Source organism: Lepidochelys olivacea, assembly GCF_965140295.1.
Source record: "Lepidochelys olivacea isolate rLepOli2 genome assembly, chromosome: 19".
NCBI lineage: Eukaryota > Metazoa > Chordata > Testudines > Cheloniidae > Lepidochelys > Lepidochelys olivacea.
The window spans coordinates 2,602,703-2,724,598 of record NC_140429.1 but is presented as its reverse complement, the minus strand read 5'-3'; the positions used below and the strand labels follow the sequence as shown (position 1 = coordinate 2,724,598).

At 48.8% G+C, this 121,896-nt stretch overlaps 6 protein-coding genes across 10 annotated transcripts; all 6 read right to left on the bottom strand.

Moving 5' to 3' along the window:
• Positions 1-958: 958 nt before the first annotated feature.
• On the bottom strand, positions 959-44,376 carry STK40 (serine/threonine kinase 40). Of its 4 annotated transcripts, none has more exons than XM_084609695.1 (12): positions 44,244-44,376; positions 27,813-27,925; positions 25,365-25,484; positions 24,234-24,319; positions 23,552-23,695; positions 21,256-21,483; positions 19,987-20,039; positions 10,735-10,850; positions 6,718-6,862; positions 6,171-6,290; positions 5,337-5,421; positions 959-3,951 (listed from the first exon to the last, which is right to left on the bottom strand). In XM_084609695.1, exons 2-12 carry the CDS (start codon positions 27,829-27,831, stop codon positions 3,733-3,735), a joined length of 1,335 nt encoding a protein of 444 aa, XP_084465821.1. In that variant the 5' UTR covers positions 27,832-27,925; positions 44,244-44,376; the 3' UTR covers positions 959-3,732. The 4 variants fall into 4 exon arrangements, with proteins under 4 accessions (XP_084465821.1, XP_084465820.1, XP_084465823.1 ...); XM_084609694.1 differs by having other exon boundaries at positions 44,274-44,376; XM_084609697.1 differs by lacking the exon at positions 23,552-23,695 and having other exon boundaries at positions 44,274-44,376.
• A 7,254-nt stretch (positions 44,377-51,630) lies between these two features.
• On the bottom strand, positions 51,631-53,508 carry LSM10 (LSM10, U7 small nuclear RNA associated). Of its 2 annotated transcripts, none has more exons than XM_084652566.1 (2): positions 53,373-53,508; positions 51,631-52,457 (listed from the first exon to the last, which is right to left on the bottom strand). In XM_084652566.1, exon 2 carries the CDS (start codon positions 52,438-52,440, stop codon positions 52,069-52,071), a length of 372 nt encoding a protein of 123 aa, XP_084508692.1. In that variant the 5' UTR covers positions 52,441-52,457; positions 53,373-53,508; the 3' UTR covers positions 51,631-52,068. The 2 variants fall into 2 exon arrangements, with proteins under 2 accessions (XP_084508692.1, XP_084508693.1); XM_084652567.1 differs by having other exon boundaries at positions 51,631-52,596; positions 53,373-53,505.
• Positions 53,509-55,988: 2,480 nt separating this feature from the next.
• On the bottom strand, positions 55,989-75,021 carry OSCP1 (organic solute carrier partner 1). The gene is made up of 10 exons (XM_084652521.1): positions 74,825-75,021; positions 63,182-63,336; positions 62,306-62,473; positions 61,768-61,848; positions 60,994-61,097; positions 60,412-60,540; positions 59,659-59,728; positions 58,727-58,866; positions 57,876-57,939; positions 55,989-57,133 (listed from the first exon to the last, which is right to left on the bottom strand). Exons 1-10 carry the CDS (start codon positions 74,934-74,936, stop codon positions 57,017-57,019), a joined length of 1,140 nt encoding a protein of 379 aa, XP_084508647.1. The 5' UTR covers positions 74,937-75,021; the 3' UTR covers positions 55,989-57,016.
• Positions 75,022-75,136: 115 nt separating this feature from the next.
• LOC311533255 (cornifelin homolog B-like) lies at positions 75,137-82,685 on the bottom strand. Its single transcript, XM_084652522.1, has 5 exons — positions 82,581-82,685; positions 80,957-81,090; positions 80,486-80,622; positions 76,789-76,886; positions 75,137-75,208 (listed from the first exon to the last, which is right to left on the bottom strand). Exons 2-4 carry the CDS (start codon positions 81,066-81,068, stop codon positions 76,791-76,793), a joined length of 345 nt encoding a protein of 114 aa, XP_084508648.1. The 5' UTR covers positions 81,069-81,090; positions 82,581-82,685; the 3' UTR covers positions 75,137-75,208; positions 76,789-76,790.
• A 1,106-nt stretch (positions 82,686-83,791) lies between these two features.
• On the bottom strand, positions 83,792-95,774 carry MRPS15 (mitochondrial ribosomal protein S15). Its single transcript, XM_084609693.1, has 8 exons — positions 95,587-95,774; positions 93,773-93,835; positions 93,190-93,265; positions 89,875-89,923; positions 88,264-88,348; positions 86,770-86,828; positions 84,860-85,051; positions 83,792-83,997 (listed from the first exon to the last, which is right to left on the bottom strand). Exons 1-8 carry the CDS (start codon positions 95,708-95,710, stop codon positions 83,878-83,880), a joined length of 768 nt encoding a protein of 255 aa, XP_084465819.1. The 5' UTR covers positions 95,711-95,774; the 3' UTR covers positions 83,792-83,877.
• Positions 95,775-98,763: 2,989 nt separating this feature from the next.
• On the bottom strand, positions 98,764-120,430 carry CSF3R (colony stimulating factor 3 receptor). Its single transcript, XM_084652459.1, has 16 exons — positions 120,303-120,430; positions 118,283-118,420; positions 116,805-117,104; positions 116,074-116,197; positions 115,598-115,785; positions 114,020-114,174; positions 112,127-112,280; positions 111,021-111,103; positions 110,461-110,674; positions 109,383-109,574; positions 108,260-108,361; positions 107,549-107,695; positions 104,480-104,620; positions 103,363-103,453; positions 102,640-102,721; positions 98,764-101,958 (listed from the first exon to the last, which is right to left on the bottom strand). The coding sequence occupies exons 2-16, from the start codon at positions 118,347-118,349 to the stop codon at positions 101,425-101,427; spliced, it is 2,574 nt and encodes an 857-aa protein (XP_084508585.1). The 5' UTR covers positions 118,350-118,420; positions 120,303-120,430; the 3' UTR covers positions 98,764-101,424.
• Positions 120,431-121,896: the final 1,466 nt, after the last annotated feature.

Below are 121,896 nucleotides of genomic sequence, written 5' to 3'. Positions count from 1 at the left end.
GGTCACGCTCAGATGGCGCTTGCCAGCTGGCGCCATGGGCTCCTCACACAGCAGCCACACCGGGCTGAATCGTCCCCTTGGGAGTGGGGCCTCGGACAGAAGCGTCACCTGTCCCAGAGATCTCCCCAGCATCGGGGTGTTAGCAGGCCCCACGTGCTGCTGCCTTGGAGGGCTGGCAGATCCCTCCTGCTGAACCTCCAGGCAGTGAAGGGGAGTGACGGGGAATGGAAAGCATCCGCCCCCAACTCCCCTGCATTAGGCCTGCAGTGCTTCCCCCCTCCTCTCCATCCCCACACGTCCCTCCACCCTATCTCCTCTGTCCGCTTTGGGGGTTAACTCTGCTCTTGCGGCTCCCTCCGCTCACTGGGGGCTAGGCCAGGCCAACCAAGGGCGTGGGCTCCCCAGCAGCGCGGCAGGAGCAAGACTTCAGACACGACGGCTGAATGGCCGGTGTTAGCAGGCAGCTGCGTCTACCCAAGGACGCTCCAGGCCCGGCTGCCCTGCCCCTGGCCCAGCTGCCCTGCCCCTGGCCCAGGCTCACCCCCCAGGGGGTTTCCCTCCCCCCAGCCAGGGACGTCTGTCAGAGTAAGACCAGGGCACCTCCTGAGGACACTTCTTACAGGGCCAGGCTCTGGCTTTGAGTGCCCCCTAGTGCATCACCCCACAAACTGCAGCCAGGAGCCCAGCCGGCAAGCCCTACATTGGGGGCTGCCCCTCGGGCAGAAGCCCAAAGCAGGAACAAGACACCCCACTAGTCCCAGCAGGAAGATGTGGGAGGGGTTACGGATTCTCAGATGGGCTAGTCCAGCTCACCCCCTGCTCCTTGGGAGGCTAAGCAGAGTCGCTATTCTTCCCCACTCAGGCTACTCGGCCTAGGGCCAAGCTGTCACCCCCCCACATACACACACACAGCCCCGACCCCCACACACACAAACGCACGACGCTGGGCCACATGACGCCAGTTCTACATTATGAAATTTTATTGCTGACATGCAGGAAGAGTTTTGATGTAGTACAAAAATATGTCTTTATACAAATTTTCTTCTTCATTTTTTACAATAGGATCCTTGTCTACAGCATGTCATATGTCTAATCTACTGAAACCAAACCCAGCAGCTCTCAAACCCTCCCCATGCACTGCCATCTTTTTCCAGTTTCTTTAATTTAAACATGTGATCATTCACTGGTGATTAGCCATTTGCAGGAATACTCAGTATTATACAACTTTGCAGAGTCCCCAGAATATTGCTTTAACTTTGGGAAAAAATGTAACATGAACAAGTTGCGAGCTAGACCGGGAGGACGGATGGGGGGGGGACGGAGGTGTGACAATCCACACAGCGCTCCTGGGCTCCAGCCTGCTGTGAGAACTGTGGAGGGGAAGAGGAACTGGCAAGAATGGGCCGTCAGGCTATCGCCCCATGAGGCGGTGTGCAGTGTCCAGGTCTCGGAAAGTCCTTCCTGCACGGTGCAGGGCAAGCCCACAGGGAAGCCTGCCCGGCAGAGCTGTTATGTGGTGGTTGGCTGATATTTTTGAACAGCCGATGGCAGGGGGCGCCACATGCCAGCTCTCTTGCTGATGGCACTGAGGGGTAGTGGTACCACCCCATCTGTAGCATCTTTGAACAAAATAAATAAGAGACTAAGACGACTTCAAGCTACTGGCTCATCCTGGCGAGCTCGGCGAGGCTGTTCTAGTCCCTGTTAGTGTTCATAAGTCTAACTTCCTGCACACTGTGAATCTGCTTCAGGGAGTTCGGAGGCAGAACATAATGCCCAAAGCTTACAATTAACCTTCCTGCCAAGGAATCTCAGTTCAGCCCCCGAGTGCATTAACAGGCAGAATCCACTGACAGAGGGCTGCAGATTTAAATACAACTGGGAACATTATCTAATGACATCTCCAGCCTTTAGGCAAGAGACGGCAACAAGCTACAAATAAATCCCACGACTCACTCCACGCTTGCGCTCACGGACGTAACGGGGGCGCGGAACAACTGGTGCTGGCGACGGGCCCTCAGCTGCTCTACTGGATATCCAGTGGCGGGGGGCTCGGCCAGCGAGCACCTGTTCCAGGTACTTGGCAGATGTTGCTACTTCTCAGCACAAACTCCTGTATCTAGTGAGAAGTATTTCTGATTCGGCAACCCTGAGCCCAACCTGCGGCCCGCACAACTCCCACCTCCATGCCAGGGTCCAGGGATTGCCTGCTTCTCACATCTATTATTCCAGCATTTCCTTGCACCTGCCCAGCCAGCTCCCAGCTATCCACACCACTGCTTCACTATGTAGCTCCACTGAAATCAGATGGTTTCTTTGGTTACCACAACTAGGAAAGAGACCATTACATCACAGCTTATTCCTGTGAGTGCTGCGGGGCTCCAAGCTACAACTGGGAACAGTGTGTGGTCAGGTCTAGGGGAAAGACCGCATTTGAAAAGCAAAACTGGCTTCTGGGTTAATCAGAAGCCTGGATCGGGCAGCGTAGGCCACGGGATCTCTGGTGAGAACAGTTCTCTGGCAAGACAGGCATCCAGTTCACAAAATGAGGCTCAAATGATCTACCCTGTTCTCAACACAGCCCAATGCTTATTTAATGGCATTTGGTGGTGGAAGCTGGGATGTCCCTGTCCACGCTGACTCCCAATGGCTAGACCAGAGGAACAGCACCAGATTCGCATGTCAGGACCGGGATGGCAAGATAAACTAGAGAGCACATATAGCAGAGGCTTTAGCCAACTCTCCCTCTAATTCTACACAGATTATGCTGGGGAACTTTTTCACATTATAACTCATATATTATATCTGTACCACAATGAACGGTGAAAATGCTAACAGATTTAATGCAAATTTACTGCACCTTAGATAAGCTACTGAAAAACAGATTAAATCATATATTCTCAAGAAGCTAAAAGAATCCGTGAAAGGTGAGAGGGGAGTCAGGGCTAAGATGGGCTAAATAGGGTTCTGCAAAACCTCTGAATAAGCCTGGAAAGACTTTATAGACATTTGTAACGCTGGCCTGAAATGGTCATTGGCATCTCACCCTGGTTCTACTGCTCAGGAAGCAGGCTTCATTTCTTAGCTGTCTAAGGTAACCAGGATGTTAATATTCATATGAAGCTTATTAAAGGCCCAAAGTGCTGTTACTGAGACGCCAGACACCAGCCAGGATTAGACAAAATATATCCAACCTAGGTGTTGTGTTAAAAATAGAACGAAGGTTTCATGCAGATAAGGGGTGGGAGGTTTCAAGAAATTGTTACTTTCATGAAACTCAGATAAAATTAAGCTTATTCAAACCATATGGAGCAAATGCTACCAGCCAACTCTCCATACTGCACACTCAGCCATGGCACTTGCGCCAGCAAACCGATTTCACCCTTAGTAATCTTCTCTCTTCCCAGAGGCTTTGCTCGATCCAGAGAACAGCACAGTTAAAAAGACAGAGGTAGATTAAAAAGTCATGATTAAAAGCAGATTAGTCATCCAGGCTTGGATTTAAAAATGGGAGATTCCAGAAGATGCCAAGAGTTTGCTGCTTCCAAAACTAGCTTTTGAAAAAGTCTTCTCCCTCCAACAGAGCGAGCATGAGTGTGTCCCCCTCAACAGAGCTTGAAGGAGTTGCTACATTATTCTCTATCACAGGGCACTGGTATTGCTGTCGAGCTGTAGTCGCGACGTGAAAGGCAGACTGCAGGATGGTGCTTGTGCTGTTGGATGCGTGGGAAGCTATTTCCGAAGGTATCGCTGGGCCAGGATGGCAGCATCCAAAGGGTTCATGGGCTGGGCATCATGCCCCAGGCGCCTCACGGGTGGGATGTTCCCAAACTGCCGCTTCTGCAGGAAGCTCTTCGCCTCGTGCAGCGTGTTCTTCTCCTCAGCCAGGAGCAGCTGTTGCCTCATGTAATTCTCAAACTCGTACTGTGAGCATTCTTCGGTCACCTTCGCCTGCAGACAACACAGAGTGAGTCAGAGCTGTGGGACTGCCAGTCCCGTGGCAAAGCACGCTTGTGTGCAGCCAGCCGGTGTGAGCCCCTGAGGCCTAGCAGACAAGCACTCTCTAGCCCTGGCACTCACAGTGCATCTATTCGCCTTCACCAATACCCATCTTAGATAGTCCTGAGCTACCAACAAAGCAGCAAAAGAGTTCATCTAACTAAAGCATGCTGGCCTCTGGGCATCCTGTCTACTAACACGGACACGTGCAGGGTTCCCATGCAGTCACCACCAGGGAAAGGTAGGAATGGGGCACTCATGAGCTGTCCTGCCCACTCAGAGCGGGCATCTCATCCCAGAGCTGCCAGCTACACTTGATCTGGGACTTTGCCAGGGAGTAGTTTGACCACGACTCTGCCACTCTTACGGTGAGCCCAGCGAGGTGAGTGGGCCAAGTGGCAGCCAGTTTCCCCAACTGGAAAACCCGGAGCGCAGCCCGGGCTGGTTAGCGTGGAGCGGCACGAAGGCTCTAAGGGGCATGCCGGTGCAGCGAGGTCACCAGCCATCGCTTCCCACACAAATGCACTGGCGAAGAGAACAGGATGTTTATTTGCTCTGCAGAATGCACAGAGGTAGTGCGGCTGCCACTTCCTGGTTCTCCCCGCATAGAAGCGGCAACTCTGGGGAGTTCGTTGACACGTGGAAAGTTCAAGCCCAATTGTTAAACAGAAAAGCTAAGAGACCAGCAGAGTATGTGCTAGCTGGTACTGCCGGCTGCTTCCTCTGCATAGCCCTGCTGTCATTACCCTGTTGGAAGGCATCAAACAGGGCAAGTACATCTAGGGTAACTGACCACCCCTACAGCAGGGGTAGTCAATTATTTGTTGCCAGGGTCCAAATTTCTTGGTATACTCCAGGTCCAGATCCCAGAGAAAATAATAATAATGATGATGATGATAATAATAATAAGTAAATAAAAAATGTCAGGGTCCGTTCAAAAGTATCTGGCGGCCTGGATTTGGCCCAGTCCACCTACTGACTACCCCGACCAGTGCCACTGTTACAGACGGAGATTGGAGAGCTAACGCAACCTTCTGCATTGTGATTCCAGCAATGCTCCCCTCCCTGTTTAGGGGGCGTGCGGTGGAGGGCAAGGGTCCTCCTGACAAGAAGACACAAGGAAAGTGAAGGGACAAGAGAAAGTGGGAGTTGAGGAGAAAGGCAACTGAAGGGGAAGTGTGCTGAGGCCTGGGGGAAAGGAGCTGGCTGTCAGAGCAGGAACAAATTCTCCTATGTGCCCACTCGGCAGGACAGCTGGTTCTCTGCCCACCACAATCAAATCCTCCCTATATCTCAACACCGTGTGAAATAAGCTCACCACCACGCTACATTCTTACCTCTTGTGGGGTTTCTGGGTTAGTCACCTGGTCATCAATATCAGGTACCACTTGCAAAGGGCCACTTAGTGAGGACATGGACTGCCTGGGGCGTGGAGAACACAGTGTATTAGCAATTTATGGCACAGACACACCAGAGTCATGAAACACACAGACACGGTACATCCCACCTGCCATGGAGCGCCTCAGTGCGGTCACTGCAGCTCCAGCCAACCAGGCATCTCTAGTGCCTCGCAGACCACAGCCAAGGAAGACGCTACTTCACACTCTTGGTTTTTGCCAGTGCTCTAAGCAGGATGGGGCACTCTTACCACCTTGTTTAGGCAGAAATGAAAATAGCCCGTGCTCCAAAACCTGCTGCGCCTGACTGCTGACCCACCGGGTGTCCACTCCAGCTCCAGGGTTAGGGGCACTTCGCAGCAGAGACTCTGCATTGTGCAGCTGGGGAGTCACATGGGGGTAATTCGAATGAATTGCTGGGGGAGGGGGGGGGAGAGAAGAGGCAGGGACTGTTGCTGGAATGGGCCCTTGGCTAGGGGCTGAGACAGAGGAGCTTCCTCCTGCTCAGTACGTGCATAGTTCTAGAGTCAGATTTATCCTTAAATGGCATCCCTGTCCCCCCCATGATTACATACTCTAGTTTAGAACAAACATCTAACCCGTACCCTTTTCCAGGGCTCATGCCTGGTTTTACTTAGTTGGACTTCAGATTGCTGGTTACAATCTGTGGGCCGCCAAAGTCTCAATGGCAACATATTCCTGTTGCACAAGCGAGGTACACCTGACCCCCAGGAAGCACAAACTCCCCATTCTTCTGAAGCTTGGAGCACTCACCACGATGCTATGATGGAGCAGAGGGATTCCAGTACTTCGGAGGCTGTGAGACGCTGCTGCGGATCCAACACCAGCAGTTTTCGGATCAAGCACACAGTGTTTTCAGAAACCCGCCCATCTCTGCCAGAGAAACATGCCGTCAGAGCAAGACAAAGGCCATGATGGTTACACAGCCCAGAGATTGCTGAATGTGGGAGGAATAGCTGGGGGCTGGTGTGGGGCAGTGGATGGGAGAGCAGGGCAGTGGACAGGAGAGCAGGGGCTGTGCTCTGATTCACCAGAGCTCAAAATTAACTACTGGGTTTGATTTCCTTCCGTTTTATTTCTATGTGTTTCCTTGTTCAAGCTGGGGACAGCAGTGCTAGGGCCTTGCTCACATTTCGAACAAGGTGTCAGAGTACAGTTCCTGCATCCTTGTAGGCCACTATATGCTGGGACACTTGCACCCAGCACCACTGACCCCCAGCGCCTTTCGCTAGCTGAAGCTCCCACAGCCACTGTTACACGTGCACTAAGGGCTGGGAGCACCAGGGGCTGGGTCACTCACTCAGGGATGGTGTACTCGGCAGCCTTGATTTTGCGGAAGAGCTCTTGAGGTATGCTGTCATAGAAGGGAAACTGGCCGTACAGCATGGTGAAGAGCACCACGCCCAGTGCCCACATATCGCTAGGTTTCCCACGATATGGCCGACCTGGAGAGAGGAAGGGACAAAAGCAGGTCACGCGATGCTGCGACCTCGGTGTCTCATTCAGTGTGGCACAGCACAGGAACTGTCTCCCAAGCAAGTTCTTCTTTCAGAATTAGATCAGCATGGGGAGAACCCTTTGGATCCTGAGCTAGCCAGCCACCTTTCAAAGGAGTGTCCATTAAGACAATGCATGCAGTGTGCATGTGAACTCCTCTCTGCAGGACACACACTGATGGGTAAGAAGTCAAGCTGTTCTCTAGCTGAAGCCTTCTCCCATCTGTGGGGAAAAGTTATTTACCACAGGATCTTGAGATTACATTACATTTTCAAGTTCTCATGGCCTGACACCGTGCAGCACTTCACAGGAGCTTGGGATGTGGCCTATCCTGTTCTCTAAAGCTGCAGGTTCATATTCTGGTACTGCTCATGCAGCCCTTCCTTTGCCCGGAAGCAGACAGAATGAGTATCTTGAACCCATCTGGGGTTCCTCTAAAGTCCTGTCTCCTCTACATCCACACCAGGGATGGCCTTTGGGGGCATTTCTTTTGTTCCCCACTCCACTGCCATGCACTGATGATCAGTGTCCACCACACCAGGTGCTGCAAGTGTTGGGCAAAGTACTCTTGGGTGTGTTTTGCTCCAACTCGGGTTCATAAGGTTCAGAGGAATTTGATTGTTGGCAATAGTGAAACGACAGAAGACTAAAGATCCCTGCAATGAGAAGCGGGGGTGGGGGGCTGGGAAAAGAGTCTGGAAAAACATCCACATCAGGTCAGCACCAATCTGAAAGCTACAGGCCCTATCGCCTGGCTGTATAGGACACATCACCATTCATGTGGAGGTGCAGACTCCCAAGCTTGTCACATATGGCTCTGATGCACCCAACTGAGCTGACATGCCTCAGCCCTTAGGTGAGATCTGAAATAGTTGGTTGCTGAAGTCTGACATTACGAGGCACAGCTCATAGAACCTCTCCCCCATGCCTCAGCATCCTGGGAACCCTCCACTGCAGCCCCCATGGCTCTCTGGAATCCGCTAGAGGGAACTGCTGCTTTAGAATCCCTGCAATCACCTCATCAATCAAGCACGTAAGAGCTTGCAGGAGGTTGAACATTAAGCTCCTGTTGCTGTACCACAGCACAGGATTAAGGGAACGACTTCCGCTGAGTCACCAGTGAGTCACCGCTGCAGCATTCCCTATCGGTACTAATTATTCTTTGCTTTGTGCAGCTCAAGAGGCACCTCACCCCCCTCCTTGCTTGCCGACTTCTCCTGCAGTGACATTTTGTCAGCCATGAAATTCAGCCCATCTCTTAGCAGGAGACAGCTCCTTTGAGAGCCCTAAAACAAGGAGTAATCATCCCTGTGTCTTTAGCTCCCCCTCACCCAGGAATATTAGACATGCAGACAGAGGGAGGCTCCACCACACCAAGAACAGTCTCTTAGAAACTAAATGAACATCTAGTTTGGAAGGAAAATCTGATGGCCTTGGGTCTTGTCTGCTGCCAGGCTCAGAGGATACTGTGGCTAAGGACTGAGTGGTTCCCGAGCTGCATTCTTACTGCAGGCTCCAGCCTGAGTCTCCTGGGTGTGTAGAGCCCAGGCGTGGAAGGGTTACACACACCCTTCCCTTTCACAGGACGGGCTCGGAAGGTGCTCATGCCAGAGGGATGCATCCCAGAACCACAGAGCGCTTTTGCCTGGGTAGGTCTGCCATCGGTGCCTCAGCTATGGGCTGTCCCAATATACAAGGCTTTATCCTGCAAGGCCCTTAGCATCCTCTATTCCAGGGAAGTCAGTGTGACTGGAGGGTGCCCAGAACCTTGCAGGGCTGGACCTACAGATGTGTCATCCTCAAATTTGGCAACAAGGGAGATTTTAGAAAAGCAAAGAAATGCTCCCAATAGCACTATGCAGCCACGAGTGGCAAGGTCAGGCATGGCCTGGGCCCAGACCGGATTACTGCAGAACCCCACTGATGAGTGAGGAGAAGCCCCAGCTTGGTAAAGCAGGAGGGCTGGAGACAGCAGCAGGGAGTTCCAAGCAGCCTCCATCACAAAGAGCAGCCAGTTTTGCTCAGACTGCCCCAGTGCCCTGAAATGTACTTAACTCACCCCACCCACTTGGGCACAGGAGCTCACAATACCTCGAGAAGCAGGAGAGACCTTACAGGCCTGCACAGCTCTCAGCAGGTTCCTGCCTGCGATTCTCTCTGCACAGAGGCCCTGGGCATTTGCTGGCTTAGGACAGATACTGTGTAACATGGAGCCATGGGGCTTTGCCTTCCGGAGGCTCACTGGGCTCCTCTGTACCAGGCATTGAGGGGAGAGGATAAGATGAACAAAATTAAAAATTTGCCCACCTTTCCCCTGTCCCCCCATCGATCTCTGTACTCGCCCGCAATTGAGTCAAGCAGCAGCCAGGCATGTAGCTAGTCACTACACTCTAGTGCTAAGCTCCACGGCAAATGATGCCCCTGGATTACAGCTGACCAAACAACGCAGGGCTCACTTCTCACATGCTGGCCTGCTACAATGCTAGAGATCTCAGATGTCGCATAAGATAATGACAGGGCCTTAAAACAGACCCTGGAAGGAAGCAGATCAAATGGCCCAGGGATTTCCAGAAGCTGGCTGTATCTCAGGATCAGGGCCTGGACACAGGCAGTGAGGCACCCATGGGAAGCAGACACTCCAGAGAGCTCTCCAATTTCCACCTCACGGCTGTGTGGATTTGTCTCTTCCCCCACCCATGCAGGATGAAGCCAGGGAGAAGAGACTTAAGCCTTGCAGGCAGGACTAAGAGGTGCCTGCCAACAGGAAGAACAAAGACCATGGGGAGAGACAGAGAGGGGAGCCTGTGTCTGCAGGTTTTGCTGCCTCCTGGAACATAAAAAGCCATTTGTATTGATACTTTAAGAGGGGTCCACCAGAGTCCGCAGACCAAGGGAGGTCTCCTAGCAGAAACAGGCAGGTGCCAAAACACACAGAAGTCAAGCTCTCTCAGGGTAGTTGGCAAACACCAGCTTGAGCCAGGCCTTGAACGAGCCAGGGCTGACTCCTAAGCCTTTCAGAAGCAACACTGAACGTCCCGGCTCACTAAGCCCCGTTCTCTCTAAGCACAAACAGCTCAGCTGTAGCGGCACAGACTTGGGATTCCAGCTGGACACGCTGCGATGCACCAGGTACCCTAAACGCTCTAAAGTCGCAGATCGCTAGGTACTGGCAGTGCAGTCACTGCCTAGTCAAGCACAACCACCACCTCCTAAGCTGCTGCCGGTTCAGAGGCCGGGACGTTGTCAGAGTCCCTTACCCAGCACAAAGTGCCCACGGGATCTTTAGTTTCCACCAGGGCAGCCCCTGGAGACTAAGCAAAAGGGAGCTGTGTAACATCAAACAGCACAGCCTGGGGCGAGTGCTACTCCTACGGTGTCAGAACTGACTTAGCCCTGGTTCTTGTGTGGGGTGTGCACCCATCACCCAGCTAAGCTGCACAGATCCCTCGTGGGACAGAATTAAGACTGAGAGCACAAGAGCTTGTCTATACATGGAATTCATAGATTCATAGATTCATAGATATTTAGGTCAGGGTTCCTGACCAACTCCATGTGTGGACATGCTGATTTCAGAGTCAGAGAGCATTGTTCCAGTGTAGCTTAACCCAAGAATTACAAACACTCTTCCCTTCCCCTCCCAGTGGAAAACAGACTAGCTCTCATATTAGTGGGTAAGAGGATCTTAGAGGTATGTTACATCTGGGAACAAGGACTAGGCAGAGTTCTCTTCCAGGAACAAGAGCAGCATACAGATAAAACAAAGCTGACTACACAGGCAGGGGCTGTGAACTCCCACTGAGGAAGGAAAGGGATTGCCTACCACTGAGAACGTCTGGGCTGATGTAGGCGGGGCTCCCTCGCTGATCCTTCAGCAGGTCGTCTTCGCTCACTAGGTGCTTTCCAAGACAGAAGTTTGTTATGGTTATTCGGTGAGTCCTGGGGAGGATTACAAGGCATTGGAGAGCCAGGTCAGGAGCCAGACAGCGTTGATTCCCTTGGTTTACACTAAGGCAGAAACAACTATACTTCTTTGCAGGAAGTCAGTAAAACGCCAAGCAAAGGCTAGCTTTACACTGGCAGCCGTGGTTATAAACCCAGCCCATTCTGAAGGAGAGCCGTTCTAAATATGCCAAAACAGGACTTGGCAACATATTTGCAAGAGGCAAAGTGCCCAGCTGGACCTCTGTGTTGGGCTTTAAAATCTCTGGTTTCAGAGTAGCAGCCGTGTTAGTCTGTATTCGCAAAAAGAAAAGGAGAACTTGTGGCACCTTAGAGACTAACCAATTTATTTGAGCATAAGCTTTCGTGAGCTACAGCTCACTTCATTGGATGCTCACGAAAGCTTATGCTCAAATAAATTGGTTAGTCTCTAAGGTGCCACAAGTCCTCCTTTTCTTCTTTTTAAAATCTCTGCCACCTCTTGTGAGCAGTAAGAAATGGCAGCTCTCTCATTTGAGAAGCTGACCCTCTTTCCCCCCACCTCCCCATCATTCCACAGACCCATCTCCAAACAAGCTCTACACTGCACCAGGGTTTCACAGCACACAACCAGGCATTCATGGATACTCTTTCCATGAAAGTACCCAGTGTACAGGCAATGGTTAATCAATAACTAGGGGTTTCTTTAGGGATAACTGTTTCTAGGTAAAGAGGATAAGAACTTTAGATATACACATTTTTCACACTAAAATACCCTTGTTTCTACAGGATTTCCTGATCTGATTTAAGAAATTCTTTCAGAGTTAAGCTCATTATGAAATTAATTACCTCCATGTTACTTTCAACAGTCACTTGATCTAAGAATCTTAACATAAAACTCAAAGGATAGAGGCCAAAGCCACTGTCTGGAAATGACACTATTATACCCTGGGAAAAAGAAAAGGAGTGCTCGTGGCACCTTAGAGTCTAAACACCGAGCCTTTTACAGCGCTAGCAAAGCTTGGATCTGCCATCTTTCCACAGCGTGTCTCTTGATATTCCACTTTCAGTCTCTCTTGACAATAGTCTAATGGGAGTCTCTTGAACATCAGTCTTGTTTCTTAAATAAAAGTAATGAGGAAACTCCCCATTGCCAGCCCACACTTGATTTTGTTTGATTCTTCTAATATTTCATGGATAATGTCAAAATTATCCATGAAATATTAGAAGAATCAAACAAAATCAAGTGTGGGCTGGCAATGGGGAGTTTCCTCATTACTTTTATTTAAGAAACAAGACTGATGTTCAAGAGACTCCCATTAGACTATTGTCAAGAGAGACTGAAAGTGGAATATCAAGAGACACGCTGTGGAAAGATGGCAGATCCAAGCTTTGCTAGTGCTGTAAAAGGCTCGGTGTTTAGACTGACACAAAGATGTTCAGGGTTGCTTGGCTTTCTTTAGGCACTGAAATCTGATCTGATTTGCAAATGTAGAATCAAGCTGCTGCACTGGCTACTTTGGGGGTGGCTTGAGCTAGCCAGAGGTTTTCATGCAGGGATCTGTTTCCCAGGTGACAACGGCTGCAGTATTTTCATTAACCTAGGAACGTGATGCCTGTGGTCTGGATTTTATCAAGCAATAGTCAGCCAACTCCACTGCTGCAGCCAACAGAGAAAACATGGGTTTCTACAACAGGCATCTTTCGGTGCCAGAGAACATTTCTGATCAGCCCAAATCACTGGCCCTCTCCACAGCAAGCTACTCAAAAGCTTACCTTCCTGCCCAGTTTCAACGGCTCATTGCTGTAGAAGATTCAGTGAGTTTCTCTCTCTTCAGTTAATGGCATTCTTGCCATAAAACTCATTGTTTTTGACAAGAGTAAACCTAGCATATATTTGCTAAAACAGTTCTTTATAGCCAAGCATCTTGGTGTCACTTCAAATGTCTTTCCCTTCTTGCTAGTAAGGGATGCATGTGCGCAAACCTGACTATGGTTTGGTGCCGCTCGCGCCCCCCCGCGGCAGCAGCATGTGACATTTGGAGCAAGGAGCGAGTTCTGCAAGGACCCCTACAGAAGTCTCATTTTGCCTCTTTCCAGCAACCAAATGAGTTAAACAGAAAGCTTATCCTGCAGCTGTGATCATTAAACACACTACAGGGAATGCAGCTCCTTGCACTGAAAGCCACCAACCGTTGCAGGGGAACAACTGAATTCAGTCAGGGAAGGTAAAGACTTTTCTGTTTGTGTTCAAATAGGAATTGGGGGCTGAGTAGGCTCGTACACGCAGCCAGCATGTGTCTAGAGATTCTGCATGGGAGCAGAAGGCTGGTATTGGGAGAGCTGAGCATAAGACTTTAGATTCCCACAGCTTCTCTCTGATCACACCACCCAACAAGAAAACCAGACAGCACCAAATCACCGTCCAGTGCATCAGACCAGCTGCAGGGAAAGATGGATAAGAAATGTGCCCTCTTGGCCTCTAGCTCAGGGTACAACAGTAGAAGAAATGTGCAAGTGCAGTACGTGTCATTCCTGAAACTGCTTGATATAGAACTTCCATCTAACAATCAGCGGTTCAGTAACACACTGACTGCCCAGGCCCCCATAGCCCCAACATGAACTACTGAGACTATGACCACTATTTGCACCCCAAATCAAAGCTCTAGAAATCTGAAACTGGATAAAAGACATTAATTCTGTGCACTTCTGGAAAGTACCTCCAAGGCACGATGCAGGAGACATGGATGGCCAAAGACACATGAAGCTCTAAGAAGAAAATTCTACATGTGGACATTGGAAGCAAGATAGGGACAACACAGTAGCAAGGCAACATAAGATTAGTCTACCAAAATACTTTTAAACAGCCTTCACAAAGCTAATGGAAGCACATGCAGAAGTGATGCTCAATGAGTGCCCATTTCCCTGACAAAGTTTGGATATAAGTGAGCGTCTGAAATGCTCCACAGCTTGTACGCTGACCACAATATAGACTATGCAGATGAACTATTGTACGAAGGTGCTGCCATGGGGTAATGAGAAGAGAAGTGGAATAGAAAAGCAGTGTAATCTGAATCAAGTGGAAACACATTCCCCTGGCATCTTGCCAATTCTGGTGAAAGTTGTGACTGATTAAGCTATTTTAAAACATTGTCACTAAAATTTTGAACTCTAAAAGTTACTGTGAAAATCACGTCAGCTTAGTAAAGTGGTAACTCAACAACTTAGATGGCCATTTTACTTTAAACATGTGCATTTTAAACACTGAATGTTGAACTAATAAGTTCAATGAGGTATTTTAAGTAATGGAGCTCATGTTCTGGGAGGACATGTGTGGCTAAAAACGATGAGAGACTAAGAGCAGAAAGAACATGAATGTTTCTTCAAGTCAATTTATGTTTTGATAGGAATACCCTAACACTGATGCACAAAGGGAAATTCTTAAAAGGCTTGAGAAGTCACCAGCTAAGTTTGTCTTGTTAAGACAAGACTAGATTTTTGGGACAACTAAAGAAAGACCAACAAGGCTGACTGTACGTCGGGATAAAGCAGCATGCTGTGTTAGATACTACTATAGGATTGCAGCATTCAGAACTGAGCCACTGGTTGCTCAATTAAAGTCCAGTTTTGAATGAGTGTCAGAAAACAAGATTAACTCAAAAGATCCTCCACGTTCTTTTGGCAGACTTTAAGCTTTACTTGGTTACTGAGTCACTGGTGACCAGCTCTTACAGTTTAACTGCAGAGAAATGATGGCTTTATTCCCTCAAGGCAGTCAATCCCATTCCAACAGGACTGGGAGAGAGAAATAAACGAAGATTTGCATCAGCGCCATTTGGTTTGAATGAGTCACGCTTCAGTTATGAGCATTTTGGCTGATGCTCTGTTTTCTTCTTTTCTAGGAACTTGGGTTGCACCTCCCACCCATAAAAATGAAGGGAAGCTGTGCCAACCTCCCTGGAACAGGAGAGTTCACTTTCTCCAGAGAAGGGGAACATACCTCGGTACTCAGATATTTCAGGCTGGGCAGCCCGTTTTTATTTTCCAAATATAACTTAAGGACCAGATCCTGCCCTCTGAGGTATGCACACTTAGCGCACAATGGCTCCAAGACAGAAAATTTTGCTGTTTGGCCAGTGGAAGAGAAATTGAAAGCCTAACTGAAATAAGTTATCAGAAGTAATTAACTCCTGGCTGATTTCCACAAAAACAAGGGCCCCATTCTGCCTTCTTTACACCCATCCAATCCCACTGTCTTCAATGGAGTAACTCAGGTGCAAATGAGGGCAGAATCAGGTCCCAGAGTTTAAGCAACTTCAAACCAGTTGTGAAAGAAGCAGCAGCAAAATGCAACTGAAGCTGAAAAGGGAGTCAGCACGACAACAGAATGAAGGCAGGTCCTGTCACAAGGCAACAGGCTAGGAGCACCCATCCTGCAAGGAAAAATGAGGAAGAGCAAACAGGTGCCTGATGTCAAATACAACTTGGGGGAGAGACAGAAGAGTCATCTTAGCCAGTGTAGAACTGGCTGAACACAGATTTTTAAAAGGACCACTCAGAAGGCTCCTAGGCTGAATATAGAGTGTGGTGCTAGTGAGAAATGTGACCATGTAAATATGGAACCAATTTCTAGCTCCCTACACATCTTGGGATCTGACTGCACTTTACTGACTACGCTTTTACTCCCATTAGCCCTGCAGAACCAACAGGATTCTATTCTGCCTTGTGCAACCCAACTACAGAATCTTTGTTACTAGTGATGAGGTAAGAGGCATTAAAGTTGCATTTTCAGACTGAGGCAAAATTTGGTGTCAGTTACCAAAAAATCATCTGATTTGTAAACCGAGCAAGTTTTTGCCCTGTAAATCAAACAATGAAAACCTCCAAAGTAAATGTAAAATTGACTGCAGATTATAACTGCTCTTTAAGGGGGAATCTTGCATTAATGCAATGCTTTTTATATCCTGCTGTAGCCTAGGCCTGCACTAATCTATAATGAGGAGTGGATCTTATAAAGCTAGTTTGATCTGAGCTATATCTAACATGAATAATCCCAGGAGAGTTACAGTTTAGTATCCCATACATCCCAACCCCCACAAAAACCCAGGCACTTTAGACTTGTCACACCATCATCTCTTTTCTATGCTAACTTGCATTTTGTCTTTACTAGTAAAATCCCAGGAAGACAGACAATAACTACTAGCTTACAGGTAAAGCCAGCATCTGTTCCCTTCTCTCTTCAATGGCCTACCGAGATAAACTCCATTTCCCAATCCAGTCCCTACCCACTCTCCAGCCTGCAGAAAGGAAGCTGTTTAGAGCTTAAGGCCAGAAGACTGATGCGATAGTCTGGCCTCCTATCCAGCACAGGCCATCAAACACCACCCGCACACTTATGTTCTCCTTGCTATATACTTTTTCTTTCATAGATTTGTAGAGTTTAAGGCCAGAAAAGACATTAGGATCATCTAGTCCGACTTTGTCTTAACACTGGCCATAGGTTATTCAAAGGTTTTATCCTGCCTTCTATAAAGAATGAAAAAAACCCTTAATTGTTTGGCAGTAAGGATGAGATTTTCATTGACTTTGCTCAGGAAGCCTCAGAATTAGTAGAGGCTGATTACCCATTTGAATTAGAAACTGAAAACTGATCTGCAATAACTCTGCCATGTGTATTAGCAGCCTCCAATGTAAAAGCTAAGAATGGAAATTTCAGGCTCAAGTCCATCTAGAATTAGGGTATGAAATTCAATCTGGATTATTTGTTTACAAAGTCAAGTTAGACAACTTTTGTTCCCTCAAGCCTCTCACAAACTGTACTTCAAAGGCACTGCCATCAAGATGCAACTGATGGACAGGGACCTGCAATGTAATAATTTAGGAACACTGTATGTGACCTGGTCAGAGAGATTAAGTTATTATAGATTGGTTACTCTCCTGTCTGAATGCATGGATCTAGTTTAACAAGGGGCTGTGGGAAAAGCAAGCAGGAAAACAACTAGCTATAAATAATCAGCCTCCCAGTAAGGGTTAAGGGGCAAAATTACAGGACAATGGCCTACTTCTGGGCCTGAGTGACAGCTCTTTCTGCCAATGCTGGGAACAAAGAAATCAAAGGACACCGAAAAGCCTCTGTCAGGAGAGGAAGTGGGGTCAATTGCCAAGGGCTGTTCCTGGTAAGAACAAAGACAGGTCCTGTGAGAGTTGTGGGAGTGTCAGAGAAGTTGGGGAATGGGGAACTCTGAGGAAGAAGATGTGGGCATGCCTATAGACTAGTTAATGTTTTCAGATATTTTCTTTTATACGCTTTTGTTCGAAACCAGGGTTCAGGCAACCTTTCAGAAGCGGTGTGCCAAATCTTCATTTATTCACTTTAATTTAAGGTTTCACGCGCCAGTAATGCATTGTAACTTTTTTAGAAGCTCTCTAAGTCTATATATTATATAACTAAACTATTGTCGAATGTAAAGTAAACAAGGTTTTTAAAATGTTTAAGAAGCTTCATTTAAAATTAAATTAAAATGCTGATCTTACGCCACCGGCCCACTCAGCCCGCTGCCAGCCTGGGGTTCCGTTCACCTAGGCCGGCGGCCAGAACCCCAGACTGGCAAGGGACTGAGCGGGGCCTGCAGCCGGGACCCTGGCTGGCAAGGGGCCAGCAGCCAGAACCCCAGACCGGCAGTGGACTGAGTGGGGCCGGTGGCCAGGACCCCAGACCGGCAGTGGACTGAGCAGCTCAGCCCGCTGCCTGTCTGGGGTTTCGTCTGCCAGCTCCTGCCAGCCAGGGTCCCGGCTGCCGGCCCCACTCAGCCCGCTACTGGTCCGGGATCCCGGCCCTGCCCACATATAGTGGGTACCTACCTTCTCCCTGGTTCTAACCCATTCTCTTCCTCTCTCTCTCTGCACGGAGCTGAGCGTGGGAGTGCACTGAGCACAGTGCTGGGGGTGAAAGAGCAGACTGGGGGTTGGGGTGTAGGGTCTGGCCAGGAGCTAGAATGAGGGAGGGGGCTCAGGGTTGGGGCCGGAGATTTGGGGGTGTAGTGCTTACCTGGGCAACTCCCATTTGGTGCGAGGAGTGCAGGTGGGAATGTGGGGGGGTGGGGTGTAGGAGCTCCCGCTTGATGCTCAGGGTGGGGGTGGGAATGTGGGGAGTGCAAGAGTCAAGACATGGGGTGTGTAGGGGGGCTGGGTATGTGAGGGGGTGCAGGAGAGTCAGGGCAGAGGGCTGGGGGCATGTGAGTGGGGTGCAGGAGTCAGGACAAAGGGTTGGGGGGCTGGAGTCAGGGCTGGGTGTGTGTGAGGGGGGTGCTGGGATCAGGGCAGAGGGCTGGGGTCGTGGGAGTGCTCCCAGCCCCCTGCCCAGAGCAGCTCAAGGCAGGGGGCTGGAGGGGATATGCCTCGATTCCACCCCCCTACCCCACAGCCCTGTCCCCACCTCGTCTCCGCCTCCTCCCCAGAGCAGCGAGCATGCTGGGACTCCGCTTTGCTTCTCCCCCTCCTTCCCAAGGGCCATCAGCTGATCAGCAGCCGGGAGGGAGGAGGAGGAGGGGCAAGAACCCAGGCAGGATTTTTAATGGCACGGTGTTGCCTGCCGGGGTCCCAGCCTGGGTTCGGCAGCGGGCCGAGCAGGGCCAGTGGCTGGGACCCAGCAGGCAGAAGCGTGCCATTAAAAATCAGCTCGCGTGCCATCTTTGACACGCGTGCCATAGGTTGCCGACCCCTGTTCTAAACAAACTACCTTGCTTTAAGAAGGCTGTCTGATCATGACTCCCAGAGGGAGCAGAACTGCAGGCACTGCACCTGCTGAGGTAATCACACGGGATCAGAGGACAGTGGCCCCAGGGGCCTGGTCTCAAGAGTGGGAGAACAGCAGGACTCCATCTGGAGACAGAACAGCCCAAGGCCTGGGAGGAATCATAGAATCATAGAATATCAGGGTTGGAAGGGACCCCAGAAGGTCATCTAGTCCAACCCCCTGCTCAAAGCAGGACCAATTCCCAGTTAAATCATCCCAGCCAGGGCTTTGTCAAGCCTGACCTTAAAAACCTCTAAGGAAGGAGATTCTACCACCTCCCTAGGTAACGCATTCCAATGTTTCACCACCCTCTTAGTGAAAAAGTTTTTCCTAATATCCAATCTAAACCTCCCCCACTGCAACTTGAGACCATTACTCCTTGTTCTGTCATCTGCTACCATTGAGAACAGTCTAGAGCCATCCTCTTTGGAACCCCCTTTCAGGTAGTTGAAAGCAGCTATCAAATCCCCCCTCATTCATCTCTTCTGCAGACTAAACAATCCCAGCTCCCTCAGCCTCTCCTCATAACTCATGTGTTCCAGTCCCCTAATCATTTTTGTTGCCCTTCGCTGGACTCTCTCCAATTTATCCACATCCTTCTTGAAGTGTGGGGCCCAAAACTGGACACAGTACTCCAGATGAGGCCTCACCAATGTCAAATAGAGGGGAACGATCACGTCCCTCGATCTGCTCGCTATGCCCCTACTTATACATCCCAAAATGCCATTGGCCTTCTTGGCAACAAGGGCACACTGCTGACTCATATCCAGCTTCTCGTCCACTGTCACCCCTAGGCCCTAGGAGATGCACTTCAAGAGACCAGGAGGGGTAAAAGCTGCAGTTTGCCTATCATTGTCACAATTCCCAGGCTCTGAGGGCAAGATCCAGTCACAGGAGTAATGCTCAGTTCTTACACAGGGACTTTCATCCGCAAATCTCAAAGCATGTGACAAACATTAAAACTCAACACTGCCAATTGGCGTCATCCACATTATACAGGTGGGCAAACTGAGGCACTGCTCAGTAGCAGAGCTGAGACTAGAACTCAAGAGTCTGCATGCCCGACCTCTAGACCACAGGCTAACCGCTTGGTGTGGGCAGTGGAAGTACATTGGGGGGAACTGAGATTGGTTGGCTCTGCTCACTTTTGGGGGACCTCTAAGAACAGAATTTTGGCAGGGCAGGGGACAACAGACAAAAGATTAAACTGTTCCTTTCCTCTCACCATCTCTGGAATAGCAGCCATGTGTGAACTTAATGATCTGCACACCTCTGTAACCCATGAAGGAGACGTCTGCTAGAAAGGAAATCCCTTAAGGAAGCACCACAAAACAGATGCAAAAAGAAGGAATGACTTACCTTTTGTTTAGCACCATGTTTCCTAGTTTCAAGTCTCTGTGCACAATATTTTTCTGTAAGACAGATTCCATATTAGATCAGATGATATCATATGAACACAAGCATCCTTAGAATGAGTTCAATTCTGGCCCCAGCACTCAGAGGATACAAGCACTAATCCTATTTTAGAGACTGCATCATACTCTGACTAGAAGAATATTAGAGGCAAACACTCACACTTCGCCTGTTGAATTTGTTATTGTGATATACAATCCAAGAGCTAGTCCAGCACACAAGCAGCCTATGGAAGGTAAAGCCGACAATGCAGAGATAACAGCTGGATCCGTCTACGTTCAAAATAGCAACGTACATGTCTGCAAACATTGCCGAGGCCCCGTTTGGTACTTTTCACTTGGTTCTGGGGGCCAACAGCCGTAAAGAAGGCTGCCTACACCCAAATAATACAACGCTAACAGTCAGATGTCTCGGGCCCTACATCTAATGAGCTTGGTGACACCCCAATGAAATTCAAAGTGTTAATTTGCCACTGAGGGTGTATCCAGTGCTCTAGCCCTGCTCTGTCTGCTCCACCCTTGTTGCCAGGGTTCAAAACCGCAGTATACGAATCCTGCTAACTCAGGCCTGCTGCACGGCACATCCGACTGCAGCTGCTGGGTCTGAGCCGCGGGCTGCCCAGCCCCGGCAATGCCCCTTTCGACTGAGAGATTCTTCTGAATGTGCATGTTTATTAGCTCACTGGCAAGGCTCTGCTAAGGGAGGCCGGATGTCACTTTTTACAGCGTAACAAGTCAGAAACCTCAGTGGAATCTATTTTTATAGCAAGTAATTTCCAGCTCATTGATCTCAAACTAGCAGCACAGGGTTTTTATCTCAGGATCAATTTTTATCTTACTTATGATTTATACTGCTTCCATGGGAAATGCTTTGGAGTGGTTCCTGGATTTGATTAGCTTCAAACCCAGAAAGTTTCTTTTTGTTGAGGTTAATAGTTTTGCTGTTCACCTGATTTACATCTAATCCAACTGCCCTCTCTCCTCAGCCAGTAAATGTTGTGCCAGCAACGAACAACCTGGGAGAGAGGTGATGCTCTGGTATGGCTCAGAATACCGAGCCTTGTGTAGAGCTTAATGTTTTAAAAGGATTGTGTTATTGGAAAAGAGCTGAGACATCCATCCTTTGTAATCCTTCTGTTGTTTTTATGAAGTCCAGAATGCTAATTTGGGATGAAACTCCCTCAAGACATGTGCACAGGCTACATGGAGACCGTACCTTGTGTAATGCTTCCACCACTCGTACCACATCGTAGAATATAACAACAGTCTCCCGTTCACTGAGTCTCTTCTCTTTAATGACATAATGCTGCAAGTTGATTAAATCTGCTGTCTTGTCACTGAAATCGTGAGCACAGAGACAGTCTAAAACAAGGCAAATGCGCTTCCTCATCTTCCTGACCATTCTGTTGGTTTCCAGATCTTCTATGATTTCACAAGTTCGGTCCTGCAGTGGCAGAGGGAGGCAAGGAATGGAGTTTAACTAAATGGTCTAGTTTGCACATGCAGGGGACATATGTATTAGTTTGGAACAGAGCATTAGAGAATAATATGGCCTTTTAGATAGTTACAATAAAGAAATAAGGAAAGCACAGATAAGAGATTACCTGGGACACACTCATTTGGTTTAAGATTAGCAACTATAGGGCTTAGTCTGCATTTCCTGGCCTGAGTAGTGAAGAACTGATACAGTGAGAATACGCTCAACTAGCATGGGTACTCAACCCAAGCAAAACCTACATCAAATGCCAGCATGCTCAGAAACCAGACACAGGACTAACTGTAATGTAGCTGAAACAACAAGGAGTCCTTGTGGCACTTTAGAGACAAACAAATTTGGGCATAAGCTTTTGTGGGCTAGAACCCACTTCATCAGATGCATGGAGTGAAAAAATAAAATCAAGCAGAATATATATTATAGCACATGAAAAGATGAGAGTTGCCTTACCAAGTGGGGGGGGGGGTGTCACTGCTAATGAGCCCATTCAATTAAGGTGGAAGTGGCCTATTCTCAGCAGTTGACAAGAAGGGGTAAATACCAAGGGAGGGAAAATTACTTTTGTAGTGCTAATGAGGCCCGTGCAATCAAGGTGGCCCATTTCCAACAGTTGACAAGAAGATGTGAGTATTGGCAGAGGGAAAAATACTTTTTGTAGTGACCCAGCCACTCCCAGTCTTTATTCAGGCCTAATTTGATGGTGTCCAGTTTGCAAATTAATTCCAGTTAATATAGCTGGACCCTCTGGTTTTGTTACGGCATAGACAGAGCCTCAGTTGAAACAGGTTGTTGACAAACATTTAGCCAGCAAGTGAACAATCACCTGCATCACAGCTAACATCTCTTATCAGCCAACATGTCACAGACTCAATAAATGACTTGTTTCAGAGGTGTTAACAGCCCTGCAATTGGTTCACTTAGCGATATTTAATTGCTAATTAGCACATTTACAAATTTATTTTAACATATTGAAACAGCATCTTGGAAACTTGTCTGCTTCTCCCAATTCAACAACAGACCAATTACAGAAACTGGAAAGCAGAGACGATATTCTAAAAAGGCACTTTGTTGCTTCACATTTGAAAATCAGTTTATGTTAATTAAGGGGCATGGAGCAATTCCATTTTCCTGGAGTGGGATCCAAACTCTAGGTACTACTGCTATAATTGTATCATATTAGAAGAGCCTCTTCAGACCGACACTCATGTTTCTTGTACTTACTTTAGGCTACGTCTGAATGTTAAGCAGCACAGGAAGGCTCACAAGTGCACATATAAAGACCCATGTCCTGTTTTATAATCTAATATCACACATCACAAGTCTTATTTCATCAGTATTTAACACTAATTGCCTCTGCAATACACTTGCTTGCTTTAAGAGGCACCGATTAATCATGGCTAAGGCTGCGATTTAGTCACAGAGGTCCCAGAATCTGTGATTTCCGAAGAGTTCTGTAACTTCGGCCAGAGCTGCTGGTAGCTTCAGGGTTCCCTGCCTCTGGGGGGAGTCCCACAGCTTCCCGCCACCACTCCTAGCCACCACGGGAGGCAGGGGGATCCGCTTCTCCTGGCCAGCAAGGGGGACCCCCACAGCTCCCTGCCCCAGCAGGGGGAATCCCTGCTGCTCCTGGCCGCAGCAGGGGGACCCTCAGAGCTCCTAGCTGCCGTGGGAGGCAGGGGGGACGCCCACAGCCTGGAACTCCCATGGAGGGGGACCCTGGAGCTCCCAATTCCGCCCCTCCAAGCTGCCCAGGCTACCCATTTTGTCATGTGTATTTGTAGTAAAACCCAAGGACAGGTCGGAGGCTTCCGTGAATTCTTCATTATTGCCCATGACCTCTCCGTGACTTCTACTAAAAATATCTAAGACAAAAAACTTAGCCTTAATCATGGCTGGCATGCTGATAATTCTCTATGCATGAGAATGTCAGTGTGAGTAGTGCATTGCTCGGAGTAGTAGTTCAGGCTCACGGCAGTTGCCACTGTCCTCAGAGAGCCTGCGAGGTGGCTGGCTGTACCTGAAAGAGCCCATGATGGTGAACCACTCCATCCTGATTGTGCAGAAGGGAAAGGAGAGAGTACTCTGTGTGCAGCAGCATCTTGCCCTGTCGCTCCTCCTGGGTTTCTATTCCTTTGTCACCCCTTTCCTCTAAGGTAAGGATCTTTGGGAAAGGAGAAAAATGCCTTATTCCTTTAGGGAAAACTGAAGTCACCCCAAATATTTAGCTACAGCTGTACATTTTCAACATTCACATGTGCATTTCACAGCTGAATGGAATTACACCAGTGCTTGACTTATGTGCTTGCCACAAAGTGTCTGAACTAACATGTGCAGAATGAATTTGATGAGCTCACAGGAAACACATTGCCATTTGCAAGCACCCCAGATCCTTTCCCCCTTTGTTGCCAGTACAACAGCTCAGCTCCCCTCGTGGCAGTAGTGCACAGAGAGCTCCAGAAACCCACTGGTGTGTTAAGCACGGCTGTTTAACCCTGCTGAGAGCAGCAGCAGCTGAGGCTTTGCTTGAGAGCTAACACTTGCACCAGTGTTGCTGAACTGCTGGCAGGAAGTTTTAGCAGCCATTCCCCAGTGTATACAAGGATTTAGACTGTTGCATTCTCCCTGGATTCAGGCAGTTTCTCTAATGGAGCAAGAGTTAAAAGGTCTCAGAGGATCCGCACCCCAGGTGTGTTGCTTACCTTTAGTTGATAGAAGTCATCTGTCCCATCCTTTCTTGCCAAACATTGAACAATACTTGGCACCGGGGAGTTACCTAAACGTGGACCTACCAGCACAAAGCAGAACAGATTTGTTTTCCTGTAAGAAGCTATGACTAATTCAATGTTATGTCAATATTCAGCTGTCATACAGTTTGCATAAGTCTAAATTAAGTTCCTTTTTCAGCAGGGCATGAATATCCACAGTCAATTTCTTCCCATAGATTGTATTGCTCTTAAGAAAACAAAGGATGCTGGATTCTGAATCTCCTTGACAATGGTCCATTTGTTCACAGAAGAGACCTTTGGCAAAACACTGCTGTGTCCAGCTGAACCTTATAGAAATACAGATTTCTGCATGCCTAAACCATATAGGTTTTACATTCGCTATCAGCAGTTGTGGCAAGGAATTCTTGAACCTCTGAACCTAGCTGCCACTCCTAAAAGGGGCTGCTCAGTTTAACAGTTTATTGAATGCACCAGAATAACCCACTGTGTTGATTCCCCATCTTAACTAGCCCATTTTTAACAGATGATCTGATAGGTTTTAAAAATAGACTTCACTGGGATCTTGGGGTCATGCAAAATAACTAAAAACTATACGTTATTCAAGTGACAGCTGAGAGCTACTGGGGGAGCAGGTCAGCCTACAGGACACAACAAGGAGAGAGCAGCCACTGTGTTACTTCAATAAACTGTGTGCGTGCTAATTTAACAGCATATTCAGAGTGAAGTGGGGTTGAACATACACCCGAGGGCTCCTTAGGGAAAACTATCCTACTACACATTATCCTCAAGAAGAGAGTTTGCCTTTGGATACAATTTAAATATTCAGACCCCAAATCAATAAAAGCAGGGGTTCACAGTTGTGCTCCTAATGGCTGTGCTTGTCTTGCTAAACACACATTACAAACACCCTTAATTTTCCAGTTACAGGAGCTCTAAGGATTGCTGCTTTATCAACATCAGATGAAGCGAATTTTGCTAGGCACAAAGACCTAGATTACAAGTCTGCTTTGACTCATTTTATTGAATCTGTTTTCCTTAAGCTTTGCAACCATTAACATTCCACCTCATACAGCACAGGGGATGAAGAAAACCTCTTCTGCTTACCTAGGATGAAAGGGCCTGCTCTCTTGGCATTACTTCCAGAAATCCCTGTACAAAGAGCCTTTGCCTTAGCAGATGTTTCCCCAGCTCCTCTGTCTGATGCTCGCCGCTTCATCCTCAGCTCTTGAAAGACAGGGAAGATCACACTTCAGTGAGTAACAAAGCTCTTCTCCTTACACTATATCCTATCTTGCACTGGAAACCTTTTACTTGATGATGCACAGCACTTCTGCCTATTTGTGTAGTAGAAGGCAGCTCCTACTAACAAAAAGCTATGGCTCATTTACTAGTTGATTAATTGGGAGCTACAGACTTCATGCATTTCAGGAAGGTACAAGGCAGCTTCATTAGAGTGTAATGTTCCTAGATCAGTTATTTGACACATGTAATGGGGGAGGGGGGAGAGGACACTAAATAATTAAGACTTCTTTTACGGCAGAATAAAGCACATGAATGAATACATTCTAAAAAGCACCAGAAGAAACTGCCTCTGTTCCTCGAAAAAGAAAAGGAGTACTAGTGGCACCTTAGAGACTAACCAATTTATTTGAGCTCTAAAAAAATTTGAGTTCCAAAAAACTCTGAAGTCAACCCATGAGACTCTAGGGGTTTATTCACAGAAACACTTATGCTTTAATGACTGTGGCCAACTCACCAGCTATTGAGAAGCACAAGAGTCTTTAGTTCTCAGCACTGAGGAATAAAACTGACCATGTGGCTGAATCACAACATTTCAGCTTTTCCTGGGACAGAGCATTGCGGAGGGAGAGCACACATCTCTATTAGTTACTTCCAGATGATTAGCTCATTCATCCTTAATTAACAACTTATTTGTAAATGAGAGAGAAAAATTATATATAGATATGTATTTTATAGTTAGTATAAACTAAAGTCCCCCCCTCTTTGTCCCTGTTTACCCTATGGCCTAATCTGTACTCTTATCCCTTCACTATGTTCATCCAGCTGGATTGAGTTGAATTCAGGCACTTTCAGTCTGCTGTATAAAAAATCACTGCCTCTCTTGTATTTCTGTGCTTTACATTCGTCTAAGGAAAAAGCACACTACACATTGCCACCAGTTCTCAATAGATATTTTGCAGTGCACAAATTCTTAATGAAAAAAAAAAACCTGGATGTGAGCTCCCCTGCTCTACCACCATGCAGGAAAATACTCCTGTCCATCACAGGAGTGTCTGGCATGCATCCAAATGTGCAGATAACAGCATTATATATAGACAGACTGAAGGAATGGATCATCACTCGGGACTAGGCTCTGAAGTGTGTTACCTTCTCCTTATTCAGGGATTGCAGAGATGTTCTGGATTCTTCTAAAATGAACCAGCCTTCTGTTCCTCAGAGCCCTACAGAAAGTGTACTGACATAGCCCTGCAGCCCCAACATCTAAAGGCCCAGGTTAATTCAAGTCTCCGATTGGTCACAACACGTTTCTCTCTACAGGGGACAGGCCTTGCCTCAGTTCACTGGCAAGAGACTTTGTCCTCAGGCTGGACATGAAACTATTGCAGTGGTTACATTCTGCACTCAGTGGGTTCGCTGCTAGCGTGAAGGTCTTACTCCAGCAGCAGCAATCCCTGGAGTGAGCGCCGGCCTGCTGAGAGTCCCCCCCTTACACCTCACCCCCTTCCCTGGCTTAGGAGTCGTTTTAAAGAGGATGCCCCAGCTCCACTTTAATTAACTGTCTTCATTCTAACACATTTTAAAAGCAGTTCAAAAAGGAATGACTAAAAAAAGACTTTCAATAGGGACTGCCCCTGGGCCAGGCTTTCCTATCTCACTTATCCCAAACAAATTCCTTGCAAAGTTTCAATGATTTTTGGGCAGGCGAAGGGTGCTTTGAGTACTTTTTAAACAGCTAATATTTAAAAGATGAGACAGACTGATAAATCCTTCCCCCTCTCCAGCCGTGACTAGGTAGAGTGGGAAGTTCACACCTCCGGTGGCATGAACTTTTCACTGACTGCTGACTCAACATGACACCACTTATACAAAAGCACTTCGCACTGTGCCCAGCAGAGCAAGACATTTTATAATAGCAAGTGGGATGTTTCCATGAAATCAATCAGCAGGTTTAGATTCCCCCATTACTGACCCATATATTTGGTTTTGCCTTTAACTTAAGTATTAACTGAAATTAACTGAATTCAGTTATGGCACCCATAATGTTTAGTGGTTAGAACCAAGATCTCGGTGCCACAATGGTCTTCGTTCTGCTCATGCTGCATCACTGACTTCCTACCTGACCTTGCTGACATCACTCAATTCCCTGCAATTTAATCATTCCAGATGGAAACCTGCACAAACAAAATTTCACTGAGGAAACCCCCAGCTAATACATATGCTGCAACATCTGGTGCTGCGCAATCGGTGTTTATTAGGACTCACTGGTGCGCATGGCGTGGTCATAAACAAAAAAAAAATCCGAGGACTCACGTAGTTCAGCATCAACCATATCTTTATTCTTCTTCCAAACTAGGTTTTCCAATGCCTCAGGAAACAGCAGGCATCACTCTGGAGACGGCTGGAGGATCGAAAGGTCGGGGACTCTGTAAATGTAAAAGGCGATGCACTTGATGCTGTGGTTCTGTGATTGTGACGATGATAATGTGGTAGGCACCAAAAGTTCTGTAATTTTCAACATCTATGTTTTGTTTGTCTTAGAATAACCTCCAGATCCCGCTCTAAGCTGCTGCTTGTGGACAAGCGAGAAGGGCTACTGAAGCTGTTACTGGAAAGTTAAATGTATTGTACAAACAGAACACAAGTACTAGCCTCAAGGCTACCAACTATTTTTGTAGTTCTATGAAAGGGTTAATACATGCACAAAGTTTGCACTTCAGACAGTGTATCAAACTTTGTCCTAACCAGAAACTACCTTCTTATTAAATCCTGGTTGCACAAGGACCTTTCTTTAAAAGGGCCAAGCAAACCTGTGACAAAGATAATTCCACTAAAATTCAGTATCTTTACAGTTAATCTGGTCACAACTCAAAGTCATGCGCAAATAAGGATTGCAATTAGGATTTAATCAGACAGTGTATTAAAAACCAACAGATTATTACAAACATTTGAGGTTTAAATATTGTATAACACGATTAGTTCATCTTTACTAAACCCAAAAATGTTTTAATCCACTTGTATTTGTTTAAATAATAAACTGAAGCTGAACCTAAATAAACCCGTACATGACCATATTTGGGACACAATAAAAGTCAACCTCCTTTGAGGTCAGATAAGCCGTAAAGTCGCAATACATCTGGTTACTGGGACTTGTTTAAAAGGCCATATAGCACTGTACTTTGAGTGTCAATTTTTAATATTTTGTCTTACAATGTCAAAGGACTTCGCACTAGGAGCTAAGACTGCAATGAACATTTTTCTAAGGAAAGGAGGACTCGTGGCACCTTAGAGACTAACCAATTTATTTGAGCATAAGCTTTCATGAGCTACAGCTCACTTCATCGGATGCATAAAGTGGAAAATTCAGTGAGGATTTTTTATGCATTTTCCACTTTATGCATCCGAATAAGTGAGCTGTAGCTCACAAAAGCTTATGCTCAAATAAATTGGTTAGTCTCTAGGGTGCCACAAGTCCTCCTTTTCTTTTTGCGAATACAGACTAACACAGCTGCTACTCTGAAACCTGTCATTTTTCTAAGGGTTGGTCTACACCTAGCTATGTCACTCAGTGTGAAAAATTTACCCCCCCCAAGAGCCGTAGTTAAACTGATCTAAGCTAGTAGATGGTAGACACCACTAGGTCAGTGAAAGGTTTCAGAGTAGCAGCTGTGTTAGTCTGTATCCCCAAAAAGAAAAGGAGGACTTGTGGCACCTTAGAGACTAACCAATTTATTTGAGCATAAGCTTTTGTGAGCTACAGCTCACATGAATCCAATGAAGTGAGCTGTAGCTCACAAAAGCTTATGCTCAAATAAATTGGTTAGTCTCTAAGGTACCACAAGTCCTCCTTTTCTTTTTTTAGGTTAAGGAAAGAATTCTTCCATCAATTCAGCAGTTGCCTCTTGAGGGGGCGGATTTACTATAGACTTGTGCCGGATGGGCTGTAGCAGTGCAAAGGAGGCAAACTCACAAACCTACAAGCATGGTCTATGCAGCATTTTCACTATGAGTTTATCACAAACAGAGTGGGAGGAGATCTCATTCCTGCCCTGTTAAAGGGACATTGACTTAACTATCACACTCCTGTCGGAAAACTTACCTACTGTTGTTACAAGCAATGTCTAAAACAGCTAGGACTGAACAATTAAAGAAAATCCTGTTTTCAGTCTGCGAATCTGACAGCACTTTGTCTAGCCTGTTTCTCCCTCTATAGGGCATTTCGCCTGTTTAGTCTGGGGATCTCACACAGCAAAAGGGAGGAGAATAACTTAATAAATAGGAAAATGCAATTGTAAAGCCACAAAAATTAACAGGGGGATTCGGGTGCAAGGATAGCACCCGAAATTACTTTTAACTCATGTTTTGAAATTGAGAGGATTTCATGTTGAAGCTCCTTTAAGCAATGGAACATGAATTAAACCCAAGATAGAAAGAGAAAGTGCCAGAAGCAGAGGGAAGAAAGTCAAAGGCAGCTGCTCTCAAATACCAGGAAGATTGTTCCCTTTTCTGCATATACTGACATTGCATAACCCTGGTTAAACCAAGCAAAGTGGTCAAAAGGCCACAGGTTTCAATGTGCAGCTTCTTTCTTAGTAACTAGGGAATGCCCACAAAGAGACAGGTTTGTTTCACCTACAACAATACATTGCTTTGAAAAACAGGATCTAGGTGATGAATCTATTGAGGCCTTTCAACAGGAATGCCACTGTGCTGCCTTTTCTTGAAAGTGTCCTGTACAGAATGCATCATCCTCATAGCCTTAAGAAACTGCAATGCAGGAGATTCCCCTCCCCCTACCCAGTCCACAGGTATACAGAACATGCAGATCCGCTAGCGCTTCTGTTTTGTCTTAGCCCTGAGCACTGCCATTATAACACTCATTTCATCCGATGAAGTGAGCTGTAGCTCACGAAAGCTTATGCTCAAATAAATTGGTTAGTTTCTAAGGTGCCACAAGTCCTCCTGTTCTTTTTGCGAATACAGACTAACACGGCTGTTACTCTGAAACCACTCATTTATATGGGCTCTCCATGGGGAGGAGATATTTATGTATCAAATATTTGATAATAGGCTCTTCCATCTAGCAGAGAAAGGGATAGCAGTCTCATGTCTGGAAGCTGAAGCTAGACAAATTTGGACTGGAAATAAAGGTACATTTTTAAGCGAGTGAGGGTAATTAACCATTGGAATAATTTACCAAGGGTCGTGGTAGATTTTTCATCACTGGCCATTTTTAAATAAAGATTGGGTGTTTTCCCAACAGAGCTGCTCTGGGTCAGTCTAGATCACAATGGTCCCTTCTGGCCTTGGAATCTATGAATTGCACTGAAATCTGGTCTGGCTGCCAGCTCAGATGCCAACTAATTATATTCTGAAAAGATCTAAGATATGTTAAATCGTATTTAAAGGGACACCATCTAAACCAGTAGACCTAAAATTAGATCCAGCAGCTGTGTTTGGAAGCACTGATGCTAATCCTATCCTGCACTTTGCCTGTGTGCTCAGTTCCTGAGAGCACAGAGGGCAATGAAAGAGATGGGAATCTGGTTCTACAAGCATCTCAGAAAGCTAAATAATCTGCAGTCCCCTCCATCCCCAAAGGGCCTCACAGGGTCCCCAGCCTCCCTTAAAACAATCACAGCTTCCTTCCAGACAAGGTAGGCTGGTGGTACGTGCCAATGGACCCCATCAACGCTATCCCTACATCAGCTGGAGGAGGTGCCAGAGAGAAACAGGAAGTGTCACAGTTCCTTCAAAGGCCAAATTCATGTCCCAAACGCCAATTTCCTTTTGGTAGAATGTTTTACCACCACTGATTTGCAAAAGTAGGAAGAGGCTTTCCCCTGTCCTGTTTGCTCACAAGAAGAAAGCAGACAAATCTGAGGATTACTGCATCATGCTCTGCAAAGGCACAATGAATAGGGAACCAAAGAGTTAATGAATAGTAACAACAGTGGACCTGTGTACAACACAATTACGCATCCATGCAAATTGCAACATAATTGTTAATTATTTTAAGATTGCTACACAGTCATGCTCTAAAATCTACACTTGCTTAAATAGAAAATCGAACTCTTGAGCATTATGATGGTTAAGAACGAACCACAGATGAACTTCTACAATGATGTCTGCAGACAGCCTTGAACAGTGCTGGGTCTCATTCTCACCCTCAGGAGCCTAAGGAGATCCACTTTAATAGTACAGGATTCAACCTAGTTTCCTAAATCAAGTGCCAAAATGAGACACGAACACCCAGGGCCGTCCTTACCCATACGCAAAGTACGCAGCTGCGTAGGCACCAGGAAATTTGGGGCACCACATTTCCTAGTGCCCTGCGCAGCTGCATGCTGCTCCAGCCCCTGCCCCACCTCTTCCCAGTGGCCCCCCGCCCCTGCTCCGCCCCAGCCCCGCCTCTTCCCGCCCCTGCTGCGCCCCAGCCCTTTCCCGCCCGAGGACTGAAGCAGGGCAGGGCCAGCACTCACCAGCAGCGGGAAGTGCAGTGGCCCAGCCCCAGCCACGCTGCTGGTGAGTGCTGGGGGGTGGTTCCCCCCCGTCCCACAAGCCAGCTCCCTCTCCCACACAGGCCCCCCGATGGGGGGCGGGGAGGGCGCTGCATAGGGCCCCAGAAGAGCTAGGGACGGCCCTGTGAACACCTCAGAATTCTGCAAAAGCTGCCTGAAAATATTTAGCTCTAGGGACAGAAGTTGTGGGAGGCATTGTGATGGCTCAGCAGTGCTCTCTCTCCATAAAAGAACGGAGACCTAGCAAGTCACTAGGAAACTGCATTGTCCTAACTTATAAATGCCTGAAGTCAGCTGAAAAAAGCAGAAAAGATTGACTGACCCGGAACAAAGATCAAAGGCAAAGGAGACCTGCATTTGCTGGAATTTAAGGGTTACAAGTCAAGCAAGAAAAACTGCGAGTCTTATTTTGTACCCAGAGTTTGGATGCACCAGCTACCACAGGGCTGCTTGTCACAACAACAGCTCATGCTGGGTTTAGAATGGAGGATTCCAAATAAAGTTGCTTCATTGGTCTTGCATTTAGTATCCCCAAACCATCTCGTATGCTACCTAACACCTCCCAAGAGCTGAACAAGCAGTTTTTGAAAGAGTCCCTGAGCTTTACGTGCAGCAAGTAGCAGCCTTCAGAAACCAGGATACCTCCAGAAACAATTCTAAGCTGAACCGATGAATATTCTCACACTCTTATGTTTTTGCTTTGCTGAAGTGATTACTGAAGTGCCTGAAACTTTGGTATCGTTTCTAAGATGGAAACACTGCAGGCAAAACAAGATAGGCAAACGGAGTTACAAGTGCAGTTCCCAGACTGCTAATTTAAACATGCACACAGGACAAATGAATCATTTTCCCCCGGAGACTCCTGGCAGCTACAATTCGTCATCGAACCTGAAATGTCAGCTAAAGACACAGAAAGGAAGAGACGCCAGTGGAAACAGCCCAAAAAAATAAAAATAAAAAAATAAAAATAAAAAAAAAAATCAGCTCATCACCACTCTGGCTGCTATGCAGCTAGGAGAGAGGTTCAAAGCTTCCCCCATATATCTCTTCCTCACACTGCAAGGGACCCTCCATCTAGGCACAGAACACTGGACACAGATCCTTCTCCCACTGCTGCCAGAAGTGGGCCAAAGTACTGCTCGAGTGCGAGGCTCTCCCAATACCTACTGGATCAGGAAGACAAGGAACCCACATTCTGGTTCTCAGTGGAGTTAGTCGGCCCTCATGACTGACATTTCAGTGTCCATATAACTGTGCTTCTCCCTGCAGGATTCAGTCCATTTTCCAAAACAGAAGTTAGAATGGCATTACCGGTTTTGCACCGAGAGAACAAAGGCCCTCAGACCTGTTTATTCATAGGAAGGGGAAGCCACATTAGCATCTCCTTGCAGTGCTCAGCAGCTTTAGAGATGAACTGCAGGAGACCCAGCCATTTGCAATGCATCTTACATCTTAACTTGCTGTCTGGAAGAGCCAGCATTTTGAGTGCTTGTTAATGTGCAGCAATGTATACTTTAAAAAAAAAAAAAAAAGGAGGACTTGTGGCACCTTAGAGACTAACCAATTTATCTGAGCATAAGCTTTCGTGAGCTACAGCTCACTGCATCCGATGTCCTCCTTTTCTTTTTGCGAATACAGACTAACACGGCTGTTACTCTGAAATGTATACGTAGGCTCTCTTGAGAATAAGACCAAAAATGATTGGATACTTCCAACACAAGTTACAAGAGTTAGCACAAAGGTTACTGTTCTGCTTGCTTCCTCCAATCCAGGCACCTGATCAGACAGGCTTCAATGCCAGTTTTAGCTTTTACTGAAATTTAAACAGCAAAAGATCACATTTGAGTCAACAGAACAGGTCAAAATATATCTGTTTGCCTCTAAATGTTTACCAGCTAAAATCCATTCCCATTTAATCAAGATTATCAGATGCCTTTTAAACTTGGTGTGCAGATGAGACGTCACAGTGGACATGACCTTCAATCCAAATGAACGATTTAAGCATTTACTGAAGTTTAACACAGTAAAACCTCAAGTATGACTTGACTTATCAGTTGGGAGATGTATAATTGGTTAAGATTATGGTGAAAAACAATGTTCCAAGAAAAGCATTTTCATGTGTCTCCATGAGCCACTTCCCACTTGGAAAGAACTGTAGAACTTCTGAGACAAAGCTGCCCAGATCGTCTTAATACAGGACTCAGACACCTATTTAAACAACCTCTCTAGAAGCCTGGTTGTTCAAAATTGACTGGACCTGAGATGAGCAAGAGGCCCTGGCTCCTGGGTTAAGGGAAGCTTTGTAGGACAGATTCAAAATATGAAGGAAGCATGATAAAGCAAGGAGGTTGCGACTTGGCCTGGTGATACCAGAGGTCAGTGCAGCAGCTTACTCTACAAGCCAGGACCTTTCCTTTCTCCCCGCAGCTACGCTACCTTCAAAAACGAATGCAAATATCAGCTCCACTGTCCTTTGGGTGCAAAGCAAGGGCTCATCAGTGGAGACAATCCCCTTCACTACAAGAAGGATATGTGCAGAGGGTAGCCAGTGAAGTAGAGACCTTTCTAAAAAAAAGTACAAATCAAGTTAGTTCCTCTGCCTTACAGAGATGGCAGTAATTTGGTGCTGATTCAGTTTATATGGTCATTTAATCAACTGAAATACTAATAAACCTTCAGAAATGTAACAATTCTATTCAGAAAACTAAATTACATGAAATGAAAACCTGTCAGTACAGATTCAAAGAGCCCAAAGTCTAAGACTGAGTCTAGTTATTCAAAAGCACCGAGACACACAAAGAACTTGTGTATTGATTTGAAAGCCCTTTTGGAGGAACAAAGCCTTCTACAGAAACATGGTTGGAGGGAGTGGGGGGAGGGAGTCTAGACTCAGGAAGCTTTGACTTGTGCCCTTGGAAATCTGCAGACTGATTCCGGCTCCTCCCCTAACTGAATGATTAAAAGAAAACTTTAGAATTGAAAAGCAAAACAGTTTTTCTGATTAAAAGCCTATAGAAGAGTGGCATAGAAGAGAACAGTTAAGGACTGTCAGCAGGAGTGACGGAGAAACATTTTCTTATTGGCTATAACATTAGAGGACAGGGATGTCTTTACACAGTCCCTTCCTAACTAGAAAGCTTAAACTGTTTAGTACTGGAGACAGATCAAACACATTTCATTTAGTATCCATGTTTCCAATCCATTCAAAAAATACATGCTTGCTTATATGGTCTATAAGCTTGATGCAAAACCTATTAGGACATGGCACAGTGCGGAGGGAGCACTTACAAATGAAGCGCTGCTGCATCCTGCAGACAGATGCCTGGAAAGGGACTCCATGCCCAGCGTATCCCTAACTCAGAGGGCTGCAATTCACACAGAACTTGCATAAAGCCACTCAGGTATTTGTTTTAAAAAAAAATGTACCCATCACATAAGATGTTGATTACACTGGATTTTATTTTACTTAAATTATGGTGTGTATTTAGCATTCCACAAATTAGCTGCAGTCAGGCTTCCTTTGCATGCACAGAATATTATTATAGGACTCATGCACATGCTGAATTTTGTATTCTTTGCAGTGCAGTGCCGTTGCTGGTTTTAACAGGAGATGTAATATACCCTATAACCCTAACTGGGCAGAAATAAAACACTTTAAAAGCTGCATTTCAGATTGCCTACATGGTCTTTATGTGGTACAACCCGACTAATGCAGCGTTTTACATGACAGCATGCTTGACACCGGTGTTCCCTCTAAGGTGCGCACCTGCACGGCCGCACAGGAGCCTATTAAGGGCTGTGCATCCAATGAGGAGAGCCATGCAGGCACAGGGGCCTGGAGAGGAGAGAGGTGTGGTGTGAGGTGGGGAAGAGGGAGTGGCGGGGAGCTTGGGGTGTGCAGAGCTGTGGCAGGGAGAGACGCCTCTCTCCTCGCTGTGGGGCTGCTGCTGCAGCAGGGAGAAGGCTGGGGGGTCCTCTGTCCCCATCGCAGCAGCCTGCACCCAAAACTCCTCATCCCTGGCCCCACCCCACAGTGAGCATCCCCAGCCGGAGTCCTCACCCCAACCCTCTGCCCCAGCCCTGAGCCCGCTCCCACATCCTGAACCCCTCATCCCCAGCCCCACCCCAGAGCTGGCACCCCCAGCCGGAGCCCTCACCCCACCACATCCCAACCCTCTGCCCCAGCCCTGAGCCCCCTTCCACACTCCAAACTCCTCGGCCCCACCCGACACACATCACCTCCATATTGGTGCAATAACAAAATTCATTCCGCACATGGATGGAAAAAATTAGAGGAAACATTGCTTGATACCAGCACCATAAACCCACAAAACCTGCATCCCGATTACAACTCACAGGAGAGGGACACTCCTGATGACGAACTAAAATATGGATGGAACTTCAGCAATCCTAGCGCCAGCTTCCAAATAGAAAATACACCAAATGGGAGCGTGGTACCGTATTTAGAAAACCCAGAGCATTTCCAAGTCTCCTCTGCAAACAGAGATAACACAAGGCCTATTTAGACTAAAAGCAAAGTGTGGTGCAGCTGAAATCGATAGGGTCATCCTTAATCAAAGAGCAGCTAACAACCTACAAGGCTTCCCTTTGTGTGGTCTTTAAAAGGAGATGATGCCATAACATTCTAAGAATAAAAAGCAGCTGAAGATGAGGGTACTTTTAAGCAATATGTTTATGTGACCAAATCATTTGTGTGGATGCCACAGAGAAACAATGAAAGGATGTAGCGTTAACACTACAAAATGAGGGAAATACTTCCTGCATCCTAATGACTGCCATTGCTCAGGGACTGTTCACTAAATGGGCATTAATACAGGCTCTTCTTCAAAAGGAGAATGTGCCAGAAGCTGCCCCTAGTTCTATTTACAGAGACACGAGTCTGAGCTCCTGTTGTCTTCTTGACCCCACCTAGAGACCACTGACTTCTCAGACCAAATAGCTATTGGACCAGTTTTGTAATTAGCCATAGGAAAAAGAATCCCTTCTGCAGAGGAACCCCTCTGCGCCTTACTCGTTACACTTGATTTTGCTCACTGATGCTTTTCAGTGGTTGATGAAACCTTCCCATTGGTTAGGATCACTTGTTACGTTCATTGGCAAAACAGTATCAGACGCACTGTAGCAGGGCAGGCTCAAACTTTACTAACTAGCTGCCTCTCCATTAGATTTCCAGGAAAGAATTCTCCAGTTAGAAAATGTTTAATGGGAAAATGAACATGTGCTCAAGGATTTATTCAGTTAAACTCAGTAAAAATTACAGGCTTTGCACAGCATCTGAGAGAGCAAATCCCACAGCAGAACCTAAGCAGAGGTATGGCTCCTATACTGAGCACAGCCTAGACTGAGCCAGGGATTGAACTGTCAGTTACTAGTTGGAAGAGAAAGGGCTCAACCATGGAGAGCCAGAAGACCAATACTCAATGTAACATGGTCTGGGAAGAATTAGAGAGAAAAGATGTTCAATCTGAACTGCAGTAATTTAAAATCTTTATTTGTAAAGTGATTAGGCTGACAAACGCCCACACAATTAAAGTACCTTTAGATTGGTTTGATCCAGCCCATTTTCACACCATATCGGATATTAGAATGGAGTCTCTCCAGGGTAGGAGCTGTGTTTTATTTGTCCTGTGAGGTGCCTAGAATACTTTTAGGCAATGTAATATAAATAGTAATGTACATTGAGTCTAATTCGTAAACCTCAGCCATGCTAACACAATGTCCAAGAGATTCTGAAAACAATGCAACATGCCAAATAAATGCTTTTAAAAAATAGAAAAATTGTTTTGCTTTTTTATGCTGCCAAGTCCCGAGTTCAGGATTCTCTATTTCTCCTGCAAAGGAGGATCAATCACAGCACCAAGACATGCAGCTTCCTGGTCTGCTTTCAGCACTTAAAGAATCATCTACTACACAGAAGAGTCTCATTCAAATTCAAGATCAGAATCACTGAGCAAACAATAAACAAGATGGTGTTAGAAGGAAGGGGTGGTTAGGCAGCCAAAATAAAAGCAAGAACAACAGACACTCTCTTGCCATCTCTGAAGAAGTGAGCAGGGAGGGGCACCTGTGGGCTCTCCCAATGACAAATTTAAGACAAGACTGATATTTTATATATTGCAACAATGAAGCATCTTAATCTAAGTTTCACTGTTAAGAGCCACAAGTAAATTACAGAACAAAATGACAAGGTCCCAGATAGATCAAAGTAAAATGAGTTCTCTGTTATCTTGTTCAGGTGAACAAGGGGGAGGGATAGCTTAGGGGTTTGAGCATTGGCCTGCTAAACCCAGGGTTTTGAGTTCAATCCTTGAGGGGGCCATTTAGGGATCTGGGGCCAAAAATGGGGATTGGTTCTGCTTTGAGCAGGGGGTTGGACTAAGATGACCCCCTGAGGTCCCTTCCAACTCTGATATTCTATGATTCTAATGAAGGGAACAATAGCATAGCCACAGAAACTCATCTTCTGCTAGCCTCTATCCGCATCTTTAAAGCTTTATTATTGTCTAAGCAGTTCTTATCCGGCACTGTCCACCTCAACTAAGACAAGTATGTAAGATTTTCTCCTTCACTGCTGGGGCCTGAAAAGGAAAGACAAGAAATTGCTAAACACTGATTGAAAACAGAAATAGTGCTACACATGAACTGTTTGTTCCCTCAGCATGTTCACAATGTGCTACTTTGCTGCATGAATGAGTAGGTTGTATCTATCAATCTAAAGCAAAATTAGTGTTACATCCACTACCTGGGGGGAACACCCAGCACCCCCATGTTCATCCTTGTAAAATGATTGTGTGGTATCCAATGCAAAGTTTGTCATGTCAGGCATCTTCGGAAGGCTTATGATGCACTGAGCATGATTATAATAGTGATGTTATAGTAAGGTTATAATTTCATGTCTAAAGTTGTAAGGCTGAAAATGTATCCCCATGGCTTAAAGCAAGCCCAGACAAAAACTCTCCAGAAGCAGAGGGGCAGTTCACACCTCATCAGGGCATGGATTGGACAAACCCAGCCCAGCCTCACAGGAACAATACATGCTGGCCTAGGCAGCAACAAAAGAATCAGTTAGACTCTCCAATGAGTCACCCCCCTTCCTTTGGTCAGTGTGGAACTGCAATGAGGTAATGCTCACCTGACTTGTGGGGGGGGGGAGAGGGCGGAGGGGTGTGGAAAGCCAGGAGGGAAGAAAGGACATGATAAAAGGGAGACAACTGCCACGCTCGCTCTCTCTCTCTTCCACCTACATCTACAGACACCACACCAAGTGACTGAAGCACTGATCAAAGGGGAGAGCCTGACTGAAGAGCAACCAGCCAGCCTGTGGTGAGAAGCATCTAAGTTTGTAAGGGCACTGAAAGTGTTAAAATCAGCTTGGAATGCATTTTGCTTTTATTTCATTTGACCAAATCTGACTTATGTTTTGACTTATAATCACTTAAAATCTATCTTTATAGTTAATAAATTTGTTTATTCTACCTGAAGCAGTGTGTTTGGTTTGAAGTGTGTCAGAGGCTCCCCTTGGGATAACAAGCCTGGTACATATCAATTCTTTGTTAAATTGACCAACTTATATAAGTTTGCAGCATCCAGCGGGCATAACTGGACACTGCAAGACAGAGGTTCCTAGGGTTGTGTCTGGGACCAGAGATATTGGCTAGTGTCATTCAGTTGCACAATCCAAGGAGCAGCTTACATGCCAGAGGCTGTGCGTAAACAGCCCAGGAGTGGGGGTTCTCACAGCAGAGCAGGGTCAGGCTGGCTCCCAGAGTCAAGGATTGGAGTGACCTAGCAGATCACCGGTCTGGCTAACACCAGAGGGGAAAGTCACACTTGGGAATTTCATTAGTTTCATTTCATGCAGTCATACCCCATGGAGACCCCCATCAGAGTAAACAATTGAATGGTGCATATAGGTAAGTGCACACTACATTTGCCTGGCACCTGTACTGTACATCAGTATAGTACAGCTGTATCTTAGACAAGAACTTGTTAGTTATGATTGAAAGGTGCTGAACTGTCTTGTTCTGGGAAGACTCGGGAACCATCAAGATCAGTTAGCAGAGGACAGCTCAGACTTACATAAGAACGGCCATACTGGTCAGACCAAAGGTCCAACAAGCCCAGTATCCTGTCCTCTGACAGTGGCCAATGGCAGGTGCCCCAAAGGAAATGAACAGACAGGTTATCATCAAGTGATCCATGCCCTGTGACCCAATCCCAGCTTATGGCAAACAGAGGCTAGGGACACCATTTCTGCACAAACAAGGTGTAGGTTGTTCCAACTAATGTCTCACAACAATCTGGATCCTGGAAAAGAGCGGATATTACTGAAGTAAGCGTGTGTACATATAAATGTACACTATACACACCCAGAATTAATGAAGTAAACGCTTCTTCAGGCTCACAAATGTATTTCAGATGTTACTCAAGACAGAAAAAGTTGCTTTTCAAAGTGCCTCACAAGCACACAGGCCTGTTACGGAACAAGCCTATTTTGGAGCGGTTAGTTGTGGAAGGTATGCAAGCTATGCAGGCTTGGCAAATTTATCTCAGTGAAAGTCAGGAAGCTTACCTCTGACCAAATGTAGGCAAGGGAATGTGGCAATTGTTTGAAGGCCAATGTGAATGTAGTTGCACTTCTGTAGTTTCATGAACTGGTCCAAAATCTATCTAACTGCTGCTACCTTTGAACACACCCTTAAGAGATGAGTCAATAGGCCACTGGCTTCCACACCACAAAAAAAACCGTGCAAGACCAGGAAAATCTCTCTCGGCTTCAGCAGCCTGGTCAGAAAGAGAAAACATTTAGATTTTGAATGGCATCATGAAACCACTTTTCCTTACTAGCAAGTCAGTAGGGGATCTTAAGAGAGTCAGGATGTTACAACTCCATTGTCGAGTTTGATGGAAACCTTTACTCAGAAGGTTGTCGATGTTCTCAGAAAGTCATTTCTGTTAAAAGCAAAACTTCCTTTTAAGGTTTTAGCACCTAGTTAAAGAGTCACTCACATTTTCCCTAAAATTCTTCACTGTAAATTCCCACCTACTTTACCTGCAAAGAAAAAGAAGTCAGACTAAGTTTCCACGATTCTAAAGTCAAAGTATCGAAGTATCAGAAAGTATCAAAGCTGTTACACAGGTGGGTAAAACTATCATCTGATTCTTTCCTAACAGTACAGATGTAAAGCAATCTTCTCCACAGGAGTCCATGAGTTTTTCTGTGCACTGACACCAGAAAGGAACACTTAGCACGGGGCTAGTACTTTACATGCAAGAAGTGCTAAACAAACATTAATACCAAACTTAAAGAACTTTTAGACAAAGACATTTAGCTCTAAAATATTTTTTTGTGCATACATATTTTTAAAGAGTCAATGGATTAATTTGATGTTTATGGAAGTAAGATTAACACTGGCTAGCAGGGAAGCCAGTGCGCAAGCATCTCTGATCAGCTGGGTAACCACCACTCAACCTAGTCCCAGGTGCCTTCCTGAACAGCCTGCATCTTCACAGATCAGAACAAATCACTACTAAGGACCAGAGCAGCAGAAAATCAAGTACCAGTAGGAGCCTTATCAGGGTTTAAATCCAAAGCCTAGATGTGAATGGTTAGAGTAACTTTCAAGCCCCTCCTTCCCCCACTTATCCTTGTAAGAGTTCACATGCAAGCTTATGTTTCCAATTCTCACATAGCAGGACAGACATACAAACAAGTTGAACACTTTGAACTGGAGTTTCAGTCCCTGAATAATTTCATGATCAAGACCACTTCAACCTCTCTAGGCTATTCAATACTTAAACATCCCAAGTACAATATTTGCATACCAGACAGCTTCAATATGTGCATAAATTAACTATCTGATGAAGTGAGCTGTAGCTCACGAAAGCTTATGCTCAAATAAATTGGTTAGTCTCTAAGGTGCCACAAGTACTCCTTTTCTTTTTGCGAATACAGACTAACACGGCTGTTACACTGAAACCTGTCATAAATTAACTATTTTCTCCTCCAGCTTTCCATCAAGATTTCAGTGCAGCTTCTTTCTAAGTTTCTGTGAAAGCCACTGTGAATCCTAGAAAATATTCAGGCTCTCTCAGCCACTTTAATCAGTTATTGCAGGTTTTAGAGACAACCAGTTATTTACTCAGTTTCTGCAGCTAAAAAAAACCAGATAGTGGGGCAGTTTCCTTGACCCTGCTGTAGAATATGGCACTTACAAGGGCTAAAACAGAGACTCAGACATCATGTTTCTTTTCTTTCAAATCTGAGAATCCGAGTCTTCCACCAAGCATTCCAGCTACAGCGACCACCCCCAACATGATCACACTTCGATAGCACCTGTCATCCAGAGCTCAAAGTAGATTGGAAATATTCATTAAGACTTGCAAGCCTCCTGCCAGACAGGAAGGCACTATACCCAACATTTTACAGATTAAGGTAGAGATGCATGGAAAGGTGATTTTCCTAATGACAGTGAGTCAGCAGCAGAACTAAGAACAGAGCCTAGGGCTTATCTATACTTTCCCAGCAGTGCAGTTCCACCAGCTGTAGGAAAGGTATAAGATGTGGCGTAAGATAAATGACTTGATGGTACAAATATCTGACCCCTGTCTACACTACCGCAGCCAGTGGGGATTCTAGGGGCCAATTTTCCTACAGTAGATACAGCCCAAAAAGTCTCAGTGACCTGCTGAAACTCCTAGATAATACTCTCTGGCAACACTGTTTGCACTGCATGGTACCCACTCACCCATTCAGACGTAGCCTCTTCCAGGCCAGGACTCCATTCTCAGCATGTTTATACTCATCAGAAAACAGTTGGCACATCTGCAATACTATATGACTAATAACAGGTCTTTGCTGACTCTTGTTTCTGTCATCTATGTAGTTAAAGATTTCAGGACACAGCAAGATAAATAAACCAATGCTGCCAGTCACAGGGCGGGCGCTATCTGAAGTGGGTTCTGATGTGGTGAGAACACTCCAAACCATATTACATGTTAAACCTGAAACCGACAGGGCGAATCATCAGAAACTGGGAAATGCTGCATTTAGCCCAACAGCCTATAAATAATGATAAACCACCATGCATCAGTCACCTCGGAAACAAAGCTGCCAGGCTGGGGGTTCGGAAGAGGAATGCCCGGATCTCCCTCTACAAAGTGTCCTGGGAGATTCCTGGTGAAGGAGCCTGCCTGACACAGCTATGAAGTGGGGGAGGTAATATATTTTACTGGACCAACTTGTGTGGGTGAGAGAGACCTAGAACTCTTTTCAGGTGTCAGCCTGGAAACTTTTCTCTCTCACCAACAGAAGTTGGTCCAATAAAAGATACTACCTCCCCGACTTGTCTCTCCAATACCCTAAGACCAAGGTGGCTACACCACCACTGCATACGACACTAGACCTAGCCTTTCCCATCACTACCCGTGCTGGGCTTCATTACTCGATTGGCTGGGCGCACCCCCAGCACTATAGCAGCAGGAGCACTTCGCGGATTCGGTCACTCTTGTTGCTGTGCCTATCAGCCACAGGCAGCAGAGCCCATGCCAAGGACCTTCAGGGAAACTTACAGGGCTCTTGGGAGAGCTCTGACAAGCCTATGCCCCCCATAATCTGCCCCACAACACAAGTGAAAGCTTTCAGAGGGGGACACTATCTATCTAAACACCAGGAGCTCCTGGGGAGGGGTTCTAAGCCCCCATCCCTGCTGGACCAGGGGCGTTTCCATGGTCCCTGGAGGTGTAACCCTGCTCCACTGCTAGGTAACAGGAGAACAGCAGGGGGAGGGGAAGGGTTCCAGCCAGGGGGCAACTGTGCCAAGAAAGGGAGCCCCAGGCCAGCAGGCATGTCCCCAGCCCCAGGAGTGGGGGGGTTAACCGCCCCGCCCCCCCAAGGGAAACGGGGGGGCCCCTGCCCCGGGAGGGGGGGTTAACCGCCCCGCCCCCCCAACGGAAACGGGGGGGCCCCTGCCCCGGGAGGGGGGGGGTTAACCGCCCCGCCCCTCCAAGGGAAAGGGGGGCCCCTGCCCCGGGAGTGGGGGGGTTAAGCGCCCCGCCCCCCGGCCCCCCAAAGGAAAGGGGGGGCCCTGCCCCGGGAGGGGGGGTTAAGCGCCCCGCCCCCGGCCCCCCAAGGGCGGGGGGATAGCCCCCACACCCCGATGGCCCCACATCCCTGCCGGATGACCCGCGCCCCCCCCCTCACCGGTCCCGGCGGCCGCTCAGCGCTCCTCACCCATGACCCCCGGGCCCGGCCGGAGGGATCCCCTACCGCAGCCCAGGCCCGCTTCGCCCCCTCCCCGGCTCGCTCCGCTCCGCTCCCGGCGGCGGCCACCTGACAACGGAAGTGACGCACCACGCCAAGCCACGCCTCCGCCCGGCTCCGCCCCCTCTGCTAGCCGCCATCTTTTGTTCTGGCGCCTCTGGCCAGAGCAAAGATGGCGGCTGCCGCTGTCCGGAGAAGTCACAGATCTTCCCAGAGCCGCTCCTGATTGGAAGGCTGGGCCAGCGCCTCCAATGTTGATTGGCTGAAACCTTAACTGGGCAGGAAGGCGACTGAGGAGTTTGGAGGGTGCTAGTTGCTGATTGGCTGATCACCGCAGGGGCGGGATAGGCGACTGGGCAGGGCTGGTCAACCTCCCGTGCTGATTGGCTGTGCCCCAGGTGGGCTGGCCTGGAGCATGGGGATTGGTGGGTAACTGGGGGGATTAAAAAGCGGCCTGGCTGTGATTGGAGGAGAGCTGGGTGGCTATTTGCCGGGTCACCTGTGGGCTCTCTGCAGCCTGAGCAATGTGGGGTCCCCCCGCCCCTGCGAGGCAAATGCCCCGGGGGGGGGGCCCCTAGAGCTCCCTTCCCCGCGAATGCCCAGGGTGCCTGTCCGCCTTGCACATCACAGCTGCACTGCGACAGTGATCCGCCCCCCACCCCCCCCCGTCACGGGCCGTGGGGCCCACACGTGCCTCGCGCTGGGGACCCTCATGCAGGGCCCCCAAGGCCCCAGCAGCAGCTCGGTGGGCGCGCTCGCGAAGGAAGGAAACGCCCCATTGCCCGGGGGGGGGACGGGGACGTGTCTCACGCAGCGACCGTTCCGCAGCTGACCCCCTCGGGCCTCATCCTCAGAGGAAACCTGCACAACACTTGCCAAAGACGGGCCTGGGAGCTTAAATGCGTAACTTTGCTCGATGCTAAGGATCCTGGACGGAGCAGAGACCCTGGATTTGTGGCTTATTACAACAATCTGTAACCCCGCTAACTGCCCTTTTTGTCCCGTGGTTACAGGGATATTAATGGGCCACTTCACCTTAAATGGTCCCTTAGAATATGTGCTAACTACTTTTGCTAAACTATCTTATATTTAGTTGTGATGCTCACAGTCCCTTTCCCAGACCTGAAGAAGAGCTGTGTAGCTGAAAAGCCGGTCTCTCTCACCAACAGAAGTCGGTCCAATAAAAGATATTCCCTCACCACCTTGTCTTTCTAATAGCCTGAGACCAATGTGGCTACAACAACATTGTACACACAAATGACACATGATTAACCTGGGGAACTCCCTGCACAGGATCCCAGAGAGGCCAAGAGCATAGCAGGGGTCAAAAGGATGGGATGTTTCTATGGATATGGAGAGCATCCACAGCCCAAAAGCCAGGATTACACACAAAGCCCTTCTAGCAGCCTTGAAGGAATCTAGATACTCCTGCTTCAGGGCCTAGGCCAACCTCTCCCTGTCAGGGTTAACTATCCTTGGGGGCAGGTCCCCAGCAGGGCTCCTTCCTGTGAAACACCTGCTCCTGGCTGCTGTCACAGAGGGGATTCTGGGCTAGGCAGGCTAGTGATCTGATCCAGTCTGACAGTCCCTATGTTCGTAAGCTGATCTCCCAGATCCTTGGGCCAGGGCCAGCGATTTCGGGAAAGCGAGTGTAAGTGGGGCCCATGCACGAACCCGCCCCGGGGGTTTCTGAGTCCCCACACCCAGAATGGGATGTGATGGGGATGCATCAGAGATGGCAGGCAGCTCTCTGTGATCTCATGAGACTCCCAGAGGTTTAGCCAGGGGTGATTCATGTCAGGTGTGGTGCTGGAGCAGCCTTTCCTGTGAAGCAGCCCAATAAGCAGCCCCGCGCAGCTGGTGCAATCTCTTCCCAGCCTTTGCCCCCTGCCACTCCTCTGGTGAATCAGCTGCACACAGGTACTCTAAAGCAATTGCATCACACAGGGTGAATCATGTAACAGGCAGGGCACCCTCCTCCCTCTCTGGATTCTCTCTGCCTCTCAGCAACAGAAGGAGGAGAGGCAACCTCAAAACCCCCAGGAGCATTAGTCAATTCCTCTCCTCCTCCTGATTGTACCATCCAGCCACAGGAGAGCTGTGGGTGGAACAGACTGGGGAGGGAGGCAGGGAAGACTCTACTGTATCTGCATTACCGTGGGATATTCCAATGCCCAGTTACTCCACAGCATCATGCCTGCAGGGGAGCAGAGTGAACCAACAGCCCACATGGTCCATCCTAGACTGTGCCATGTGAGAGGCCAGCGCTTGCATTAATGAGCATCAGGAGAGGGTGGCAGGGGACGGGGAGGGAAGCTCCTGTCTGTGGCCCAACATGTCAAGTTCTGCCGCAGTCCAGACCCAGCATGGCTAAGGAGACCAGCAGCTCCCTCCCCGTACACGCCCTGGAGCTCTGCAGGATTGACACCTGGGCTGGCCCCAGGGCTCCTGACATGGAGATGCAGCTGAGGATCTCACGGCACTGTACAAATGCTGAGTAATGAAGGCCCCTGGGCTGTGGTTACTGTGCTTGCCTCCCTACTGGGAAGGCTTGGGAAACCCCCATGGCCTAGTTCCTAGACACTCCCACTCCTAAAAGTGGGACGTAGATGGGACTGGGATTTGTTAGAAGGTCCCCCCACCCATGTGCAGCTGTCTCTCCGGCTGCTCCAGACTGGCCCAGGGTCCGCACAAACGGCAGTTCCAGTCACTTCCCAGGCTTGAACTGTACTTAGTCAGCCAATGCTGCTGAGAGAAGGGGCTGCTGTTTGTCCTGAGGTCTGTGGGTCCATCCCTCTTCCTGGGAGCTACCTGGACACATTGCAAACTGCCCAGGTGTGTGTGGGGGGTGGGTCACTTTGCCTTTAGGAGTAAGGTGTAGATGGGACACACCCTCTGCTGCCCCTGTCTCCCAAGGGGACTTGAGAGGTGCATGTAGGTAGGCTGCAGCATCCCTGTCCCGCACTGACACCCAATGCTGCAGCCTGAGGTTTCCCATGCTTCTTTGGGAAGCCCTGACCCCAGGACAGGCAGGGTCTTCTGCTCATGGGAAGGGCTAGCTGGTTTCTCCCAGGCTCTGTCTCAGCTGAGGCACAGAGCGGGGTTTAATGCCCAACTGATCTTGATCATGTTATTGTCACTGCTGAGAGCTATTTCCAGACCCCGCTGGCCCCAGAGAGAGAAGGGACAATGTCACTTCCGGAGCCTCTCCTTATTCATGCAACAGCAGCATTGCAGGAACAGGAAACGGTGCTGAGGGACCAAATACATCACTGGGAGGGAGCACAGAATCCAGCAGCAGGGCCCGCTGGCTCTCTCCACCGGGACAGATACAAAGCTGCAACCTGTCCTGAAAATCAGCCTACACCCCTACGCACCCCCCGCCAGCCCCCATCTATCACAGCTCGGGCTGTAGTTAGGATACAGGGAGGTTTGTTTTCTTCCTCCAAAGCTGCTGGGATGTTACACCCCTGAGGTCATGGAGCCAGGTTGCCTTGGTGATTGGATGACGCACACGGATGGACGTGCTGGGGGGAGGGGGAGGTAGGTCTGCAGGGCCAGCGAGCTGACACCTTCCCCAAGCCCAGGGTGCAGTGCCCCGCCCTCCCACGCTCACTCACAGGGGTTCCGAGAGACACACACTCGCTCTCCTCTTCACACCCTGCTCACCTCTGACACCCACGCACACCTGCAGTCTCTCATCACACACCAGCTCTTGCTGCCTCGCACACATGCACACCTCCCCGCTCCCCAAACTGGCACGATTGGCAGGCTCTGGCCAGGAGACAACCAGTCCGGAACTGGAATGGCAGGGGGGCTGCGGGTTGGGATCGAGGGCTATCTGCAGAGCTGGAGCAGGAGAATTTGCCCAGCTCCTGCCAGCACTGCACTGAACACCAGTGACGCCAGCTTGTTGCTTCACAAGGACCAATTTCAGGTCCAAATTCTTTATAAAGTGCATGAAATCGGGAGGCTCTTGGCTGGGCACTGGTGGGACGAGGGAATCAGGGGCCGATTACCATGGAGCTAATTCTGTTGCACAGCCACATCATTATAAATCAGTGCCCAAAGCCGCTCATCCCTGCTCTGTCTGGCTGCCAGCTGGTCCCCCCTTCCCACAGCCCACAGGGCTGCTCAGCTTCTTCCACAGACACAGTGAGCTAAGTCGAGCCCTGCCTCCCTGGGCTGCTCAGGCAGACAGAGCAACAGTCAAAGCATGTGTGCCAAGAAAAAGAAACCTAGATCCCGAAGAAGGATGGCACAAGCCCCCCTCCTCCTACACCAGCTCCCGGGGGGCCCTTTAACTCAGAGAAGGTCCCAGCGGCAGCACCAGCCAGCTTGTGAAAGCGGATGTCTCAGTTTTCCAAACGGCCTCTGATTCTTGCTGAGTCAGGGCATTTCCCACCTAACTTTCACTAGCTGGAGAAAAACATAACCCGGGGGCAGAATGCATGTGTGAGTGGTGGTCTGGGATGTGTGGAGGGGTCAGATCTGGGAGGGATGCAGCTGGATGTGTTAGTTGTGTGTGTCTGCGGCATGGCTCTGTCCCCTGCTGGACGAGCTAGGTGAGCCTTCGCTAGGTATGTCAGAGCCCAGTCCGGGAGCTGCCTCGTAGGAGCCAAGTACGCTGCTGACCAGCACTTTAGGGGGACTGTTCACCCCTGGGCTGAGCGGGTGCAAACACTTGCGTGGTCACTGGGCAATGCCTCACCCTCTGCCCATCCAAACATGGCTGCAGGGGGTGCACAGTGATGAGGAATTCGGCCCTGATCATATTCCAGGAGATGTAACGTCACCTCTCCCGAAGGCCCAGGGAAAAGCCGCCTGCTGCACAAACCCTGGCTCCCTGCTCTGTGCTGTCATGAGGCTCCCGAGCAGCAGTGTGGACATCGACAGTGCCAAGCCCAGCCCGCCCCAGCATTGGGAGCAGGCTGCTTTGCGCCATCATGCGGCACCCACCAGAGGGGCTTGAATGGCAGCCCAGCGTCATGTCCCAAACATACTCCATGTGGGCCATGTTAGTACAAGGTGCAGGCTCTGCCCCAGAACTACCATCGCAGCAGACTGCCAGCCCCCAAGGAGAAACAACTCCTCCCAGCCCCAAAGCTTGGGGAGCCATAAAGCCCGTGTCTGCTAATGTCATGCAGACCCTCAAGCCACCCAGGGTGGTGACCAAGCTGTCACTTTCAATGCTTGTGCCGGGGCTGGCCCTGAACCATTCCGGCTGCACCTGACCCTGCAGCAGCTGCTGCCCTAGAGATCCTGGAAAGAGTAAATCAGACAGCTTCCTTGCTAGTGCCTTGCCTCAGGGCTTCCAAGTTCCGCCCCCTCCACGGTACAGGGATTCAGCCTCACGCGACCCAGGCCACTGATGAGGAAATCGAGCCACAGAGCATCACTGGCAAAGCCAGGACTAGAACGCAGAAGTTTGGACTCCCACTCCCCTGCTCTGACCATTACAGCCCAATCCCCTCCCCGAGCTAGGGCCAGAACCCAGGAGTCCCAACTCCCAGTCCCGTGGCTCCAGTCCCCAGACCGCAACCCCTCTCAGAGCTGGGAACGGCAGCTGGAAGTCAAGACTCTGCTCTGCTCACCAGTCTGCTCTCCCCTCCACACCATTCCAGCTCCCACACTGCTCCTGCCAGCTCCACAGTCCAGCTCTGACAGTCCCCATGTGTTAGCTACCAGCTGACCTGCTGCAGGTGACTCAGCCAACCCCACACCTGCCCGCTCGAATGATAAACAGGACACAACGGGTGCGCGGTCACCCTGTGATACAGGCCAGGACTGGGCTGTGTCTGAGTGAAGAGACCAGAGCTCCATCTCAGAGGAGCCAGATAGTGCTGATTGGCAAAAAGAGCCCTGTCAAAATAGGATGAAATCATCTATTGCCCTTGGCTGTGGCCCAGGCTGACTCCTTCCTGGCTCGAGGGAGCAGCAGAGAGCTGAAGTGCTGGCAGGGACATCTTTTGCTGCGTCCAGAGGGACATTTAGACCTGTGAATCATCAAAAAGCAATTCCAGTCCAATTACTTTCCCTGGTGAAAGTCACCTCTCTACTAAGATTAGGTAAACCCTCCCTGCCCCCTGGATGGCTGGGATGAACAGAGTGGTCTGCGGCTGACATGTCTTTGTTGGGTTAGATGGCCTGTCTCTTGTGCAATCAAATGTCAGCACCACGTAGCACTGATCACTCACTGTGCTCTGCAGAGGAGGGCTAGGCCAGGCTGTGTGACTTCTGTGACTACGCCATGCAGTGCTGGTACACTGTGCCAGGATGAAAGCAGTAGGGGTCGAAGTCCTCTCTCATAGCAGGTGCCAGGCTGGCAAAAACGACAGAGCATGTGCATGGAAGGATCCTTTTATTATTTCCCCCCTTAAGATCCAGCTTCACAGATTCCCACCCACCTGCTAGCAGGAAATGGACAAACTCAGCTAGACGCTATTGAACTGGTCTGTGTCTCACTTGAGAGCCAAACCAGGCACAAGGGCTCCCAGCCCGACTGGCCAAGGGGTCACTGTCCATCTCACCTGCACCAGTGACAGGCTAGGAGAGCTCCGGGGCTGTCAGCTGTTAACCAGGGCATAACTATTTCAGGAGCGACTCCTTCTGTGTGTGTGTCAGAGAAGGGGATTCGTCCCGTTGAGCTATCAGCAGTCTGTGTGCTTTCCTGCCTCTGGCACAGCCTATGCGACCCACCTCACCCGGACACAGGATTGAATACGCACAGCAGAGCAAGGATGGCTTATCCCTGGTTTCAGAGTAGCAGCCGTGTTAGTCTGTATCCACAAAAAGAACAGGACGACTTGTGGCACCTTAGAGGCCAACAAATTTATTTGAGCATCGGCTTTCGTGCGCTACAGCTCACTTCATTTCATTTTAAATCAGGACACCAGAGATGACAGGGTTTAATCAGCCAGGGAAAGATGGCATGGCTACATTTTTTTGCGGCAATGACCTAGGCCTTTCTGATCTCTTTTCCACTGCAAAGGCAAAACCACTTCCAGCATTTGGATAACACAAGGTGAGCAACCAGGGGTCAGTTAATAATCCAATTGTCCCTGCTAGCTAGCCCTCTGGCCTGTCTCATGAGCTGAGATTTCCATCTTGCCTTCCATTCAGAAGGATCTTTCTGGTTCTAACTTCCTAATAGAGAGAAGGTAGCGAATTCTCAGGTCTTAGCTGGTGAGCAAAGATTTATGTGATAACAGAAATAATCCACCAGCCATTGATCAAAGAATAAAAATAGAGCGATGGCCCAAGCCACAGATCAATGGAGTTGGCAAAGGGCACTGGAGAGACCTAATGATAACACAGAAGAAGCCTGTTGGTTTCTGGATAAAGATTTTATTTGAAAAAACGTTTACTGATCAACTTAAGAACGAGACAGGATATAAAAGTGTCCTCCTTCCCTTTACCTGCCAGAGCATCAAGAAACACACCAGAAGGTTTCACAGAGGCCTTAAAATTTAAAAATAAACCCCTATGGATGATCCCTTGTCTGCATTCCCCCCCCCTTCATCCCCCCAACACCAATGTCAGGAAGCTGCCCTAAGAAACCAAAACCCCGTAACAAATGGAGAAGGGATTTGATAGAGCAGCCCAGGGGATCTTTCAGGATGAGACATGTTTGTTGTAGTCTCTAAAACGGTAGCAGAGACGGGAAGATTTCCAGTACAGAAGTGGGGGTGATGTTATAAGGGATCTGAGAGCTGTCGTTCCAGGTTAGAGCTCCCTGGGAATTCTGGGCAACGCCCAGGAGAGTTTATTTGTGTCTTGCTGTAGGGAATTCCTTTCTCCCTTTGTCTCGGCCTCCAAAATAGCGCACCTTGTGGATCAGCTGCAGCTGCTTCTCCACTGTGGCCTTGATATCCACTTCGTCAGGGATATGGACATAGCGGACATTCCTGCCGGTCACAAACAGGTCATCCAGCTGGGAGACTCTGCCCCGCCTGTCTGTGAAGGTCACCTCAGCCAGGCGAATGTTCATGAAGGCGTCCACATTGGTGATGCGGCCCAGCACGGTGCTCTCGTCGCGGAGATCGACTGTGGTGACGTAGCCGTGGATACCTTGGAGTAGGATGACCAGGCTGTTCTCAGCAATGGTGCGCTCTTTGACAGAGTGGCTGATTTCCATTGTACAGCGCTACCCAACTACAAGGAAAAGCGCAAGAGAAGCCTGTGTAACGCTTGCGGAATTCACCCCACGTTAACGCTCTCCAACAGGTCCTGCTGCTACCTCCGACTGCCCCCGGCCTCCGCTAGTCCCGAGTTCTGCAACGTTGGGGCCAGTCTGTCGGGACCACATTATAGAACACATATGTACACGGCTGAAGCTTTCAGGATGAACTGAGCGCTGGTACACGGCGCTGGCCAGACAACCAGAAGCATCAGCCTCCGAAGTTCTCTCTGCAACAGGCGCCTCAGACAGGACAGGAGCCCCGGTTCCGCCCTCTACAGGCCGAAGGGGGGTGGTCTCCGTCCCGTTCCCTCCTTAAACCGCTCTGCCGAAACCAGTCAGTCCCGGGGAAGGCCGTGCCTGCCGTGGGGGGTCCGTTTTGGGGACACGCACCCCTTCACGAGGCGGCAAGGCCTAGACGCCCGAGCAGGGGCCCAGGGGCGGCAGAGTCGGAGATCCCAAAGCGCCCAGGAAAGCGGATGCTCAGACAAACGGCAGGTTTTTGCCTTCCTCCGTCTCCGCAAAAAGAACAGGAGGACTTGTGGCCCCTCAGAGACGGGCCCGTTTACTTGAGCCTCAGCTTTCCTGAGCGGCCGCCCACTTCATCCGATGCCTGCAGTGGAAAACAGTGGGGGGGGGGGGTCACAGGGCCGCCCCGACCCGCGAGGGGCCAGAACTGCCCACGGGCTCGGCCAGCCCCTCACCGTGGAGCCGGGTCGCCCCGGCTCAGACAGCGACCCCCACCCACGGGGGACAGAGGGGCCCGGCCCGGCTGACCCCGCTCCCGCTGCGGGCCGGGGCCGGCGGGTGCGAGCGCCCGGCGCGTGCCCGCGGGGAGGGGAGGGGAGCCACGCGCGGGCGCGCACACGCAGGCTGGCGGCTTCGCTCACCGGGCTGCTGCTCCTGCAGGGGCGCCCCGGGCTGGCCCCGCCCCCAGGCTCCGCGCGCTCCGGGCCGAACTCGGCCTCTTCCGGACCCGCGCCCCAGATCACCGCGCGCGCCCAGCGGCGCCTGCGCAGTGAGCAGAGGGCGGGGCCCAGGCGCTGAGGCCCGCCCCCTTTCAACGCGCGTCTGGGGGCAGGGCGGCCGCTGCCCATTGGCTCATGTCCGGGGCGGGGCTGGGCGCCCTGCGTAGGTCGCAGGCCCGCCCCCTCACTGCGTCCGCCCCTTTGGGCCCTGGAGCCACCGCCCATCTGCCCCCCCCGGGCCATGGAACCACCCCCCATCTCCCCACCCCCCCGGGGCATAGAAACCCCCGTCTCCCCACCCCCCCGGGGCATAGAACCCCCCATCTCCCCTGGGCCATAGAAACCCCCGTCTCCCCACCCCCCCGGGGCATAGAACCCCCCATCTCCCCTGGGCCATAGAAACCCCCGTCTCCCCACCCCCCGGGGCATAGAAACCCCCATCTCCCCTGGGCCATAGAACCCCCCCATCTCCCCACCCCCCGGGGCATAGAACCCCCCCATCTCCCCTGGGCCATAGAAACCCCCGTCTCCCCACCCCCCGGGGCATAGAACCCCCCATCTCCCCCTCCGGGACATAGAACCCCCCATCTCCCCACCCCCCGGGGCATAGAACCCCCCCATCTCCCCTGGGCCATAGAAACCCCCATCTCCTCACCCCCCGGGGCATAGAACCCCCCATCTCCACCCCTGGGCCATAGAAACCCCCGTCTCCCCACCCCCCCGGGGCATAGAACCCCCCATCTCCCCCCCCGGGACATAGAACCCCCCCCATCTCCCCTGGGCCATAGAAACCCCCGTCTCCCCACCCCCCCGGGGCATAGAACCCCCCATCTCCCCTGGGCCATAGAAACCCCCGTCTCCCCACCCCCCGGGGCATAGAAACCCCCATCTCCCCTGGGCCATAGAACCCCCCCATCTCCCCACCCCCCGGGGCATAGAACCCCCCCATCTCCCCTGGGCCATAGAAACCCCCGTCTCCCCACCCCCCGGGGCATAGAACCCCCCATCTCCCCCTCCGGGACATAGAACCCCCCATCTCCCCACCCCCCGGGGCATAGAACCCCCCCATCTCCCCTGGGCCATAGAAACCCCCATCTCCTCACCCCCCGGGGCATAGAACCCCCCATCTCCACCCCTGGGCCATAGAAACCCCCGTCTCCCCACCCCCCCGGGGCATAGAACCCCCCATCTCCCCCCCCGGGACATAGAACCCCCCCCATCTCCCCTGGGCCATAGAAACCCCCGTCTCCCCACCCCCCGGGGCATAGAACCCCCCATCTCCACCCCTGGGCCATAGAAACCCCCGTCTCCCCACCCCCCCGGGGCATAGAACCCCCCATCGCCCCCCCCGGGGCATAGAACCCCCCCATCTCCCCTGGGCCATAGAAACCCCCGTCTCCCCACCCCCCGGGGCATAGAACCCCCCATCTCCACCCCTGGGCCATAGAAACCCCCGTCTCCCCACCCCCCGGGGCATAGAACCCCCCATCTCCCCCCCCCGGGGCATAGAACCCCCCCATCTCCCCTGGGCCATAGACCCCCCCATCTCCCCACCCCCCCGGGGCATAGAACCCCCCATCTCCACCCCTGGGCCATAGAACCCCCCATCTCCCCACCCCCCCGGGGCATAGAACCCCCCCATCTCCCCTGGGCCATAAAAACCCCCATCTCCCCACTCTCCCGGGCCAGAAAACCTCCCCATCTCCGCCCCCCGGCCATGGAACCCCCCCCATCTCCCCTGGGCCATAAAAACCCCCGTCTCCCCACCCCCCCCGGGCCATGGAACCCCCCCATCTCTCCTGGACCATAGAAACCCCCATCTCCCCACCCCCCCAGGCCAGAAAACCCCCCCATCTCCACCTCCGGGCCATGGAACCACCCCCCATCTCGGCCCCCGGGCCAGAAAACCCCCCCATCTCCGCCCCCGGGCCATGGAACCACCCCCCATCTCCGCCCCCGGGCCATGGAACCCCCCCATCTCCCCTGGGCCATAGAAACCCCCATCTCCCCACCCCGGGGCATAGAAACCCCCATCTCCCCACCCCGGGGCATAGAACCCCCCATCTCCCCTGGGCCATAGAAACCCCCATCTCCCCACCCCACCCCGGGGCATAGAGCCCCCCCATCTCCCCTGGGCCATAGAAACCCCCATCTCCCCACCCCACCCTGGGGCACAGAGCCCCCCCATCTCCCCTGGGCCATAGAAACCCCCATCTCCCCACCCCCCCGGGGCATAGAACCCCCCCATCTCCCCTGGGCCATAGAAACCCCCATCTCACCTATCCCCCCTGGGCCATGGAACCCCCCCATCTCTGCCCCCAGGCCATAGAACCCCCCATCCGCCCTCATCTCTCCACCCCCCCGGCCCATAGAACCCCCCCATCTCCCCTACCCCCCTGGGCCATAGAACCCCCCCATCTCCGCCCTTGGGCCATGGAACCACCCCCCGTCTCCCCTACCCTGAACTCCCTCTTATACTCATCCATATATTAGGCTTGTTTTACTTTGATGATAAAAAGAAAATGCCCCTGCCCTCACTAGCATGTATGATTTAGGATCAGCTCCTGATTTATTACCGTAAATCTACTATTGACATTTTACTGGAACTACTTATTCATATCGACAAGTTAATTTGTAGCCAAGAGAAGGTTCCTTATTTCTTGCAAACAACAGACCACAAAAGTAATCCAGCTGAAAGTTACTTTCCAATTGCTACATTTATAAAGAGGAATATCACTACGGGGCAATAAGAAAAGGGGTAGATAGCCTTTAGGGGCTGAAGTTTACATTGCTCAGTGCCAACAGGTTTACGCTAAGGCAGAAAAACCTATGCACTCGGGAAAATATTTCTGAAGAACTGGTGTCCGCTGTTTTGTGATGGGGTAGAAACAAATAGTGACGAATGTTACCGTCCCTTACTGAAAAGTGAACAAATATACATCAGGTACATAGAAACGCAACGACAACACTTTCTTTGATAGTCGGTCATTTCGAGGCCTCTCACGTTTATAAGTGCAGCAAAAAAGAGATTGCTACTGTTTAGTGGTGGACAGACGGCTAGCTCCATGAATTGAAGCACACAAAATCTCTGGCTCAACTGGCAAAGAGAAGGGACTGTTCCTTCCATGAGTGTTTAAGAACCACACACAAGCTAGTATATATTACACCAAGCTTCACATTTCCCATTATAAATGGTGTCTTAACGTATCCAGACTTCCCCCAGCTAAGGTTCAGGGCAGAACATGAATGCCCACTTCCCCTTTCCTTGAAATACTCAAGATTCTAAGTCTGAGGCATGGAACAATCTAGAGTTTTCACAGAAAATGAAGGAGGCAAATATTGAAAGGTCACATTTAAAATTAGAGTGGTTTTGGTAGCATGTGTATTAATGCCACCCAGACTGATTCGGGGCTCAGAGGCTGGCCTGTGCATTCAGTCATGACACAGACAGGATTTGTAATAGCTCCATGTGGTAGGAGACTAGCAGCAGGTTTCTGTCTAAGTCAAATTGTAAGTGACTAAATAAACAGCTTCTTGTTCTGCCTGTGCCTCTGGGAAGCAGAGTATCATAATTCATCCATCATAGCCAGTAAATCATCTCCCTTGCTTGTGCTCTGACTGGGCTGATCCGTCACCTCAAACTCTCCCATGATTCGAGCCAGCTCCTCATTCTGCTGTTGGTCCTGTTGAAAAGGAAAAAAAAACCCCAACATCTAAATTCTTAATTTCGCAATTATTGTCAGAGAGTTCACCTCAAGACTTTAGGTCCAAAATTTGACCTAATTTAGAACTGTCATCATAACCTTAGAAAATCCCTCAGCATTCTGAATTTTATGAATTTTAACATAAAAAGTATGTTTAAGAAAATATTCTTTTCAGTTACAGAGAAATTAACTAAACCCCTGATGAACCACCAGTTTTGTAAACACTACAAATAAAAACAAGTGTGTAGCCCCCTCTTCCCCCCATTGGTTAATGATAACACTGGCCATTTCTTTTCCCTTACAATAGCTAATGATGGAGCCTGCCCTTGCAGTTCTGGCCTGTGCAGACCACAGGACTGGAATCAGAATACAAAACTCAGGTGACATACTTAACCACCTGCTTAAAGTTAAGCATGTGAGGATCTGCAGGTATAGGGCAACAGGAGCAGGCAAATGGTCCATAGGGTCTGCCTTCTCTAGGCTATATATTTTTAAAACTTTGTGCTTTGGCAGGTGAGTAAAGGAGATACAGTTGCAGATATTTGCTATATTTCAAATTCTATTACTTTGTAATTGCTAAGTCTGCACATAATTTCCATTACTGATTTGTGATCTTAACAGGGTTTTGTCAAAATACATTAACATTTTTAAAATTTATCAATTATTTTCTCAGAAACAAAAAGATGACAAAGATCAACGATCTGAAATACACTATACATGCCTGGGTTGCTTGTATGTTGATAACTTTGTAAGATAACTCTTCAGGCCTGGTCAATGCTGCATATCTGATTGAAAGCATAAAAAAAGTTTACTTAATCTCATGTATGACAGATAAGGGAGTGAAGGGGAAATATCGGGTTGGTTATTAATTTACTGAGCATCCTTCTTCATATAGCAACCCCTGAATATCCATGATTCTTTTGCTAACTATGAAGAGATGCTAGTATTTCTCTAGTACAAAACACATCCAGCTAGCTTTAACTTTAACTAATCAGACAGTGGAATGGCAGCCTTCCTCTTCCCCTCCCTCCCCCCCGCAGCCAGAAAATAGATCCTTTATCAAAGAGACTAGGATGATTAGAGCTGAGAGACCGGATTCGCTGATTTGTCATTAAGGCTATAATAAAGCTCTTATCTTGTGAAATGTTTATTTGCTTAAAAGGAGCTGGAGGGAGATTGGAAATGGGATAGAGAGTATTTCGCTTCAGCCACAAGTTCAAATCTATCAGGTCACTAGCGATCAAAAGTCATTACCATCCAATGGGGAATTAGAGGTCTCAGTCACTTTATAGTGGAGAAGACTCCACGTTACAAAAAACCCCCACCTGTGCTAACTGGATTTCTGGTTGGTAATTTCAACAGTGGCCAAGGTGTGAACACACCAGAGAGACTGAACTCCTCTCTTGTCCCTGGAGAGGATCCATCTAGGTCAGGATTGAGCCATAATAGAAAGCTTGCCCTGTGCTGTACCTTTGCTTTGGAGAAAGGGCTTCAGTCTCCAGGACTGTCAATGCTGTGCCTCTCCCCAATACCAAAACCACACACACAAAATTGCGTTGGAATTAAGCATACTTTTCCTCCTCGTCTGTTGTGAATAGGTTTAATCGGAATCCTGGCTCACTGCCATTGGGTTTCTTGATCTCCAGGCCTCCCATTAGTCTAGCCAAAAAGTTCAGTTCTTCTTTAGCAAGAGGGTTAGGGGCTGCATTCTCCTGCAGAAAACAATAATGGATTCATTGGATGGACAAACAGAAAAAGAAGGACTATACTCGTTTTGCTGGTTCCTGGTATTGTAAAGGACAACATTTTTCAGTGTGATATTATTATTAAATATTTTATATTATAGAAGCAATATGGTGGCTGACTGATGTTTAGCGCATATGGACTCAAACTGAGGTTACACATACAGGACAAAATAATTGCCTGGCTAAACTGAACAGCTGAAAAGTCTGTAAAACCAACTTCCAATTGTTTCAATAGGTCAAACAACTGGTTAGGGAAAACAACAACAAAAACAACGATTTTAGCATGCATAAAGATCAGGACAGAGAACAATACAGAAAAAAATTATTAAACCATGATATAAACCACTGGTAGCTTCCTCTAATATGCTCTGGTCACCCCATGGCAACAAGGACAGTATAAAATTGGAAGGAGTTCAGAGAGGGCGAACAACATAGAGGCCTGGAAAAACTCTCCTATACACAGAGCCTTAAGAGGCTGGGATTGTTTATCTGAGAAAGGAAGATGAATAGGAGGGGTCATGATAAAAGTATATAAAATACTGAATGGTCTAGAAAAGGAAGATTGGGAGCTTCTGTTCTTCACGTCTCATAAAAGAGCAAGGGAAGATTGAATGAAACTAAAACAGTGGCAAATCCAAAACTGATAAAAGAACATACTTTTTTACATAATGCGTAATTAGACCAAAATACTTTTTGCCACAGAATGTCACTGAGGTCAAGAACTTAGTGAAGCATGAAGGGGATAGAAGGACATCCGACCTTTGCGTGGGATGCCAAACTCTTGGATGCTCCTGACATATGCGTCTCTACTGGCCGACTAACACTGTACCTAGAGGGAAAAATAAAAAAGTTACTGCATGCAGGGAAAAAACAGTCAGTTCCTGTACACAGGGTAGGAGCCAAAGAGACTTCTCTACCTGCATAGGCTCAAAATACGGTTTCTGGATGATAACATTATATCCATACATTCTTTTCTGGGGACAGTGAATAATTGGGATGAGCAGTTCTAATTCAGTTTTTTGACATACGGACTGTGCTAAAGTGCTTGAGTGAAGAAAAGTACAAATGGGCAAAAAGTACTCCTAACTCTTCTTTCCTGAATGGCAAAATTACTCAGAAGAAATCTATGTTATCAAACGTATTCCCTGAATGCAACCTAAGTGATCATTACATGCAGCTCACGGAAGGTGTAGTACTAAACCAGATCCAGCCATTCCTCAGCTCTGCTGCGGACAGGAGTTAAGATTTTGCTGTTTCTTTTCTGGGGCTATTTATATACATCCATACATAGCTACTGCTAGTTGTGTCATTCTCCTCCCAGGAAGACATCACTAAACTAAAGGTGTCAAGTTGATAAAGAGCAGCAGAAGTGGCATCAACAAGCCAATGAGATACAAAGACTGAAGACATATTTTCCTCAACAAATCAAGAGCCATTTATCTTCAAGGCTGACCTTCAGCAGGTTTTATTAAGAATTTTATATGTAGTTTCTATGTAGGACAGTTTACTTACATATTTGTCCCCAGTTTAAGCACTCTGTCTCCATAAAGATCAAATGAACCTTCCCTTTGTGGACTGATATAATTTCCACCATTGGTGAATTCAACCCTTTTAACTTCATCTCCGTTGCAATTAAACATCCTTAAAGGAATAAAAATAAATCATTGTTATCTCAAGATATTTAGTGATGCTCTTTAGTGCTGACTTGCTTTGCTCTTCATACTGGAGGATGGGGAATCAAGCTCTCTTCTGTCAAATGTTTGATACTATTATAAAAAATTACTAAATTGATAATAGGCAGTGGTGTAATTTTAAAAGAATAAATAAGGGGCTGGAACATAAGGGCTGGAACAGGGGATTACAGATGAAATACTAAGCCTTTCATTGCCAGATCATTGCCAGATTGTTCCAAATCCTGGGCTATATAAGTAATACCCAACAGATGTTCAGTGATCTATGCAAAATGAATGATCGTTTTGGTGCACTTCCCACTGGACAAGTATTCTCTTTACAGTTGGTACCAACTGCTCCTTTGTGGGCAGCCATGCACACTGGGGGAGCTGCATACATAATAAATAATGGTCTAGAAATCACCTGATGAGTCCTGGAACTTCTGTTCCCCATGGAACAGGACCTGATATTGGCAGCACAAAGCGACCATTCGAGTTTTGTACTTTATCCTTTAGAAAGATGGAGACCTGCAAAGAAACACCCCACCCACAAAAATACCAGTCAAAGGACTCCTAATGTAAACCATTTGGATCCTGATCCTGCAGCCTTCCTGCATAGTAATTCTTGCGAAAAATCAAAGGAAGGCTGATATTTCGAAAGTCATCGCCCACAGACTGGAAGTATTAGTCTAACTTTAACTGATCATACTCAAATGAATAAAACAGAACCCTTTATTTTATTTAGGAATGTCAAATCCTTGCTGTCAATCCCCAGTTTTTCATGGTTTCTTAGTCAAGCCTTTAATTAAAAAGAAAAATGTTTGTCAGTCGAGTTTGTACATAAACAGGTATCTCTGGGTTTGTGAAATCTCCCAATAATGAAAAGCGCAAGTCCAGAAAACAGTCTGTATATTAGTATTTAAAGAACTGCAGCTGAGTATGGACAGTCGTTGCTTTTCATACCATTCTAGTGAAGGGGACGTTCATTTAGTAAAAGCTCTTGGGCACACTTGTTATTTATATTGTGCTCAGTTTTTTCAGTTACAGAGAGATCAAGCACATCAATGCAAGTTACAAGCCTGAGCAGCAAAAACACACCTGTTTCAAAATAATGTAATTATAACAAAATACGTACATTTTATTGCCACAAAATCAAACTCACTGTTTTTCTTATGGGCTAATGAAATGGGACACTTACCCTGATGTGCATGTCCTGAAAGAAAATTAGGAGTGTTTGCCTGATCAGCTGAAATTCACCAGCAGAGAGACAACTGTACATCTAGAGAACAGAAAAGAAATTATAACTGTAATGTTTCTAAGCTGTTCTGTGAATGACCTGTCCCATCTAGTCAAATGTGGCCACAAAAATGTCAAAATTGTGTTGCAAATAAAAATCAAAAAAGGGCAGTGTGGTAAGCTGTAATTGTTAACAAACCAATTCCAAATTCAATTCCTACTGAAGTCAATGGAAAGACTTACACTTTCATGGGAATTGGATTGGGCCTTAAATAAATAAAGAGCTTAAAGTGAGCCAATATGAAAACAACACTGGAATTCTAAACTGTTCAGTTTCAAGCAGTGTTTTTAAAACACTTCAGAGCCTTCCTTCAGGTTCAGAGGGGAGCAGAGTGATTTCAGTTGTTCCCTAAGGTTGAAAGAAAAGATCCACATTGGAAAAAGAGTGAAAAAACAAACAGCTGGGAGGTCTATAGTTCATCCAATAACTGGGCTCTTACATCGATTAGCTGCCGAAATGTTTCATCCACTTGGTTAAGAATGTTAGGGGAGTCTCGTATAAAATCCTTGATAGCATCCAGATGATTGAAAGTGACTAACAGTATGTCTTTGGGTCGAGGACAGAGCAGAACTTGGTATTTGAAAGCCATAGTCATAAGATCGTAGAGCTGTAAAATAATACAGGGAAATCTGGTTAGATCAAAAAGCCTAGGTCAGTCATCATCTAGTGCAAATCATACCGTCAAGTCAAGTTTAATCTGGAAAGTGATTTTGAAAACTCATCCCAATACCTGTATGGTAAGAGCTATGATCTTTTATTCCTTTGGTAGGTTTTATACATACTTATTACATGCAGAATTTAATTTTTAGTATCTAAACCCATAGGGTAAAGTGTTCACAGGGGCTTCCCTCAACCTCCTTAGTTACAGCCACAATTATTTGCATGTAGAAATACTCTTTGCAGGCACACATTCAGGTATTTGCACATACAAAATTGAGGGTATGAATTTGGGGATGCCCAAACAGTAATAAGCATACACACAGTTAAAATTAAGACACACCTAATGAATACCCCAAATCAAACACTTTCACACTATCAAAGCAGAAACATAGAGTTTTGAATTTGTTGTTGTTTTGAGTTATCTTAATGTGTCTGATACTAAGGTGTATTTTCTAACACCTTTCCTGGGTTTAGAAAGAAAGCAAAGAGGAGGAACTTTTGCATGGAGTATTTCTGTCACAAAATTCTTGATAAACTGAGAATGATATAAAAAAATTCTACTGCAATCAACACCCAGTGAGAAGCAGCATTGAAGAAAGCAACAAATGGCTTCTAATATCTAGAATAATCTATGAGGGGAAGACAATCTTTTTACCTTATCCATGCTTGCCTGATTCAGCCTCATGATTGAAGCATGAGCCAGCCGGTCATACACTGTTCTCAGGGCCTTCTTGGAATAGAGTTCCTGTGGTTTAAACAGCTCCTCCATAAACTTTTTATTGAACATGGTTGTGATGATATCATTCATAACTGTAAAGACAAAAGAACCTATCTTGTTGATTTTCTATACTGACAGATTTCAGAAATAGCTAATGCTCTATTTTGTTCCACATGGAGGACACAGACAGTCGGGTGTGCGAGGATTCATATGAATTGTTACCTATGCAAACCACACACAGAGCCACAACAGAAAAAAATACTGGTATTCTATACCAGCAAACACTTCAAGTGTGCACGCAGCTAAACAAAAAACATCTCCCATGAGAGAAACAAATTATACTGGTAAAAGTGCAATTCTGCCAGTATAAATGGATCTACACTAGGAGCTTCCGTTGGCACAGCTCTGTAGGTCAGGGATCACACTTCTTCACCCCTGCGAATGACAGAGCTGGGCTGGCAGAAGTCTGTAATGTAGACATAGCCATAGGCAACAAACACTTTTTTTCTGATGGGAATAAGACTCGTTTTAGTGCATTGTTTTTAAAGTCATGTCTATCACTTTTATTATTTTTTTATTTAAATTAGAAATGTCTGGTTCAGTGAATAGGCTGATACTGCATCTAATGCCTATTTAGCTGTAATTCTGCTCCACAGGGAAAGCTTTGTGGTTCTAAATTAGATTGGACATACACATTACCATCTTAAAATAAATTATAGTCAACTGAATCTTTTTCTCCCTTTAGAAATGTAAGAAATCATGTTTTCCCTCTTTTTAACAGAAGTCTATCAAATTATTCAAGGTTCCTTGTCTGAAGTTTTTGTGTTGCACAGATTTGGATTTTTGGTGGTAAGGAAAGCATTTCAAACACTGGCATCACTGCAAGATAATACTGAGCTCTTCCACTGTGATTTTCATATGAGAATCTCAAAGCACCTCAAAACATTTAATAAGCTTCACAGCAACCTGCTGAGGTGAATAGTACCTTTTTATATATGTATATTGAGGCACAGAGCTGTTAAGTGACTTACTCAAGAGACGCAGTGACAGAGCAAAGAACAGAACCATGGCGTCCTGCCTCGCAGTGCTCTGATCTAACCATCAGAGTACACTGCTAGCGTACACATCAAGAGTACACTGTACACTGCTTTTCTGAAAGGGACCAAGGCCACCAGGGACAAATTTAGCAGTGATGTGAGGAGGTGTAACTCCACTGTCTTCAGCACTGAATTTGGCCCTAAACTCTGTATCACACACACTCACGTCCCACTATGGAAATGCTGAATGAAAGCGAATATTGCAGTCCATACCAAGACTACAGAGCAAGGATTAAGCCTCTTCCAAGCAGATGACCACTACCAAAGATAGTGATGCTAGCAAATTCAAAGCGGATTACAGAAACCTTCGGACAGAAGTCAGAGAACAAAGAGATACTTGGTGGTCGTGATTAGTTATATAAATACTGACATTATTTCTTACTGGTAGAGTTTGCCGTGCACGCTCACTATTGTGGGAGCGGGGGTGGTGAGTGGGTCTACTGCACAGCAGCGGGAGCTATGTCGCAGCAATTTTCACCTTCTCTGGCGCTAAATAATACTGGAAACTTAGTTAGATATCCAGGGCAGCTGCTAGGTACCATTCAGGTGCTGAGAAGCTGGAAACAGATAATTCAGGGTGCTGGAGCGCAAGTCACTACTGATGCAATTCCCTCTATGCTTGCTTGGAGGTAATATTTACAAAGATGCAAAATAGCATTTCCCCTTGTGGGCATCTTAAGACATTTCATAGGGGATCCCAATCTATTCTCAGCTTCTAAGAAGCAGTGACCCAAATAAAAGCAACTACGATTAAAAGGTTTTTCTTCCCCCCACTGCCCACCTTTGGAATGTACTGTCCATAAAACATTTTATTTGTCAGTCCTAGCCAGAAAAGTTTGCTTCACAGCAGTACAATGAATCTTAATCCAACACCCCTTTAGTAATGAAGAAAATCTAATGCAATGTTAATAAGTATCAATCATTACATACTTTATTTTGCAGCTGGGCAGACATGAAAAAAATCAGACCTTCTGCTCCATGGCAATACGAACATGAATATTTTATAGCTGTTTGCACACACTGCACACTTTTTGTGCCCACCAAGATCCATTAAGGTCTTCTCCTTCACCTGTTACCAGTGCCATCCAAACAAGTAGCAGAACAATCCTATTTAGAGTTGCAGCAATACTCAAAGTCTCTCTATAAGTGTTTCACAATGGAATGGAATGGAATGGGACGACTTGTATTAACCACACACATCAATCCTTACATAAATTAATTCCTGCAATTAAAACCATTCACATTTCTTAAAATAGATCTGTGAAAGCAACAAATATTCAAATAAATAAACAAATAAAAAGGGCACAGTCAACCCCAGTATCATTCAAAAAAACACACCTTGACAACACACTTCTGATAGTGAAATGTGGTATTAATTTCTTTATAGGAACTAAAGACAATAGCTTTGGATCAAGCAAAGGGATCCCAGAGTGTAGGTTCTCCCAAGGAGAACATGTTAGCCATTTGAGTTTGGGAAAATAAAAAAAAAACAGAGGTGTGTCACTCTAAGCAATGCAGCAAAAAGGCAACTAAGCACAGAGGGAGCTCAGCAAGCAGGACCAGGGAAAGGGATCCAAGTGCAGACAGGAGACATTCCCACAAGGAGAGAATGCAATGGATGAGAGAGAAGATGGAGGATTCACAGAGGTTTTTCCATAATCATGTCACATGAAGTGAGCTGTAGCTCACGAAAGCTTATGCTCAAATAAATTTGTTAGTCTCTAAGGTGCCACAAGTCCTCCTTTTCTTTCCACACATCTCAGTTTCTAATGCAGTTTAACAACAGATGGCTCACCAGCATGACAGGAAGCAGATAACTTTCTTTCTTGATAAAGCTCATGCTTCCCAGATTACATTCAAATCAACCAAAGGAATAATCCAAGACCAAAACAGTTACACATTTTTACCTGCTACAAGTTTCCATTTAAAACAAAATCCAGGTACACAACTGCTGACAACCAACGTTATAACTGACTCCAGCCGTGAACAACAGACACATACATGTTCACATTACAGTCCGCCAACTACTAATTACTGCTTCAGACACCAGTCACTGGTTACATTTTACACAGTTGCAGCAGCTCCTTTAGCTACTCATTGTGTAAACGTGAACAATTTTATATCAATGATAAATAACTGAAGTCAATGAAGTAGATGAGGATGGATGATGCCTGAATCATCATGATATCATCAACAACAGAACCTTGTGATTTTGGACTGTTGACTCCTCAGGGATCCTTCCTTTTAATAGTAGCATCCAGCAATGGATACGGCATGTTTTTACTGTATAATCCTTGCACAATGAAAGTATTAAAGCTTTACTGATTGATCTATGTGGAATCCACATTTGTGCCTTGGACCAAATCAATATGAAAATCAGGTGGTTTTACCCTCCGCATCCCACTTTTGAATGTGTTACATTAGAGCCTGACAGAGTCTTTTGATATGCTAGTACATTTTAAATGCTGCAAGAACATGTAACTGCACAAAACACATTGTGGAGCCACAGAGAAGAACGGAAGCAAACTCCAGCATATTCACATGTCAATACCACTTGATATAGGGCTGTCAATAAATCGCAGTTAACTCACGCGATTAACTCAAAAAAATAATTGCGATTAAAAAAATTAAGCACAGTTAATCGCACTTATAACAATAGAATACCAATTGAAATTTATTAAATATTTTTGGATGTTTTTCTATATTTTCAACATTGATTTCAATTACAACACAGAATACAAAGTGCACAGTGCTCACCTGATTTTATTATTTTTTATTACAAATATATGCACTGTAAAAATGATAAAAGAAATAGTATTTTTCAATTCACCTCATAGAAGTACTGAAATGCAATCTCTTTATCGTGAAAGTGTAATTTACAAATGCAGATTTTTTTGGTTACATAACTGCACTCAAAAACAAAACAGTGTAAAACTTTAGAGCCTACAAGTCCACTCAGTCCTACTTCTTATTCTGCCAATTGCTAAGACAAACACGTTTGTTTACATTGACGGGAGATACTGCTGCCCGCTTCTTATTTACGTTACCTGAAAGTGAGAACAGACGTTCGTTCACATGGCACTTTTGTAGCCGGCGTTGCAAGGTATTTACATGCCAGATAGGCTAAACATTCCTATGCCCCTTCATGCTTCAGCCACCATTTCAGAGGTGATGCTGATGATGCTTGTTAAAAAAATAATGCGTCAATTAAATTGGTGACTGTACTTCTTGGGGGGAGAATTGTATGTCTTCTGCTCTGTTTTACTCGCATTCTGCATATATTTCATGTTATAGCAGTCTCAGATGATGATCCAGCACCTGTTCGTTTTAAGAACATTTTCACAGCAGATTTGACAAAACACAAAGAAGGTACTGATGTCAGATTTCTAAAAATAGCTATAGCACTTGACCCAAGGTTTAAGAATCTGAAGTGCCGTCCAAAATCTGAAAGGGATAAGGTGTGGAGTATGCTTTCAGAAGTCTTAAAAGAACAACACTCTGATGCAGAAACGACAGAACCCAAACCACCAAAAAGGAAAATCAGCCTTCTGCTGGCAGCATCTGACTCAGATGATGAAAATTAACATGGGTCAGTCTGCACTGCTTTGGATCGTTATCAGGCAGAACCCCTCATCAGCATGGAAGCATTTCCTCTGGATCGGTGGTTGAAGCATGAAGGGACATATGAATCTTTAGCGCATCTGGCATGTAAATATCTTGCCATGCCAGCTACAACAGTACCATGTGAATGCCTGTTCTCACTTTCAGGTGACATTGTAAACAAGAAGTAGGCAGCATTATCTCCTGCAAATTGTAACCAACCTTGTTTGTCTGAGTGATTGGCTGACCAAGAAGTAGGACTGAGTGGACTTGTAGGCGCTAAAGTTTTACATTGTTTTATTTTTGAATGCAGTTTTCTTTTTTTTTTCTACATAATTCTATATTTGTAAGTTCAACTTTCATGATAAAGAGATTGCATTGCAGTACCTGTATGAGGTGAATTGAAAAAACACAATTTTTTTTGTTTTTTACAGAGGAAATACTTGTAATAAAAAATAAATATAAAGTGAGCATTGTACACTTTGTGTTCTGTGTTGTAACTGAAATTAATATATTTGAAAATGTAGTAAACATGCAAAAATATTTAAAATAAATGGTATTCTATTGTTGTTTAACAGCATGATTAATCATGATTAATGTTTTTAATTGTGCGATCAATCACAATTAATTTTTTTAATCGCTTGACAGCCCTACTTATATATCATAGTGAAAAGAACCTTAGCTAAATGTACAGAGAATGCTGAAGGCTTTATTCTGAAAACTGAATCATAACTATAAAAAGGAAGCTGTTTAAAGAGGTGTTGGGCCCTGGAAACTGGAGATCAGGGAAGGTAGAGAATTAGGGAATTGGGAATATCCTTACAGAAATACTGCTATGCAGCATACGTGATTACTGCCTGCATTTTACACATGAACAATGCTCACAGAACTCATGCAGTCATATGCTTGTATTTCTATAAGGTTAATCAACTAAGACATTCAGATTTGGCTAGAAAGTTCTCTGGTGAAGATACCATCTATTAATATGCATTGCTCTGATTATAATTAATTTTCAGAGAAGCTATTTTTAAGGGCTGCATGATTGAAAGATATTTATTGTTAAAGGGTCTTTGATTTACATGTGTTTAGATCTAAAATTATTAATGTATTTTTTAAACAGAAAGTCTTGGTTGAAGAATCACCTGTTTTGTGTTCTTGACAACTGCTACAACTACAACACTGTGGCAACAGGGTTCGGAGTGTATATGTGCATATGGGTTCGGTGTGCGTATGTACAAATGGTTGTGTTGATCTACTGCATGCAGCTAAAAGGTTACAGTACCTCGTTTCCTGTCCACATCTGTCCATTCATCTACACGAAGCATACAAAACAAAAACAGTGGTTCAAGTAGTAAGAACAATACTTGCAAGGAGATTAAAAGAAAGAAATTGGAAAAATCTAGTTAATGGACTTTATTTTTCATGTCAGCATTCAATGCTTAACAAGAAAAGGCTGCCTGCTATTTTTACCTTTCACTCACATTAAAAACCAAACACCAATGGTGAAATCCTGGCCCTTTTGAGGTCATTGGCAAAAATCCCACTGACTTCACTGAGGCCAGAATTTTATCCCAAGCAAATGCTCAGCACTTTTGACATCAAGCTGGGAAAGGGAAGAGCTAATGTGTCTGGTTCTTTTCAATACAACTAGATTTATTACTCACAAGTGAACAAGAGAGAGTCCGCAGTTCTAACCAATGATATCACAACATAGCTGTAACCACATCTCAACCGAAATAAAGCCTGAATCTTCCAGAGTGCAAAATGCAGCTACAGCAGTGCAGGTCCTATGTTCTCATCGAGATGTGTCAGAACTTGTTCACTAATTCACACCTCATGGGTCATTATGTTTACTGGCTTGTTTACACTTACCCCACTGCAGCTACTGTAGCTCTAGTGAAAACCTTACTTACGCCAACAGGAGAGCTTCTCCTGATAGCACAGGTGCTCCGCCTCCCCCAGAGGTGGTAGCTATGTCAGTGGGAAAAGCCCTCCTGTTGACATAGTACTGTCTATACTGGGGGTTAGACTGGTATAACTACGTCTCTCAGGAGGGTGGATTTTCCACATCCCACAGTGATGTAGTTATACTGACATAAGTTGGTAGTGTAGGCCAAGCCTAAGTTTTGTACCTCCAGCCACCTGAACAGTACACAGCGATGGTGCAATAAGATAGCCCTGTCATTACTTTAGCCATTATAATATGAATTGTTAAAAATAGCTTCCTGTAATCTATCCTCTGCTACTGTTAAGCAGTTTTTTCAGGTTGGGAGGACAGATGGAAAAGCATAATGAACCTTTTCCCTTATTTCTTATTGTTATGAAATTTTAAAGTTCTTGGGCTCTCCTTCCCTGCCCCATATAAAATCATGGTTGGGAGAAGAAAGTGGTTTATTTTTAACCTTAATTTGTTTAATTCAGAAAATGTTACAATGAGAGTTGCATAATGCTACTGATTTAAGGTTGGAGCTTTTGTGCAGTAAGTATGAAATCGAAGCGGGAGGTACATTTAATAATGATGCTACAACTTGATAAATACAGGGTCCAAAAACATGTTACTAGGGTAGGCACAAAGTCCAGTAGTCATATATTTATGTTTCTCTTATTTTTAAAATTGTGTGTTTTTGTTTCTCCAAAAATAACACCTCAGCTGCTGTTATTGCAATATTTCAGAACCAGGATAATGAAAATATTGTTGAGAAGACCAAATCTTGAGTTATTTTGGTTCCATAAATGGATCCCTGAGGCATTAAGCTCCGAAATACAAATACAGAGATATTCAAGTGTATTTGAGTTTCCATGATAACCAAATGCACAATCTTAGTTTTTACTTTCTTCTATTGTAAGCCTCCACCCATTCCAGCTCTTTACTGAAATAAGTGTAGCAATCTCTAGTATGTAAAGAAGTGATGATTTTTCTGGAGATGTAGATAAGTATGATAACTAAGGCTACGATTTAGTCACGGGTATTTTTAGTAAAAGTCATGGACAAGTCACGGGCTAGAAATAAAGAATCACGGCCCATGACCTGTCCATAACTTATACTATAAATACCCCTGACTAAATCTTGGGGGGTGGAGGTGGAGGGCGCTGCTGAGGGGGAGCTGGGGCTGCTGCTGCTAAGGGAGGTGTCTGGGGGCCCCGCTGCTGGGAAGGTGGGGGGGGAGGGCCAGTGGCACCAGCTGCCAGGGGCTGCCAAGCAGCGGCTACCCTGGCCGCCTGGGAGACCGCTGCTCAGGGGGTCCCTGGTGCCAGCAGTGGCTGGTGCAGCTGGTTGCGGGGCTGTCCAAGTGGCTAGCTGCCGAGCCGCTCCAGCAGCGGCCAGTGGGACTGTCCCCAGGGCCACCTGAACAGCTGGCCCTGGATCCAGCTGCTTGGGCAGTTCTGGGGTCAGTCCCACTGGCTGCCACAGAAGTCACGGAAAGTCACAGAATCAATGACTTCCGTGACCTCCGTGCCAAACATGGAGCCCTAATGATAACAGCTTCATGCAGTCATTACCAGAGAGATACCTAGTGTAAGATAGCATAAATTTATAATGGTGAGAGTAATTAACCATTGGAACAATTTACCAAGGGTCATGGTAGATTTTCCATCACCGACAGACAATTTTAAAATAAAGATTGGATACTTTTCTGAAAGATCTGCTCTAGGGATTATTCTCAGGAAGTTCTATGGTCTGTGTTATACAGGTCAGACTAGATGATCACAATGGTCCCTTTTGGCTTTGGAATCGATTAATCTAAGACCATAATGGCCTGATTAGGAAATGCTTGTTATGACTATGTTGTCTTTGCAGGATCCTTCTGATACCATAGTAAGTACATTAATAACTCTCCTATATAAATGAAATACAGGGAAATTATCACCCAACAAACATGACTGCATGAGACTAATTTACTACTAAACGGTAGATCACTTTGGAGCAGGAGAGTGATTGATCATATTTCAGAGTGAAATTGCTAAAAACAGGACACTACCATGAATGAACATCTTTGAGGTCATTTTTGTGCTGCAGCAAAGTCGCTTCTTGGTAGATGGAATTAGTAGAAGGATAATATTTCACCTTATTCTGTACATCCATGACTGGTGTTCTCTCTATTTGCTTCTTGGTCTTCTGGGATTTCCTCAGTTTTCTTTTTTAATTCCCACCCTCCTCTCCTCTACTTCACAGTGACCAAGAGCAGAGATGTAGATACTGCCCTCCAGTCTGTTCCTGGATCAGTGGGAAGGAGTCATTCCTTTCCCCAAAGCAGCAAAGAATGTGTCCTCTGCACACCCAGTAAAGTCTTCCACCTGGGCACATTTTCTCCTCTGCACGACGTCGTATCGTTTTACATTATAATATTCTAGTGGAACATACATTTCCCATACACAGGCTTCCACCCAGGCAGCTACGAGGTGTTCACATCTGCCCCTAAATTAAGGGGATCTAATCACAAACCTTGGTTTCAGACTGGAACTGTTGATTTCAAGGTTTCCATAAAAGATGTAACAGTCGGAAGAAACCTATATATTAGGTAGGGGGATAGAGCATGACTGTGCCGGACAGAATGGAAAAGGAGTATAGACAGCCGGAGTGTAGCTTTGATCCACATTCAACAATATCCTCCCCCCGACACACACACTTACATTAGCCAGAATTTTTCTGTTCAAAATGTAACATCACCCTTTACATCTATGAGTCTAAGTATCCAGCAGTGCTGTGTCTAAAACTCCATTAAAGACAAATTTTAAACATGGTTCCAGAAAAAAACAGCTTGGCTCAATATGTACTTGCAACAAGCCATTTTAAAATCAGTTTAGCACAAAATTTGCTCATGGAGTCTCAGCTATTTAGAGGGCAGTGTACAAAGCCTCTTGAACAGAAAGCCAAAGATACAGGATCCAAAAGAGTGTGTGAATTATTTGTTGACTCTCTTTAGGGATGAAGCTAAATTGCGTAGCGGTGTAAATATGAACATAACTCTAGAAATGTCAGACATGTAAAGGAAACTGAGTCTTTAGGCAGATATCCACCACCAGCATCTGGAGATGTGATGCCTCCCCATTAGGGCTCTCGAACTTAGTCCTAGCATCTGAGCTACTAGCCAGAGGCCAACCAAAAGGCAAGGAGAGGGAGAGCTACAGTCACCCAGGTGCAGGAGGGATAATACAGGTGAGAAATGCACCTCCCCTATTCCCAGGTGCTCAGATTCTCTCTAGGTGTTTATATTGCACTTATCAACATGGCATCTGAGCACCCAGGTGCGGTCTTCAAACTCTGTCCTATTTTTCTATTCTGTGCATAGTAGATATTTGATACATTTGAAGCACCAGCCCTCCTGGCTTCTGGAAGGGAAAGTGTTGTTTCACGGCCCTGCAGGGGCACTTGATTTGTGGGCTTGCTGCTCCACCCTACCCGCAGCCTCTGGTGTTCATATCCCCTTCATTGGTGAACAATGCCAGCCCTGCCTCTGTGGCTCAAAGATTCCTAAGCACCACTGTGAAATTGACATGATTGTTTGCTGTCTACAGGACTTTAAACAGCAACTATAAGTTTGAGTCACAGACACAAGACTCCCCTTTCAAACCACTGGGGCAAGAAGTGGGGCCTTAAAAAAACCCAGACAAGTATCTAATTTCTGCATAAGGGTCTGAGCTGCTCCAGGAAAGCTTCCTACTGGCCCCATGGGGAGAGCATTTTGAAGCCTGCCACAGGGATGGAACTCAAGTTGGGTCCATTTCAGAGGTGCAGGGAAAGGGGTGGTGGTGAAGTTGCCTCCTCTAAAAAGCCCTGACCTTCCCACATGCTCCATTCCCTATGCCCCGCTCCCAGTGTCAGCCTAGGCTCTGATACACAGGAACTTCTCCACCAGCCTGCAATGCTGGAGGGGCTCTAAAGCCAATACATGGCAGGTGAGTGGGCAGAGTAGCACCAGGGCAGTCTTGCCCCAGGCCTCACTTTTGGGGCCCTTCTTAGGGATGCTGGGGGGGGCGGTTGGGGGCTGTCCCCTAGCACAAGGCTGTCACCTTTGCGGGCCTGCTCCCTGGGGTGCTCTGGGAAGGGGCGGGGGGGGATGACCCCAGGGATGCTCTGGCTGGGGGGGCGGCCCCTCGGGGGATGTTCTGGGGAGGGGCGGGGGGCGGCCCCCCCCGGGGATGCTCTGTCGGGGGGCGGCCCCCCCGGGCCGGGCTCTCACCTTTGCGGGCCTGCTCCCTGGGGATGCTCTGGGAAGGGGCGGGGGGGGGGCTGTAGCGAAGGGCGCCCCCCCCGGGGATGCTGTGTCGAGGGGCGGCCCCCCGGGGGGGGATGCTCTGGGGAGGGGGGGGGGGTCGGCCCCGCGGGGTGCTGAGTCCGGGAGGATGCTCTGGGGAGGGGCGGGGGGGGATGTCCCCAGGGATGCTCTGGCTGGGGGGGCGGCCCCTCGGGGGATGTTCTGGGGAGGGGCGGGGGGCGGCCCCCCCCGGGGATGCTCTGTCGGGGGGCGGCCCCCCCCGGGGATGCTCTGTCGGGGGGCGGCCCCCCCCGGGGATGCTCTGTCGGGGGGCGGGGGGCGGCCCCCCCGGGGATGCTCTGTCGGGGGGCGGCCCCCCCGGGCCGGGCTCTCACCTTTGCGGGCCTGCTCCCTGGGGATGCTCTGGGAAGGGGCGGGGGGGGGGGCTGTAGCGAAGGGCGCCCCCCCCGGGGATGCTGTGTCGAGGGGCGGCCCCCCGGGGGGGGATGCTCTGGGGAGGGGCGGGGGGGGATGTCCCCAGGGATGCTCTGGCTGGGGGGGCGGCCCCTCGGGGGATGTTCTGGGGAGGGGCGGGGGGCGGCCCCCCCCGGGGATGCTCTGTCGGGGGGCGGCCCCCCCCGGGGATGCTCTGTCGGGGGGCGGCCCCCCCCGGGCCGGGCTCTCACCTTTGCGGGCCTTCTCCCCGGGGATGCTCTGGGCCCGCAGCCGCTGGTCCAGGATGTAGAGCATCTCCCCGCCCAGGTTGAGGAAGAGCAGCGGCAGCGAGCGGGCCGACATGGCGCGGGGCCGGGCAGCGCCTGAAGGGCCGCCCGCTCCGGGCTCCCGGAAACGCGGACGCCGTTGCCAGGGCACCGAGGAGGGGGCGGCAACCAATCAGGGGGCGGCTTATTGACGGAGTCGGCCTCTTAAAGGGGAAGGGGGGTGATTTGGCCGACAGGAATCCCCGGGGCTCCCCCCGACACGCGGCGCAGGGAGACGGCTCGGTCGGTAACAGCTTTATTGCCCCCCCCCGCGCCCCGCCCCCGCCGGGTCCGCCGCTCGGGCCGGGCCTGCAACAAAAACAAAGGCCCGAGTTAGCGGGGGGGCGGGCAGCGCCTCTGGCTCCCTCCCCAGGCCCCATCCCACATCCCCGTCCCCCTCCCATGCCCCTCTGCCCCCCCTCCCCTCGTGCCCCTCTGCCCCCTCCCCAAATCCCGCCCCTCTGCCCCTCCCCCACCTCACCTACCCCTCTGCCCCCTCCCCAAACCCCATCCCACATCCCCTTCCCCCTCCCATGCCCCTCAGCTCCCCGCCCCTCTGCCCCCTCCCCAAACCCCATCCCACTTCCCCCTCCCATACCCCTCTGCCCCTCCCCACATTGCAACCCCCTTTCCCTTCCCCCTCACATACCCTTCTGCCCCCTCCCACTTACCCCTCACTACCCCATCCCTTTCCCTTCTCCCTCATAAGTGATCCATCCCTATCACCCATTCCCAGCTTCTGGCAAAGAGAGGCTTGGGACACCATCCCTGCCCATCCTGGCGAATAGCCATTGATGGACCTATCCTCCATGAATTTATCTAGTTCTTTTTGGAACCCTGTTATAGTCTTGGCCTTCACAACATCCTCTGGCAAGGAGTTCCCCAGGTTGACTGTGCGTTGGGTGAAAAAATACTTCCTTTTGTTTGTTTTAAACCTGCTGCCTATTCATTTCATTTGGTGACCCCTAGTTCTTGTGTTATGAAAAGGAGTAAATAACACTTCCTTATTTACTTTCTCCACACCAGTCATGATTTTATAGACCTCGATTATATCCCCCCCTTAGTCATCTCTTTTCCAAGCGGAAAAGTCCCAGTCTTATTAATCTCTCCTCCTATGGAAGCCGTTCCATACCCCTAATAATTTTTGTTGCCCTTTTCTGAATCTTTTCCAATTCCAATAGATATTTTTTGAGATGGGGCAACTACATCTGCACGCAGTATTCAAGATGTGGCCATACCATGGATTTATATAGAGGCAATATGATATTTTCTCTTATTATCTATGCCTTTCTTAATGATTCCCAACAGTCTGTTTGCTTTTTTGACTGCCGCTGCAGATAGTTTTCAGAGAACTATCCCCAATGACACCAAGATCCCTCACATACCCCTGTGCCCCCTCCCCACACCTCTGCCCCTTCCCCACACTGTAACCCCTCTCCCAGTTACCCTCCTCCCTGAACCCCCGTCACACACCCTTCTGCCCCATGCACCCCAATCCCCCCACCCATATACCCTCCCCTTCCCCCATCCCCTCAAATACTGCCCACTCCTCGGCCCCTCCGAACCCACCCCCACAATCCATCTCAGCTACTGCAGATCCTCCCACAGAGCTCACCCCCCCCGAACATTACAGCCCCAGTCAGCCACTCAGCGTTTATCAGCCAGCAACACACACATGCTAGTTTTATCCTCTCACCCTGCAGCCACATCCTCTAACGGAAATACTGCATCCCAACCACCGGAACTGCATGGAGGGGTCTGGGCCTTAGCCCACAGAGTGAGATCTTTTGGGCAGTCATGCAAAAGTTGATGCCTCTTCCCTCGTGAAGAAGGACAATGGCGTGTCTGGGATTTCACCCACTGAGTGCCCACTTCGCAGTGCTCTTTACCTTTAGTGTGGAGAGCGGATGTTCATTTCACGAGCCATTCTGCATACCTCACAAGGGCCACAAAAGCACATCGCCAGTACGTCCCTGCAGATGGTTCCCTGTGTACACCAGATAAAATGGGAGGGCTATTATCAACCATATCCTAAATCCAATATTCTGTGCTGTTTATTTGAAATGGTCACAGATTTGTGCTTTTATATGGCTTGGGGACACCTGTTGTGTGCTGTAGGTAGGAATTTTGTTTTAATATAAGCAGCTATTTCCTCTTGGCAATGCCTTGTCTGAATAGTACATTTCCATTCCTCAAAATACTAGGTTTGCTTCAGATTTTGTTTAAAAATACCTACCGACATAACCTAATTATTGTACCAGGTATAGACTTGCCCCAACTGGACTGGACATGCTTTTCTCAACTACAAGCCACTTGAGCAGTTTGTCAGGAGGCTGATGGCCAATAGGAACTGGATTGAGACCACTAAAACTCACTTCATATCTAGGGCAAAGCGCTGTCAGACATTAATGACTTTTGATCATTACCCACCTTGACAATTTTCATTCAGTGATTTAGAGGTGAGAGGCTCCAAAGGCCAGTTCTCACCCAGTTACTTAACAGACTTATTTAAAATTTGTTTAATTAAAGATACCACTAACCATCCCTCCCTATCAGTGGCTTCCTCAGTGAGGCCACAACTGATGAAAGAACAGGGGCAGTCCTCACTACCGTATATTTTGCTACAGAGATGGATTCTAGGTACTGTTATTTTAAGGGCATGGATGGTAGTGTATTATTTTCTGAGGTGCCCCATGTGTATTTGTTAGAGCTGTTGATTAATCGCAGTTAACTAACGCGATTAACTCAAAAAAATTAAATCTTGATTCATCACACTGTTAAACAATACCAACTGAAATTTATTAAATATTTTGGATGTTTTTCTACATTTTCAAACATATCTATTTCAGTTACAACACAGAATACAAATTGTACAGTGCTCACTTTATATTATTACAAATATTTGCACTGTAAAAATAACATAGTATTTTTCAATTCACCTCATACAAGTACTGTAGTGCAATCTTTTTATCATGAAAGTGCAATTTACAAATGTAGGGGTTTTTGTTACATAACTGCACTCAGAAACAAAAACAATGTAAAACTTTAGAGCCTACAAGTCCACTCAGTCCTACTTCTTGTTCAGCCAATCGCTAGGAGAAATAAGTTTGTTTACATTTACAGGAGATAATGCTGCCCACTTCTTAATTACAGTATCTCCTGAAAGTGAGAACAGGCATTTGCATGGCACTGTTGTAGCAGGTGTCACAAGATATTTATGTGCCAGATGCGCTAAAATTCATATGTCCCTTCATGCTTCAACCACCATTCCAGAGGACATGCTTCCATGCTGATGACACGTGTTAAAAAAATAATGTGTTAATTAAATTTGTGACTGAACTCCTTGGGGGAGAATTGTATGTCTCCTGCTCTGTTTTACCCACGTTCTGCCATATATTTCATGTTATAGCAGTCTCGGATGATGATCCAGCACATGTTGTTCATTTTAAGAACACTTTCACTACAAATTTGACAAATGCAAAGAAGATACCAATGTGAAATTTCTAAAGATAGCTACAGCACTCGATCCAAGATTTAAGAATCAGAAGTGCTTTCCAAAATTTGAAAAGGACGAGGTGTGGAGCATGCTTTCAGAAGTCTTAAAAGAGTGACACTCTGATGCAGAAACTACAGAACCCAAACCACAAAAAAGAAAATCAACCTTGCACTGGTGGCATCTGACTCACGATGATGAAAATGAACATGTGTCGGTCTACACTGCTTTGGATGGTTATCAAGCAGAACCCATCATCAGCATGGACGCATGTCCCCTGGAATGGTGGTTGAAGCATGAAGGGACATGTGAATCTTTAGTGCATCTGGCACATAAATATCTTGCAACACTAGCTACAACAGTGCCATGCAAATGTCTGTTCTCACTTTCAGGTGACATTGTAAACAAGAAGCGGGCAGCATTATCTGCTGCAAATGTAAACAAACTTATTTGTCTGAGCGATTGGCTGAACAAGAAGTAGGACTGCATGGACTTTTCGGCTCTAAAGTTTTACATTGTTTTACTTTTGAATGCAGGGTTTTTTGTATATAATTCTATATTTGTAAGTTCAAACTTTCATGATAAAGAGATTGCACTACAGTATTTATACTGGGGGAACTGAAAAATACTATTTCTTTTGTTTTTTACAGTGCAAAGACTTGTACTCAAAAATAAAGTGAGCCCTGTACACTTTGTATTCTGTGTTGTAATTGAAATCAATATATTTGAAAATGTAGAAAATGTCCAAAAATATTGAAATAAGTGGTATTCTATTGTTGTTTAACAGCATGATTAATTGCGATCCATTTTTTTAATTGCTTGACAGCCCTGGTATTTGTTGTCTGACACAAAGCAAAGGGGAAGCAGTATGCGTGGGCTGAATACCAGAGCTGAGGCCCAATAGTTCTAACTGCAGCCTCCGATTCAGGGAGAGGCTGTTTGCAGCCACAGCACATCTCCCCACTTCCTCAGCAAAGTAACCAAGTGTTTTGTAATGTAACGATTTGCTGGACAGAAAGAGAAACTGTAGCACTGAAAAAAAGAGAGACCTGCATTTCCCTCTCCACAGGGGATCAGTTATTTGTGCTGTTGCAGAACAGAACAAACTCATTTTTGCAGGTTTTGCAAGTGTGGTAGGTAAGGAATTAACAGAAGATCTTAAGCTCTGTTCAAAAGTCAGGGATTTTAACATCACTCTCTATGAAAAGGTCCTAGCAAAGGAGTTAAATTGATTAAGCCGCTGGTCCAAAGCTAGATGAAGTGTGTTGTTTCATAATCAATTCTGTTCTACAAACTGAAACCTTAATCTCCACCAAGCAGATAGACTAACAGGATTTATCCATGTCTAACACTTCTGATTCTCTCATCTGGTCGAACCATTAGACACAAAGGAGTTTCCGGTGAGGGTTGAGTCAGCCAGTGTGGTCAGATAGGTCCTTAACATAGGAAGCATTTCCGTGCTATGGATTGAGAATTTGGCTATTTATCTTGGAAAACAAGCTAAGGGGTGGGGAGTCAGTTAATCAAGGGGTGGATAATTTTAGAACAAATGAAAGGAATTATATATCACAAAGTATGTGGTGGGCCATGGAAATCACTGTCCACAGGAAGGCAGAGTCAAATACCGTAGCTGGATTGTGTTGCAAGCAATAACGTTTGAAGTTATCCATGGTGAAAAAAGGGTAATAAAAATCTCAAAAGTCAGGGTGCAAGGTAATCATCACAGTGATCAGGAGGGAATCTCTCCTTCCCATGTACCACACTGTACAATTGTTGAATTGTGTAATGGGGTGGGGATAGCGGTGTTGGCCTCCTCTGAAACATCAGGCATTGCCTGCCAGCACACTAGGGTGCAGAACTTTAACTTTCACCCAATACAGCAGATATGTTCTTATTTTCAGACAATGTTAGACATCTCCACAGCAAAGATTACCCTCCATCCGTTCCCATTCAGTGCTGCTGGTGCTTTCTTGATCCATTTACGTCCATTTCACAATCTAAATAGAATCCTGCTGCTCGGATAGCCTGACCTAATTTAAACATTGCTCAAAAGACAGAAACAAGAAGGGAAATTTTCCCAAAAGCAAGGCTACCTGGATGCCGTAAGAGAGACGCATGTGAGTTCGCAGCGCCGTCATGCCTCCAAAAGTGATGCCAAGGCAGCAGTTCTCTCCATACTTGTTTGCCACATAACATGCCAGAAGTGCTGGGCAAAACGTACCTAAACAGCCTTCAAAACAAGAGTATACACAAACAGCGTACAGGACGTCAGTCATTCATCAGTCAGTTTTGCCAATGTGGGGTAGTGAACCATTAGGAAAGGAACTATATTCCTCCTCCCTCTCTGCACACCTACCCCTTCCCCTTTTGTTCAACTTCCTTAACACGTAGTCAGGTCTCAGCCCTCTCCATTTTCCTATGTTTAATATCTTCACAGAAATGCTCACCCAGTGCTTGATGCACTTCAAAAAGAGCCTCAGTAGTCGGCAGACCTGTTACCTGACTCAGAGATCATCTGGCTTGCCTCAAAAATGCATCTCAACTGCAGCAAGTCCTGTACTTACATGTTGCACAGTCTGCACAACATTCGTACCTCCCGGTGCTCCAGTCACCCGTTGGGGACATGACAGCAGACCCCACGGAGCCAGGTTGCTGGATGATCACGGTCTGGGACATTGTCTAGTGCTCAATGCAGCCTCTGCAAACAAAGCCCAAGGTGCAGCTAGAGATCATATTTGCCCCTTAAAGAACCAGTAAGCCTAAGCACTTATAAAAAGAGCAATATTAGCCCTCTGCTTCTCATGTGAAGTAAGTCAGTATAATCTCCATTTGACATATGGGGAAATGGAGACAAAGGGTGCGTGACCTTATCCAATCTGTGTTGTCTGAAGTTAGCACACAAGATTAATCACAAGTAGGGTTAAGATATCGTCATGATTATTTTTTAGTAAAAGTCACAGACAGGTTGCAGGCACTAAACAAAAGTTCACAGAAGCCCGTAACCTGTCCATGACTTTTACTAAAAATAATGGAGAGGGTTTGACTGGGGTGGGGGGAAGATGACTGAATCCCCAGGGGCAGGAGCAGGAATGAGAGCCCAAGTCCTGCTGTGGGGTGGGGGGAGTCCAGGACCCACTGCTGCTGCGGTGGTTGAGTGCGCCAAGGCCCCCCCACGGTGGCTCAGGGCTCTGGGGCTGGTGTCTGGGAGCTGTGGACCGCCTCTGCCAGCTGTAGCCCCAACGCCTCAGGGCTGAAGTGGACAATGTCATGGAAGTCTCAGAAAGTCATGGAATCCATGACTTCTGTGACATCATCTTATCCTTAATCATGAGTTTACAGTTGCAGTCAGTTATCTACAGGTGTTCATTTACCACACATCAGTTACTAAACAGAATTGTTTGTTAGAAATGCAATTCAATATTTGAAAATACAAAAAAAGTCCAAGTCGCTCTCTCTCTCTCTCTCTCTATATATATATATAAAGAGAGAGAGAGACTGTTTCCCAATGACTAAACTGGGATTTTTTTTAAAAAAATCCCTCTATATTAAAATATAGAACAGGGGTTCTCAAACAGGGGGTTGGAACCCCTCAGGGGGTCACGAGGTTATTATGGGGCGGAGGGAGGCTGCAAACTGTCAGCCTCTACCCCAAGCCCGACTTTGCCTCCAGTATTTATAATGGTGTTAAATATATTAAAAAGTGTTTTTAATTTGTAAGGGTGGGGGGGTCGCACTCAGAGGCTTGCTATGTGACAGGGGTCACCAGTGCAAAAGTTTGAGAACCACTGATATAGAAATGAAAAATTTTCAGCTAGCTCTCTGGCATATCAATCAGAACACTTTTCAATCAGACTGCTGATATTGTGAATATATCTATTTTCCCTAAGTAAACATAGCATTCTGAAGGTCTAGAATGCTTCTCAAAGAGCAGCTTTAAAAGTTCTGGATGCATGACAAATTAATATGCACACATTGTACTTGGCTAATATGCACTAGAAATGGTTTAATAACTAAAACAACAAGGAGTCTGGTGGCACCTTAAAGACTTTTTAAGTCTTAGTTTTTTAGATCCAGACTCCTTGTTGTTTTTGTGGATACAGACTAACACGGCTACCCCCTGATTAATAACTAAGAGTAATTTAACATGCAATTTATGTACATTTTGAAATGAAAAAAAAATCTACTTACCTCAAAGCTTTGTCTTCTCACTTGCTAGAGAACCGAAAGGGTAAATGTATTTGAAGTGTACAGTACAGGGGCTTTGTCTTAAATCACAAGTCAGCTAACTTCCTGAAACTGCCCCTCGTTTCCTTTATCAGGCATTTCTATGGATAATCATTGGTTGAATTCTGCTAAACTCTTGACATCAGCAATATTGGGTAGTGAGTTCTCCAAGTTAACTTTGCATTGTGTGATAAGAGGAGCTAGACTGGGGTGGGCAAACCTTTTGGCCAGAGGAAATTGTACGCAGGGCCATGAATGTAGGGCTGGGGCAGAGGGTTGGGGTGCAGGAGGGGGTGCGGGGTGCAGGAAGAGGCTCAGGGCAAGGGGTTGGGGTGCAGGAGGGGTGCGGGGAGCAGGAAAGGGCTCAGGGCACGGGGCTGGGGTGCAGGAGGGGTGTGGCAGGGGGCGCAAGGGAGGGGGCTAGGGTACGGGGTGCAGGAGGGGATTGGGATCCGGGCTCCAGTCTGGTGCCACTTACCTTGGAGTGGCTCTGGGGTGGCAGTGGCATGCAGTGGGGCTAAGGCAGGCTCCCTGCCTGCCCTGGCCCCGTGTCGCTCCCGGAAGTAGCCAGCGTGTCCGGCAGTGGCTCCTGGGGGTGGGGCAGGTGGCTCTGCCATGCGCTGCCCTCGCCTGTGGGTACCACCGCCAAAGCTCCCATTGGCCCCAGTTCCCAGCCAATCGGAGCTGCGGATGGCAGTGCCTGCTGGCCAGGGCAGCGCACAGAGCCTTCTGCCTCCCTCCCACCCTTAGGGGCTGCAGGAACATGGTGCTGGCTGCTTCCGGGAGCAGTGTGGGGCCAGGGCAGGCAGGGATCCTGCCTTAGCCCCGCTGCGCCATGGGGCTGGCAATCCCGTGGGCCGGACTGAAAGCCTTGATGGGCTAGATCCGGCCTATGGGCTGTAGTTGGCCCTCCCCTGAGCTAGACGCCCATCTAAAGGGAGGGAGCTTCATGCTGAAGACACAATCACTCGCCAACCTACGATGGAGTGGGATCCCTAAAATTAAAGCTTTGTTAGCACAATCAGTGAGGACAAGGCTCAAGAAAGCACACTTGACTGTAGTGCCTCAAACTACTCATTATACCCCCTGGATATTTCTGCTGCACAGTCAGGTTACACCCGATACAGAGGACACACTACACACACCCTCCTCCCACATGAAGACATTGGAAATGGTAGCTTTGAAATCATTTATTGCGTTTTGGAGGGACAAATTACTTTTCACATGCAGGCACAGAATGCAAGATCTGCTCAGGGTGCTGCTATACTGGGGTCCCTTCACTTTGCAGCGTCTGCTCCTTTCTGGCCCTTGCTTTTGCTTGCCATTCTCGTCTCTGCTTTAGCCTCTCGGGTGATTTCAGTTTCTGTACCTCATTGAAAACCTGCAGGAGAGCGGTAGGGGGGAAGGGAAGAAAGAAGATTGTGTACCCCTGCTGAAAACAGTTCTATCATCAGGTCAGGGTCATGCAAGAACTTAGGGAAGATCCATTCAATCCTAGAACATCAAGGTTTAGAAGGGACACTACATGTCTCAATAAAAGCAACTGCACCTGACATGCTCTCACCTTCTGGGACTCCAAATACAAGAATTCCAGTTGATATATTCATTTCCATGCAGCTGTTCTTTTGCTGGGCCAAAGTACTGTATTTGTTTTCAGGTTTTTGTTTTTTGGTTTTTTTTTTTTAAATACAGTTTTTCGCTTCTGCTCTCAGTCACATGAGTGTAGACGACAAGTTAGACTGACCCACAGCTGAGGCCCACATCCCCTCCCAGGAAAGAACAGAAGCTTGCACACTTTCACTTCTACATATTCATTCTCCTAGTGGAACGCTGAAGAAGTGGATGTGTCCCACGTTTGCAATGGAGAGCAGAATCTCCCATTCGGAGCAATTCAGCAACAAAACCTGAAGCTTCCAGACAGTTAAAAAGCATGCTGCACTTGTAGCTCACTCCGTGACTCCAGCACGTCCAGCTCCGAACTCACCTTCTGTGGAGCTGTTGGAAGATCTCATACCTTCCTCCGATTTTCATTAATTTTTCAAACTCCAGTCATATCCCAGAGTGATCAAACTTGCAACACTAAACCGAGGATAGTCACAACTTCCCCTCCTCCCACGCCTCAGCACAGTGATCCAAACCACTGTGCCCCGTAGCAGGAAAGTCTGCTCTAGATGTGCAAACAAGTCCCCAGCCTGCTCCCCTTGAAACTATGCTGAGCTGTGCTTGCTAGTTCCACTTCGTACCTTGAGGCAGAAAGCCTTCTTAGCGGCCCATCGCCGGGTCATTCTCCTGCAATAGAGTGGCGGTAATGTGTACTGGATGCCCAGCTGCTTGCACGTGTGCTCAAAAGTCTCATAGCGGGTGCGACGCAGATACTTCAGCAGTTTCTTCCGGCGATCTATGGCCATCAGCATGCGACGCCGGTTACTTTTGTCCTGCAGAGGATTTAATATTCGTTAGTTGCAGTCAGACTAATTCCATCCCAATAAGCAATTCACAACAGTCTGGGTTATTGCGGACGGGGACTCAGTCAGGTTAAGAGTAATATTTTAAGAACCGTTTTCTTTAAATGATATAACCGGCACCTCAGATTTCTATAAGAAAATTTGAAAAGTCAAACTGCATTTTGCATTTGATTTACAATTTTTCTGCTAGGTTAGTTTCAATTTGTGTATTCCCTTTTACTGCTCAATTTCACATTCCTCTGCACTAGCATAAGCTGCAATGGCCAGGTGCCAAAGTCTGCAGGGGAAGTCTTACTGGCTAAAACCTCTGCTTCCATTTACATTTATTGTTCCAAAAATCATACAGAAGCATTTGGGACCAGTTTGATCTGGCAGGGTCCATTGGTTCATCCTTTGCAAAGGAGTTTGGATAATTCAGCCATGCTATTAGAGGGAATCTCCAGCTTCAGGGCAGAAGAACTTCCTGCAGGGGTCAGAAGCAATCCCCTCCCGACATTATACGCACAACACTTGAAATGTACTTGGCTGACAGTGTGCAAGAGTTTCTGTTTTCTACTGAAACATAAGGTAGAACTGCTGCTGGATCCCACTCCAGGATAACAACCCTTACCTTCTCAGGCCAAGTCTACGCTACAAAATTAAGTCGACCAAACTTATGCTGGCACACAGCCACTGCAGTAGTTACATCGCTTGTGTGTCTCTACACTTTGCTCCTTGTGTCAGGAATGCTTGTATTGATTGTACTGTCAGTCTGGGGTGGCTCCTGAAAGCCTGCAACAGTTGACATAAGCAATGCAGAGTCTACATGGACACTGCATTGACCCCACAACGTCGACCGTGACTCTACACCGCTCATGGAGATGAAGTTATTAAGTCAGTGTAGTGGGGCAGTTACGTTGGTGGGAGCAAAATGGAAATGTAGACACTTCCATAAGTATGTTGAAGTAAGCTGCCTTGCATCGACCTAACTCTGGAGTGCAGGCCAGACCCTGAAGACTTTAATTCCATAAACTTAAAGATAAACGGGAAACAATTTTAATGCGAGAAACTGAAGCACATTTGGGGGCATGTTTGTTAATACATTTCCAAGCTGGTACAACTGCAGCAAGAACCTAAGGGTGTCTTGTCCACAAACTTGTTTTTACTGATGATCCAAGTTTGGACTTCGAACCTAGGAGGTCTTGAAACAACAGACTAGATTTTAAGCCACTGTGGCATTGAGATAAATCCCATCTGGTAAAAATGTTTTATAGTCAGAAGGAAATGGGTTTGTACCTGAAATACATAAATATACAATGTTAAATAACAAAACACATGAAAAGCCTGTCTGCACTTGCAGCATGATTTAGTTTAGCTGTTAATTCAAATGCATCTAGTCAGTGGCTTCCATTGCTCCAGGAACATATTTGGACAAATTTCAATCTTTGAAAATGTAACTGTGATCCATAGATTCTCCGGTCTGGTGCAGCAAAATTCAAAGCAATCCTTGAAACATGAGCTATTGCCTATAGTACCCTCCAGCTTCAAACACTACCAGTGACCTCACTGCTTTAGAAGGGAGGAGATACAGACATTTTAAAAACTGAATTAGGATCTTCCACACAATTCAAATCCTCTAATTCTGAACCAAAGTACAAGACCCACTGGCTGGTCTCAAATTTGTAGATTACATATCTAATGAGAATTACCTTGGGGTGCATCTGCAGGTGCTCCCGGTGAGTTTGAATCTTGGCAGTCAAAATAGCAGCTATAAAAGATAAACAAGAGATTGCATAAAAGCAGCAATGCATTCCCTGATGCTACAGCGGATACGTTTTGGGTATCAGATTTGCAGAGAACTTTGGGCATTTGTACAGAATTTGTAAAAAAAATGCAAAAAACAAACCTTCAAAATTAAAAACACCAAAAACCTAAACATCAGTTTAAAATTATTGTGAAATTATATAGTATGTATTATATAATATATAATATTATATTATATATATTAAGATGATTTTAATAACAATTGGGAGCCTGCCTTTACAGCTGAAATGCCTGATGCCCTGCTTAACTGCTGACAGCTTTATATTCACTCTGTTCCACTTGGTGGATATCTCAGAGGAACAGGAAGAAGCCCAGTCTGTTTAACAATATGTGGCTATATTTAAATTGGTAGTGAATTTCAGTATTGGCAGTACCCACTGCCCCCTACCAATTTACATCAGACTTGACCTGTAGGGATTGCCTCTGGAGGTGAGAAGTTCCGTTTCCTTGGCCAATTCAGCCTTTGTGCTGAAACTGCCCGCCGCAGTGGTTTGTGCGACGTGGATGCTTGGAATTGGTTAACCCACACATTGCCTTTGGGTTGTGTGGCGCTTCCGCGTTGTAACTGGAAAGGCTCCTAGCAGACATTTGTAATGGAAAGCATTGGAAGGAAGGATGATGGTACTGTGAACTTTCTAGCATCTTAGAGCACTTTGACTAAGCTTGGAGAGGCAAATCTCTTTTTTCCAGATGGGGAAAGGGGTGGCAATGGGTGCCAGATGCAGTGTGGAGCTTTAACGCAGGGTCACATGTTTGGAGGGATTCACCTCTCCCTGCCCCATACAAAACTTTGGACAAGATTACACTCTGTCAAATGAATGGTCATGCAGCAGCCTGACCCCTACTTCTGCACCCATCCTTTGGGGTTTCATTAAACAATTGGTATGTGTACAGAAAGGAGTTTTATTTCCAAACCCAACAGTGATCTTTCAAAAGCCACAATTTCTGTCATGCACTCCCTCCCCAGAGTATTTCTTCATTCTGATAGGCATGGGACATCACAGTTGCAGAAATAGTGGAGGAAAAACCAGAACAAACATATTACTGGAAAAGTATTGCAGCAACATCAACAGTTGTAGAGGAACCCTCCACCCCAGGTCTCTCAAGCAGGGAGCTATAAGAATGCAGCAGCCAGAGGCACTCATTAGAAAAATTCAAACTGCTCCCTTTGCCAGTGGATAAGCATGTTACATCTGTTGCACTCCCAGATGCTGAGGGTCCCCCAGTGCCGTACTGCAGGTGAGACACCTTCCCAGCATTCCCACAAAGGTGGCTCTTGCAGTTCCCGCAGGAACCTTGGTAAAATGATAGGGGAAACAGCGGGATTAAAGCAAAGAGATGCTCTCCATTGGGGGTTTCCCTCTGGCTCTCGGACTTACTTTGTACCTCGAAGGAACCGTTGTCACTGGGAGTCCTCCGAACCTTCTCTATCAGCTGCTGTGTCTTTATCTTCACCTTCTCTCTCTGGGGGCAACAGACAGAAACCAAGGCCCTCAGCTTTGCTATTTGGGATTATTTTGGATGCAAGATACCCCACTGCCTCAAAGCACTGACACCAACCCAACATGCCCAGAGGAAGTGTGGGGAAAAGCCAACTATTTTATGAATGGCTTTGCTCAATGCAGGAGCTTCTTCAGCCAGCAAAGAGTGGAAGGAAAGGCAGCCACTGAGTGTGAGATGGTGACAGTGTCAGAGTATAGCAGAGAAGAACTCAGGTCTCAGCTGTAAGCACTAGAAAGACACACACAGAGATGTGGAAAGCAAGGTGCCTGCTCACACTCAACCCCCTTCGTTCCCTTCAGCTGACATGCTCATTCATCCAGCCCTGCCGGAATGCGTGACTCCCCTTCAGAACCTTGGCAGTTTCTCTCTTTAACTAGCCAGAGAGATCTGCTATTAAGCAACACCAGCCTAGGCTTGAAAGGTTTAGATTTTAATTGGTAAAAGTCGGTAAAGGATGGTATCACTGTATGTACACACACAAACAGATGAAAAAACATTTCCCCCAATAACAGTCAAAATTTACAGGTAGGCAAGGTAAGAAAAATGCTGCATGAGAACTTAGAGTTTGATTTAAGGATATTTACTTTGTATATTTTGACAATTTGTGTTTTAAAGGTTATAAAGCTTTAACTTTTTGAATCTCAACGTCTAGTTGTTAAATAATTATTGTCTGACCCCCCCGTAATTTCCTGCAACTATGAAAAAATACAAAAATGTTTAAAAATAAACATGGATATTATGCATAAAATTATATAAAAATAATTAAATTCTTCCAAGCCTAACCACAAGTTATGTATTCTGCACCTCACAAGGGTAGTAATACTAAATGCTTCCCAGATATTAATATTTGAGCAGCACTTAGACATTTAACAGTTTGTAGAATTGACCATGATCACACCAAAGTGCTCTCAGCTCCTGCCAGCATGATGAAGGACCAGGAACTGGGCCCGGTCTCTCTCAGTGCAGTTGGAGAACTACAGGTTATCTGCATATGTCCTATTCTTGCTGTACATTTTTGAATTTAGATACTAAGCCGCTCCATGGGATGAGGGCCTTCTCTTGTCTTTGATGTTCCTGCATTTTTGGGGCACTTGAAAAATAGTAATAAAACCACTTTTTAAATGAACTTTGACCGTGTATCATTTTCTAGAATTAACAGATATCATTTGCTGGCACTCAACAGCCCTATGGTTCTTTCTGTGATTCTTCTAGCATTTTCTCACTTATTTTAATATATGTAAAAAATAATAGCACATACATGTATTTTACTAGTATAAATGAGAGAATTTTTTGGTGAATTTCAGGTGTGTTTTGAGCTAATTACCAACAGATCAGGATGAGTTATTAACCACCAGGTTTGAAGTCGCTTGGCAAAACTAACAAACCAGAAGACGTAAATTACGAAATATTTTTGCGCATATAGACAGATCTTACAGAGACACTGCCATCCAAAGTCCCAGCGTTTACACAAGCAGAAAGACACTAACCTGGCTGGCCATTTCCAGAGACAACAGCCTTTTCACTACGTCATCAACCCTGCAGGGAGATCAGAGATTGATTTATAAAACAAAGCAGAACATGCAATGTATTTATTTGTTTTTAGCTCAGAAGGTTGATTTAGATTTTCAGAACAGATTAGCATTTCTGTAAGTATTTCAAAGAGCTTTAAAATAGAGTAGATTAGGCTTTCTACCAATATAAAGTAATAAGGAAATCAAACCATTTCTTGCATTCATTGAAAGAAATCATTACTAAGAGTGGAGGTAGTTTGTAGCTTTTTGGTTTAATTGGATACTACGGCTGAAATGTTTCAATTCACTATGAAGTGCTGAAACTTCCAAAACCTACATGACGTGCAATCCGGGTGCTGAAGATTAGCTTTCCATGAACATTCAAAGACAAAAGGATTCCGATTAAGGCCATGATCCTTCAAACTATCTCTGTGCAGCATCCCCCCAAAGTCAGTGGGATTCCACATGGGCAAGAGAGTCCAGCCACACAGATGCAGTTGGGCCCAAATTTCAGAAGTGACCACTAATTTTGGGTGCCTAACTTGAGACATCTCAAGGCCTGATTTCTAGAAGGGGCCATCCAAGTACCCACAGATTCCTCCTCTGGGTGCCCAGCATTTCTGAAAATCAGACCACCAAGGCATCTCAAGTTGGGCACCCAGAAAGTAAGGTATCCATAAGGACAGGATGCAGAGATAAAATTTCTAGATATCATTAATGACTGCTTGGAGCAGCTAGTCCTGGAACCCACAAGAAGAGAGACAATTCTTGATTGAGTCCTAAGTGGAGCACAGGATCTGGTCCAAGAGGTGAATGTAGCTGAACCAATCAGTAACAGTGACCATAATGTAAATGAATTTAACATCCATGTAGGAGGGCAAATACCAAAGAAACCCACCACAGTAGCATTTAACTTCAAAAAGGAGAATGACACAAAATGAAGAAGCTAGATAAGTGGAAATTAAAAGGAACTTTTCTTGTGACTACAAGCGTGAAAGGCGTGCAAGCTCCATGGAAACTATTTAAAAACACCATGCTAGAGGATCAAACTAAACGTATACCCCAGATAAAAAACAAATAGTAAGAAGACCAAAAAATGCCCCCATAGTTAAAACAGAGTAAATGAGGCAGTTAGAGACAAAATGACATCCTTTAAAAATTGGAAGTCAAATCCTACTGCGGAAAATAGAAAGGAATGAACTCTGGCAAGTCAAGCGTAAAAGTATAATTAGGCAGGCCAAAAAAGAACTTGAAGAGCAACTAGCAAAAGACAAAAATAGCAAAACATTTTTAAGTACACCAGAAGCAGGAAGCCGGCCACTGGACCTTGAGGTGCACTCAAGGCAGACAAAGCCATTGCAGAGAAGCTAAATGAATTCTTTGTATTGCTCTTCACTGCAGAGGATGTGAGCGAGATTCCCATACCTGAGTCATGCTTTTTAGGCAACAAATCTGAGGAACTGTCCAAGACTGAGGTGTCACTAGAGGAGGTTTTGGAACAAATTGATAAATTAAACAGTAGTAAGTCATCAGGACCAGATGATATTCACCCAAGTGTTCTCAAATACGAAATTGCAGAACTACTAACTGTGGTATGTAACCTATCACTTAAATCAGCCTCTGTACCAGGTGACTGGAGGATAGCTAATGTAATGCTAGTAAGCCTAACTTCAGTACGAGGCAAACTGGTTCAAACTAGAGTAAAGAACTGAAAGATCAGACATGTAGATGAACACAATATGTTGGGGAAGAGTCAAACACAGCTTTTGTAAAGGGAAAATGCCTCACCAATCTATAAGAATTCTTTAAGGGTGTCAGTAAACATGTGGACAAGAAGGATACAGTGAATATATTGTACTTGGACATGCAGAAAGTCTCTGATGAAGTCCCTCTCCAAAGAGTCTTAAGCAAACTAACCAGTCATGGGATAAGAGGGAAGATCCTCTCATGGAACAGTAACTGTTTAAAGACAGGAAACAAAGGGTAGGAATAAATGGTCAGTTTTCAGAGTGGAGAGAGGTAAATAGTGGTGTCCCCCAGGGGCCTGTACTGGGACCAGTCCTATTCAACATATTCATAAATGATCTGGAAAAAGAGGTAAACAGTGAGGTGGCAAAAATTGCAGACGATACAAAATTACTGAAGAAAGTTAAGTCCAAAGTAGACAGCTAAGAATTACGAAGGGATCTCTCAGAACTTGGTGACTGGGCAACAAAATGACAGATGAAATTCAATGTTGATAACTGCAAAGTAATGCACAGTGGAAAACAATCCCAACTATATATACAAAATGATGGGGTCTAAATTAGCTGTTATCACTCAAGAAAGATCTTGGAGTCATCCTGGATAGTTCTCTGAAAACATCCACGCAATGTGCAGTTACAGTCAAAAAAGCGAACAGAATGCTAGGAACCATTAGGAAAGAGATAAGAAGACAGAAAATATAATAATGCCACTCTATAAATCCATGGTACCCCGCACCTTGAAAACTGTGTGCAGTTCTGGTCACCCCATCTCAGAAAAGATCTATTAGAATTAGAAAAGGTGCCAAGAGAGGCAACAAAAAACATGGGGGGGATGAAGCAGCTGCCATGTGAGGAGCAATTAATAAGACTGGGACTGTTTAGCTTAGAAAAGAGACGACTAAGGGGGGATACGATACAGATCTATAAAATCATGACTGGTGTGGAGAAAGTGACTAGGGAAGAGCTAGTTACCTCTTCCCATAACACAAGAACTAGGGGTCATCCAATGAAATTAATAGGCAGCAAGTTTAAAACAAACACAAGGAAGTACTTTGCACAACACACAGTCAATCTGTGTAACTTGTTGCCATGGGATGTTGTGAAGGCCAAAAGTATAACAGAGTTCAAAAAAGAACTAGATAAGTTCATGGAAAAAGGTCTATCAATGGCTATTAGCCAAGATGGTCAGGGGGACAACTCTATGCTCTGGGTATCCCTAAACATCTGACTGCCAGAAGCTGGGACTGGACGACAGGGGATGGACCACCCTGTTCTGTTCATTCCCTCTGGACTGCCTACAGTTCCTCTGATCTAGTATACCTATTCTTAAGTTCCTATGTTCTTAAAATCAGTGGCCACTTCTGCAAATTTCACACTCTGGACCCATTATTTCAAAACTTCTGTAGTTCTCTCTAGACGAATGACTGTACAGTGTTATGTAAGTACTTGCAGCATTACAGCTACGACTTTCTGTGGCTGGATGTCTTTAATAATTAAATCTCTGAAGTGATTAAGCAGTCCCCCTTCCTTTGGCTCTGCAACATACTTATCTATTATTGGGACATTGGCATAATCTTTCTTCAGCATGGTAGGAGGAAGGTCATCCAGATGGCTGGGGAGTGCTGCAAAGAAAAGATCAACACATGGGGAACAGCACATCAAATCAGGGCTGTCTCATACCCTTGGAGGGGGAATGAATCAGAGGGAGATAATTCAAGAGAAAAGAGGGGATGGCTCTTTCAACTGTGAAGGGCAAACCAAGAAAGCAGTTTTGAATTGAACTTGAGTGTGGAGAAGACAGGTGATGGGAGTTGATATGATCCCACTTCCTGGCTTCAGTATTCTGGATTTAGGTTCTGATCCAAACCCATTGAGATCAATGCAAATGCTCCTATTGACTTCAGTGAGCATTCCCTGTGTATTTGAGAAATGACAGTCCAATTAACGTTTTTGAACAACCCAGCATGCTTACTGTCTGAAAATTGTTTAGGATTTCTGCAGCATGATTCAAGTGTCTAATAATACTTTAAAGGTTCAATCCTTCCTACCCACTCCCAATTAGTGATAATTTTAATGTTATTAAGAATAAAACATTGTGAAATGTGCTCAAAATTCGGTCTCTACCATACCTTGCTTCCTCTTTTTAACAGGCCTCACATAACCTCTGGCTGTCTGAACAAGCGGGCTGTAAACTTCATGGAAGAAAGCAAAGATTTATTAGACACATAAATATCTTTCATCTATATGCTTTTGAGATTTGGTAAGCATATACTCAATATAACGTAAATAAGTTTGTATTGGGAGATTGTCTTTAGAGCACCCTTTGCCTGGGCTTCTATGTGAGCTATCTAGGTCTGCGTCAGAGGCACTAGAGAAAATATTTCAAGCAGATGTTCGATTGCACCAGAATCCAAGGATGCTGCATGTCCAGAGAAGCAGGGAGTCTGAAGGAGAGCACTCTCAATAGCAGGCTCCTGCTGACGTTGCCCATTACTGAGCATTACAGGACGTGCAATTCACCATCTCCTCGCTACATCTTAATGCAGCAGCTCTCCAGTCTGTTAAAGCAATTGTCCCGGATGACCACAGGAACACTCTGTCTGTACTAACCAGCCCGTCATTTCCTGTTCATTTGTGTCACCAACACACCGTAAAATGCGGTCTGATGACAATAGGAGGTTTGGAGCAGCTCAAGCTCCATAGCGGGACAGAGAGGAGGCGAACAGGAGACAGGCAGCAATGGTATATCGGCACAGAAGCTTCTCTCAGAGGCGGAGGCAGGAATCGGCTAAAGTAGCTGGTAAACAAGCCTGTGGCAGCCAAACTGGTGCTTGTGCACGTGTTTGGATGCATGCACCATCACAGCGTCCGGGGATCAAGCATCCCCAGCAGCCAACGAAGAAGCCACTGACCCAGCATTTCCACCTGCACAGAAGGCTCCTGGCTTTACTGGTCCTCACCTATCCCAACCTGTTAACACTCTAGTATACGCTGCACCTTGGGATCCGGCATTCACCCTGTCCTGGGGCCTCAAGTACCCCTGACTCCCCCTTCCCCCGAGGACCAGCACCCACCCTTGGGGCCAATCTCCCAGTTGCAGGACTCTGTTTCCTTCCCCATCACCTTTGTCCTGGCAGCAAGCTGCAGGGAGCCCCCGCAGCACACCCCGCCCCTGCAGCACCTCACAGCCCAGAACCCTACCAGCAACTCCTGCCCCCCCCACCCCCACCCCGCGGGCAGTCCTCAGACAACTGCTGCCGAACCTCCCCTTACTCCCATGGCCCTTAACTCCTGCAGCTCCCTGCCCCTCCTCCCCTGACCCCCCTCTTCCTTCCCCCCAGCTACTCCCTCTTCCCCTATCCCCCTTCCTCCCCTAACTCTTCCCTCTTTCCCCTCAGCTCCCTGCCCCTCCTCCCCTCACCCCTTCTTCCTCCACACCCCTCTTCCCCAACCCCCCCTTCCGTCCCCCAGCTCCCCACTCCCCTTCTTCCTTCCCCATCCCCCTCCTTCCCCAGCTCCCCACCCCTGCTCCCCTGACCCCCCTCTTCCTTCCCCCCAGCTACTCCCTCTTCCCCTATCCCCCTTCCTCCCCTAACTCTTCCCTCCTTCCCCTCAGCTCCCTGCCCCTCCTCCCCTCACCCCTTCTTCCTCCACACCCCTCCTCCCCCACCCCCCTCTTCCGTCCCCCAGCTCCCCACCCCCCTTCTCCCTTCCCCATCCCCCTCCTCCTTCCCCAGCTCCCCGCCCCTCCTCCCATGACCCCCCCTTCCTTCCCCCCAGCTATTCCCTCTTCCCCCATCCTCCCCTAACTCTCCCCTCAGCTCCCCGCCCCTCCCCCCCAACCCCGTCCTCTTCCTCCCCCTCCCCCCCCAGCTCCAGCCCCCTCCTCCCGTTGCCCCCCGGCCCACGTGCGGGCCCCCCCGAACCCCGCAGGCCGGCTCACCCGAGCGCCGGTCTCGCGTCTCCTGCAGGCGGAGGGCCCCGCTCACCGCCCTGCTCCAGCCGGGGCCCGGCAGGCGGCAGCTCCGGGCCCAGCCCAGCGCCGCGCGGAGCCCCAGCAGCAGCATCTCCCCTGCCCTACCGGCCGCCTGGCATGGGCGCCGCCATCTTGGGACAGACCCGGCCCGTCGATCGCCGAGCTAATCGATGGCAGGCCGGGGCGGGGCCCCGGGAGGGGGAGGGGCTCGGGGGAGGGGCTCCGGGGGGGGAGGGGACCTTTGCCCAGGTGAGGAGGGTGGGGTCTGGCCCAGTTCCTCCCGTGGCTCCCAGCGCTGCTGGGGTGGGCTGGGGGAGCAGGGCCCGTCAGCCCCTCTGGGGTGCACCCCGCAGGGACGGGCCTGGCTCCCTGCCCCTTTCCCGCGGGGTGGGACCCTGCCTGGGGCAGGCCGGCCGGGTGTCCTGCTTCAGGGTGGTTCGCCCCTCTCCGGGGCGGACATAAACCGGAGGTGGGTCTGTCTGCGGCCACGCCGCCCCAGCCCCGGCAGCGGGGGGTAGGCGAGGTCGTGCCCGCGGGCGCCTGGCAGAGGGGTGTCCTGTGTGCGGGGTGGCCTCACACACAGGGTGCGTGCCATTTCACCCGGGCAGGGGCAGGCACCGCCGAAGGGAGGTGCTGATCCTGGGGATGGGGCGGTGGCCGTCCTGCTCCCGGCCCTCCGGGTGCCCCCGCTTCCCACTAGTGCTAACGCAAGCAGCCCAGCGGGGTTTGGCACCTGTAAGCCCTTTACCCCTGGGGAACTGTGCCCAGAGAGTTGATTAGAGTGACCCAAAACCAGCTTCTTCAAAACCAAGCAGTATTTATTCACCCAAAGGTACAAAGCACCTAGAGTAAAAGATAAAAACCATAAAGGTCTATGCACATATTTTCCCTCCTCTAAACATTTATCTTTCCTTGCAAGCTGGGGTAAGTTCCATTCAGCCCACTTACCTTCTGGGCTGGGAGAAGCAGACTGTCCTGGTGTAGCCTGCGGCGTCTCCTAGCATCCCCGTCAGCACTCCCTGACGCTTTCTGGGCAGCCCCTGACAACCTCTCTTCTCTCCTTGGCCAATATCTTTATGGTTTTAGTACCCGCTTTGGTGCATGGCGAAGCCTGGGAATGAGCAGACTTTGCCAGTCTTGTTAGAGCCAGGCCAGGGGTCTTCCCCAGTGAACAGCCTCCCCATTGTTTCCCCCAGGACCCTTGGCATTCTCTGTGAGACTACCTGTTCTCTGCCATTGTTCTGTTTCCTGTCAGTTTCCCCTTCGATTTAACTCTGTGTGGTCAGGCAGGATAATGTCACGCAGGAAAACTGAGCTACACGTGGGATTTATAAAAAATAGTGCACGTCACTCCCTCATTCTCTCGAGGGAGAAGTGCTTGTCTTCTAGTTACAAGGGTTTGTTTTCCTCCGTCACATTACTTTAGGGGAGTTCAGTGAAGGTGCCAGCCAGGCATGGCTGCTGCATTCAAAGGCTATCCTGACAGTGAGGCAGGAGGGGCCCCAAAGGAATGAGGAACATGAACAGGGTTAGATGTGCAGGGGAGGAGTGCCCATGGGAGACTCTGTGCAGAGCCCCACACAGGAGAGGTGCCCAAACAGGGATTGGATGGGATGGGATGGGCAGTAGCAGATTCCCCCATATTTTATCTCCAGCCTACGTCAGTGCACTGATGGGTTCACCTCTGAGGGCGAGCAGGAGGTGCAGGTTCCTTGCCTCATTCAGTCCTCAGCCTTGCTACTGTGACTGCAAACAAGAGGGAAATGCCTCTGGGAACGGAAGTGAGACCCTCCCCCCATTCAGTTCCCCAGGGGGCTGCTGAAGAGCCGCCAGATTGTACTGATGCTCAGTTGCTGTGGAGTTGGCTTGAATTGGAACTGGCCCATCCCAGGGCCTGTGAGCTGGGGAAGCCTTCAAATAGGATGGCATGTAAACCCTGGCAATCAAATAAGGATTGCATCATGGCTAAGGATTGCATCATGGTGGCCTTTGCAGCAGGTAAGAATTCAGGGTTCCGAGCTTCAGCGCCGTTACCAGACGATTACTACACCTGTTCTCGCAGGATGAAGACCACCTCAGCATGGCTGGCAACTACTTGCATGTCCTCCTGGGTGCTCCATGCACCCTCCCTGTGTCACCCTTGCCAGTTTTGCTTCGAGGCTCATGGTCTGAACAACGCCAAACTCTCAAAGTAAAACTTAGAGAAGAGCAGCCAAAGTTCACATTGAAATGTGAGTGTCACTTAGTTTCAACACCAAACGTTTTAAACGCCCCAGGTTACGCAAAGCTGGGAGAGTGGAGTCGATAACGGAAGCTGAGCCAGGTGGGTTTTGGCTGGTTGTAGGTTTCCTAATGTAAGTTTCACAGAAGCAAATACAAGGTTGATTTCCTGCTGCCCTGTGTCTTGTGCAGCCATTTACCCCAGTGCACAGTGGGAATGAATTGTTACTATTCTGATTTGATGGTGTTTCACACTCACATTGCACGGGGTAACTGATGGCACATGGAGCAGAGAAACAGATAGCCCAGCCAGCAAATCTCTTTTCTCCCCTTGCTTTGCAAGTGTCTTAATAAGAATGATTTTCAAAGTCAGGTGTCTGTGGCTGACAGTCCCCGTTCACACTCGGTGCAGCGTCGCTTCTCAGACTCTTAGTGATGACATAAAGTGCTTTGAACTTCGAGCTGTGATCTGCCTGCTCCAGCACAGAACTGCTGCTGGCCGGCACAGTGTGAACATGCCGGGGCCTGGCTTGCTTGCCTCTAGTGTCCCTTCAAGAAAACCAGCCTTTTGCAGGAGCGCTGGACTTTGAACGTCACCTAGGGCCTGATTTCCAGAAGTGCTGAGCACCCTCAGCTCTCATTGACTTCAGCTGGGTTTGGGGGCTCTCAGCACCTCAGGAGATCAGGTCCATACTATGTTGCCCCCCTACCCTTTCCAGCAGCTAGTTCAGGCCTGGCTTGGAGAGTAATAACAGCAATGATAGGATGGGTGGATATGTCACTCCTGCAGTAGAGCTAGAGGGAACAGAAGCCCCCCCCCACCCCCTGCCAATCTGCCCGTGAGAGGAGAGCAAGAGGTGACAGAACCATTGCAGCATCACAGAAACAAATACACACAGCTGGCAAACACTGGATTTCAGAACGTTACAATGACGTGTTCAAAGGAAACAAACCAAGGTAACATAAAAAAAAAACAAAACCCGAAAGGGAAACCTTCCCTACGAATTGTATACGACACACAGAGCCGGAGTCGGAGTGGCTGCTGGGGCAACACATACAGGTTTGGAATGGTTACATGGCTGTACAACACTTTACCTGCGAAGCATCGCCAGTCCCCACTGCCACATAATAACCGTTTTATTGGCAGCCTGGACCACCACCCAACAGTCCCATCCAGTGCAATACTGAGAGCAACCGAGAGAACTGAAGCACAGCCCGCCTGCCAAATGGCTCGATTGAAAATCCTGAAAGGAAATAACCCTATGGCTAATGAGCGGAGGTCAGGTGCAGCTTGAGAAACCATTGCCTCGCAGGGTGAGCAGGGATCGCGACTGGCTATATTAATGCTTGACAGCAGCTAATGCTGCTGTGATGCGAGCAGACCAATAACTTCCTGAGCTGACAGTCAGGATGAGCAAACTGGTTGAGTGTAAAGAAGGGTCTACTCGAATCACTGCCCAAACCCCAACACTGGGGGAGTTTTGAACAAGCCTTAAGAAGCTGCATTTCATCTCTGGGCTTCTCAGGGTGAGCTGGGGGTGGGTTTGCTGCAGTGCAGCTTCCGCTGCAGCATCCCGTGCCCAGCCTACTCCTTCCAAAGCTACGGAAAATCGCTACGCTCCATCTCCGAAGCCAGCCCAATCGATTAAAAAATACTGTTTCAAAAAGTAAACAGGCTAGTGGCGGTTCCATGCTGGGCTGGCAGGCTGGGAGACTCAATGCCTTAATTTACTTGCCATCTATGGTACTGCCTCCCTGTAAAGCTGTGGTATTTGAGCACCTCACAATCCCTTAGGCATTTATCCCAATGACACACCAGGAGGCCGGATGGTGCTTTCAGATAGGGAGCCAAGGCCTAGAGAGACGAAGGGTATGTCTACATTGCACACACAGCATGGGCTCTGACTCAGGTTTGAGCCCAAGCCCCGCTTCGGTCCACACACAAATCAGTCTGACTTGGGGGTCAGCAAGCGCTCAGGACCTGGGTCCTGCTGGGGGGGTGAGTCAGAGACCGAGTCCCGCTGAGTGTCAGGTCCGAGCCTTGTTGTTTTGCAGCGTGGCTGCAGGCCAAGCCACAGATCGGAGTCAGAAGGGCTGCGTAGTGCGGTATGGACCCATTAGAACGGCTGTGAGACCTGGGGCCGGCAACTGTAAACCCAGGTGTGCAATGCAGTGTAGATGCTCAAGTGAGGGCTTGGAACCATCGAGTCCACAAGCCCAGGTCCCACAGCCCCGGGTTTACACTGCAGAGTAAACACACCCTTTGCGACATGCCCAAGGTCACATAGGAGTGAGGAAGGGAACCTAGCCCAGGTCGACCCCATCGTAGGCTAGCGCTCTAAACGTGGGATCATCCTGCCCCCCAGTGCACAGCCTGAGCAGTGGCAGGGCACACGTTCCTCACAGCACCCCACGCCCTTGGCTGGACGTCCCACCTCACAGGCTGACCGGTGAGTTCATTATCCCTTTTGGTAACATGGTCCCACTTGGACACCCAGTTCATTTCATACGCCAACCCCTAAAGACCCATGAAAGGTCCCGACTTTTGGTCACTATGGACCTAGGTTAGGTTTGAACTGGTGACCTAGCAGTAAACAGCTCAGCAGCTTAGTACCCGTCCCCTGGCCTCAGATAGCTCTTGCTGCGCTGACTCTTTGCAAATGTCCCCAGGGTAACAAGTGAGCATATAGAGAAGCAAATAAATAGCATAACATTAACTTGGGGTTTAGAAAGTGCAGTGAAGTTTCTCAGCTACCCATCTCCGTGAGGGCCACGTAGATCCGTGGCTTGGTCCTTGCCAGAGAACCCCAGGTAGCCGGATAATGAGCTTAGAAGACTGTTCATTGACATTTCCTTAGAAGATAGGGAGCTTTATAAAGTCTTTAGCCAAGTCTGCGGGGCTCCCTCCCCACCAGGGCATCACAGGGGACAGTAGCTGCAGAAAGGAGACAGCTGCAGAGCAAGTCTGGACTCCAGAGCCTGCAGCCTCTGCATGGACCCTGCACGCAGCTGATGTTTTGTTTTCAGGGATCCGCCGTCCTTCCTCTCTGCATCATAGCCACCTTCCCCCAGCTGCAGATGGCTGCAGCTCCTTTAGTAAGTCAGCACTGCCCTGAGTGTCGGCCAGCGGGGCTGCCTGGGTTGCTCTCTCCCTCCGTAGGGCTCTCTTCAGTATTCCCAGCCTTGCCGGCCTGGGGAGAAAGAGACTAGAGGAGCTTTCAGGGAAGGTACTTAGGGCCTGATTCTGTGGGCTGCAGAGTACACTGTCCTCGCTGAAGTCCAGAAGAGCAGAGCAGACAGCACCCAGCTCCTTGCTTCCCTGAGCAGGATCAGGATGTGAGCTTCCACCCCTGCCAGCCAGGGAGCCAGACTCCGATTTCCTGCAGGGCGGTGGGATGCACCATCCCCAGGCAGCTGGCCAGCCCTTCGCCTCCCCAAGGCTCCAGGCACTGCCTTGAGAGTATGTGGTGCAAATGCAAACAGCAGCTCGGTGCCTACTCCATGGAGGTTTTGGGAAGGGCAGGGGCTGGCCAGGAGAGCCGCATGTCTGTTTGAGCTGCCCATTCTCCAGGCCTCCGCAAGGCGCTAGAATCTCTGGAAGTCATGCAGGTCCTCGGCCCCATTGATTTTCAGGCCCTGCAGCAGGGGGAAGTCGATCAGCGGCTCCTCCAGGAAGGCTGCGTCCCCCTGGGAACTCTGGCAGTGCAGCCCGGTCTGCGGGGCCCCATGGAACCACAGGTTCTCATAAAGCTTGGGGCTGGGCGTCGACTCGCTCAACAGGGGCTGAGTGGAGTCGGAGCGGATGTAGAGGGGAGATGGGACGTGCTGCTGCTGGCCCCTGTAGCCGTCTGCAACTATCTTGGCGTACTGGACGGCCCCAGCACCGTTGACGTAGGAGCCCGGCCTCGCCTCTCCGGGAGCTCGGCTGCCACTCGGCAGGCTGGAGCTGCTGGGGTGGATGTAGGATTTGGGGAGATCCGGGAAGCTGCCAGCAGCTGCTGGGACGGGGTCCTTCTTCCCCCAGAGCGGTGCCTTCTTCTCGGCTCCTTTTTCGAGCACTGTGATGTCAGAAATGGTCACCAGGCCAGGCTCCCTCGCGCTGGCTGTCTGGAGAGTCTCCTGGGAAACAGGCGTTTGCTCAGGGAAGGCCCGACCGATAGTGAGGTGCGTAGCTTTGGCCCCACCAGCCCCACTGCAGGGCACAGCCCTCTCCTGACTGCTACCGCCTCCCCTATCGCCCCTTCTCAGTACCCCTGAGGGGGGACACTCTCTGCACCGCCTGCTCACCCCAGCCCATCTGCTGCGCAAGCCCCTCTGACCCCCCAACCCCCGTCCTGCCCCTCTCCCGCCAGGCTCTGTGTTCTCAGCCCCACTGCAGCACCCAGAAGCGGCGCTCCTTCCCATGTTGCTTTGGGGCCTGGCTGCAATCTCACCACGGGGCCTAATCCTGCAGGGCGCTGGGTAAGTCAGTGTTCGGCATTTTGCAGGATCAGGCCCCACGCTTTGCCAGTTGAGCTGTTTGCTAGACCTGGCTGCCCAGCAGGGCTGATCCTGCTACCAGGCCCTACCGGCCGATCTGAAGGAGCTTTGCTAGGCTGGCTGCTGCTGATCCAGCTGCTAGTTTCTATTCTTTTCTACTCTGGTGCTTAATCCCTGCCCATCGCAGTTGTGTCTGGCCTTCTCACCAGGGCACTGTACAGTCTCCCAGCCAGGTGCTCAGCTGGTGAGGGGTGACTCAATATTGTGCTCTGGAGTCAGCAGTGATGGGGGAGGACTGACACCTGCCGGACCCTTTCTTACCTGCTGTAGATCGGCCGGCACCCACTTGCCTAGGCTGCTGTTAGCTGGGTCCGGGACGCTGGGCCAGAACTGATTCTTCACTCTGTTGGTCACATAACAAAGAAGCTCAATGAGAGGCCGAGGGGATGCTTAATGACAGGGCGGCTGGCCGATCGGTCTGTCAGGGCTTGGGTTCTTGGGGGGGATTGGCAGAGACTCAGCTGGCAGGATGAAATCCAGGGCTTGGGTTCTTGGGGAGATTGGCAGAGACTCAGCTGGCAGGATGAAATCCAGAGCTTGGGGCTGTGTTTGTACAACACCGAGCAGAGGCTCTGCGTCTGTCATATCACAATATAAATAATAACTGGAGGCAGTGCACAGTCCTTCACTGCACCTGTCTGAGCCTACCTCTGCCTCTGTTCAGATACCTGCCGTCAGTGAAGAGGACATCGCTCCTCTGGGGTTGAGTCCACACCCCATGGAGCTCCACTGATTCACCTCAGCGTGGGATCTGGCCTGGTGTGAAAAGCACAAAGCTCCCATACTTGTGAGTGTCCCTGAGCCGAAGAGGGAGGAAATGTCTGCCCAGCCCTTTGACTCCAGCCCCCTTCATTGTCTGGACAGAGGTCGGTGCCCGTGTGTCGCACAGAAGGGCCGCACAGGTCACAGCTGCAATGCGGGAGGCTAAGTGGCTAATAACGCGCTGCCAAGCCCATAGAGGGCTGCTGATCCATGGGCACTCACCTCCGATTCTTCTGGAAGCAGACGATTAATACTATGAGCAAGACACACAAGAGGCCAAAGAACAGGAGGAGATACTGGATTTCTTTCTCGTCTGGAAAAGAGATAGGATCTGGGTTGTATGAAAAGCTCAGCCCTGTGCATAAGGGGGTCAGGTGGGTGGCATGGCGTGACCGGAGTATCCCCCCGAGGCAGGTGGGGGTTGGGCAACAAAAATGATTCGGGATCTGGAACGGCTGCCATATGAAGAGCGATGAATAAGACTGGGACTTTTCAGCTTGGAAAAGGGACAATTAAGGGGATATGATAGAGGTCTATACAGTCATAACTGGTGTGGAGAGAGTAAATAAAGGAAGTGTTATTTACTCCTCATAACACAAGAACTAGGGGTCACTAAATTAAATTAATAGGCAGCAAATTTAAAACAAACACAAGGAAGTATTTCTTCACACAACACACAGTCAATCTTTGGAACTCCTTGCCAGAGGATGTTGTGAAGGCCAAGACTATAACAGGGTTCAAAAAAGAACTAGCTAAGTTCATGGAGGACAGGTCCATCAGTGGCTATTAGCCAGGATGGGCAGGGATGGTGTCCGTAGCTTCTGTTTGCCAGAAGCTGGGAATGGATGACAGGGGATGGATCACTTGGTGGTTCCCTGTTCTGTTCGTTCCCTCTGGGGCACCTGGCATTGGCCACTGTCGGAAGACAGGATACTGGGCGAGATGGGCCTTTGATCTGACCCAGTATGGCCGCTCTCATGTTCTTATGATCCTGGGGTGCTTTGTGCTAAGCAGCTGGAGTGGACCCAGGAATTAGTCCCAGTCGCCTCAGCAACCCCCATGTGCTCCCCTGCCACCTAGGGCTGGGCCAAGTTCACATGCAACTTGGGATCCATCTGTCCCTAGAGTTCATGGGTGTGTGTGTGTGTGTTTGTGTGTGCGTGTGTGTGCACATGCCGGTCTGTGTGCACGTGTGTGCCGGTCAGTGTGAGTGTGAGTGTGAGGGGTGTGGTCCCAGGGCTATCTCCTCCCCCACCGCTGCCACATGGGCCACATAGCGCCTCTGATCACCGCTTTGGGCCCACCCCACACGCCGTGGGGTCCCAGCCCACGGCCTTACCCAGCGCCGGGGTCACCAGCGTCAGAGCCGTGCTGTTGGTGCTGCCGGCTGCTGTGGACGCCATCATGTGCACTTTGTACATCGTCGAAGGCAGCAGGCCCCTGAGGGTGAAGGTGGTGAAGGAGGAGTTCACAACGGCACCTAGGAAGCAGGTACAGCTCTTAGTGACCCTGAGCTCCCAATCCCGCCGCGCGCTCACACCCCTTACGGACCCGCTCCTAGTCCCGGCATCATCTCCAGGAGCTAAATCCAGAGCCCGGCGCTGGGGCCGTGGTCACCTGCACCAGTGGGTCTGACTGGAATCGAGCCCCCATCTCCTCAACAAAAGACAGGACAACAATGGGGAAGGGGAGAGGGGACGGTGATGAGGGAGAAGAGAAAATAAAACCCTGACCCCACAACAGTGTGACCCCCTGAAACCTCCCCCCACTTCCCAGACCTATAGTACAGCCCCCGACATTCACACACCTAGAGGAAGGATGGGCACTGGCCTGGGACTCAGGAGAGCTGGGATCAATTCACTGCTCTGCCACCGATGGCTTGTGTGACCACGCATAGGTCATTCAGCCTCTCCTGCCAGATTTGCAAAGGGATTTGGGCACCATAGGATGCAGGTAGGCGCCTAGTGGGATGTTTATAGATTCACAGATTCCAAGGCCAGAAGGGACCACTGTGATCATCTAGTCTGACCCCCTGTACAAGACAGGCCAGAGACCTGCCCCACAGTAATTCCTAGGACAGATCTGTTAGAAAAACAGCCCATCTTGATTTAAAAATTGCCAGTGATGGAGAATCCACCAGGCCCCTCGCTAAATTGTTGTAATGGCTAATTACACTCACTGTTAAAAATGTATACCTTATTTCCATGTCTGAATTTGTCTAGGCTCTACTTCCAGCCATTGGATTATGTTAGATCTTTCTCTGCTAGACTGAAGAGCCCATAATTAAATATTTGTTTCCACGCAGATATTTATAAACTGCAATCAAGTTCCCCTTAGCCTTCTCGTTGTTAAGCTAAATAGATGGAGCTCCTTGAGTCTGTCACTAGGAGGCAGGTTTTCTAATCATTCTCGTGGCTCTTTTCTGAACCCTCTCCAGTATATCAACATCTTGCTTGAATTGTGGGCACCAGAACTGGGCACACTAGTAACACAACAGTTGCACCAGGGCCAAATACAGAGGTAAAATAACCTCTCTGTTCCTCCCTGAGATTCTCATTTATGCATCCCAGGGTTGCATTAGCCCTTTTGGCCACATGGTCACATGTTCAGCAAATTATCCACCCTGACCCCCAAATCTTTTTCAGAATCATGGCTTCCCAGGATAGAGCCCCATTCTGAAAGTAGGGCCTGCATTCGGTGTTCCTAGACACATACATTTACATTGAGCCACATTAAAACCATAGTGTTTGCTTGCAGCCGGTTTCCCAAGTGACCCAGGTCGCTCAGAAGCAGTGACCTGTCCTCTTTATTATTTACAATTTTTGTGTCATCTGCAAACTATCAGTGACGATTTTATGTTTTCTTCCAGATCATTGATAAAAATGTTAAATAGCATAGGCCCAAGAACCAATTCCTGTAAGACCCAATGGAGACACAGCTGCTCAGGGATGATTCCCCATTTACAGTTACATGTTGAGACCTATCAGTTAGCCAGTTTTTAACCCCTGAATGTCTGCCATGATAATTTTATATCTTTCAAGTTTTTTAATCAAAATAGCATGTGATACGAAGGCAAGAGCCCTCCAGCAGTCTAGGTCTAGTACATCAACACTACCTATTAACCTTATCAATCAAACTTGTAATCTCAGCAAAAAAAGATAGGAAGTTACTTTGACAGGATCTGTTTTCCATAAGCCCATGTTGATTTGTATTAATTATATCTCCCATCTTTAATTCTTTATTAAACAAGTCCTGCATCAGGCCCTACATTATCTTGCCTGGGATCGATGTCAGCTGACAGGCCTATAATTACGCAGGTCGTCCTGTTTAAAAATTGGCACAACATTAGCTTTCATTCAGTCTTCTGGAACTTTCCTAGTGTTCCAAGACTTATTGAAAAACAACAATAATGGTTCAGCAAGCTCCTCAGCCAGCTCTTTTAAAACTCTTGGATGCAAAAGCACTTAGGCTGCCAGCCCTCATTGAAATCAACAGGAGTTCAGCACCTAGGTGCCTCTGAAAATCCCACTGTACCTCATCTGCATTTTAGGTGCCTAAATACCTGTACAAACCTGTCTCTGAGTCTCAGATCCCCACCTGCCCAAATGGGCATAAGAGCAGGTCTCTGTTTCACAGGAGGGTTGGGAGGATAGATCCATTAGAGACAGGGAGGTACTCAGACACTGTGATGATGGAAGCTGTATAATACCTTAGACAGACAGATATAGGTTCACAGGGCCACATCCTGAGAAGTCAGTGGGGTGACACTGATTTACACCAGCTGAGGATCTGGCCCCATAGATTTTTAAAGCCACAAGAGACAGGACATTATAACACTCTAATCTGACTCCTGCATAGCCTGGGTCAGAGCCCCTCCCGCAGGGATTCCTGCATTGCGCCCAGTCGCTTGGGGTTGAAAAAGAAACAACCTGCATGCCTGGAACAAGCGAACTCTTAGCAATCTCTAGGACTAAAATGTACCTTGCGTTTTAGCGCACTGCAGAAATAGCCCCCTCTCTGCCCCTTCCCCTGCTGCTGTTCCCATTAATTCCATATTTCAGAGGGTTTTGTTTTAAAGGACTATCACAAGGAGACCAATTCTAATATGCCCCAGGCCCATCTAGCCCAGCCATCAGACACAATGTGTCCCAGACACACCCCCATCTATCTCATCATGAGTTCCTCGCAAGAGGTGTCAGACAAGGCCACATTTGTAATGAGGCCCACACCCATCCCTGCTCCTGCCCTTAAGCATGTTGCATGGTGGGAGCTTCCTTGCTGCTGACAGGCCCTTGTGCAGGGGATCACGTTTGGATTACTATCCCTCCAGCCCATGGGAAATACAGTGCTACAAAGCACTGGGCAGGTCGACGAGTGCAAGGGTGGCAGTGAGGCAGGCAGGACTTACGGAGCTCATCCCTGGTGGTGCTGGTCCAGAAGATGGTGTAGTTCGTGATGAAGCCGTTCTGCATCTCAATGGGGACTGGGTCCCAGCTGAGCTCGGCGTGGGACTTGCTGATGCTCTTTAGGTGGAATTTAGGGGCACACGATGGAGCTGAAGTGGGAGAAGAACATGAAAGGTACAAAAAGCAGCCCAGGGCACTGTGGTGCAGATTCCTATAGGGTCCCCAATATGGGCCGGAGGGCAAAGAGGCCTAGATAAGAGCAGGTATTTGTGAGAAATCTGACTGCTTGGAGGTCGGGGAGCTCAGGACCCACACACCTCTTCACCTGAATGCCCTGTAAGCAGGGGGCCAGATCCCCAGCTGGTGTATGCCGGTGCAGTATGTCAGTGGGATTACACTGATTTGCCCCAGCTGAGCACCTCACCCAAGAAGTCTGGTTGTCTTGTGGTTCTTGCACGGTGATCTCTTGCAGAAGATCATTCTGCAGTTAATCCTCTGATCTGCCAAATTCCACGGAGCCAGGAGACACTTTTCATAAGAGCAGGGGTTTGGCCCGCTGCCCTGGGCTGGTCTTTCAGCACCCCCATTCATGTGTGCTGTTGGGCTGCCACCCTCCACCCCAGAGATGGCTGCATTTCAGTCATGCTGCCTGGACTTAGTTTGTGAAGCAGTTTGGGGTCATTCAGGATGGGAGATGCTATAGAAACACATACCCTTCTCTTTTGAATAGGCTGTTGTGTGCAGGGGCAGCCCCACCGCGTCCGCGTACAGGGGGTACACGGAGATATTGTATAGCTGGAAAGGTTCAATATTTTCTGGAAGAGAAAACAAGAGGAGGTGATTAAACCAGCACGGCTACAAGCACTGAGAGCCCTTTACTCAATCTTCAGAAGCAGGGAGGGTGCCCTCTGCACTGCCAGCATACCTTGCATCTCCATTCAATCAGACACCACGGGTTGGCTGATGCATCAAATGTTTACTTCCCATCATGTACCTGGTACATGAGGCAGCATCCAAGGGGTTAAATGGCATAGCATTGACATTATGGGAATGAAAACAAACCTTGGAAGGTACATGGTAACTGAAGGGGGGTTGCAGGATGGATACAGAGCAAAAAAGGGGGGTCGGTGGATGGATACAGGGCAGAGACGTGGGGGTCGGTGGATGGATACAGAGCAGAGACAGGGGGGTCGGTGGATGGATACAGAGCAGAGACAGGGTGGAGGTGTGTTGCAGGATTGATACAGAGCGGAGACAGGGGCTTCGGCGGATGGATACAGAGCAGAGATGGGGGGTTCGGTGGATGGATACAGAGCAGAGACAGGGTGGAGGTGTGTTGCAGGATTGATACAGAGCGGAGACAGGGGCTTCGGCGGATGGATACAGAGCAGAGATGGGGGGTTCGGTGGATGGATACAGAGCAGAGACAGGGTGGAGGTGTGTTGCAGGATTGATACAGAGCGGAGACAGGGGCTTCGGCGGATGGATACAGAGCAGAGATGGGGGGTTCGGTGGATGGATACAGAGCAGAGACGGGGGCGTGTTGCAGGATGGATACAGAGCAGAGACGGGGGGTTCGGTGGATGGATACAGGGCAGAGACCTGTAAAATCGAGGGGCAGCTCAGAAACATGGGGAGTCAGAAGACACAACCAGGCTGCCCCCTGTAAGCCCGGGCCAGCAGATCCCCTCCTGGCAGGTGTCCAGCCTCTAAGGTTCCATGTGCTGCGGATAGACCTTAGACCAGTGAATCGAAGGGGCGAAAGGCCAGGAACCCACCTTTGCTGCCCTCCCACGCCCGAGGCTTCTGCCCAAACCCTGCCCCTTAGCGCCCTACCTCGGATTAGTGCCTTGGTAGCACTCCTGTTCCACTCCACCTGCCAGCTCACGCTGCGGCCGGCTGGCCCCGGCAAGGATGCCTGGCGCCACTCCAGTATGTACCCAGTGGCTGTGGCTCTGGGGGCCTCCCAGTGCACCCAGAGGCTGTGCTCATCGCAGGGGGAAGTGTGGATCCCGGCCAGGGGCTGACCTGCGAACAGTGTGGGAGGGCGCAATCAGGCACAAACAGTCACAGCCGCAGCCCCAGGAGGCAGGAGGGGTGAGAGAAGCTGTGTGTGGGATATGGGGGGGACGGGGGTGGGCAGGGATGGGGGGGGCGGCGGGGAGGGCATCAGAACCTGTGCTGCTGTTCTTTGAGCTCACCGTGGAGTCAGAAAACCCAGAGGATGCCACGGACCCTCTGCAGCTGCCTGGGGTAGAGGAGAGGGCATGGGGCCTGTGAGTCTGCGAGCCAGGGAAGCGTCTTCTCTTGCCAAGCAGCCATGGGAATGTCAGGACTCACTGCCTGGTCTGGGGTCTCGCACTCTGCCCTTGCTCAGGGCACAGGCCTGGCCATTAGTTGCTCTCTTGTCATTCAAAAGGATGGTTCTGAGATTACAGGCTGGCTCCTCTGCTGGTGTAAACTGGTGTCACTCCGTTGGCTCCAGCTGATTCACACCAGCTGAGGAGCTGGCCCTCCGGCTAATCACTCTCAACAGCCTTTACAACATGCGCCTGAGGCCAGCATGGTGTCTGCCGGGTTTCATCCCCAGCTCCCCTGCAATGCTCTGCAGCCCAGGAAGTGCACCGGGGTGCCCATCTCGGGGTCACTGCGTGTCTGCGGGATCACGGAGGAGCCCAGAGATCACACTCCGACAGGCAAGTGCCTCTACTTATTACTGGGGCCGTGACCAAATACAGACAGTCCAACTTCTTGGAGCCAGACAAAGGAGTGACAGGGGGGGCTCCTGGCCCACGTGCAGCGGAGCTGAGAAATCAAAGGGTTTCTGCAGAGCGGAGCCCACCTGAAGGTGCTTTCAGGGTTTCAGAGACATGCTGCTTTGAACAGACTGCAAGGATGTCTAGCGAGCCCCTACCTTTCTTCTCAAGGAAGATAACTTCTGTTGCTGCAGACTCGCCCGCTGAGTTATAGGCTGCGAGATAAACTCTCCTGACCCCAGCCAGCACAGAGAAATTGCACTGAGTCTCTGTCGTGTTGCAGACAGCTGTTAGCTCCACATTCCTCCGTCTGGGATTCAGGGAGACCCAGTACCCCAGGATCCTGCCATTCATCTCGTTCCTCTTCAGAGCCTGCACAGAGTGGGTAGAACCGCGGTTGGGTTAGTGTGGGGCCCCCGGCCTGCAACCAGAACCCGTTGTGGAGAGCACCATGCAGGGCTGATTTACTGTGTTTGGTGCTTAGCTCTTAGGGGGACGGGTCCTACAGCAACAATTGGGCAGGGGAGAAAAGGGTGGGGCAGACTGTCCTAGCAATGGGGAGCCCAGGACAGCGACAGGGGCTGGGGCAGTCTCAGTGTGTCCCATGATAAAGGGCTCACCTGTCTCTTCCCCCACAGACAAGCCATGGGTAATAATAGGGGCCATCGTACAACGAGCCACGTGTGCATTCTGCTGCTAGGGTCATGTCCAGCCTTACCTTCCACAGCAGGTGAACCTCTGCTCTCTTCCCAGAGTCCACGGGAGTCATCTTCCACCAAACGTCCAGCTTCCCTGCAGGAGCTTGGGCACGCAAGAAGAGAGGGAGGAGTGGGGGTTTCTTTCACCCGTTCTTCCCAGCTGCCCTTTACTGGTACACGTGACAGACCCAACACAGATGTGCTGGTCTCAGTGGATCGGAACGTCACTAAAACTCAGTCTTGCACCTTCGACAGCTGCAAGCCCCATTCCTAGGCCTGGTCTACGGTCACAAGCTATACCGGACCTCTGCCAGGGCAGTTACATTGGTACCGTCCCCGTGTGGGTGGGTCTCTTGGTATAAAGGTGCCCGATGCCAGGTTAGTTTCTCCGTATAGGAGAAGAGGAATAGCTGTACCAGGACAAGGCCCCCTTAGCCCACTATAACTGCACCCACAGGTATAAACAGATGGGTAAAAGATCACACCCCTAAGGGACATTGCTTTACAGGGACCAAACATGTGTGCAGAGCAGCCCTTAGACCGTGGGCACCTTCGGGCAGAGCCCTTGTCTCCTCGTTGTGCACCGAGCTGGCCCATCGCCCAGCAAATAATCATCCGGAACAACACCTGCCCCAGAGCAGAAGCCAGGCCACGTGCGAGAGTGAAACTGGCCTGACCCACATGCCAGGGGCAGTAAATGGGCACTGCTCCCAGCATGGGGCGCCTTAGAGACCCACTGCAAACGCCAATAAGCAGGGGTCGGACCCCAGGCGCCCCTGGGCCTCTTCCTTTGCCCTCCTCAGTGCCCCATCACCAAGCTCTGCGTGTGTCACCGTGTCCTTCCACCCTGCCCCGGTCACTCGGCAAAGCCACAGCCCCAGGTGCGCTGTGGGATCACAACGCACCAGCACTGGGGACGCTGTGGGGTCCCAGCCCTAGGGCTCGGTCCGTGGTCTCTCGGCTGAGGCTGCTGGGGTGGGTATGGGGCAGCAGTGAGGATGGCTCTCTGTCGTGTTTGTTTCACACCGGGGCCTCCCAACAGCCCTGGCATGGGAAGGACTCCCTGGGTCCCTGGGCCTGAGTCAGTCTGACCCTGTGGTGCGGCTGGTCCCCCGTCAGGACCCACCTTTCTCGTGGGTGATGAAATTCCACTCCGGGCTCCAGTCACTCCAGTAGCCCATCGCTGTGACCCTCCTGCAGCGCATCTGGAAGCGATAATCCGTCCCAAAGAGGAAGCCGCAGTGATGGGTCTTCAGGTTGGGGCTGACAATGTCGGGGACCTGGTTGCAAAGTAAAGCAACGTTTTTGGCAGCTGTCAGAGGCAACCCCATGTGGCCCCGACCCTCCCCCGACCCTCCCCCGGCTTGTGCCCTGCGCGTCGTTCACACCCGGGCAAAGGAGACCGAAGTGGGCGTGAAGAGCTACCTGGGGTAGCCCCTGACAACCCGTTCTGCTGTGGCAGCCTTTTGTGGATGTAACTGAGCGCGTGAGGGACTGGGCCCGGGGGAAGCCAGCCCCGCTTCTCTCTTGCTCCTTCCCAGCAAAGCTTTTTCACCCCTCTGTGGACAAAGCTGCACAGCCCACTGGAGACGGGTCCGAAAAGAAGAGTCACACACAGAGTGTGGGATCTGATGGGCAAAGTCCACTGCGGCCAGCGCAGCCTTCAGACCCGGGGGGAATCAGTTCTTGTGTGCTCCCAGAGAGCCCCGCTCTTAAAGGCCAGGGCCAGGCTCCAGGGGCCTGGCTCCGCGCACTCCCCAGGGGAACCCCATGCCTTTCGGGCGGGGTGGGGGGGTGTTACACTTAAGGGAGGGGAGAATCAGCCCAGGAAACTTGTGATCTAAACAAGGGAATGGTGCTGCTTCAAACTAGAGGGACATCTCCAAAGGGAATCTGTGTCGCAGGTTGCCAGGGACTGGCGCGGAAACGGGCTGGCGGCAGGAGATGCATTGATGGGGCTGGAGAAGCACAGACGAAGACGTGATTGTTAGTGGCTCCGAGAGGGTGGAATTCCAAGCTGTCTGGCCTGGATCGCTCTGCTCTGGTCTTTGCTTGGTGGGGCAGGTGCTCAGCCTCGCTCCCCTGGGGTCAATGAGCCAGATCCCCAATGGGCGCAAAAGTGGCTATTGATTTGGAGCCACCAATCGGAGACGCCTTAAAGGGGCCTGAGTCTCAGAGGGTGGCTGCTCAGCACTTTCTGAAAATCCAGGCCCCCAAATCACTAGCCACTTTTGGAGAATCTTGGCCCCCGTGGCTGGTGTCTGCCCCCCGCATGCCGTAGGCTGAAGTGTTCAGAAAGCCTCGTCACCCCAGATTTCCAAGTGCTCTACTCCCTTTCTGGCATCTAAGCAAGTGGCCCGATTGCCCAAAGAGCCCAGGGGGCTGGGCGTGAGCTCTGGAAAATCTGACCAGTGTCACAATGGGAGCTCCTGAGGGTGGGAAATTTGTCTCCGATGGTGGTGGTGATGGGAGGCGGGGGGGGGGGGGTGAAGGGGGCGCTGCACATTTGGAGATCCAGCCCTGAGTTCTTGGGAAATCTAGCCGTCAGTGCCCAGCAGGCTGCCTCTCTTCTGTGCCCCATCAGCAGTGGGCACAGGGTGTGTGGCAAACCCAGTGACGAGGGGAGGGGGCGGAGGGTCAAAAGAAGGTACTGGAAGTGCAGAATAAGTCTCTGGACTATCCCTGAGTGGCAGGGAGCTGAATGGGTACAACTGAAGAGCAGACACTGCATTTTAGGAGTGGGGGCTTGAGGGGGACAGGAGAGGTTTCCTTCCCTCCTTCCAAACAGGAGAAAGAAGCCAATGGCTCACTTCTCTCCCCTCAGGACCCTGCCGGAAGAGCAGCTGGAATCTCCCAGTTTACAGATGGGGAAAATGGGGGGCTCTCAGTCGCCCCATGGAAACAGAGGCAGGAACAGATCCCAGGAGTCCTGGCCACTGGACCAGACTTCCTCCAAAGGAACACAGCCCCATGGAGCAATGCCCCAGCCAGCCCCCCTCGCCCGCAGCCAGTCACTCACCAGAGTCCATCCAGGGTCCTCATGGGTCCTGTAGCGGAGCTCACACTGCTGCTCTATGTGGGAGCTGGTGGGAGCCCCTTCCCAGGCCACGGAGATGCAGTCAGTCTGGAAAGGGACTGACTGGATGCTCTTTAGGACAGGGGGATCCAGTTTGGCTACAGGGAATCAAGATAGGTAGCTAGCGAGATGGGGAAAAGCACAAACCACAGCCCGGGCTCGACCCCACTCATCGTTTGCCGGCACACCTTCTCCTGCAGTCAGTGGGAGCCCCAGACCCTGGGGTTCACACGGGGGTTCCCAGCCATCTATCTGATCTGATTTAGGGTTTGTCTTAATCTTGGCTCTGGCTTTAAGCCCCGGCGAGGTGAGTAAGAAAAATAAATGGTTAAAAGAATGCAGCATGAAAAGACCAAGGGAAATAGAAATAATCTGTCAAGGAGTTGGATTCAACATGCAAATGAAATGAAACAATCTCCCACGCATGAGTCTCAGGGCATTACGGGGAGATTGATCCATAATTGCAGTAGGGGAAAAGGGGCCAATCAGAGACTGAGGGAAATGTATTATTATTAATAATTGACAATAACTCATTAATTAATCGTTGCTTTGGCATTCCTGTTGTGTCTTTCCTCCTGAAACCTCCCAATGCACTTATCCCCCTCCCCACCCTGGAGAGGAATTACCCCATCTCGTGCTGTAATGTTGGGCTGACATGAAGCAGCTGTTTAGCAGAAGGGCTCTGTGCTGCGGAGAGAAACATCATCCTGCATCAGTCAAAACCACCTGGAGGGGGGGTGCAGTGAGCAAGTTATAACGACTGCACTGTAATTTGGCCAGGATGTTGGGAGTTAACTCCTACTTAGTAACCTCCCCCCAACACCTAGGGACTCTGGTAACAGAAATCCCAGGTACTGATACACTATGCCAGAGTTTTGCCAGTGGCTTCAACAGGGTCAGGATTTCACCGGCAGAAATGAGCACTTAGGGCCTGCCCAGTCAATGGAAAGACTCTCCCTGATTTTGATGGGCTTCGAATCAGGACCTTAAACAGCAAAATGATAGTAATAAGGATACATCGTATTTGACACGAAGGTTCCATTGATCAGTAGTTTCCAAAGGGTTAACAAATGACTCGCTGATGTTTCAATACATGAGCGAGACAAGGCGGGTGAGCTAATATCTTTGACTGGATCAGCCGCTGCTGGTGGAAGGGCCAAATGTTCGAGCTGCACACAGCTCAAGCAATGGCTAACCACCTGTTAGCGGGACCAGTCAGTCAACAGGTTGCTTATAACCATCTATAACATTTTGTGCTGAGATGCTTGTAACCACCGATAACACATCCTACTCACATCTGTAACCAGCTTAGAACAGCTAGTAATCCTTTATTAACCCTTCGTAAACCATTTATAAATGGAACCTTAAAATAAAGTGTGAGCTAAGAATCTGAAGTGTTTTAATGGGACTTGGTCTAACAGAACTAACTTTCCCTCTCTCTCTCTCTCTCTCTCTCTCAGTTCTTTTGTCCAAACTCTGATTTAGGTGGCTACAAAGGAAGCCCCCAGCTCCGCTACACACCTACATCCGTGGGGTCGATACACAGATGCTCAGACTCAGCTGTGCCCAGGGCATTCTGGACGGACACCCAGATGTCCATTTTCTGGTACAGCTGGAGAAACCTGCGGGGAATGGTGCAGTAGTTCTGGCCGGCTTGTGGGATACAGTCTGGGATCGCCTCCTGGGAAACTTCACACTGGCCTCTGCTCCTGCAGTGCAACGAGACAGGGTCAGTCTGTAGGTCCCCACGAACATTCTGTGTGTTCTCACTGGAGACCCATCCGCCCGAGCTACCAGCCTCACCTTCCTCTCAACTTGCACTCAGCGGTCACACCCAGCTGCTGCTGGTTGCAAAGGGAAGGAGGGGACCCAAACGGGCCCCTTTCCCCTATAATTTCTAGGGCTCTCCATGCGTGGTGTGCAATGGGCAAACAGGCCTGACCATGGCCCTGCTGATGGATTGGAGGCCATGCATGCGGCTGCGGCTCAACACTTACTTGGAGCTTCTCAGAGCCACTTTGGCTGGGAGGTGTCCGTCCAGCCCGGGGTCCCATCGGCACGTCAGGCTGTTCTCAGTGAGGTTCATCATACAGGTTAGATTGTCAGGCTTTGCTGGTGGATCTAGGCAGAAAGCAATGGGGAGAAAGGATCTGAGATGCACTGAGTGGACCTCCCAGGTCTGGGCAGTTAAGCTGCGTGTCCTTGAGCAGCATTGACTGGTCCTGTGTCTGTTAACTATTCACCTACCTACAATTGTAGAACTCTCCTGTAACATGTATAGAGGATACCTATGCCTGAAGCCCTGGAACCCCGAGCCAGGCAGCAAGCACAAGCTTCTCCCTCCCCACACTGCCATATCTTGCCAACCTGCACATGACCTCAAACGGACCTCCCCTCCCCCACACACCAGGAAATGATAACCCCCACCCCATCTCTCCCTGGCCAAAGCAAGAAAGAAGTGAGATGGTATTCAGCACCAGATCCAGCCAGCCTCTTGGAGACATGGCCGACGGCAGTCTGAGTGACCGTGCCTGCAAATGAGGTAGTGGCCCCTAATTACCTGCCCCCACTGGGAGTTCAGTTTAACCCAATTTGCATGTGCAAACACAGGGGTTTTGGTGCAAGGAAAGGGATGCTGGTGCAAATATCAAGAGGACGGGGATGTGCTATTTGCACATGCAGGAAAACATGGCCCTTTGAGTCGAGGCCAGAGGAGACCATGACTTACAGCCTGCGTGGATCTCCGCCATGCCTATCCGCTGTGGGGTGCCGTTCCACACCACGTAACACCACAGCTTGGCCCTGGTTCGGTTGAAATGGCTGATGGTGAGATTGGAAACTTCTGTTCCTTCTGCGCTCTTGTGCTGGCTCCCTGACATGGACATGCTGTCGAGTCTCCATGTGATCTGGATTTCCTCCCCTTCCAAACCACTGCAGCGGTTGCTCTGGATGGTGCAAGAGGCCGTGACTGTAGATCCCAAGAGAGTGGTGGGTGAGTCCACTGTTACCCAGCCACAGGCTCGGGCTCCTGGAGAGTGAGAGAGAACAGCACATCAGGGTGACAGGGCGTTGGGGCAGAAGAGGCTGCCCCTCTGGCCTGCTCCTTCACCGGCACGCCAGGAAATCCTTCTTGCAGCCTGAGTGTGTTACTCTTTTTTCCTGAAAGCCAGCCCCATGTTTAGAAACCTGGGCTCCATCTCGCCCAGTATCTCGCCTCATCTGCAGCATGGGGTGAGTGGTGCCAAAACCCTGCAGTTCTGGGATAACCTGCCCCAGGGAGAGGTTTCCCCCAGGCCCGTTGGTTGGCTGATGCCCTGAAGGAGGAGACTTTATACCCTTTCCAAAGTTCTATGAATTTTAACCCTTTCTATAGCAAATCTGGATGGTGGTGTTAGCTAGATAAATGTCCAAGCCTTGCTTTGGATCCTGCTAAACTCCCAGTCTCAAGGAGACCTTGTGGCAGGGAGTTCCATAGGCTAATGGTGCAAAACAGTGTTTGCTTTTGTCAGCTTTAAATTTGCTGCCATTAAGGTTGAATTTTTCTTTCCCAAATGGAGATTTTAAGGAGCTATCACATTGCACAGCAAGAGCTTAGCACCAAAGGGGCCATGTTGGAGTCTGAAATGGCAAAGGAACAATCAAAGGGCCAGACATGTGGACAGTGCCTTTTGTTAGAGTGTGAAGGGTACCAGCGCCGGGACTCCAGCAACTCCAGCGTTGGCTCGGAGGACTGGGACGCCGCGGGGTCTGGGATTGGGGCCCAGGCTCAGGGGTCTGTCCTAGAGGGTCACATGTTAGGAGTGGGGCCTTCGTTTGCTTTTGGGCTCTTGTGCTCGGTCCACGGTCACTTCAGTGGGGCTCTTCCCTTTCAAAGCCCTGAGACATTGATCTATCATTTTCACTTGTGGCTGGCGAATGGCACTGGGCTGGGAAATTCTCCACTTATCTACAGATCCAGGGTCCAGTACCGCCAGGGCAGGGGGACCGTCCCACCACTCTTCTCCAGCCTGACCTGGATTAGCCACCTCTCCATCAGGCTAGTCCCCAACACAGCCCCCTGCCGCCACTGTCAGTCAGCGCCGAGTCTGGGATATGGACACTAGCAAACTCATTCCATACTGGCCACAGAATTGATGTCAAGTGCATCTGTACGGAGTCAGGAATTTCCCAGTTCCTTGCTGGGAACCACGTCCCTTTGAAACTCACCTCCCAGGAGCAGAAGGAAGAGTGTGGAGCATCCCAGCAGCATCCCAGAGTTCCAGTGTGTGGCCATGATCTGATCCTGGGCTTTGGCATCACCTGGAATTCACAGAATGAGCCCCCTTTACAGGCCCGGGATGATGGCTGTGGAGATGGGAATGTGTTCAGATTAACCTGGCCTGGTACAATCCTACATCAGAGACTTTCTGAGTTACATAGCAGGCAAAATGTACTGGGTTCATTCATCCATCCGTCTATCTACCCCAATGCACCCCCTATCTATCTATCTATCTATCTATCTATCTATCTATCTATCTATCTATCTATCTATCTCACACAGACACACACGCTAACTGGGCATCTGACATATACACTACATTTGTATTTCACAAAGCAAATTTCATTTTGCATCGGCACCCTGAGGCTGTGAATTTCCTCCTTGGTCTGAGACATTTGGTTGATTGCATCAAAGCGTTTCCACACCGTTCACATCCTGGGAGAGCAGAGCCAAGCACAAATGCTCTTGGTGCTGACCCGTGTTACAGATGGTGGTGGCATGTGACGGGTCCTTTCAGTGCTCGCCCGTGGTACATACAGAAGTGAGCGTGTTCCACGCCCCTCCAGCTGTTCCCATTGACTACATTTGGGACGAAGAGGCTCATAGGACTCAAGGCTTGTGTGCCTGCAGCCTGTCACTGCCCATTTTCAGGCCACCTCTCTGGGTCAGAAACACATTCACACAGCCCCTCCAGCCCCCTCCAGCCTGGGAAATAAAGTAACTTGAGTGGCTGGGGGTGCGGCGATGCCCAGGGTGAGCGATTGCCTCTTGGCTCAGGCAGAGACTTGCCCCCCTCAGGTCTGAGCTCAGATGGCCAGAGCCACAACACCCACCCTGCTGTTCGTAACATGCTAGCTTGGCCCCGCAAGCACGAGTCTCCATCCAGGCTGGGAACTTGCTCCCAGCTGCTGGGTAGGCACCCCCTTAGTAAGAGACTGCCCCTGCTGCTCCAAGGAGCTTGTAGCCTGTACAACCAAACCTCCCCCCCCCTAGAGCCCCGGTGCTGCCCGGGCTGGCAAAGAGCACAGAGAATGGGAAAGCACCCTGGCAGTATACCAGCCCCATGCGTGGGGAGAGGCTAGCATGACCTTCGGCCACCAGCGCGACCCCAGCAGCCAGCTCAGAGCTCCACTCAGCCACACACAAGGCAGGCAGGTCCCTCGGCTCCTGCAGAGAAGGGACGGCTGTATTCGTGTCCAGATGTGGCATGCCACAGTGCCAGGGTGGTTTCACCTCCCATGCCATCCAATGGGTGGGTTTAAGAAACATGAAAGGTGGCTTGAGGCTGGGGTTATTTATAGACTCACGAAAGGAATGAATGAGGAAATGCTTCCCTACTTGACAGGCCACATCTGCAGGCCACTGGGATCTTGCCTCCCCCTCCTCTGCAGTCTGTACATCCTCTAAACTATTTTCATGTTCTTCTTCCCAGCCCGCCCCTGCTCCCCCATCCTCACCCCTCCCTCTGCTCCTGAACCCCGGACTGCTGGTTCCTAGGTTCTGACTCCCTCACCTGCTCCTTGCTGCCAATTCCCACCACGATTGGGGCTGGATATCCGGCTGCTCCACTGAGTCCCACAAAAGGATCCCCTCGGTGGGTGGGGTCAATGGTATGATAGCCTGGATCTGTGGCTCATGGTGCTTGGTGATGTGTGAGAACAGGTTATTCCATCTCTCCACCCCTGCTACGGGGAAACGAGCCAGGATAACACTTCTCAGCTCCAAAGCACCGTGCAAACTTTGAATAGCCGCTGAATGATTCTGAGCTGCAGCAGCAGGATGGCGCTGAATGCCGGGACCCCCAGATTCACAAGAATGCATCGTTCACCACCTGTTAAAAGTGGGACGATCCACCCCGAGTAGCTTTGGCCAAGGATGGAGCCGAGCCAGAGCAGTGGGATCCCATCGGACGTTCTGTACAACCCAAGTTTGAGTCGGCACCCAGCCAGCATGAGCTCCATCCCTTACCTCATCTCAACGCCTCGTGCTGCACGCGCCGGCTCGCTACTCCCTCGCAGGACCGGCCCCTGGCTCCCAGGAGAGCAGAGTGTTCCAGCTCTTCTCTAACATGTTGCTTTCACCGTTAGTTCCTCAAAAAAGAAAGAAAAAAAAAAACAACAAAAAAAAAAAGAAACCCACCAACCAGTGCCGTTAATTGCTCTGACTTTCAGAAAAGGTGATTGCAAAATGCTTCCCCGCAGGCTGTATCTGCCTGGCTTTATGGCAGGAAGGAAGGAGCACATCACACGCAGCGAGTGGCTGGGGAAAGGGCTCCCTGCTCATCCTCCCCCCGCCCACTGAGCTTCAAAGGGAGTCCATGAGCGGCCGGGATGGGGCAATAATACTCTAGTTTGCTGTGACCTGCCAGAGCCAGCCAGGCCAGCCTGGCCTCTGAGAGGCTGGCAGGAGGAATACAGCATCCAAGGGGCCCTGGAGCAGAGTGCAGCCTTTGGGAGGGGCTGGATGTGCGCTTTAAGTGCCCTTGTTTGTACAGCCCAGTGCACCATTCAAGGCAGCATGCTGAGAGCTCAGAACCACCCTGCTCATCTGCGGCATGTTCTCCAGGGTTTTGCCCAGCCAGTGGCACATCGGGGAGAGCCCTGCCATCCCCCAGTCTCCACCTTTGGTCCCATGGCCAGGCCCTTCCACAGCTCTTCGTGACAGCTGTCCCCTCACCCCACGCCGGAGAATAACCCTCCAGGGTCTCTACTGTGAGTGCTGCCCTTGCCCGCCCTCCTCATCCTCCCTGGGGTCTGCTCCTGGGTCCTTCCCAGCAGAGACTGAATGGGGAAGGCCTGAATCCAGGATAATCCAGTAAGAGCTGGTGGAGTGGCCGTGTGCTGGGACACAGGGTCCTCCAAGTCACAGAGCCATAGAGTTTAAGGGCAGAAGGGACCTGGTCTGACCTCCTGTGTATCAGAGGCCACCGAGTCCACTCAGCACCCGCCCGCTAAGCTCAGCTAGTGTTTTCTAAACACCCAGAGTTTCCTGCACCAAGGTGATGAGCCGGTGGGCCCTAGCAAAGGCTGCCGAGAAAAGGGGAGACCCACCTCAGCAAAGTCCCTGTGGATTTGAGGACATATCTCCCCCCAGCATAGCATGTGCTCAGCCAGCTCCGTTCCAAAAGCCCCAGGGGCTCAGGAGAACACGCTGATGGGTTTGACTCACCCCAGGATGATGTGGGGCGCACAGTCCAAGTGCCACTGAAGTGGAAATCAAGACACAGCCTTGACTATGGCACTGCTGGGATTCATTCCAAGAATTCGCCACTCCAAGTTCAAGCACAGCTCTTCGGGGCTCCCTACCACCAGCCTTTGGCCATGCTGAGAACTGGCCATCTAATCCTTTGTGTCCCGCCTCTTTGCCAGTGTCTGACCCAGGACAATACTCTGCCTCTCACCCCAAGTTGATTTTGTTTCCTTAATAGCTGCTTGTGAGGGGCTTTGTCAACAGCTATTTAAAGTCCAAATCAATGACATTAGTTGGGTCTCCCTCTCCAGGAACTCTAGTAGATTGAAGAGGTGCAGTATTTCCTTTACGGAGCTGGGCTGGTTTGTCCCTG

What these genes read in the sequence shown, in the direction of transcription:
- STK40 (XM_084609695.1), bottom strand. An exon ending in AGCAGGCCCTTTCATCCTAG is followed by an intron (nt 24,320 to 25,364) that starts GTAAGCAGAAGA and finishes TTGTGCTGGTAG; the next exon opens with GTCCACGTTTAGGTAACTCC. An exon ending in ACCATCATGGGCTCTTTCAG is followed by an intron (nt 21,484 to 23,551) that starts GTACAGCCAGCC and finishes CTGCCACTGCAG; the next exon opens with GACCGAACTTGTGAAATCAT.
- LSM10 (XM_084652566.1), bottom strand. Translation starts at nt 52,440, where the DNA reads ATGGAAATCAGCCACTCTGTCAAAGAGCGCACCATTGCTGAGAACAGC.
- OSCP1 (XM_084652521.1), bottom strand. Translation starts at nt 74,936, where the DNA reads ATGTCGGCCCGCTCGCTGCCGCTGCTCTTCCTCAACCTGGGCGGGGAG. An exon ending in TTCAGGACATGCACATCAGG is followed by an intron (nt 61,098 to 61,767) that starts GTAAGTGTCCCA and finishes GTTTCTTTGCAG; the next exon opens with GTCTCCATCTTTCTAAAGGA. An exon ending in GTTTGGCATCCCACGCAAAG is followed by an intron (nt 58,867 to 59,658) that starts GTCGGATGTCCT and finishes TGTTTTCTGCAG; the next exon opens with GAGAATGCAGCCCCTAACCC.
- LOC311533255 (XM_084652522.1), bottom strand. Translation starts at nt 81,068, where the DNA reads ATGTCCCAGACCGTGATCATCCAGCAACCTGGCTCCGTGGGGTCTGCT. An exon ending in TTGTGCAGACTGTGCAACAT is followed by an intron (nt 80,623 to 80,956) that starts GTAAGTACAGGA and finishes CTTGTTTTGAAG; the next exon opens with GCTGTTTAGGTACGTTTTGC. An exon ending in GTCTCTCTTACGGCATCCAG is followed by an intron (nt 76,887 to 80,485) that starts GTAGCCTTGCTT and finishes TGGTGTACACAG; the next exon opens with GGAACCATCTGCAGGGACGT.
- MRPS15 (XM_084609693.1), bottom strand. Translation starts at nt 95,710, where the DNA reads ATGCTGCTGCTGGGGCTCCGCGCGGCGCTGGGCTGGGCCCGGAGCTGC. An exon ending in CGGTTCCTTCGAGGTACAAA is followed by an intron (nt 86,829 to 88,263) that starts GTAAGTCCGAGA and finishes TATCTTTTATAG; the next exon opens with CTGCTATTTTGACTGCCAAG. An exon ending in ACCTGCAGATGCACCCCAAG is followed by an intron (nt 85,052 to 86,769) that starts GTAATTCTCATT and finishes AATCCTCTGCAG; the next exon opens with GACAAAAGTAACCGGCGTCG.
- CSF3R (XM_084652459.1), bottom strand. Translation starts at nt 118,349, where the DNA reads ATGGCCACACACTGGAACTCTGGGATGCTGCTGGGATGCTCCACACTC. An exon ending in AGGTTCACCTGCTGTGGAAG is followed by an intron (nt 110,675 to 111,020) that starts GTAAGGCTGGAC and finishes CACTCTGTGCAG; the next exon opens with GCTCTGAAGAGGAACGAGAT. An exon ending in TATCTTCCTTGAGAAGAAAG is followed by an intron (nt 109,575 to 110,460) that starts GTAGGGGCTCGC and finishes CACTGTTCGCAG; the next exon opens with GTCAGCCCCTGGCCGGGATC.